General features: G+C 40.7%; 3 protein-coding genes and 3 long non-coding RNA genes across 7 annotated transcripts; 4 read left to right on the forward strand and 2 right to left on the reverse strand.

Moving 5' to 3' along the window:
• Positions 1–25,949: 25,949 nt before the first annotated feature.
• LOC133715629 (vicianin hydrolase-like) lies at positions 25,950–30,056 on the forward strand. The gene is made up of 13 exons (XM_062142186.1): positions 25,950–26,230; positions 26,337–26,406; positions 26,664–26,722; positions 26,834–26,909; positions 27,278–27,355; positions 27,456–27,543; positions 27,629–27,881; positions 28,048–28,163; positions 28,286–28,506; positions 28,641–28,672; positions 29,302–29,404; positions 29,517–29,625; positions 29,739–30,056. The coding sequence occupies exons 1-13, from the start codon at positions 26,045–26,047 to the stop codon at positions 29,905–29,907; spliced, it is 1,560 nt and encodes a 519-aa protein (XP_061998170.1). The 5' UTR covers positions 25,950–26,044; the 3' UTR covers positions 29,908–30,056.
• Positions 30,057–31,666: 1,610 nt separating this feature from the next.
• LOC133717459 (uncharacterized) lies at positions 31,667–32,413 on the forward strand. Its single transcript, XR_009849637.1, has 2 exons — positions 31,667–31,916; positions 32,081–32,413. It is a non-coding gene; the product is annotated as an uncharacterized LOC133717459 (long non-coding RNA).
• A 603-nt stretch (positions 32,414–33,016) lies between these two features.
• On the forward strand, positions 33,017–106,231 carry LOC133717460 (uncharacterized). The gene is made up of 3 exons (XR_009849638.1): positions 33,017–33,345; positions 33,554–33,623; positions 106,126–106,231. It is a non-coding gene; the product is annotated as an uncharacterized LOC133717460 (long non-coding RNA).
• Positions 59,412–60,396, reverse strand: LOC133714396 (uncharacterized). Its single transcript, XM_062140504.1, has 3 exons — positions 60,261–60,396; positions 59,470–59,749; positions 59,412–59,428 (listed from the first exon to the last, which is right to left on the reverse strand). Exons 1-3 carry the CDS (start codon positions 60,315–60,317, stop codon positions 59,412–59,414), a joined length of 354 nt encoding a protein of 117 aa, XP_061996488.1. The 5' UTR covers positions 60,318–60,396.
• Positions 83,868–90,131, forward strand: LOC133714632 (vicianin hydrolase-like). The gene is made up of 13 exons (XM_062140795.1): positions 83,868–84,050; positions 84,170–84,239; positions 84,725–84,783; positions 85,059–85,134; positions 87,748–87,825; positions 88,019–88,106; positions 88,212–88,464; positions 88,565–88,683; positions 88,807–89,030; positions 89,175–89,206; positions 89,304–89,406; positions 89,528–89,636; positions 89,721–90,131. Exons 1-13 carry the CDS (start codon positions 83,895–83,897, stop codon positions 89,887–89,889), a joined length of 1,536 nt encoding a protein of 511 aa, XP_061996779.1. The 5' UTR covers positions 83,868–83,894; the 3' UTR covers positions 89,890–90,131.
• Positions 89,965–92,523, reverse strand: LOC133714633 (uncharacterized). Of its 2 annotated transcripts, XR_009848759.1 has the most exons (4): positions 92,115–92,523; positions 91,645–91,992; positions 90,451–90,779; positions 89,965–90,334 (listed from the first exon to the last, which is right to left on the reverse strand). It is a non-coding gene; the product is annotated as an uncharacterized LOC133714633 (long non-coding RNA). The 2 variants fall into 2 exon arrangements; XR_009848758.1 differs by having other exon boundaries at positions 90,451–91,992.
• Positions 106,232–121,695: the final 15,464 nt, after the last annotated feature.

The following is a 121,695-nucleotide window of genomic DNA, read 5'->3' on the forward strand; positions in this document are numbered from 1 at the left end:
CATCATTATCTCCTGGTTCAAGTATTCTGATAATGTCTTCTTCCAGGTTCCGAACGTCGTTGGAACTGGGGACGATGTAATCGGAGCAGCAGAAGAAGAAGCTGCTGAGCCTGTCCCTAACGTGGTTGATCAGGAACTTCCTCCCCCTGCCCCCCAAGTCGCTGAAGCTGAAGAATTGGAGGACCTTCCTGAACCAGCGCCGGAGGTACCTGAACCAGTGCCAGAAGTACCTATCGCTGAACCTCCTGAGGTCCCTATCGCTGAGCCTCCTACTCCTTCTACTTTGGAAAGGTTAGCTCGTGTTCTTGAAGTGACCCCCCCTGGGGTCGTAGATGAAGTCAGAGAAAGCCTTCGCCGCCTCCTGGGCCCTGATATCTTGATTCCTGGTGCGCCTGTGAGGGTCTTAGAATACTTGAGGGTGCTCCTCCGCGAGGGAGCCATCACTGAGGAACAATTCCAGGAAATCGATCAACTGTTGCAGGATCTTCCTCAAGGGCTCAACGAGCGGGCAGTCGCGAATGCGCAAGCCAGGCAGACCGAAATGCATTATCAGAACCTTAATCAGCAAACGGAGACCGCGCGCAACGTCTTGGGTGACCAAGCTAACCTCATCAGGGACCTGACGCTTGAGAGGAACCACTTGAGGTCCCAAATTCAGGCCTTTCAAGCCCGGCTAACCGATGTTACTGCTATGCTCGTTCGTGCAGAGCCTCAGCTGGAACAACCCCTCGCTGCTCTCGAGACGCTATCCCAAGAACTGGCTCAGGCACGCGTGGCAGCCCAACAAGCAGCACAAGCTGCTGCAGATGCCAGTTTTCGTTTGGATGAACTCTTCCTTCGCCTGACCCATGCAGGCCGAAGACTTTTGGGCCCCTAGAGTTAGGCCCATATTTTGTATGAACAATATTATTATTATTATTAACTATTTATTTAGCCCACTTTGCTTGGCCCAAATAATAACTTATTCTCTCAAACGGTTCAACGCTTTAAGTTGCCTTTATTGCTTTAAAACCGTTTGATAAGATTGAAAAGATAATCTCGAAATGGAGCAGTTACCTCCTTGGAGACTGCCCCGTCTCCCACGCGCTTTCAATTACCTTCATTTCCGAGATCTTCGCATTTAACCTTGTTGATACGCTCATTGATGACAGTGAGAATATCACAACTGCCCATCGTACGGTTGAGGCTACTGAGATTGGCGCTATAAATACCTGCACTCTGTAGAGATGATCGACACAAACGCAATATGGCTTTCCCAGAAATAGTATCGCAATCTCTACTTCTCTTTCTCCAGTTTCTACGATCTTCTCCTCACGATATCAGCCTTAGCCTCAAACCCCTAGGTCTTATGGCTTAACCTCAATACCTGGGTAGGTCCTATGGCCTAACCTCAGGTCCAACCTCATGTCTTTGGTCTCTGGAAGTCGCGGTGAAACCCTCCGGTTTCATTTAGACCAAAGAACATGTGGTGCTCCCGTAGCGGCGGAACCAGATTTTGAGGGGTCTCCTCTCTCAAACTGCCCGCGTGGAGCAGGAGGAAGAAGGGCGGAAGACCAATATGGGTCGCCTGTTCTTGCTCCGTAGCCTGCCTCCAGGGTCTGACTACGTGGTTTATGTTTTTCCCCTGGAGGTAGATGTGGTTGTGAGTTGCGCTTCTCTGTGAAGACCATCTCCATCCCGGAGGGTAATCCAACCAAAAGGGTCGTGATGGATTATTTCCTTCCTTTTGGTCCGGTACAGACGGTAGCGGCTGCAACTCAAAGCAGAGGAGGCATGTGGGTGAAGAGAGGGAGAGTAGGAATGCCCGAGCACAACCCCTTTGCTGCCACAAGATCCAGAAACTCCCAGCAGATCTGTAACTTTATGGTTTTTACTCTAAGCCACTTCTGGCCTTGTAAACCGCAAATGTGATTATTTTGATTTGCACTTTGTACTGCTTTTGGCCGCAAAGCCACTTTATGAATGAAAATCTTTAACATTTTTTGCAAATCAAAGTATAAAATAGGGCCTCAGGTATAGGCCATTACATGCATTCTTAACACCATAATGTCAAAGAAAAGAAACATTGAAATTGAAATTATTGAAATTGTTGAACGAAAAGCCTCAAATAAGGCAATTTTTGAACGAAAAGCCTCAAATAAGGCCTGAATGTGTAGAGTGTTGCCCCCCTAGTATGCGTAGGTGAAGCAAGTACAGGATACTAAGGCCACAGGAAAGGCCTGAATATGGATGAAGCGAACCTGGGGAGACTAAGGTTGCCCCCCTGTCTGAGAAGAAGGTTGATCCGGTGGATCGTCAAACTCCCAAACACTAGGGTAGTATTTCTTCAGGAAACGCCCGTTAATGGGATTGCGGTGGAGGTCGCCATCCAAATCTTTGAGGTGAAAGGCCCCGCGCTCCAGAATGCGATGAACAACGAAGGGTCCTTCCCATCGCGGAGTCCATTTACCGCGACCGGTCAACTTCTCGCCAAAAGGCAGAACAGCCTTCCAAACCAAATCACCCTCTTTGTAACTACGGCCACGTGTCCTCTTGTCATAGGCGCGAGCAATCCGTTGTTTTTCCATGACTAGGTTATCCAAAGCTGCCAAGCGCTGCTCGCTGAGATCTTCGTGTTCTTGCCACATTGCCTGAACATAATCTTCCCCGATCAAGTGATGCTGATCTTGGACGCGCAAAGATTGGACGTTGAGTTCCAAAGGTAAGACTGCATCATGGCCGAACATTAGCGCATAGGGGGTTGTAGCAGTGGGATTCCTCTTGGAGGTACGATACGCCCATAAGGTTTCATACAACGTATCGTGCCACTGTCTAGGGTTTTCAACAAGCATCTTCTTGAGCAAGGTGATAATGATCTTGTTACTGGCCTCAGCTTGACCATTGGATTGGGCATAATAAGGTGTGCTGTGGACGAACTGGATGCCCAAGTCCGCGACAAGTTTCTCTACCTCACCGCCCATAAATGCTGCCCCCCTGTCGGAGACCAACACTTCTGGAATGCCGAACCTGCAAATAATATTCTGAAAAATAAACTGGCGAATGGTAGCGCCGGAAGCTTCCTTCAAAGGTTCAGCCTCAACCCACTTCGTGAAGAAGTCAGTGGCTACAATGATGAACTTATGCTGGAGTGAGGAATGAGGGTGAATCATCCCAATCAAGTCCAAAGCCCAGCCTCTGGCAGGCCAAGGTTTAATAATAGGTTGCATGGGAATATTGGGAATGTGCTGCACTGGACCATGCGCCTGACAGTCTTGGCAACCTTTCGCGAACGCGATACAGTCCTTCAAAATGCTGGGCCAATAATACCCATGTCTTCTGATAAGCCAACGCATCTTGGGGCCTGCTTGATGGGCTCCACATACTCCTGTGTGCGCTTCGCGCATTAATCGTTTTGCGTCGCGGCCATAGACACATCTAAAGTCTACGCCATCTTCCCCACATCGTCGCAGCTCGTCACCTCTGAGGAAATAATTCAAGGAGAGAAAACGAATCTTCCTGTCTGCTGTAGGGTCTGGGTTCTTGAGGTAGTCAATCAACGGTATGCGCCAATCGACGTCAATAGGCTCGAGAACCGCGACAACTGGATCATCCGGCGGGTCAGGCCGCGCGAGCCACGAAGGCAGTGTGCGGCGCTCGACCTTCAGGATGCGCTCGCGAACTCCATACTTCAATGTAATGCCTGTAGCCAATTGAGCGAGCTCATTGGCCGCAAAGTTGCGCTCGCGGGGTATGTGCTCCAAATCCGCCTCATCGAATTGATCCAGAAGCTCAATGGCGCGATGTAAATAGGGTGTAAGCAAAAGGCTTTCACACTTATACTTTCCTTGGAGCTGATTGATTATAAGCAAAGAGTCACCGTGTACCTGAACGTCCCTGACTCCCAACTCTAGCAGAACCTCTAGGCCAATGATCAGGGCCTCATACTCTGCTTGATTGTTTGTACATTTGAACTCCAACTGGAAAGAATAAGAAAAACGATCGCCCGCGGGATTCTCCAGGACAATCCCTGCCCCTGCTAACGTTTCTGTTCTTGAACCATCAAAGTACAGTATCCAGGGCTGCAAGGAGACTGTGGCTTGATACCGAATAGCGTATTCTGGGATGCGCGCTAAATCTGGCCGAGTTATGGTAACAGCTGCTATTTCTAGCTCCTTCACTATAGGGATGTCTAAGGTAGGGTGGTGTGCGAGGAAATCTGTGATAGCCTGTCCCTTTACTGCCTTTTGTGGCACATACTGTAGCGAGAATTCAGATAAAGCTAACACCCATTTGCCAATGCGGCCTCTCAGAATAGGTCGCGATAGCATGTACTTGACTAAGTCAGTCTGAGCGATGATGCAAGTGGTAAAGGATAACATGTAGTGGCACAGTTTGCATACTGAGAAGTACAATGTGAGACACAGCTTTTCCATCGGGGTGTATCTTGTCTCGCAGTCTGTGAGTGTCCTACTAAGATAGAATATGGCATGTTCGACACCCTCTGCATCATCTTGGGCGAGCAGGCTGCCAATGGAAGCCTCAGCTGCTGAAACATATAGTTTTAATGGGAATCCAGCCCTAGGAGGAACGAGCACTGGTGGGCTCGCCAGGTAGGCCTTGATTTTATCAAAAGCCTCTTGGTGTTTATGCTCCCAGACGAACTCGCTCTGGCCCTGTAGCTTCAGCAGAGGAGAGAAAGGCTGGATCTTACCTGCAGAGTTAGAGATAAAGCGTCTCAAAAAGTTAATTTTACCGAGCAAACGCTGCAACTCTTTCTTCGTGCGTGGCGGAGATGCGTTGATGACTGCGCTCGCTTTGTCTTCAGGGACCTCAATTCCCCTCTGATGGACAATGAACCCAAGAAAGTCTCCTGCTTGAACCCCAAAAACGCACTTAGCGGGATTAATTTTAAGCTTGTGCTGTCGCATGCGCTCGAACACTTTCCTGAGATCTGTGATGTGGTCCCCTCTTTTCTGAGATTTGACAACCACGTCATCAATGTAAACCTCCAAAATCTTTCCAAGGATGTCATGGAAGATCAGGTTCATGGCTCGTTGATAAGTCGCGCCAGCGTTCTTCAGTCCGAAAGGCATAACCACGTATTCAAAAATGCCCGCGAACCCAGGGCAGCGAAACGCGGTCTTGTGTCTGTCTTCTTCGGCGACCGGAATCTGGTGATATCCTGCAGTGCCATCCATGAAGGACAATAGTTCATGTCGCGCAACAGCGTCGACCAACATATCCGCGACCGGCATGGGGTAGACATCCTTAGGCGTAGCAGTATTAAGGTCTCTATAGTCTACGCAGACCCTCATCTTGCCATTCTTCTTGCGGACAGGCACTATGTTAGATAGCCACTGATTGTATTTGGCCACCCTGATAATGCCTGATTTATGCATTTTTTCAACCTCCTCCTTGACGAGGATTTGAGTCTCTGAATTCATTCTTCGCGGCTCTTGTTTCACAGGCCTCTTGTCAGGGAGTGTTGGTAGCTGATGGCAGACCAAGTCCGGTGACAGGCCAGGCATATCCTCATACTTTTCCACAAAGCAGTCCTTGAATTCTAATAATAAGTCAATAAGCCTCTGTTTCTCGCTAGGCTCTAAGTAAGCGCTGATAGCCACTTCCATAGGCTCATCTGCTGTTCCGAGATTGACTTTCTCGGTAGGATCCCTGACCTTAGGAGGCGTGTCGTCCAACGCTGCCGGAGCGAGCTGGATTTCTACCTCATCCTCTTGTTCCTGATCAGAGAGTCCCTCTTCAACGATTTCCAAAGTCGCGATTTGCTCATAGGCCTCTTTTTCCACTAGGTATGATGATAATCTTTCATGCAGCGAGTGAAGGGCCTCTATCCCTTCCTCTGGAAGGTCGTAATCCATTAATCGTTCAAGGGTTTAGGCACAGCGTGGCCAGGCCTTTCTAAGCCTTCTTTTGCGAGCGTAAGCCCCCACTGTGCCAGTTCAGAGGCCGTCACCCCTGTGGGGCGGCCTTTGTTATCGATGCCACTGACTTGCAATGGAGCGATAGGCTCCAAGTAGTACCTGGCATCTACATAGTTTGCGGATACTGGGAAAGGACGAGGGTCCGCTTTGATCACCTCAGCTTTGTCTGTCTCCCTGTTCCACATAATAAGTTCCTGATGGAGGGTTGACGGAACACAGTAACTCCGGTGAATCCAATCTCTGCCCAGGATAGCGCTGTAGGCCGCATAGCAGTCTGTCACAAAGAAAGCGTAAACTCCCTCTGCTGGACCTACCTTGATACGCAAGAAAAGTAAACCCAAGGTTTTTGTTACAGTCCCCGCGAAGTTCTTGAGAGTAAGAGACGTCGACTGGATCTTCTCCTTCTTGATCCCTAGCAGGTGCATGGTCCTGGTAGTAATGACATTAACAGCAGCTCCGGTATCAACCATGATCTTGCTTACTTTGGTACCGCCAATGTCCGCCGTGATGTATAAAGGTCTCATGTGTTGGACCATGGCAGGCGTTGGCCTAGTGAAGCTCATGAAGAATTCTTTACCGTTAGCGTCCTCTGTTTCCAGACAAACAAACTCTTCTACCGGTGTTGGGACTGCGGACGTGATCTGCAGGGGATGTGTATTACTTTCCTCAGCTTCTACGCACTCTTGAGCAGCGACCGGCATTGCATACCGCGCTGGAAGCACATAAACCATATTGCAGGACGTTTCGAATTCATCTATGTCGTCTTCCAGGTTAAGCTTGGGTTCGTGGACAGGGATATCTGTGTTGAATTGTTCGACCAACCTGTCCACTAAGGATTCCTCGGCGAGGCCTTTTACTTCACATTGTTCGAGCTCTTGAACCACCTAAGCTTGTTCAAGGGAATCTGGCTTTAGTTCCCTGGCAATGTCCGCCTTTGGGGGAGCGACCACCAAACTCTGGACTTTCTTAGGTCTCCACTGTAAAGTGTCGGTAGTCTTGTCTTTGCCCCCCAATCTCTCGAAAACCGAGGATTTGGCTTCTGGTTCCTCGCGAGACATCCTGCGCCTGACGTGTGGTCGTCTGGACGGCGAGCTCTCCTTTCTGGCCAGCGGAGGTGTTCTCTCCTTGGCAATCCTACAAAAAACATTGGGCTTAGATGCCCCAGATTCTGAGCTCGCTGGCTTTCGCAGACTGCGAGGAGCCACTAATGGCTTAGCAGCGAGCGCTTCCATCTCCTTCTGATACTGCTCAGGAGATTTGACCAACTGTGAAGGTTTGATCAGGCCCTGGTCTAAAGCCTCTAGCGCGCGCTTGGCTTCACCAAATCTGCGCTGCAGTTTTCGCTTCTTGGAAGGACTTATCTCCACTGCCTTCCCCTTCTCCCTGGTGTACCACTTTCCTTCTTTGATGGTAGCGGTTGAAGCAGGTGGTATGTAGGGCTTGGTCAGAATGTCTTTGTGCTTGTTCGCGACCTTTTCCTTCATCTTCTGGTCAGCCGTAGCTGCCTTCAGCTTCTTGAACAGATTGGAGTCCTTTGGCGACGTAGGCGACCCCATTCTCTCCTTTTCTCTTGGGCTGGAAGGCTGGTAGTTTCGTGATAGCGAAGCCCACTTAATGGGCGGGAAAGAGCCAAAACGAAATGTCTGCTCGACCTCTTCGTGCGGCACTTGGATGCCACACTCTTCTTTGCACCGCGAGCATAACACTACTGTCGAGGCTTGACCAAATGGTTTAGCCTTCTTCTGGGCAGGAGCCTCTTTAGGCTCTGTTTCTTGTCCTTTCGTGGACAAATCCAGAGTTGGTTTCCTCTGGTTCTGCTTGGTCCAGTTCACATCGACCATGTTAATCCCAGTATCAGGAAAAGGGTTTAGGTCAACAAGCGCTGCTGCAGTTACTGGAGCTTCCACCTGAAGACTACCGTTGTTGAGCCATACCTGAATCTGGTCCTTGAGCTTCACACAATCAGCTGTATTATGGTTCCACAGGTTATGGAATTTGCAGTACTTCTTTCCTTTCAGCTGATCTGGTCGAGGAAAAGGTCCAAAGTCGGTCTTCACCATCTTCGCGGTGATCATCTCATCTAGAATCTCGTGTGCCTTGTTGGCATCATATGTATACGTCGCGAATTCAGGTTTAGTGAAGGCCATCGATTTGAGCTTGACAGGTTCCTTGGAGATTTTCAATTGCTTTAGGGCTGGATTCTTTCTCCCTGTCAGCTCATAAGCGGCGATGTCGCTTTCATCTTCCTCCTCGTCCTCCTGAACCACGTCTTCACTGTGATAGTGGTAGTAAGGATCGTACGTAGCCGGCTGGTAGCTCAGGGCCGCTACAGTGCGATGTTTCCCTGGTACGTATGTTCCTCTGGACGCGTTCTTCCTGGCGTCAGTTTCTCTGAGGAGGTGTTCGAAGCTTCCCACCTCTGTGATGAGTTCTCCCATTGACTGGATCATGCTGCCATGCTGCTTCTTTCGCTGGCGAGGCTCTAGGCCCTTGATCGCCAACTTGATCAATTCTTTCTCTGGCAAGATCACATTTAGCTTGGCCTTCTGAATCTGGAAGCGCTGAAGATAGGCCACAGCGGACTCTATGGGCTGTTGGGCCATCTGGGTGAGAGAAGCCAAGTCTACCTCGGGTTCTGTGGCCCCGAAAGTCTCCCGGAAAAGCTTTTCCATTGCAGGCCAATCTGCTACAGTTCCTGGCCGCAATTTAGAGAACCACCTGAAGGCAGCTCCTGAGAGAGAAGTGCCAAAAATCCTGCACTTGAGGATGTCATCGTTCTGGTACTGGCCGCATTGTACCCTGAACCTAGCCAGATGGGTTGCCGCATTCTCGGAGTCTTCCCCTGAGAAAGTAGCAAATATAATATTCTTATAGCCCCTGGGGAAAGGCGCGAGCATGATATGCGGCGGGAAAGGTCCCTCATAGATCCCATCCATCTGGGCCCTAGGGTTAGCCTGTCTAATCATCTCCTCTACCTCATCTCGTCTCACATATTCTGGACCCGGAGGAGGAGGAGGTGGTATGGTCGCTGCATGGCGAACAGGCTGCACAGGTATTGCTTGGTTTACAGTCGCTGTCCCTTCTCCTACGTGCACGACGCGGTTTGCAACGGGTTGTTGAAGAGTCACTGCTGGTATGGGCATTTCCTTTGCCAGCGCTGTTATCCTAACCGGATTACCAGCCTGGTCAATCCCATAGTAGCTTCCCGGCAGCTCTTGATATACGTTCTCTGCCCCGTCGCTGTCGTATTGAACGAACGTAGAATCGGACGAGGTTCCAGCGCCCTTTGAGGCCTGGTGCTTCTGCCTGATAGTCTGCCCACTTGAGGCAGTACCTTTATCCTTGCTGCCGCCGATAACTAGCGCTTGTTCTTTGTTTTTCAGCGGCGTGGCAGCAACAGTTGCGGCAGGTATAGCAGTATGGCTGCTAACCTTCTCGCGCTGGTTCGGTGGCACGTATTTGCCCGAACCGGATGGCTGGCCAAGAGAACCAAGGATAGCATTGGGATCACCCAAGGTCTGGTTTAATACCTCCTTAGCCTGGTTCAGCTCGGCCCTCTGCATGGCAACCTCGGTTGCGAGAATCTCTCCATCTTTACGGAGACCAGCCATGTCAGCCGTTGTTTGCTTCGTATGGTTCGCAATGGCCTCTATTATTCCTTTCTGGCGCTGGTTCTGCTCTTCTGCGATACCTGAAGCATGGGCCATCAAAGCATTCTCAGTCTGTGAGATTTGCTGCTTAGTTTCCTCCGCTTGTTGGGAAATACGCTGGTTTATCTCGCGTATGACCTGGTCGGCTCTCGCATTATCCCTCTCGAGGTCAGCAGCTATTTTCTTGCTGTGGTTTTCGATGTTCTCCAGGATAATTGCAAACGCGACCTCGGAGGAGGCCCCTTCTGGGATAGGCTTCGGAACGAAAGCCTCTCTTTGCACTCTTGTCGCTGCGTTGGAGTTAGCGACAGTGTCAACCGGCTAGTTGGCCTGGTTGCTAGTGACAGTTTGACCCTCAGCGGCGGTCGGACGATTCTCCCCTTTTTCCGTCGACATCTCGGTTGGATGGGGATGAAGAGCGAATCTTTGAGTCACTTGTTGCTCAGAAAGACCACGACAATCCGCGCGAGAATGCGGCTTGTAACTGGAGGTCTTATGCTTTGGGCAGTTAGCGTAAACCTTTTGGTAAGGGTTTTCGCTTGACTTCCCAATGGCTACCGTTCACGAAGAGACACTAGTTGGTCCCACTGGGCGTGCCAAAATGTTTGGCTCCAAAACCAGGTGGCTTGCAAACTGTCTCTTTTGAGCGTGTGATTGCGCAGGCGTGCCAGCACCGTGGGGTGCAGTCGTCGGGGTAGTCCCTTGACCTGACTTCTTCTTCAAGCGACCGTGGACGAGGAGAGCACCAACCTCGTCACGGGGTTCTTCTCTAGCCTTCCGGAGAAGGACTTCTTGCCTTACTGGGTAAGGGCTTTGGTTGTGGTCTCTTGCGTTCACCAAATCGATACTTAGTGTTGTAGACTAAGCAGAGCAATCACTGGGAAGTTGGGAGAAGCACGGGGTTGCGCTAAAGCGTGACTCTAGCTTCGCTGGGTGCGAGGGCGTTACCCTTGCTTCGCTGGAAGTAACAATGGCGGTTGCGCTTGCAGTCGGCTCACTGGGAGACTGGGACTGGAAGTACGGTCGCCGGGTTGATCTGGTGATGCTAGCAGTCGGCTCGCTGGGAGACTGGGACTGTATCGCGGTCACCGGGGTTCAACGAGGTTGAAGGTTTGCTCCTGGGAGGCTTTGTAATCGCTGGGATTGATTGATTTGAGAGAGGTCCTTAATCTGTCCTCGAAACCTTGTATATATACCTAGGGTTTCGACCGCTCCTTGTCGTAGAAGGATTATTGACTGGAGTTTCCTAGTCAATCTCTATTACTTGATTCCAATAGGACTTTGCTCTCCTCATGGATTCCGGAATAGGCGGAGTTGCAGCCCAAAACCAAGTATGTTTATTTTTGGCCCGCTGCGCTAGATCCACTGAAGGATATTGCCAAAATTACTTTTGGGCTCAAACAATGGCCAAGACCGTGCTTTAATGTTAGCAGTGCTAGCGCAATTACAATCTGGGTTTGGGTCATTCTTGTACAAGCCCTGGCTCATGACTTATGTCTGCTCTTGCGTATGCATGGTGCTTCATCTCTCTACCAATTCTGGATCTCTTAGGTTTACATATGCTTTGCCCAACTGCTATGTTGCTGGACTTGCAATGATCTGGGTTTTCCTAGATACTATTTCCCTTGCAGGAAATATATGTGCACACTGCACACATTTATAATCCTAATTGTATATAGATGGGACGATGGGTATATTTTCAGGTCAAGGTATATAGAGATAATAAGGTTGGGATATGGTGATATCTGCGTTCATTGGGTCAAATTGGAGCTGTGTTATGAGCCTAATATACCTACTTTGATAATATCTAAATTATGTATATTGCAAGTGTCGCCTAACTGTTTGGTGTTTTAATTTTTATCTTTGGCTGTTATTACAGGACACCAGGTCAACTTTCTGTGAATTAGAGCATCTCCAACAGAATACTTATTTAAAAAAAAAAAATTGAAATTTAACTAGTTTTAGGCTAACTTTGATCTCCAGCAGACTAGCTAAACAAAAGCTAAATTTAGCTTTAGCTAAAAAACCTAGCTATATTTAGCTAGAGAGGAGAGAGAGTTTAACTAAAAGTTAAATTTAAATTGGAATTTAGGTATTCTACTGGAGCATAACTCAATATTCAACTAGCTATATTCCAAATTTTAGCTATCAAGATAGCTATCACTGTTGGAGATGCTCTTAGATTTAAGAGTTCCAATCAGGCAGCTATTAGCCAACCTGGATATTTTGGAAATCCCCCGGCATTTATGTTTTAATTCCTTTCACACTATTGATTTTGAAGTAGTTATTAAAGATGTCACTCCACAAACAAGAGCTTCAGAATTATTGGCCCAAGTGCAGGAGGTATACCCTTTAAGGAAGAGGCAATGAAAGAAGACAACAGCTGCCCTAAGGTGTCAGATCTAATGGGACATGAGACTTCAGTTTCACTGCCTCATATCTCCAACAACAGCAGGTGTGAGAAAGGAATAAATAATTCATCAGATAGATCTTTGTCTGCAACAACAGCGGCAGAAAATGGTTCACATTCCAGCTCCAAGGATAAGGAACAAGGACGTTTTGAAGACATGGAGTTTGATTTTGATTAAGGTTTAATAGACTCGTATTCAAATCTTACTGCTGAAATTAATCCTGATGATTTTCTTGATTTGGATGGTGAAGGGAGAGAAAGCAATCTTTCAGGTATCAGGAAGTTATTATTATCAGATGATGACATAGAGGAAGGGAAATTTTAGAATGATTGGACTCATTAGATTCCCTGAAAGGAATCAAAAGAGGGAATTTCCGAGGAGCATCACCCCCTAGAGTTTGCTAAGCCATTAACCTGTTACTCATCGTCTCCAGTTTTTCACTTTTGCTTCAAGTATAAATAGAAAGCAGTAGTAGCAGTCTTAAAGGCGCAGTTGACGCCTTTGACGGTTTGCCCCTCAAAGAACAAAATGCATTTGCTAATCAATTAAGCTAAACGGTGGTGGGTCGTGCCTAATTACTATTATAACAAGGTAAGCCCTCTTCGAACCAGAATTGAATTGAATTGAAGATACCATTTGAGTTACGAAATTAGAAGGCTAATTGTCAATAAAATTGAATTACAAACGGGAAAAAAAGCAATCCTGAGGGAAAAAAAAAGTGTAGAACGATCATTGTCTGAAACTCAGAGATGAAAAGGTTATTTGAGTTTGTTATCGTGGGAGTTGAATTGTCCGCTTGGGCCGAACGGGAAACCTGACCGGCTGATCCCTTAATATATCTCAAATCAAGGAGGGAAAGAAAGGAGGAAGATTGTAGGGAAGTATTTCCTTCCTTGGTTCCGACTTCCAACCCACTCACTTCAATCACTTGTTCCCTGAAAATGAAAATAATTGGGAAAGTTGATGCTTTTTCATCACACGCGCGCGCGCGATTATGCTATGTCTATTCATCTAGAGATTCGAATGGTGTTTGTGTTTGGCTTCCTCTTTTGCACTATATATTATGGTCCACCTGACTGTTTGATTCCAAAATCTGATAGGAAGATGGATCAATGTTACAATGGCCATCAACTATTTTGTATCCTCAATGCAGGAGTTGACAAGCCGCTTCGTAGTATGCTGATCCTCTCTCGTTTCTTCAGAGTGCCATAAACTCTTTAATTTCATGATTGATCACTAAATTTTTCGACTTGATTTTTAAAGCAATCGGGTAAAAGTCAAAAGTGAAGGGAAATTTAGCATGCTCATTCAAGGAAGAGATTTGCTATGTTGGTTCATTTTGTTGGAATTCTAAGTATGAATCTAAATGATGCGGGTGCATATGGGGCAGCATCAAATGCATTATTTTGTTGTTTTATTATAGATTTGTAATATTTGATATTGTTTTAGGGAAACGATACTTGAGAGGAAATCGCTGTGTATTCTCATTGATAATAGGGGCATCTTTATATAGAGGATTACAATGTATAGAATCTCAATCATACAAGGAAAGTAATCGTACATTGAATAGGAATTTAACCCTATTACCACTAGGTCAAATAACCTAGAGTTTGGGCTAAACACAAATAGAGATATCCTTAAACACTCCCCCTTGTGTTGTCCAAACGCGGTGCTTCTCTCGTTGCCTCGTTAAAAACCTTGCCGAGTAACAAAAACTCAGTGGGACAAAAATAACCTCGGTCGAAGGGGAAAAAGAGCACAACACATCCTTCACGTTTCGAGACCATACATGTAGACATCTCCCCTTGATGTCTGCATCTCTCCCTGATGACTACGGTCATGGGAGTTCGGGTAACTTCCGCAAACGATGCTACCAACATGTCTCTCGAAAGTGGAATTTAGGCAATGACTTAGTGAGCAAGTCTGCCACACTGTTCTCAGATTGAACCTAGTTCACTTTGATCTCGAGGAGAGTCTGTTGTTGCTGATTATGCTTGGTGTTATCGCTTTTGATGTAGCCTTGCCTCATTTGTTCAAAACAAGAAGCATTATCCTAAATGCTCGTAGGCTCATCTGTGGTAGACTTCAAACCACAATTATTCGAACATGCGTAATTATGGATCCAATCCATATACATTCACAAACCACTTCGTGAAGAGAAATGATCTCTGCATTGTTCGAAGATATAGCGACTAGGGTCTATTCTGTAGACCTCCAAGATATCACGGTCTTTTCCCATGGTGAACACTTAACCAGATTGGGAATGACCTTTGTGTGGGTCAGAGAGATACCAAATATCAGCAAAACCTTCCAAAACACATGTTGTTTTGGGATGGGGATAATGGACGCAGGCCAGTGTTGGCGGCGTTCCTGGTGTGTGATGGGTCTGAATCCATCATCTCTCTGTAAGGATATACTCAAACATATGGCGTGGATTATGAGGAGACCTTTGCTCCAGTAGCAAAGATTAACACTGTTCGAGTATTGATGTCTCTAGTAGCTAATCTAGATTGGCCCTTGCAACAGTTTGATGTGAAGAATGCCTTTTTACATGGAGAGCTATCTGAAGAAGTCTATATGGATCTACCACCAGGATATGAGGCAAGCACAGGAGGTAGATTTGTGTGTAAGTTAAATAAGTCCTTGTATGGACTCAAACAATCACCACGAGCTTGGTTTGGAAGATTCTCTCAAGCTATGCGTCGTTTTGGGTACAAGCAGAGCAACTCTGACCATACATTGTTTCTGAAACGCTATGAAGGTAAATTAACTGCCTTGATTATTTATGTTGATAATATGATAATTACTGGTGATAATTCAGAGGAGGTTGAAAGATTAAAAAATCTGCTTGCATCAGAGTTTGAGATGAAAGATCTTGGTTCTCTTAACTATTTTTTGGGGATTGAGGTCGCCAGGGGGAGTTCAGGAATTTTCTTGTGCCAGAGAAAATATGTGCTTGATTTGTTGACAGAGACAGGAATGCTAGGGTGTAGACCCTGCTGATACTCCTATTGAGCAGAATCATAAACTGGCTGAGTACCCTAATCAAACTCTGACAGAGAAGGCTCGCTATCAGAGGTTAGTTGGCAGATTAATCTATCTCTCACATACTCGGCCAGACATTGCATATGCAGTTAGTGTTGTGAGTCAATTCATGCATAATCCAAGTGAAACTCATATGGAAGCTGTGATCCGTATTCTGAGGTATTTAAAGTCTGCACTTGGAAAAGGCTTGATGTTTTCAAAGCATAATCATCTGGATATTAGTGGTTATACAGATGCAGACTGGGCAGGTTGTGTTACGGATAGAAAATCCACTTCTGGTTACTTCACTTTTGTAGGTGGTAATCTTGTTACTTGGAGAAGTAAGAAACAAAAGGTTGTGGCCAGATCAAGTGCTGAAGCAGAGTATAGAGGTATGGCTCATAGAGTTTGTGAATTACTTTGGTTGAGAAATTTACTTCGTGATTTGGGATTTAAACCCAAACGAGCCATGGATTTGTATTGTGATAATAAGGCAGCGGTGGATATTGCTCACAACCCAGTTCAACATGACAGAACTAAGCATGTTGAGGTTGACAGACATTTCATTAAAGAGAAGCTCGATGCTAAGCTTATCTCTTTTCCTTTTGTCCACTCAGAAGAACAATTAGCTGATGTTCTCACAAAGGCAGTATCGAGTAAGGCATTTCATGACTCACTTGACAAGTTGGGCATTCGTGATCTGTATGCGCCAACTTGAGGGGGAGTGTTGACGTGAGTCATGCTTACTTTATTTATGTAGATATTCTGTAATATTCTGTGATATGTAATATTATGTAATATCTGTAGTATTAGGTTTACTACTTACCTTAGGAGTAGTACTTGTCTTATTAGACGCAATTGTAATTTGTATATAATTTCTTCTTGTAAGGTGAATGAGATATCAAAAAGTAATTCAGCCAAAATTGTCTCTTGTTTCTTGTTATATTTTGACTGAAGATTGTAGGGAAGTATTTCCTTCCTTGGTTCCGACTTCCAACCCACTCACTTCAATCACTTGTTCCCTGAAAATGAAAATAATTGAGAAAGTTGATGCTTTTTCATCACACGCGCGCGCGCGATTATGCTATGTCTATTCATCTAGAGATTCGAATGGTGTTTGTGTTTGGCTTCCTCTTTTGCACTATATATTATGGTCCACCTGACTGTTTGATTCCAAAATCTGATAGGAAGATGGATCAATGTTACAATGGCCATCAACTATTTTGTATCCTCAATGCAGGAGTTGACAAGCCGCTTCATAGTATGCTGATCCTCTCTCATTTCTTCAGAGTGCCATAAACTCTTTAATTTCATGATTGATCACTAAATTTTTCGACTTGATTTTTAAAGCAATCGGGTAAAAGTCAAAAGTGAAGGGAAATTTAGCATGCTCATTCAAGGAAGAGATTTGCTATGTTGGTTCATTTTGTTGGAATTCTAAGTATGAGTCTAAATGATGCGGGTGCATATGGGGCAGCATCAAATGCATTATTTTGTTGTTTTATTATAGATTTGTAATATTTGATATTTCATTGTTTAGATATTTTTAGGGTATCTTTTTACATTTAATTTAGGATTTACATTTAATTAGCTTTCCATTTTAGCTTAAGTCTACTTATTCTCCGGCCAAGTATTGTAAACCCTATAAATATGGGTAATGTAATTGTTGTTAGATAGCTTATAGTTTATGAATAATATCAGTTTATTTGCGGTATGGATTTGCCATGCTCTACGAGTTTGCTACTCCTTATTTCTGGTGTCTGTTGAGTGACTGTTGGAGGCCTGTGTTCGATACCATTTCCCCATCACTAAAGGAGGAAGAAGATGAACAAGGAAGAAAGATTTTGAGAGAAAATACGAAGAAATTACAATTGTATTGACACAGTAACTGTTTCTACAAGGCTCATAATTAACATGATGGAAGAGAATCACTTTTTGTACTAACAGAGACTTATAACAGAGACTTAAGACCCTTAAGACTATTCTAGCTAAACACGTATCCACTTCTGGATCATATTCTTCATTACCAATTATACTCTTTACACATTTGATTGCAAGGATGGACCAAATGGTTCAACAAGTTTCTTAACCCTTGAGGTACAATATTACATGGTAATCAAAAATTTAAGCCAACTTGATGCAAGGCAAGAGATCCACTCTGACTGTACTCCTTTTTCTATCTTCTTTTCTAGGATTATTAGAAAATCAATTTGGAATTCCAGGCCAACTAACTGGTAAATTTCGTGTGTATCTAGTTAATAAACACTGTACTTCATGTTCACGTTATTAGACATTGTATAATTACTTTACGGTTAAGATAACTTGTTATTTGTTGGGTTAATGCTTATACACCCCATATTCCTGAGAATACTTCTCATACACCCCAATGTATGATTTTTCTTCCTCTCTACACAAGTCTTTCCCCTTTCTATTCCTACCTACCCGTCTTGTCAATTTCTCTACCATCAATACCCCCTGTTGCTTTCCTTTTCAGTTGTTGTTTGTCTGCCTTAGAGTATGCATATTTAAGTTTGTTTTGAAACGTGGTGGGCCCATCAGAGTTTTATTCGTTTAAATATATATACAGATGTTGCAATCATCCTCTATTTCAAAGGTAAACAGTGCACTTTATTATCCAGAATTTCGATAGTTGACAGACTTGAGTTAAATGCTATCTGCAAAAACACTAGCAAGGAATTGAATCAGGAAAGAGAAAAATTGAGAAAATTGAAAGACTATAGAGAACGTCTTCCTAGGGAAACTCCCAATTATTGGGATATCCTCTATAGACTTCAGACAAGAATTTATAAACTAGAACAAGATATTGATAATCTTTTATATGTTCTAGAAGAGGAACAAAAACCTCTTGATTATTTGAGCATTGGTTAGATCCGCAAATCACTGGTATCAGAGCTTGTAAAATAGCTCAGCAGGGGAATCCCCGATGGGGACAATGTCTGATTTAATAATAGAGAGACTGAATTCTCTATTAAAATCTTCTGATGAAAAATATCAGATCCTGCAGCAAGAAATATCTAGATATCAAGAACATCTAGAAAAAATTCCTGTTATAATCCACCAGTTAGAAAAACTGGAAAACAAACTGGATTATATCAAAGGGCTTCCAAAAACGGAAGAAGAAAAGCTAACATGTGTTAGTAAAAAAATCAATGAACAGCAAAAAACGCTGGATTCTATGAAAAATATACTGAAGGACAAGAAAGTGCCTACAGTAAAAAAGAAAGCTAATGGATTCAAACCATTAGAAAGACCAGAGAATCCTGTTCCAAACTTGATTTTTTTTGGATCCCTCAACTAGTTCTACTAGTATTCGGTATGAAAACCCGAAAGAAACTCGAGATGTCAATATGATGAGCATCTTCGGGAAAAAGAAAGGAGTACAACTCCTAAATTCTGAAGAATTTGAATACAATGAAATCGAGCATGAGGTAAAAAACGCCTCAATTCCAAAGCTAGATTTCAAGCAAATATACAAAAGGGGAACATTTGACCTGATGGACAGCCATCATTTCAAATTGCTGGAATTTACAACCCCCTCTACAACAGGAGAAACAGATCTACTACTGATCACTCCTGCAGAAGTCGCCAGAGCAAAAGCAAAAAATTATCAGTTTATGCATATTGGAGCAGTCCAAGTAGGCATAAAACTTTTAGCTCGAGAAGGCATAAACTGTTCAGTTCTATGTGTCTTACAAGACAATAGACTGGAAGATTTTCAAGCTAGTCTTTTGGGAACCCTTGAAGCATCTCTGTGCAACCAAGTAGCATATTTCAACTGCTTCCCCAACTTCTCTACCAGCTTGAAAGATGCAGCTCACTGTCTCCGACTGAGAGTCAAGACAGATGGCATATCTATGAAAAATGATATGCAAGAATTGGCAATAGTATACAGAATATACTATAAACTGATGAGTACCACAGTAGAGCCAAAGACAAGGATATCAAACATCCCTGGTCTTACTACTGGATTCCTCACCAGTCAGAAGAACCATTCACAACAGATCCACAAGGTTACTTGGAATGAAGTAACGTTTCCTATTGAATGGAAATTATCTGGTCCGAAGCTACCAGCAGAAAGTGCAAAAGCTAAAATTTATGAAAGCAGAAAGACTGGAGAAATCAGTCTAAATTTTGACAATCACAGAAAAAGTGACGTCTGTCCTGAGAATATCAGGATAAACAGAAATCTTCTCAGAAGAAGCTACAGCACTAGAGAAGCTAGTACTAGTGGCACAAAATCCACTATTGAAGAGCCAATTACTGAAGAAGACCTTGAAGCTGATCTAAACAGACCAGTCAATATGCTTGGAGCACAAAAGCTCTATGATCTATATGAAGAAGCAGAATTCTGTGAAAATCCAGAAAGATTAGAAAAACTAATCGAAGAAATGAAAAATTTCAATCCAGGAAAAGAAAGAAAACTCCTTCCCTACCAGGATGTTGAAATGGAAGAAGGAGAAAGCTCCAAAACTTCCATCACCAGAGAAAAAGGAAAGGTGAAACTCCCTATACAGAAGGCCCCTACGGGCAGAGATGGAGAAAGAAATTCTCAAAGATTTGTCCCAGAGGACAAGATACCCAGAGTACCAATTACCAATTTTGGTATCTGGTTAGATCTGGATAAAACTCTAGACAAGAGAAAAACTCTTGACCAATGGGTAGACAGCCTGATGATGGCATCTGCTCTCACCTTTGGAAAATTCGAAGCTCCTGATCTTCAGATGTACTTTGAAACTACTCTCACAGGAGTAGCAAAGAAATATTATTTCTCTTTCAAAGAAACGGCCAGAGGAAAAGAATGGCTTGAAGATATCAAAGCTTCAAAATCTCCGTATGATTTTGCAGTACCCCTGTACGATCAGTTCTGTGGAGATTCTGCAAATATGAGTGAAAAGGCCAGAGAAACGGCCAAATCAAATATCTATGCTCTCAAAATTTGTGACATGAGATATTTTGAAGAATACTTGAATGAATTTCAAGAATATTACTGTACAATTGGTGAACTAGAAAGCACTGATCTAGTCAACCTGTTGCACAGGAAACTCCCTGAACCATGGAGAACAGTTGTGCGAGAAAGCATAGCAGAAAAACCAATTGAAAGATTTTCAGTTGGAGGAATTGCCGACAGAATCCGGCAATTACTGAAAGAACAATGCAAAGCCAATCTTAGAGCTAAGATGGCCAAGAAACAACTCAAAGGAGTTGAAAATTTCTGTTACGGAATACTAGATATGCCAACCAACTGGGGATGTCATGAATCCAAGTTCCACAGAAAGAAGAAAGGAAAATATTACTCTAAAAAGTTCAAGAGGAGTAATCAAAGAAAGAATTGGAAATTCAAGAAAAGTTCCAATTACAAGAAACAACAGGATGAAGATCCAAAAAAGAAATTCTTCAAGAAAAAGAAGAATACTCATCAACATAAACAACCAAGCAAGAAAGCTTGCAGATGTTGGTTATGTAAAGCTGAAGGGCACTATGCCAATGAATGCCCGGAAAAGGGTAAAAGATCTTCTACTAATTAAGGCTCTCTTTGAAGAATATGAGCATATAGTAGAATCAGCAAATATGAAAGGCTACGAAATAGCCTATTCTGATGATGAAGAAGACGACAGGTCAGTTTACTCTGCCTGGTCTGAAGAAGAAGATTCATCTGAGTCTGAGACAGATTCTGAAGTAGAGTACTTCGAATCTAGACAAATGAATGTTTTGAGAATCAAAAACTGGGAAGAAAGTAAGACAGAATCCTTAATGTCTTCTTATCAGGTGAACCCTGGTACATTCGTTTGTGACTACTGTTTATGTCATGAAAAGAATGGTCTCCCTATGTTTTGTGAAGAGTCAAAAAAGACTTATCACAAAGAATGCTTCATAGCTGAAGCAAGAAGAAAAACCAAGAATGGCCTTGTCAGCCAATTGGTTGATCAAGAATATGAAGAATATTTCTCTGAGAAAAAAGAGAAAGAAGTAGAAACTTTGTTCCAAGAAATTATAGAACCATCTTCCTCAAAAATAAAGGAAGAAATCATCGAAGAAGAAAAAACCGATGAAAATTTAAATTATGAACTGGTTGAACCACCAGAAATTGTTCCAGAAGAATGTAAACCGTTCATTCCAAAGGGACAAGCTCAAGAAAATGAGCTTCAACAATCGAAAGTCGTCTCTACGAGTAGATACAGCAACTACATAGAGATTGGGCTAAAATTCCCTGATCACAAAAAATATCATCTACATGCCTTTGTAGATAATGGATCAGGATTTACAGTTGCAAAGAGATTTGCAATTCCAGAAAAACTCTGGAAAGAAGAAAAGAAAACAGCTACTGGTGTTACTTTCGATGGAAGCCATCTCACCATGAATAAAGTAGCAAAAAATGTTCACATCACCATTGGTGGAGGAACATTTATCATCCATAACGTCTGGCAATCTGAAAGCCAAGGCGCAGATTTCTTGTTGGGTAATGATTTCATTCTCCAACAAAGATTTATTCAGGATGAAGAAGCAATCGGCTTCAGAAAAGGAGAACGGGTGTTCTGGGCTGATAGGCTTACTCAGGCCAAAAGTATTGTAGGTCCAAACTTTACTACCCAATATCAGAGATCGCAACAGAATAGTGGTGATCTTACCCCCTACAAACCCAAATTTGAACCCATACTCCAAATCAAACAACAAGAAGAATTATTTGTTGAAGAATCTTCTGAAGAAGAAGAAGAAGCAGAAACTAGTGAAGAAGAAGAAGCTAGTTTCATCCATGAGCATAACCTCAAGCACTTTCAGAATAAGCTTGAGTCCCCGAAAATTCCCACTCTTGAAAAAATCAAGAAACTACTCGAGTAGAACATCGATGTAGACCCTCAGAAGTTTTGGGAAAAAGACCCAGTGGTCTGTGAATTACGATTACATGACATGAATGCTATCTGTCATGTCAAAGCCATTCCTCAGTACAAAGAGGAAGACCAAAAAGAATTCAGAAAAGATATTGAAGATCTCCTGAACAAGAGATTGATTCAACCTTCCACTAGCCCTCATCATGCTCCAGCATTCTACGTGAGAAATCATGCAGAAACCCTTCGAGGAAAAGCTAGAATGGTTATTGACTATCGAGATGTCAATAAGAAGACTGTCAAAGACGGCTATCAAATTGCTCAAGTAAGAGTATTGATCAACCAGCTCAGAGGAGCTAAAGTCTTTTCAAAATTTGATGCAAAGTCAGGATTTTGGCAAGTCAAAATGCATCCTGAGAGTGTACCTCTCACTGCATTTGGAACACCACAAGGACATTACGAATGGTTAGTAATGCCTTTTGGTTTAAAGCAAGCTCCCTCGATATTCCAGAGAAAAATGGATAATATCTTCAAGCACGTTGCGGAGTTTTGCGTCGTCTACATAGATGACATTCTGGTCTTCTCCAAAAACAGAGAAGAAGATATGAAACACCTCCATGAGGTTGTAAAGCTGATAGTTCAGCATGGAATTATCCTAGGTGAAAAGAAAATCTTCTTTATCCTTGATGAAGTTGATTTCCTAGGTATAAATATCAAAAATGGAGTGATAAAACTCCAACCTCATATCCTTGAGAAAATCTGGAAGTTCCCAGATAGAATTCCTGATGCTAAGAGTGTAGAGAGATTCCTTAGTGTCATAAATTATGGGAGAGATTTCATCCCCAAGATCTCAGGGTTAACAGCAATATTATCCCCAAAGACAAGTTCCAAAAGAAAATGGAACTTCACAGAAGATGATGAAAAAACTGTGAAGCAGATAAAGAATCTCTGCAAAAACCTCCCTCCTCTTCAACAACCAGAAGAGAATGATGAAATTATCCTCCAAACAGATGCGAGTGATAATTACTGGTCCGGTGTTGTTCTGGCAAAAACGCCTGGAACTAACATTGAAAAAATCTGTAAATTTTGTAGTGGCAAGTTCAGCCCTGCAGAACTGAATTATCCCACAGGGGAAAAAGAAATTTTGGCTGTAAAGAAAACGATTTTAAATTCTCCAGCTTTTCTTGGAAAACCCTTTACTGTTCGCACCGATTGTGCCAGAGTAAAGAATTTCAAAAATTTCAAACTTGATAAAGCTGCTGATAGAGGAAGATTAGCTAACTGGCAATTATTTCTTAACCAATACGATTATGTTGTTGAATTAATTGCAGGAAACAAGAACTATCTTCCAGACGCCTTGACAAGAGAATTAGCCATGTTCAACAGAAGAGATGATGACGAAGGTCGCAATCCCAGAAGCAGAAGACTTGGGAAAGAACATGAAGATATCGAGGATCCCAAAGAAGAAATCCTCAAAAAATTCCTGCTAGGTCCAAAAAGACCAGCCATAATTGATCAATCCCAGGGTAAAGGATTGGCTAGCCCGTCTCAAACGGCAGACGGTAAAGGCTCATCAAGACCGTTGACGGCTGTTGCTTTGCCAAAAAGCAAACCTACTCCAACTGAAGTAATTAATGTTTTTAATTATGAACTTCGAACTTTTGATACTCCTGTGTTCAGAACTGGCAGGAGACTCGCCTACCACCAGAAGGCAATTCTGGACAATCTTTTATTCGCCTTCCAAGAAAGAAGCAGTGGTCTAATGTTCCCAGCTCTTTTCGCTTTAACTGAGGAACTCTATGAAAATGGCATGCCACAGTTCGAAGAACTACAGCAGAGTGTTGTCAAGAAAGAAAAAATTAATTTCCTTGAAAATCCAGAAAGTGCTAGGATCCCTATCATGGCACTCAATGAAACAGATTGGCATGACTTCCACAATCTGATAGGAAGACACAATTCAGAAGACCTAGTTCCTCCAACCCTCTTCATCATAGCGGGACCATATGTTGGAAGATACCTGGTAAATGTTTAGAGTGAACATCCCCAAGAACACAAGCTTTGGCTTGTTGAAAATGGTTTTGTCCATAATCTGTGGACTAAAACAAATGATGATCTAAAAGGTTTGCCGCCCATCATCGTCAATACTGTCAAGAATGTCAGAAATGCTGACAGCACACTTCGACTAAAGTTTAGATCCACTCCCCCAGAATGGATCCGAAAGGCAAACGGTGAGGTTGAATATATTTCTCCATATCATTATGTGAGAATTATTCAAAGAAAATATCTACAACCTGCCTGCGTTGGGTACAATGGTCAGCCAAACTCAAGCATCCCATGGATGAAGGCCATGGCCCTGGAGTACATTAAAAAGATCATCTCTGAAGACATCAGCAATACCTTCCTGGCAGCAGGAGAGAAAACTATTATCACTGCCTATGATCATCCTGACGTAGTCAGCAGTGATCTATTCCTATCTCTCACCAGAAAAGAGATAGACTCGACAATGGCATGCATGCAGTGGGTGGAAAAGCTTGAAAATGACAACCACTATAAGATGTATGTTGATACAGATGTCGAAGATAACGCTACAACCACTCGCATGGCCCAGACAGACAACAACTCCTTTGTCTTTGGCCACAATTCTGAAACAGACGAGAACATGTGAAGCTACAGGAGAAGAATAAAGCTCCAAATTTGCAACTGTAGAACTTTAGACTTTTTCTAAAGCTACTTTTGCTTTTTCAAAAGAAGAAAGAGACACTTCACCCAATCCTTTTCTGCTTTCTCCATCCGACCTCCATCATCAGGAGCACTCAGAAAGCTGAAAAGTCACGGAGTTGTTCTGTACATTGTTATGTTTTGAATTCTAGTTTGAGTTCCGCTCTCTATATAAAGAGCTTTAGTTTCATTTGTAAAGGAGTCGGAAAAAGAAAAACATCAATCCGATATTCAAAAAAGAGTGTCATAGTAGTGTGCTTCAGTACAAGTAAGTACCTGTTCTCATTCTTATGGATAGCTAAACAGCTTTTGTTGTTTACCTGAGAATGAGGCTCTGAATGTTTAACATGTATGTATATTTGAATAAATAAATTCGTATGGTTGCTCACCCATTTCTTCAAACATTTATAGTTGTCATTAAATTTCCTTAATTATAGTTGTCTTTATGTTTCTTCTTAGTTCACTATCCAGATGCCTGCATCCTACAGAAGCTCAAAGTTCTGATTGTACGATTCAACAAAAAAAACCCAGTTTTAAAACCAAGAATTAGGACAAGCAGCAGTGATTCCGCCTGTTAAAGTAACCGTTAGGCAAGAGGCCGTTAGGTGAAAAACTTAGGCATGTTGAAGGCTAGTCTTGTTTTCATTTTTGTCGTTTAAAATGAAGTTTTTTTTTTTTTTTTACTATTAAAACCAAGAGTCAACATAGGATATAAAAGACATTACCAAATAGACTTATCCCTATCAGTCTTTCCCCAAAAGTAATAGTGTAATACAAAAGTGTTGGGCAGTTGGGCAAAATACAGAAGTTTTTTGGGTATACGGGAAGAGACCCTTATTTGTTTTGGATGAATTGGGGAAAAAGAGTCAAAGTTAGAACCTAACACTGTGGTTAAGATAAATGTCTTATCACGATTGAATGGTAGTTGTCATTTGGCCAGTACTAGTACAGTTATTAGACAATGACATGCATCACTGGCTTTTAGGCCTAGGTGACTAGATTTTCCAACAAGGAGCATTGCCTCGAGGAACTTGCTGTTTTTATTATAAGAAAAGTGTGGATGTGCTTTACCAATTAAAATGAGTATTTGGTTATAGAATTTAATCTGTGTGACCGAGAAAGAAAGCGTTGTTACAGATTTTTTTAACATTGTTGCTGCAATATAGTACTGATTGTTGGTTAATTAGCCCTCTGATTTGAGAAAGTAAGGGAAAGAAGCTCAGGGTGTTAACTGTTAAGTTGAGTTCAGTTGTATTTCAAATCAATCTACATTAGGGTGTATATTACATTAGTACATATGACATGATATAACACAGTATATCTATGCATGTGAGAAACATGGCTGGTATATATATCGTAGAGTAGGACCGTTCAATTATGCATGATATTGTCAATAGTCTAATTATGGCACTTTTTAAGTGGGTTTGACGAGCACTTTGAGCTAGGCAAACTGACTGCTTGATTAATTAGAGAGAATGGGTGGTCGTCCTCTGCTCTTCTTCATCTTGATCTTGATCTGCCTCATACTCACTGCTCTTGTTGGCTCATCAGCAAGCAATGAGGCGGCTGCTGCTGCTGCTCCTCGTCATTATTCGATTCCATTCAATAGAAGTAGCTTCCCAGTTAGTTTCATCTTTGGAGCTGGTTCTGCTGCTTATCAGGTGTCTCATTTACAGACTTCAACTCATATACTGAGAATTCCTTTTCAATATCATATATGTTGAAACATGACATGTTTATGCGGCCATGACGTACTTTAATTTCTAGACTGAAGGAGCAGCACATATCCATGGAAAGGGACCAAGCATATGGGACACTTTCACTACAAAACATCGAGGTTCAATTCCTCTCCATCATATACGCCATCCAGCAATCTTTCATTTCCAAATGCAGTCTTCACTTTGCTTTTGATTGATTATGAAATTACATGAATCTACCAACAGACTTATGACTGCCCATAGTGTCACTTTTCTTTCATATTCTGGCAGGCATATGGTCCAGTAGTCTATGATTAACTGAATCAAATAGATTATAATCATTAAAATTGTTGTAAATATGCTGCCTTTTCATTCTTTGAGAAAATTGTCATCGCAGAAAAAATAACTGATGGTAGCAACGGGGATGTAGCAGATGACTTTTACCATCGTTATGAGGTAGGATCTATATCCCTGATAATAGTCATCATACATATATAATATCAACTAGTTCAAATCAATTAAATTTAAAAATATTGTTGGTGCATAATGGAATGTTTTTTTTCACAGGAAGATGTGAAATTGATGAAAAAAGTCGGTTTAGACTCCTTCAGATTTTCAATCTCATGGTCAAGATTACTACCTAGTAAGATCACATTACATGAATTATTTATTGATTTTGTGGTGAATCATCATATATTAAAACCTATGAAAACATATATGGTGCTCTGCGAAGTTACTTATAGAACTTGACAAATGTTGATCCTCTGAAAATGGAGAATGTCGCTTTATTCAACCATTTTAAAACATTGTGGTTCTTATACTTACTCATATAGAAGTGCGGATTCACCTCAAACGAGTGATGTTGAATCTACCTTATATACTTCTATCAATACTATTACAGTCATTTAAATTTTGGGACAGAAAAGTTCATGGAATTACTTTGGACTGCATAGAATTACTACTCATTTCAAGTGATGCCGGTGATGAAGATGTTGAAATTTTGCCTTGCAGAGGGAAAAGTCAAAGGTGGAGTGAACCAAGAAGGCGTAAAATTCTACAACAATCTGATAAATGAGCTCTTGTCGAATGGTGAAATATTTTTCTTCAACTTGAGTTCTGGCATTCTTTAGTTCTTCTACATAAATCTGGCCCTTAAATTCTCTGATGTTATTCTACTCCATGTCTCCAGGAATAATACCTTTTGTGACGCTTTTCCACTGGGATCTACCACAGGCTCTTGAAGATGAGTATGGTGGATTTTTAAATCATAAGATTGTGTAAGTGAATCTGAGATTGATCACATAACGATAATTATTATTCAATTGTCATATATAGTAATAAAGTACTCAATCTGCTTTTCAGTGGTGATTTTCAAGATTATGCCGATTTTTGTTTCAAAACATTTGGTGACCGAGTTAAGCATTGGATCACTCTGAACGAGCCAGTTACATTCTGTGTCAACGGGTACAATGGTGGAACCAATGCACCTGGTCGATGCTCTAACTATGTCGGAAATTGCACCGCCGGTAACTCTGCCACAGAGCCTTACATTGTAGGCCATCATCTGCTGCTTGCTCACGCGCACTCTGCAAATTTATACAAGAAGAAGTATCAGGTCTGTATAACATGTATCAAGTAACTGTATATCACAATATCATTTCTCTTTTAATAATATTATTATTATTATTATTTCATAATTGTTGTTGTTGTTGTTGTTATTATTATTATTATTATTATTATTCATAATTGTTATAAGATATTTGTATTGAATAATAATGCAGGCTTCTCAAAAAGGGCAAATCGGGATTTCGGTTGTGACATACTGGTATTTAGCAAAATCGGAAACTGCTGCAAGCAAGAGGGCAGCTTCTAGGTCTCTTGATTTTGTTTTTGGATGGTGAGCGATTAAACAATTTGGTTAAATTAATCAGCAATCTCATGGACATGCATATATTAATTAATAAGAAAGCTAGCATGTACATTGTTTGAATTTGAATCTTTAAATTTATATGTATGTAGGTTTGCTCATCCCGTTACATTCGGTGACTATCCTCAAACCATGAGAGCTTCTGTGGGTGATCGGTTGCCTAAATTCAGTAAAGAAGAAACTAAGCTCCTAAAAGGGTCTCTAGATTTCCTTGGTGTCAATTACTACACAAGTAGTTATGCAGATGTTTCCTCACTCTCCACTAGTAATGTCAACCAAAGTTTCTTCGGAGACATGCATACTTCTCTCTCTAGTAAATGCTCGATCCCTACCTATCAGTTTAACCTCATTTTCTTGACTAGTTTGGAGATTTTAAATCATGTATATATCCTCCTGTGATGAAAGCGATCATTTACTCAATCTTATATATATCTCTGCATGTCACAGCTGAGAAAAATGGGGTTCCTTTGGGTTCAGCGGTACTCTTTCATTCCCTCCCTTTTACATTTGCGTATTTTGGCTTCTCTTGCTCAAAATATGTAGCATGTTATAGACATGTTTGTCAGATTATCAGTTAGAAACCGCACATTCTGACATATGACAACATAATATATATATATATATATATATATATATATATATATATATATCAGGCGGGTTTCAAAGAGGACGTCCGCACTTTCACTAAAGTGCGGACGGCGCTGCTGCAGCAGCTTTCAGGCGGTGACGGGGCGGCGGGGCTTGCCGGACTGACGCCGGAAGCATCCCAGACAGCTTCTGGGCAGCCATCGAGGTCGGAGGAGGTCGTTGCTGCAGGTTTCTGGGCAGCCCTGCAACCACGTCGCCGGCGACTCCACTGGCCACAGACCGGTCCGTCTGACCCCTGGCCTCCGTCCGGCAAGCCCCGCCGCTCCGTCGCGCCTCTAGCCGAGCTGCAGCAGCGCCGTCCGCACTTTAACGAAAGTGCGGATGTCCTATTTGGAACGCCCTCCGTATATATATATATATATATATATATCAGATTGTAGCTAGATAACTGAAACTAGTCCAGAGAGCAGATGCATTTTTGGCCATTTCACAACTGACAGCAGCTAGATCGGTTTTGCAGACTGCTTTGAGCTGGCTTTACATCTATCCAAAGGGAATTCGAGAGCTTATGCTATACATAAAAGAAAAGTACAATGATCCCGAGATTTACATTACTGAAAATGGTAATCCTCGATCCCCTCTTGTTGATCAAAGTTGAATACGTATTGCAAAGAATGAATTAAATAAACTTGATTGTTGTTGTGATCACATATATGATCAATGTTGCTATTGCAGGTGTTGGTGAGGCAAATAATAGCTCCCAGCCCCTCAACGATGCCCTCAAGGATAGTACAAGGATAAGATACCATTCTCTCCATCTTTCATATCTTTTGAAGTCCATCAAGTGAGTAGTACAATTGAGGATTTATATATTGCATGTAGTCCATCTTTCATATCTTTAATACACAGATGTATATGAGATTAATTTTAAAACCGTATGTGCATGCATATATGCAGGGAGGGGGTGAAGGTGAGGGGATACTTCGCATGGTCATTTCTTGATGTTTATGAATGGGATTCAGGCTACACAGTTCGATTTGGACTCACCTACGTCGATTACAAGAATAACTTGAAGAGGTATCTCAAGTACTCTGCATACTGGTTCAAGATGTTCCTCCTCAAATGATCCATCCATATATACCATTTGTTCCATTACTCCATTAGCAACTTGATAGATCATTTTCGATCCATCTATTTCATATTGTATTAACTAATTGACAGTACTGTTCGAGAATGATGGGGGTATTGAATAAAGATTATCCTTGTGTTAATTCATCTGTAATCTTGCCCCGACTTTTTGTTCATATTAATAATTGGCTGCCAACGATTGGAACCATGATATAGGCATCCATATTAAAAACACGGATGCGTGATTCCTTAGCCCGCGAGTACGGGATTCAAAACGAGCCGGGTTGTACTATATACAAAACATGCACAAAATAGGCCCATATGGAGAAGCCCAAGTCTTAAACTTTAAACTTTTTATCTTAAAATGATAAGAGCCTTCTCCATCAATAGAGCTGTTATTCGACTCCTTTTAGTTCTTTTGAGCTTTGGCTCGTAGATGAAAAAACTCAAAAAGTCAAGCTTGAACTCTATTGCTATTTGTCTATAAGACCTCTTAATTAATCACGAGACAGCTTGAACTAAGTCGACGTACTTGTTAAAGTTTGGCTCGTCTGGTCAAGCTAATTTAACTGTCTTTAACGTCAATACTTATATATTTTTTTCAATATTAAGTCAAACCACGCTTTTAATTGTCCTTCAAGAAACAAAACAAGCCAAAACCAAGTTCAAGCCTTAAAATATGCTTGCAAGTCAAGCTTAAATTTAACTAATTAAACTCAATAATAAATAAATAAATAAATAACAAAAAACAAAACTTACCACACCACACTGCTTAACGGCTAGCTTAAACAGTATAGATCGAGCAAAAATCTACTAGATCACAACTTTAAACAGAAACCTTATCATAATTGATAATTCAAATCCACTGAAATTTCTCTTTTAGATTGATGGGTGTGTGTGTGTGTGTGAGTTGAGATCTTGCATATATATATATATATATATATATATATATATATATATATATATATATATAATGAAACATATATATCTAATGAAACCAGTTCTAGAGATGACCTCCTTACAGTAAGAATTTGAGAATTTTTGCTATTTTACACTAGTATATGACATAATTCAATGATTTCAACCGTTGATCTTTTAAATTCTTATGCAAAAATTGTGTCGATAAAAAATCAACCAAATCCATAATCATTTTTTGGTCATTCAAAGTTACGTAAACAAATATAGTCTATTAGATAAAATTAAAACAAACATTGTGCTAATCAAATGGTTAAACATTTTTCAATTTGACTAATATTTTGTAGGATTCATATGTGTGCATGTAACTAGAGAATGAATGGTTTAGATTATTAAACTACATGCTAAAAATAAAATCATCATCACACTTCAAATTTAAGGAGGTAATATATATATATATACACAGATTGTGAGCCCCGGAAAATTTATCGAGCTTAAATTGAGATCGTTCAACAAGTTATTTATTTACAATCTCGGTAATTGTCGAAGTGCTCGAGAATATTTTCAGAAATTTTTGTACAATGAAATCCTCGATTTAAGGATTGAGTAATAAAGTATACGACACGACGAGTTCGTGGGATTTTTCAGGGAATTTTTCGGATATCGGAACTAATTTTTACGAATTTCGGAAGTTGGGAAACATTGAAATAATTATGGAAAAAGAAAAGAAATTCTACGGTGTGATCTGGACCGTTGATCAAGCACCGCTTCATCCTAGCCCTTGAAATGGAATGGAGTTTAGGGTATTTATACCCCTTGATCAGATGATTGCTTTAGAGCAACCAGCAAGCTCGAGCTCTCTCTGCCCGAGAGAGAGAAACCCGACGACCCGCAAGGCAATCCGGCCACAACTCCGGCGTCCGGCCACCGATCGACGACACAAGACCACCAATCTCTTCCTCTCGTCGTCGCCGACACGCCTGTGGCCTCAGATCGTCCATGCACCCGACGAGAAAGAAGAATCAACGGTGAGAATGTTCGACTGCTCCAGCGAGTTTCTGCACATTCCGGCGACCGATTGGGCTGTGTGTGGTATGAAATCTCACCTCCTCATCATGCTCTACAGCCCAGTATGATTCGTTTTTCAATTCGATTGAGTTTTGACATTTTGGTTTCTGGGTTGCTTCCGCCTCCGTCGCGGTTCCTCGCTGCCGGCGACTTCTCCGGTCTTTCTGGGCTTCGTTACTCGATTGCAGGTCTAGGCGAGCTATTTTGAAGTTTGTTGGGTTATTGACACCAAGGTCACCAGTTCGTCATCAGTCCAGTTCCAGTAAGGGATTCCGGGAAGACCGAGTTGGTTTTTGAAGGTATATACAGCCCTTGAATCACATTTTCCCTTCTGGTGATAATTGGAAGTTAAGCAACTATGATAGTTGGTTGAGATTATAATCTGATATTGTGATCTTGAATCGGAAATTTGGTCGAATTGTGTAGTTTTGGTGGTTTGAAGATATGTTTAAACTAGGAGGACAGATTGGATGAGTTGTAGTGTTTTGATTTGAATGGAGTGTGATTATCGTGTTTGATGCCTTGTTAGTGTTGCTAAGGCAGGTTATTCGAAATGTTTGTGGAATAATTGAAAATGGTCAAGCTTGGGTGTCCACAGTAGTTTTGGGTACACCTTGTATGGAAATTGGAAAGTATTGGGTGTCCATAGTAAATTCCGTGGAATTATTATGCGACAAAACGGTTAATTAAATTTGAGATTTTTCGTTAGTGAAATCGTTAGTGGTTTGTTTGCGTATTTTGCAGTTTGATAATAAGTAAAGGAAAGAAATTATATATATATATAGAGTGGCCTTAGTAAATTAGGTGCTCTTAATATATATTTGGTTGATACTGTAAACTTCAAGTGAATGTTCGGTAATTTGGGTTAATTATCGAATCAGTATCGAATGGTCAAAGTTGGTCAATCCTGGTCAAACCAGGAATGATCGGTCAAACCTTGGTCAACTCCTGGTCAAACCAGAAAAAGTTGGTTGGATGATTTATTAATCGTCGAGATTTCACATAATTGTTCAATGAGATATTAACGATTATTATGTCGGAATCTAGGACTCCAGTTACCCGAGGAACAGAAGGTTCGCGACTCTCGGAGTACGTGAGAGAAAGTGTCGGAATCTAGGTAGGGATTCAGGACTCTCCTCGATTAGTGATTTTCTTATATTGTTATTAAATGATGCATGTTAGTTGGTATGGTTTGGTTATGTTCAAATGCAATGCATACTAACCAAACCATGTGAGAAATGTGATGGCTTGAGAGCGAAGGGTGGCTCTGACTTCCTTGGGTTCGATCCCCAAAACCTCCGGAGGGTTAGTTACACCGGTCGGACGGTGAGTGATCGCAATGACGACCCGATCCGTGTGTGTAGCTAGGTAGCGGACGCTCTCGCTACGCTTACCTGGTGATAAATTAAATTGAGGTAAGGTCGTGTAGTGGGTCTATGGGACCGGCCATCAGGTAAAACTTGGATTTGGCGCCGTATTTATTTAAGCATCATGCATCAGTTTTCAAGTTGAAAAACATTAAAGTTTGTCGTTCCTTTTAAAATATTTTGTTTAAGCATGTTTTCATACTGGGATCCCAAATATATATTTAGTGGTTTCAAACTTAGTCGTGGTAGAGTTCCTGTAAGAGCAGCGAGGACGAAAGCTCACCCCTACAACAGTGTGGATGCAGGTACTGTGCACTGGTGACGGGACAATAGCGGACGGAGCTGGGTGTGCGGAACAAGTTCGGTAAATTTTGTCGTTTGGACCTTAGTCTAAATTCTATTTCTCGAACTTCGTATTCTGAGACTTGTTGATAGTTAGCCTTGTGTCAATTTTGGTTGAGGTCTCATTTCTTTGAAGTTCGTACCTCTTGTGTGAGAATTCATTTCAAGTTCTTGATGAATGAAATAAATTTTAGCAACTCAAGGATTTTCACCTCAAAAATATTTATAGCTTCCGCTGTGTTTATACAGAACGTTTTTCAAACAAAATGCCTAGCGGTTCTCTAGAATGTAAATCGAGCGTTCGGTTTATGTTTTAAAGACTCGCGGCACTGTGACGTGCTTAAGCTGGTGAGGTGCAGCTTAGGGCGTTACACAGATCCTATCTAGAGCGAGACCTCGCTCTGAAATTAAAGTACGAGGTTAGAGTTTAGGGTCACTTTTCGGTTGCATAACCACATCTCGACCGTTCAGTTTTTAGGTACAAATGTATAGATCATTTATGCAAAATTTCAGCAAAATTGATTGTCGCACTTTAATTTCAGAGCAATGTCTCACTCTGTATAGGGTCTGTATATATATATATATATATATATATATATATATATATATATATATATATATATATATATATATATATAGGCTTGCTCTGCTAAGGAACGGATTTCTATATTTTGACTACTTTTCGATCACATATTCACATCTTAACCGTTCATTTTTTAAATCCTAATGTATAGATCATCTCTGCAAATTTTCAGCCAAATTGAAAATTGGTCATTTTATGATAAAAATACGCCTGTTGCTAGCTTCCGTAACGGAGCTAACGACCCCAAGTACATATATTCAGTCTGGGTATGAATCTCTGGTATCGTTTTGACATTTCTGAAATTTGATGTATCGAAGTTCATAAAGTGAGATAGTTCAGGTACCATTTGAACTAATTTCCCTTTTATTAATAAAATCTGATTCTGTTTTCCTAAAAAAAAAAAAATAATAATCTTCGAGTAGATGTTGAAAAGCTGTTGGGGCAATCCCCAATCTTTCTTATTGATTTGTTTTTTTTTTTTTTTTTGAAAAGGGGTTTGGAACCCAGCCTAACTGGAAGGCTCAGCCCCACGCCCGTTATTATTAATAATAGTAGAAGGATGATTGTACAGCGAGGGGGACGTAATACCTATACCTCGAGTACTAATACAAGAATCCTCATAGAGTACATCCTGGATAATCACAGGAGTCTCATCTAACCAGTAATCATCTAAATAATCAACACTAGCAAGGTGCGCCAATCTATGAGCGACACCATTTGCTTCCCTGTAAATTGATCGTAAATTGCAGGAGGGAATTGCACGCATATAATCTTTGCAATCCTCCACAATACAACCTACCTCTGAAAGATCTTCCATATTTCCGTGAAGTGCTGTAATCACCGCGGCACAGTCGGTCTCAATGTCCACACCATCCATGCCTTGGTGAATAATTAGTAGAAGACCCGCTCTCATAGCCTCCAATTCCATCTGGAAAGCCGAGCTAACATGGGAAAAGGGCCGTGCAATTGCAGCTAAACACACACCAAACTCATCTCTGAGAACGGCACCAATTCCTCCTTGTCCAGTTGAGCCATGGTACGCTCCATCCGTATTCAGTTTGAGTCTCCCACTCGGTGGAAGCTGCCATTTGGTCCTTTGTCTCATCTTCGTCTTCCCATGAGTCGGATGCACCGCTTGATAGTCACTCAATAACTTCGACGCCCAGGCCGCAGTGTTCAAAGGTCTGAAAGTAGACCCCCTCCAGACTGTGGCATTGCGTTCCACCCATAAGGCCCATAATAACATGTAAAAAAGCTCCCTTTGATGATTGGGTAAGAGCTCACACACATGCATTACCCATGCAGAGACATTCATAGCATTATGTGTACGTACCTTAATAGCTAATGGACATGATAGCCAAAATTCTTCCACCACCTTACAATTCTTAAATAAATGCAAATCATCCTCCATAAAAGAGTCACAGAACGCACACCTTGTATCCACAGGCACATACTTCTTAGCCAGAGCAGCTCGTGTCGGCACAATTCCCCTATGCAACCTCCATACGAAAGTACGAACCTTGGGTGGCAAACGGGCCTTCCAAATACTCTTCCAGTACTTTTCTGTTTCCGAACCCGAACCTCCTGACGATGATGCCCGACGTGACATGTTTTCGGTGCATCTGAAAACATGATAGCCACTGCGGACACTATAGACACCGTTTTTGCTAAAATGCCACATCCATTTGTCATTAGGCGCACGAACGCTTAGTGGAATACTGGCAATAATGCCCACCTCCTCTGGATAGAAAATTTCATTCATAAATGAGATTGCCCATTCTTTCTCCTCTTGATCAATTAGGTCTTCGACAAGCATATCTTCTAGACCATTCATAGGGGAAGAGTATGGTTTGAAACTGTATGGTAATGGAATCCAAGGGTCATCCCACACCCTAATAGCCTTGCCATTCCCCACTTGGTATCGCAGTCCTCTACGTAGCACCTCCTGACCCTTAACAATACTTCGCCAAGTAAAAGAAACATCCCCAGCAATTGAAGCGTGCATGAAATCAGTGTTGGGGTAATACCGAGCTTTCAGAAGACGCGCAATAAGGGAATCAGGATTTTGAATAAGCCTCCAACCTTGCTTTGCCAATAGGGCAAGATTAAAATGATGCATATTACGGAAGCCCAAACCTCCTTCAGCTTTTGAGCAACACAACCTGTCCCATGAAAGCCAATGTATCCTCTTGTCCTCTTCGGTAGAGCCCCACCAAAACTTAGCCATTAGGCTATGCATCTCATTACACAGGTGGATCAGGACTTCAAAACAACTCATGACGTATGTAGGAATAGATTGAGCTACGGCCTTAATCAGAAGCTCCTTGCCCGCTGCACTAAGCATCTTCTCCCGCCAACCCTTAGTCCTCTTCTTTATACGTTCATTCAGAAAGCTAAAAGCTTCCGTTTTGGAAAAACCGATTTCAATGGGAAGACCAAGATATTTGTCATGCTTCTCTACCCGCTCCACATGCAGAAGCAAAGCAATCTGGTCTTGCATATCACTATACACATTTTTGCTGAAAGCGATACTACTTTTTTGGTAATTCACCCGCTGGCCTGACAAACCCTCATATACTTCCAGAATATCTTTTAACACAAGTGTATCCTCCAAGTCTGCCTTGAAAAAAATAAAAGAATCATCAGCGAAGAAAAGATGGGAAATACAAAGTGCCCCTGTGCAAATCTGAATTCCATGTAATAAGTCCTCACTCTCTGCTCGGAAAATAAGTCTTGTAAGCACTTCCGCACAAATCAAGAAAAGATAGGGTGAAATTGAGTCTCCTTGTCTCAGACCCCTAGAAGGAATGAGATGCCCTCTGGGCTCCCCATTAATCATGAAAGAGTAAGATACTGTTTCCACACAACACATTATCCACTGCGTCCAAACAAGGCTGAAGCCAAATCCCAGAAGCACATATCTCAGAAAACTCCATTCAACTCTATCATATGCTTTACTCATGTCAAGTTTTAAAGCTCCATAACCCACGTTCCCCCTCCGCCGTCGCTTTAGAAAATGCGAAATTTCAAAAGCAACAAGGGAATTATCAGAGATAAGCCTCCCCGGGATGAAAGCACTCTGAAAAGGTGAAATAATATTGTCTAGCAGAGGCTTCAATCGATTTGCCAATACCTTAGAACCAACCTTGTAAATCACATTGCAGAGCGATATCGGCCGTAGTTGAGTTACCAACTCCAAATCTTTTACCTTAGGAATGAGAGTAACGTTGGTATGATTAATCAGACGCGTCCGTTGTTCGCATCCAATGAAACCTCTCACGGCCTCCAGAAAATCTGGCCCAACCACCGCCCAAAAGTGTTGATAAAACCTTGGAGAAAAACCATCTGGACCAGGGCTTTTGAAGGATGCATTTGCCTTAACGCTCTATGAACTTCATCCAATGATATCGGTTTTGTCAGTTCCAAATTCAACTCATCAGTGACTAACCTTGGTATTACGTCACTAATACGCTCAAACCCTGTTGGAGAAGAAGAGGTGAACAAGCCTCGAAAATAGGATAAAACAATGTTCTCAATATCCTCATCCTCCGTGCACCACTTATTATCTTCATCAAAAAGGCCTCTGATCAAATTCTTCCTCCTCCTGTTGCTAGCCCTCTGATGAAAGAACTTTGTATTAAAATCCCCATCAGTGAGCCAAAAAACTTTGGCTCGTTGCTTCCAGAAAACTTGTTCACGTTCTAGCAAGTCATTAAGCTCCGACTCCAGCTCCACACGAACATTGTCTAAAGGCTCATATACAGCGAAATCAAAGAATATAGCCAGGCGGCCTCTCACATCCTCAATCCTCCTTTTTAATTCACCAAATTTCAGCTGGCTCCACTCCATCAAGGCACGGCGAGTACAATCAATTTTACTGCACACCTTCGTGAAGGGGTCACTGCCAATACCACGTTCCCATCCCTCTTCCACAATTCTCGCACACTCCACATCTCGTAGCCATAATTCTTCAAATCTGAAGCGACGTGTCCTCCTCTTCTTCCTTTTCTTTCTCTTCTGCATTATCTCTAGGAGAATTGGAAGGTGATCACTTCTACTCGGCTTTAAGTGATAAACCCTTGAAAGAAGGAATTTGTTTAACCAACTTTGATTAGATAAGAACCTGTCCAACCTGCATTTGACTTCACCTCCACCTCTGATTCCTCGCCAAGTGAAGCAAGGTCCTGAGTAAGGGATATGGTGTAGGGAGAAAAACTTGATAAAATCACAAAAGCCATCCATCTGCTGAGCCCCACGAAGCTGCCCCTCTTCCTTCTCTCTTCTCGAGACAATCTCGTTAAAATCTCCACCAAGCACCCAAGGTGAAGAACTTTGTTGCCCTAGGGACTTGAGGAGATCCCATGTCAAATGGCGGTCTTCCACTTTCGGGTAACCATACACACCTGTGAATCGCCAACTGTTCGCAACATCTGACTGCCCAATGACGACGTCAATATGATGAAGCGAATAAGAACTCAAAGACACCTCCACATCATCTGTCCATAATAAACATAAACCCCCACTCCGACTATAGCCTGTACCCTTCTTCTTTTGTTTAAAAATACAAGAAACGGAAAAAACATGAGACAAACCTAACTGGCGACGAACATCTACCATCTCCGCCGCCGTGCACCTAGTCTCAGAAAGAAAAACAATACTGGGAACATTCAGGGACACCAACCCTTTAAGCCCTTGAACTGTCCGAGGGTTCCCAATCCCTTGGCAGTTCCAACAAAGAATCCTCATGACTCGTGATGGGCCAAAACCGGACCCATCACGGTCGAGCGTTTTGGAGTACGCCCAGAACTCAACTTTTGAGCAGAAGCTAGAACAGGATTGTTACGTTTGCCTACGACGTAACCCTTTTTCCCCCCTTTCCCATGCACAGCTTTCCCATGCAAAGCAGGCCTATCATCACTAGGGACCGGCTCGGCCTGCATCCTGTCCCCATTTGCACCATTTTTACCAATAGAATGGGTTTTTATGGGCTTCGGGCCCACCCCTGTAGTCGGCTTGGCAATAGTCCGAGTTAGTTGAACCTGGCCCACCATACCATTCACATACCCAGATTTGAGGGGGGCTCCAACAATCTCGGAGGTCAACTCAAGCTGATTCGACACGACATTATTACAAGATTCCACTTCCCCAACCACGGTACTCGACGCGAGATCAGCTTGGGATATTGGAAACTGAGATAGTGTTGCCCTAATTCCCGCCTGTTCAAAAGAATCAGCCGGCCCATCCGGAATGAGTAATAACTTCCCCGGAACCGCGGAAGCTTCCAAAATAGGGACGTCCCACAGTCCATCCTCCGGCAAGGCTTCTAACGGCGGTTCTGCCGCTAACATCCTCCGCCGCTTTGAACTCGGTCCCCTATGAATATCCTCCCGTACCACACCACCATCTATTTCCATATCCTGTTCCGTCTGCCGTTTGCCTACGATCTGTTCCTCCTCCCACTCCACCCGTGATCTGGTGAAACCAATGGTGGGAAACTCAGGCGCCACCAGTGACCACCCCGCCTTCCTCGCCGGATACAGCCCATAACGGGTACCACCACCCTCAGTGGACCTGGCCTCCCGTAGCTCCTCCTGCCTAGCAAGCCATTTCTCTTTCTTCTCCGCATTGAGAAGAACGTCATAGGTCGGCTCCGGCACTTCCCCAGACGCCCGACGAGGACAGTTGTTCCCCGTATGTGAAAGTAAACCACAAAACAAACAAAAATGGGGAAGTCTCTCATATTCCAGATCGAAAAGTTCCTATCCAGCCCAAATGGCACCGGGTATTTTGATGCCCTTCTTCAGAGGTTGGGAAACATCGATACCTATACGAACTCGCAAGTACCGTCCCATACAACTACCATTTCTGTTCTTCCACGTTCTCGCATAGACACCTACAGCCTCTCCAATACCTTGGCCAGTAACCTCATCCATGTACAGCGGTGGAATATTCCGGATCCGGACCCAGAAGAACTGGGTCAGAATCGATACCCTCAACGGATCAACTTGACCATCTGTCACTGCCACTGCAAACAACGCCTTTTCGAATGACCACGGTGATCTGGAGACCACGCATTGCCAGTCTGCCTCCCTTGAGAAAGAAAAGAGTAATCTCCGACTCCCCTCCAGTTGACAAACAATCATTCTTTCTCTATCTGACGGCCTCGCATCCGGCACCCAAAGGCTCCGTAAGGTACTGATCAGAGACTCGGTCCGGTACGGTTTGTCCGTCAACAACTCCCCTACCAGAAAGAAACGCTGTGGGTTTTGCTTCAGGCGCTTCTGTGGGAGGACCACTTCAACCGCCTCCTCCTCCGTGAGAGCCAGTTTTCTAACAAAACCACCAATCACATCCTCCATAACTAATAAACTATTGCTCAACAGATCCCACCCAGCCACAATACAGGGGGGAAACCAGGACATTCGAATCACACAGATCCGCCGTCACCAAGGACACTACTGCCTTACACCAACCAGGCAACCCTAACTCTCTGATCGCACTTTGAGAGAGAGAGAAGGGACGAAATTTTTTATAGATTATTGATTTGTTGTCTTTCTTATTGATTTGTTGTTGCACTGGGCTCATCCCTCCTCCTTGTTTTTGTTGTGTTCAATCAATTTCAATCAAGAACAGTTGCAATCACCAACAAACATGTCAATAAAGTGGCTCTGATTTAGGGTTGAAATGTTGGATAAATGTGGGTTTTTTTTTTTCTTTTTGCATTTTTCTTTTTTAGTCTAGTTTTTGTTTTTAAGCCTTTCTACTTTGTACAGTTTTGATTTGTGCATTGAGATGTTTTATGAGGGATTTTCAAATTTCTCTACCTTGACCGAGTAAGGTCATTGATATTATTAATAGAATTTGATTTTGTTTTTCTTAAAAAAAAAAAAAAAAAAAAAGACAACAAGCTAGAAAGATCTTTAGAGTAAATTTTGAAAAGTTGTTGGGGCAATCAAGGATTCAAATTTCAGTTTCGGTTTCGGTTTTGGTACTTCAAATTCAAGGAAATTTCAAAGAAAGTTTCAATTTCGTTGGAAATTTCGGTTCAAAATAAAGAAATCACATTAATTGCATTTATAAAATGATATTTTTGAATGAAACTTTTACATAAACTAAACTAACCTATTTACAATGTAAGATCTCTAAAATTATACATTTATAATAGAATTGTGATATTAATATGGACGAGTAATTAACTATTACTGTAGTAGGTTGCTAAATTAGTGTTTTTACCTATGTGCAATTATAAATGTACTGTATATTGATATGTGAATGTGATTTTTTATTATTTTTTTTTTTTATGGCTGGAACACAGTGAGAGGCTTGACCATCACCCTTTTTTTCACTAATAATTAGAAAATTACAACGGGGTTTGAGGATTGGTCTTAATACCAAAATCTCGTGAATGAAAATAAACAAGTACAACAAAATGAATATAAAAGCTACTACGATGTGGTTCGATCTAGCTGGTTGAACTGCTTCTATTTAGTATCATACAATACTGCTTACAAGTACATGAATTTTGTAAATGATTTTGGTACTTCTTCACATGGGTATTGTATGTGTGTTGATATCTTCCCAGATGCAATCTATATATCGGATATTGTTGAATTACCCAATACAGTATTTCTTTGTATGAAGCATACGACATTTAAGATGAAGCAAAAAAGGAATCATGTTATGGTTGGAGCATTCAACTTTATAGCAGATAAAAGCAAAAAAGTTTTTTATTGTATTCAACTTGATTGCAAAAAAAAAAAAAAATCAATATTTCATATTTTTTCATCGAAAGTATGAAGTAAAAAATTTATTGTCGATGACATGCAAATTTCACAGAAATTTCGGACAAAATTTCGGTGTGATTTTTTAAATATATTATAGATATTTCAGAAATTAAGAATTTCGCAGAAATGTACCGAAAATTTCGAGAAACTCCTGACAGAAATGATATAGCATATGAATTTCGTTTCGATACTTTAAAATTACGGAAATTTCGGTAGTTTCGGATAAATTTAAAACCTTAGACAATCTCTAATCTTTCTAAATAGATTTGCTGTTGCTTGCTGGGCTCGCCCTCCTCTTTGTTTTTGTTTGTGTTCAATCAATTTCACATCACCGATAGACATGTGTTCCCTTCCCATCCCCTACTGTAACATCCCATATCTTAAATTAACCGTTTACTAGTCATTTGGACGGTAAACGACAACTACTTCTACTTTTTACTTTGTTTTGATACTTTTAGTGACCCTAAAAGTTGAATTTTTTTTTCGGGTCAAAATTTGAGAAACTTTCCTTCATGAAAGTTGTAGGGGACGTTAAACCAAGCGCGTGCATATGAGCTACGTAAAAATCAGAGTTCGTATACGAAAGTTATGAGCGAAATACGAAAGTTACTGTTCATAGTAAGTTTCTATAAAAGGGTGGAAACTACTGTGGTAAGTTTTCATTTTCGAAAACTTACCGAGCTCTTTCTCTCTCCTCTTCCCCGATCTCTCCCTCCCTCATTTTCGCCGGTTTCTTCTGCCCCTCAATTCTTCGCCGTCCGGCCACCACGTGATCGCCTCTTCCCCCTTTTGACGCTGGTGCCCTTGGATTTCGGCAATTTGGCCGAAAAACCTCGAATCGAAGCAAGGTTCCTCACGGGGGCAGTTTGAGCTTTTTCGGCGATTCAGCCATTACCGGTCGTTTCCGACCACCAAATTGGGACAGTAGGGGCGCCTCAAGCCGGTGATCATTTCCCCTAAGGCCATTCACTTCAATTTGCTGTGTGGAGGTCGAATCGACGATTGCAAATTCTAGGGCTCGGAGGTTTTTCTGGGTTTTCTTCACCGGCCAATTTCGAGTGCTTTAAGGTAAAATTGGAATGTGCTGTAGTTGAGAAAATTGTTGGGTCTATTGTGATGTTGCTGCTGCCGCCAAAATTTGGTGGCCATCGGAGGTGGTGGCCACCAGCGCGTGGGGCCCACGCGTTTCCACTGTTGGTGGCGCGTGGAGGTGAGTAGGGTAGGTTTTTAATTCCTGTTTTAGCCCATTAAATCCTATAAATGTTGTGGAGCTTGTATGTGAAGTTTGGGGGAAATTGAAGGAGTTTTGTATCGATTGTGTAATTCCGAAGTTTGGGATGTTGATCATTGAATTACGAGAATCCGACCATCGGATTACTCTCGGTTCTGCCCTAGAACCTTTAAACTAATGAGTTGGTATTAGGGGTGAAGTTGGATTAAATTGGAAAAGAAATTGGAAGTTTGATTTAGGGGGATAAGATATTAGAATCGTATTTAATTGCCGAATCGTTATTCACGAATTATATTTATATACAGGGCGACGTACCGAGCTATTGCTCGACGAAGGAACTCGTACGCGTGATCGCCTAAATAGTACTGTGAGTGAACTTTTGTTTTTAAATAATGATGCATGCATTTAGTTCTTAAAGTAATGCTCTAGTTAATTATCATATTATATTTCGAGCATATGATTTAATTTCGGAGATTGATTTCGCTTTATCTCATATAATTGCTTTAGATAATGATTTGTTTCTGAAGTTGGTTAGGATTTATAATATTATTTGACGAATTATTTATTTCTGAGGTGATTTCCGGAATTATACTTTTAATTATATTTCTATTCGTCGATTTGAGATTTTTAAAGGATTTTCGAAATGAGATTTCGATGGAGTTATATTTCTTATTTATTATCGACTTTCGGTTTTGGCATTGGGAATGCCTTGATGATGATCTTGGAATTGGTTTTGTTTCGATTTATGGAGATTATGATTTATTATTATTTCTCGCCTGTTTTATTTTGAACTTGAGATTATCTTGGCGTATGGGACATGTCGTTGGAAATTCATTTGCGAGAGTTGGGGAAGCCTTATGTATTTATGGAATTATTTTGGTTTTCGGATTTTCTTTTGCCATACTTTGGGTGACTATTATCATTTCTAGCATTGATGTCCGCCTTTGTGGCGAGGTGATGGGATCATCGAAGCCCGTCCGCCTTTGTGGCGCTGGTTATTGTCTTTGTGACAGTAATGCTGAAGCCCAGTATCCTAATCGCTACACTTAGTGGCGTGTGGGTATAGAACGGGAGTATAAGGGAGTACTTTAGCCTGGGAGGCTATCACCCGAGCCTGGGATGCTCATTCGTATGGCTATCTTCTTCCCCTACTTTTATATTATTTCTGGGCTAGCGGGGTCTAGTCCGATGATACGATACTCAGCGGGTTTGATTTACAGTTTCTAGTTTCCAGTTTCCTGATTTTAAGAAATAAAGTTTTATAAACGTTGCATGCATCGAGGTTTTATAAGTTTAAATACGTGGGAAAGTATTCAAGTTACTTCTTTTTAAATTATCTTGATTATTTATTTTTGTCCACTCACACTAACGTGTTTTTCAATACTTTCCCCTGGGCCTTCTGTTTCAAATGCCCAGTTTACAGGCGAAATTAGTTGAGGTTGGGCGTACATGGAGTTGAGACATAGTCAACAGCATGGCTTCCGCGTTTACCTTTGAATTAGGTTTACTTTGTTTACCTTTCTATTAGAATTGCTCTGATTACCTGTGGGATTAATGTTATTCAAGTTGCGTTTTGTGTTATTTGAATTGGACGGTGTTGTGATTTGGGGAGCAGGGTGGCTCAAGGAGAATAAGGATGAGTGATTTAGAAGTGTAAATTTCATTTCTAGGTTTTGGGTAGTCCATTTTTAGGGGAAGTTCTGTCAAATTTTTGGTAGAATTTTCCTCTAAGGTGGGCCTCGCAGTGCCACTTCGGATTTCAGGAGGAAATTCGAGGCGGATCCTGTCACCCATTCCCCACCCCGGGGTTTATTTTATAATTTATAGTTTGGAAACTAATTAAATTGTGTGATTTTTTGTACGAGTGTTTCTATTGAGACCTTCAAATCTGCTCAGTTGACCTCACTCTATTATGAATTATTAAATGACATATATAACCTCTTATAAAATGACTATTAAGAACAATAATTATACCAAAAAAATATGGGATAATGATAAAAAAAGGTCATTTTGAAGTGCCTTATTATAATTTAAACACCACAAATATCTCCATGATAATTAAGGTCACCTGTTCACAACCTACCACTAGAGTTCAACTTAATTACAAAAACTGCCACCGTCAGTTTCTTTCGCAGTTAACTGGAAATTTCACAACTGTTTATCTTCTCCACATTATAATTCGGAATTTCAAAGTTCCAAAACCGCTCAAACCTACTCCGTATCATCTTCATCTCCGGCGGCCACATTCTGAGACACATACATTCTTCGACGACTATTTTGCTCAACGGTGAAGCAGCGCCGACTCTGCAAAAGTACTTCACAGAAAAAGCCCCAAATTTTAGGGATTCGAAGAATTGCAGAACTCGAATCGTCTACCTCGACCGGGTAATCTTTCAGCCTCGATTCTCAGAAACTTCTCTTACTTAATTTCGAGTCATTGATATAGTATTTCTGCATTTGATATAGTATTTAGTTTTCGAGTCATTGATATAGTATTTCTGCATTTGATTCTGAAACAAAACAATTCGATTCCAAGTTTTGGTTTGAGTGAAGATTTAAAGCTTTTTTGAGTGGAGATGATCAATGACTGTCTTCAAATTTTAGTTTGATGCTGTAACATAGCCAGTGACATAGCCTACTGACTGGGTATCATTTGATTTCTGAGGGGCTCTGTTTCCATTTTGGTGTGATTTGATACAGAGACATGGACAGTAACATAACCATTTATATGGAGATAATGACTGTGTGTCATGCTGTTTAGGCTTTAGGCTTTACTTGAATGGAAATTCTGCTAGTGCAAATACATATTTTATAGGCTAAGATAATGAAACTGGCCAGTGAGGTCACTGGCCAGGTCGCTAGACAAGTCAAAGGCCAGATAAGTCACTGGAAAAGACCAACTCATTGGCAACGTGTGTTAAACTCCTGTCACTGATCATGTAACTGGCCATGCAACTTAAAATGTATGTAACTGATCATGTAACTTACAACATATGTAACTGGCCAAGTAACTGATTATGTAACTGACGTTGTCATTGACATGAGCTGTAATTGACCATGTAACTGATCATGTAACTTACAATATATGTATCTGGCCAAGTAACTGACTACGTAACTGATTATGTAACTGCAAACTCAATGCTAACCTTCTTATTTTTTCAACAGAATTTAAACATCAGAAATGGCAAGAACAAAAAGAAAAGAAAGGGAACCTAGCGATGATGACGAAGACTACCAAGAGGTGGAATCAGAAGATGAAGAACACGATCGAACGATACACAGAAAGAAGAATTCGAAGAAGAGCTTGAAGAAATAAAAAAAAAGGAGACATGAAGAAACAAAAGAAGAAGAAGAAGAAGAAGAACCATCACTGAAGAAGATTCTCAAGAAGAGCTTGAAATAAAATAAAAAAAAGACAGGAAGAAACAGAAGAAGAAGAAAAAGTAGAACAATCACCAAAGAAGGGTTTCTCTTTGGTGCTATTTCAAAAAACTGAAGCAGCACCAAAGAGGAAGAGAAATGTGAAACCAGGACATGTGCAGTACAGGTGCATATTAATAAGTTTCTTGAACACAATTAAAGATAACAAGAAGAATCTCAGTGCAAGAACATTAGATTTGCTCAGGCAGTCACCATTTGGAAATATTGTCGATGCATTCCATGGTGGCTACATAGAGGAGAAGTCAGCCAAGAAATCTGATGATTTCATTACACTCCACCTGCAGGCCTACGACCATGAAAATGACCTCTTCTTCTTTGGAAAGAAGAAATTCAGGATCTCGACAAGAGATATTTCAAAGATCCTAGGAATGCCAGAAAAAGGTGACTTGGTCCCAAAGACTTCTTAGGGTGCATATCAGTCCGACTTTGTCCAGCAGTTTTTTTCAAACACAGCGAGAATTAACAAGAGAGCCGTGGAGAAAGCTCTGCAAGATGTGCTGAAAGACAATCCAACAACAGAGGAAGGGATTGAGAAGAAGGACAAAAATGTGGCAAGATTAATCTTGCTGGACTTGTCCATCAAGTTTCTGTTCCCAAACGCAGGAGGAACAATTTCATGGGACTACGTCAAAGCCTGCGAAAATTTGGATAAGATCGGATCTTATGACTGGGCAAGGGAAGTTGGAAGCTTCTTAAAAAAGTCTATAAAGACTTTGAAAAAGAAAAAGGAGTCAAGCAGCCCATATGGTAATACGGGGGGCTGCGTTATGATAATACTGTAAGTTACTGTCAGACTGAAATGTAACTGGTCAAGTCACTGATCAAGACAAACTGCATGTCATTCGTCAAGTCACTATGACTAATTTTTTTTTGTTTTTTGTGCAAGCAGTATTGGTTCTGTCAAAAGACTGGAAAAATCAAGCCAATATCTGGAAGGGAGAACGAAGATCATGGGATGAGAAAATGGGACATTCAGAAGCTGATATAGAATTGGACAAGTTTTAACAGCTTGAAAAAACTAGAGGTATTTTCTTCTCTGTCAAAGTAGTTGTCACTGGACACGTCACTGGCCAAGTAACTATCTTGGTTAAAAGTCACCGATTAAGTCGCTATCACACTGCATTTCAATGGCTAATTCACACTTCATGTCACTGGCCTTCATAACTGTTGTAAACATGTCATTGCTCATGTCACATAGCATGTCACTGACATATTGAATATGTTTCTTTCAGAAAATCTTTGAAAACCTGAAGGAGGATAGAGAGGAATCAGAATCCGAGGAAGAGGAGAATAGATCAGATGAAGCAAAGACAGTTCCGAAAGGAGAGGAAAAAGGAACTGATGATCAGAATTGTGAAAATAAAGAAGATAACCTACAAGTTGAGGTGGCTGAACAGGAAACAACTTCAGAAAAAAACAAGTAGGAGAAAGAGCTTCAGAAAAAGGAGGAGGAGATAAGATATATGACTGTGGAGAAAGATAATTTGAAGACAAAACTGAACGAAAAGGAACAGGAACTAAGGAAAATCACGGAGGACATGGTGAATCTGGAGGAACGAAATGCTACACTTGTGACCGAGAATTTCTGCCTTGCATCATCGGTGAAGGATTTAGAGATAAAATTGAAGGAATTGGAGCAAATGTTGAGCCCAAAGACTCACACCTCAACAGCAGCTCAGCAGCACAGCTCCCCACGACCTACCTCTGCAGAAGAAAAAAATGAATCAAATGGAGCTGCATCTAAGGCTGCTAAAAACACAGAAAATAAATATCAATCGACTGTTAAGGAAGCTCAGTCCGACGGGATCTGCACAGTCGAAGAATCTGCAGAAGCAGCAGCTCAATCTCCACCTCACTGCATAGTGCAAGAAGAAACTCAATCGACACCTCCATCGCAAAAGGACTCACTGTTCCAGAGCCCCACAGTCTGCATGCTCACAGTCGAAGAAATGGAAAAACAACCTGACATGTTTCAGATAGTGAAAAGTCCTGTAGCTGCGCGTGGCTTTCCACTTTGTACGTTGAGCCCAGAGAAAGAGCAGAAGACACCAGAGGAGAACAAAAAAGGCAAGTTTACAATGCGCCTTACAGAGCAACATTCTGGTGAAACTGTATCATCAATGGGTCTCTACTCTTACGTTGTGAGATTAAAGAATAGGAGAAGAACACAGAAAAAGGACAACATTTACTGGTGGGGGGATGTGAAAGCAAAACGAAGGAAGAAAGCAAAGGAGATTCAAGATAGATTGAAAGATGCTGAAAAGAAAGAAAAAGAAAAGGAGATGAAGGCCTCACTGCCAGATGCTGAACGTGAAAGGCTAGAACAGATGGTAGCACAACAGAAGTTGGACGATTTACCAGAGGATGTTCTTGAAGCAATAAGACAGATGGACGCTGCAGAACATGCAGAAATCAATAAAGAGCCAGAAGAGAAACAGCTACCTCCTGAGGTCGTAGACTGGGAGGAGAGCAAAGTATACAATTTCATGGACTAGGACACCAAGAGGAGAGTCCAGAAATACTGGCAAAATGCACCATTAGGGTAATGCTTTAATTAAGTTAAAATTCTATTTTAAACTTATTGTAACTGGCCAAGTAACTGTTTATGTAACTATCAAAGTAACTGGCCAACATGAAAATTCTATTTTAAACTTATTGTCACCGGCAAAGTAACTGTTTATGTAACTATCAAAGTAACTGGCCAGGCCATCGTTCATGTATATGGCGAAGTCACTGGCCATGTGAAGTCACTAGCCAAGTCACTGTCCATGTAACTGACAAAGTAACTGGACAAGTAAAGTCTTTGGCCAAGTCACTGTCCATGTAACTGCGGAAGTCACTGGCTAACGATTTGGGCAAGTGAAGTCACTGGCCAAGTCATTGGCCATGTGATTGTTAAATAACCGACATCACAATCTATGTTACTTACACTATTCATTCTTTGCAGAGTATACTTCTGGGATGGAAGACAGTATGGAGCACAGGTTTCAAGACAGGATTTAAAAGACATGATCATGGACGAACCGATAGCAAGCAATTGCATAGAATGTTATGGAATTCTCTTGACTGATCAGCTGTTGGAGAAAGAATCACAAGGCTTGGATGTCCCAACTTTTATGAATCCCTTGCGCTGGGTAAGTAGTGGAACGATTATCAATCTACAATCAAAGCAAATAATTCTTAATTGATAATAACTTGTCTTCTTTTTTTCTTACAAACAGAATTCTGCAGAAAATTTGACGGTGTATTATGTACATCTGTACCTATGCGAACCATTGTTCCAGAATCTGGCAAGATCCAACTATATATTCTTCCCAATCTCACATGAATCAGGATTTCATCATACACTGCTCATTTTTGACAAGGAATTAAAGAAATGGTACCACTGTGATTCAAAAAGACCGAAAAAATCATCAACTGGAAAATCCTTTCAAAATGTCCAAAAAATGGTATGGAACACTTTCGTCATACTAATTTCATATATTTAATTTAAGCAGAAAACATATTATTGATTATGTTGGGATGTTGGAAATGCAGGTTGACATGGTAGAACTTTGGATGACAGCAGTAAAAGAACAGGCAGATGACATGCTGGAACATGGATGCCGAATGAAATTTGATGAAAAGAACAGTTCAGAAGAAGAACTGAAAATGATGGAAGTTCCATTGACTGAAACCGAGAGAGAAAGCATAAAGTGGATCAAGGATAACTATAAACGAAAAATGGTAGTGACAGAACTCAAAGACAACCCTCAGCAAGGAGAAGATTCGTAAGTACACAGCTCTTTAAAAATGTCAATATAATCATTATAAAGTTCAAATTCATTTACTTCAGTTTTTATATGATGAACAGATTGGATTGCGGACTTTTTGTAATGTACACAATGAAGAAAATTTCGAAAAAAGGGAGAGTTCCAAAGAAGCTCACAAAGGATGATATTTTGAAGTTTAGAGCTCATGTTGTAAAGTCATTTGCAGAAAGTAGGCACAGCTGGAACTCAACACATGAAGAATCGTAGAAATTTGTTTAGGGAATAGGATAGGTTATATAGTTTTTTCGAATTGATTCATCATATATATCCATTCATTTGTTCAATCGGAATTTCAATTTTTTAATATTTTCTTGCAGATATTGCTTCAGTATATAGAAGTTTGTTTGATATGATCTTCTGAAACGAATTTATGTACTTAGGTACCTTTTAAAGTAAGTAACTGGCTAAGTTACAGAGAAACTGAATGTCACTGGAAATGGCAACCTGAATGTCATAGACCGAGTCACTGGTCAAGTCACTGTACGTCTCAAGTAACTGGCAAAGTCACTGACAACGTAACTGCCCAAGTAACTAGCCCAGACACTAAACGAGTCAATCAATAAGTCTACAGATCTTATAGCAAGACACTGAACAAGTAACCAGCCATGATTTGGCAAAAATAATTGTAAAAGGTAATGTCATGAGCCACTACATAAAGCAAGTAACTGTAAAAAAATTCATGTCCTTATGTACCCTACAAAGTAACTGGCCAAGTCACTGGCAAAGTAACTGTAAAAAAATTCATGTCCTTATGTACCCTACAAAGTAACTGGCCAAGTCACTGGCAAAGTAACTGTAAAAAAATTCATGTCCTTATGTACGCTACCAAGTAACTGGCCAAGTCACTGGCAAAGTAACTGACAAAGTCACTCACTAGCAAAAGACAAGACATTACCAAACTGATCTTTTTATTTTTAAATGCAGCGTGCCGCTGCACCGCGACTGCAGCGTTCTGCTGTACGACAACAAACAAAGTTTAAGTTTCAATTAAAAATCTGTAAAAGGTAATGTCATGAACCAATACATAAAGCAAGTAACTGTAAAAAAAAATTCATGTCCTTATGTACCCTATAAAGTAACTGGCCAAGTAACTTTAAAAACTAATGTCATGAGCCAATAAATAGAACAAGTAACTGTAAAAATTGAAGTCACTACTTATGTCACTTTCTATGTTTGAAATTACCTATCTAACCATTCAACTACAAGTAAACTGCCAGTGGCAGTTATCTAACCCGAGGGCGACTATTTCTCTTGGTTCATTTTACAATATCTTTTCACAATTTCAAAACTCAGAGAAACTTTATACGATTTTTGCCCTAAACTCAGAGAAACTGCTCAAAGATTTTCTCTCCGGCTAAAACAGCGGACAACAACTGATTTCCTCCACCGTGAACGTTGGGTAAGCAAGAGTGATTCACCGACTAAGCCCCAAATTCTACGGTTCTACAAATTTACCGGTAACTTCCTCCTCCTTTCATATAATTTCGATTTGAATAGCTTGCGTTTTGTTTGAATTAGAAAAGACATATTTCAATTACATGTGGAGTCTCATCAGAAAATGAATTTGCATGTGACATTTGTTTGACTTACATGTGGAATCTGATGAGAAAATGGTGAGACTTGTTTAAATTACATGCGGAATCTAATGAGAAATGATGATTTCTGTTTGAATTACATGTGGAATTTGATGACAAAATGAATTTCCATGTTAGTTTTGTTTGAATTACATGTGGGATGATGCGAGAAAATTTCAGCCTTTTGTCATTGTTCAATGTCTTTGTCACTGCCCATGTCGCTGCACTGGTCACTGGCTATGGTCATGTAACTGTTCATGTCACTATCATAAACATGTGCATAAATATGTCACTGGTTATGTAACTGTCAAAATAACTATTGAATTCTAATTTTCTTAATTGTTTACAGGATTTTTTTAAAAAAGTTCGAGGAATGGACCAACTAAAAAGAAAACAAAGTGAGGAATCTGGAGAAGAACAATCTGAAGAACAAAGTCCAGAAGAAACAATTGCGGAAAAGTTGAAAGTGATAAAATGGAAGAAACTGAAAGAGAGAAAAAAGCGAAAGCAGAAAACTGAAGATGAAGAAGAATCGAGTGAAGATGAGGAAGGAACAACTGGAGATGAAGAAGAATCTGATGAAGAACAAGTCCGGGGTAAGAAGACGAAGAAGGATAAAAAGAAGAAAACTAGAAAGCATAAAAGAAGAAAACTGGAAGGAACTGAAGATGAAGAACAATCTAATGAAGAACAAGTCCGCAGTAAGAAGAAGAATAAGATTAAAAAGGAGAAAAGTAAAAAAGAGAAAAGAAGAAACAGGGAAGAAAATGAAGATGAAGAAGAAGTTCGTGCAAAGAAGAAGAAGAAGAAAATGGATAAAAGGAAGACAAAAAAAGAGAGTACAAAGAAGAAGGAAGAAACTAACGAGGAAGAAGATACAAAGGATGATGAAGAGGAAAAAGTCCCAGGGAAAAGGAAAAGAGATGTAAAAGAGGGTTATGTGCAGTATCGCTGCACAATGCTTGCTTTTCTGAAAACAATTGCAGAAAACAAAAATAACCTGACTGAAAGGACTTTAGAGCTGCTGCAGAAAACACCCTTTGCAACGTTGATAGATGCATTCCATGGAGGTTCAATTAAAGAAAAGGATGAAAAGAAATCAGATGATTTAATCACACTTCTGCTACAAGCATACAACAGTGACACATACCTTTTTGTGTTTGGGAATAGGAAATTCAGAATGTCAACAAGTGATATATCTATGATTTTAGGAGTGTCGGGATCCGGGTTATCAGTACCAAAGACCAAAGAAGGGGCATACAGATCTGAGTTCGTGACTAAATACTTTGACAAAAAGCAGAGGATCAACAAGGCGGCTGCAGAGGAAGCTTTGAAGAAGGCATTGGCAGAAACTCCAGAAACAGGGGATGAAAAAACGAAACGGGACAGAAATGTTGCCGTATTAGTACTCTTGAACCTTTTCACCAAACTTCTGTTCCCAAACTCTGGAGGAACAATATCTTGGGACTATATAAGAGTATGTGAAGAGGTGGAAAGTCTGGGAAAATATAGCTGGGCAAAGGAAGTTGGCGACTTCCTTAAAAAATCAATTAAACGAAAGGCAAAAGAATCCCAAAACATGGCAGGTTGCGTGATATTGGTGATGGTAAATTCCCGTACCTTGTTAAAAATTTGTTTATGCATCATTTTGTTGTCGTATGCTGTTGTAAGTACAAAAACTAGATCAGTGTCATGTCACTGTTATTGTCACTGGACAGGTAACTGGCCAGGTCACTGTTAATGTTACTGTCAAGTTTATGTCACTGACAATGTCACTATTTATGTATTTGCATATGTCATTGGTTATGTTTGTGATATTCATATGGCTAAGCAGCTGTTTGAAAAATAACTAACTAGTTTTCTATTTTTATTTTTTATTTTCCAAATAGTATTGGTTTTGCCACAAGACGGGAGTAGTGCCGCCAATCTCTGGAAGAGAAACCGAAAAACACGGAATAAGAAAGTGGCAATTAAAGACCTTGATAGAAAAAAAGGGGATTTCAACACCATGGGGAAGTTGAAGGTATGTTAATTTGATGTAGATAAACTAGGTCACTGGTCTTGTCACTGGGTCTTGTCACTTGCTCAGTGACCTGGTCTTGGTCAGGTCACTGAGCAAGTCATTGACTATGTCACTGCTCATGTTAATGTTATATTTTCATGTCACAGTGCATGTATCTTTCCATGTCTAGGATTGTGTTGTTGTTTTATTTCTGTCACTGCTTATGTCACTGACAACTTTTGTAATTTTGTTTCAGAAAATCTTTGATAAAGTTAAAGAAGATGCAGAGGAAGAAGATTCTGAGTCTAATACAGACACAGAAAGTAAAGAAAAAAAGAATGATGGGCAAGAAGATAATGTTGAAAATAGAACCAGTGGGAACATTAAGGATGAGAAGATGGAGACAGAGATAGGGAAGACCAATGAAGAGAAGAACGAATTACAGAGAAAACTGGAGGGAAAGGAAGAAGAGCTAAGTGCTTTGAAAAAAGAAGTTGAGGAGAAAGAAAAGGAAATTGGCAGAATAAAAGAAGAGAATGAGGATGTGTTATTGGAAAATGAGGTGCTGAAAATTGAGAAAGCCTCACTAATTAACAGAGTGAAGCACTTGCAGGGCATAGTGATGACACTAACTGAGAAGTTTGAGTCGCCAATAGCACGTCCAGGTGATGACAACGACTCAACTCCTCCTCCCCCACCGCCTAGTTTCCCTCCGCCAAAACCAAAGGCCCCTCAGGACAAGCCAACTGACAGCAAGCACTCCAAAAACACAAAATCTCAAGGTGGTAGTCAGGGAACTCAATCACAACCTGCCTGCTCCACAGCAAGCGCATCTGAGATGGCATCTGCAGCACCTCACTCAACCGACCAAGGACATCAGTCACCACTTCAATGCCTTGCCCAAGCAGCTGCACAGATTCATTCACCAACCTCTCCTGAGGTTAAATTGAGAATGACGGAAGATGCTTGCACACCGAATACTGCTTGGGTTAATGCATTGTTTGTGTTTCCACCTCCGGGCGCGTTACAAACTCCACCTCCAAGAAAAGTCAGTTTCGAAGATATGCAAGCAGAGCCACACAAGTATCAGATCATTATATCACCAGAGGTTCAGCCTGTTTTTGACGTCGAACCACTCAATTACATTTCTCCTACAGAACAGATGACAAGAGCTGAGTTCATCAAGCCAATTTTAGAGGAGATATCAGGGCAGGACTCAGAATCTATTGGCCTCTATTGTTATGTGGTTAGGACGAAGAGAAAGGAGAGAGTACAAAAAACACATCATATTTTCTGGTGGGACGAGGTGAAAGAGCAAAGGCAGAGGGCGAAAATGACCAGAATCACAGCACAGGAAAAGAAAAAAGGACAGACAGCTGAACAGAAGCCACAGGAGGAAGTGATACATGATTTGACGATTAATGTGGATGACGAGGAACAAACAGAAAAAAACGAAATTGAAGTGATAGATTGGCAAAACCGACAACTGTACAACCTACTTGCCAGCCCAACTAAAAGCAAATTAGAGAAGTACTGGAACAAGGCAGAACAAAGGTAATGTTTCATGTTACAGCTCACAAGATAGTGACTTAACTTGCCATGTAGCTGTCTGAGTCACTGGCCAAGTCACTGTCCAGATCATGGCAATTGCCATGTAGCTGGCCTAGTCACTGTCCAGAACATTTTCAAATGCCATGTAGCTGGCCTAGTCACTGGTCAAGTCACTGTCCAGATCATGGCAATTGCCATGTAGCTGGCCAAGTCACTGTCCAGATCATGGCAATTGCCATGTAGCTGGCCTAGTCACTGTCCAGATCATGGCAATCGCCATGTAGCTGGCTAAGTAACTGGTCAAGTCACTGTCGAGATCATGGCAATTGCCATGTAGCTGGCCAAGTCACTGTCCAGATCATTGGCAAGTGAAAAGTAACTGGCTAAGTCACAGGACTAACAACGTTCTATGTTATGCAGCGTATTATTCTGGGAGGGAAAAGAGGCTGGAAGCGAAATCACAAGGGCAGATGTCAAAATGTTCATAAGCGATCAATCAATAGCAAACAACTGGATTGATTGCTATGGGGAAATGTTGAAGGATGAACTGCAAAACGAAAGTTCACAAAGTTTGGGAAGATCTGCTTTTATGCATAGCATGTGTTGGGTAAGTATGACGAGCACTTTCTCATAAACATTGAATCCTTATCTCTCATTCTTTGTTTATTTATAACTCGTTCTATGTATTTCTTTCTTTCTTTTTTTAAATAGTATTCGACAATACATTTAACTGTGAGAAACCTCCATCAATACTTGTGTGAGCCGCTGTTCCAAAACATGGGAAAATGCAGCATGCTTTTCCTCCCAATTACCCATAATGAAGAATTTCACCACACGCTCTTGGTCTTTGACAAGGACATACCGCAATGGCTGCATTTTGATTCAATGAAACCAAGAAGAGCAGGAATAGGGGAGTACTTTAAAAGTATAAAAAAATTGGTAAGAAACTTCTTACTGACCATGTAACTTACCATGTAACTATCACTCACTAATCTGTTAAAAAATACAGGTTGAAATGGTCGAGCTGTGGATGAGAGCAGTGAAAGATCAAGCAGATGATATGCTGCAGCAAGGCTGCAGAATGAAATTTGACAAGAGTCAAAGCACTCACACAAAATTAAAGATGGTTGAAAGTATTTTGAGCGATGACGAGATAAGAACAATAAGCTGGATAAAGGAAAATTATGATGGTGGAAGGATCCCTTTGAACCATGCCAGAATCTGCCCCCAACAAGACCAAGGATCGTAAGTCTATATTCAAAAATTTAAAATGATAACTTTACTGTTACTAAGTTGGTCAAAATCATTAACTTGAAATTTTTAATTGTCAACAGATTAGATTGCGGACCTTTTGTAATGTATTACATGGACAGAATGGCAAAAGAGGAGAAGATGCCAAACAAAGTCACCAAAGCTTAGATGATGAAGTTCAAAGCTCAAATATTCAAAAAATTTGCAGAACATAAGCAGAGCTGGAACTCAGCAAATTAAGAATTTTAGAAATTTGTTTGTTTAGTTCAGAATTTCAGAAATTTGTTGTTTAGTTCAGACTATGACTTGTATGGATCTTTTTATTCAAGATTAATGCATTTTCTGAATTCATAGGGCAAGTCACTGACTATGTAAATATGAAGGCCGCATATAATTGAAAGTGCCATTGTTAAATTCACTACTGCCCATTATGTAACTGCTTAAGTCACTAGCCAAGTAAAAAGAAAACTGAATGTCATTGGCCAAGTCACTAGGCAAGTTACTGTAAAACTTAAGTAACTGACCAAGTCACTGATAATGTAGCTGACCATGTAACTGACCATGTAACTTACAATGTATGTAACTGAACATGTAACTAAGCATGTAGCTGAATATGTAACTGGACAAAAAACATTAAAACTATAAGTCACTAGAGAAGTCACAGCAAAAATGATATTTCTATTTCAGTTTGCAGCGTTCCGCTGCCAATTAACAAACCAAAGTTGTTGTAGCTACTTCATTTTTTAATTTTCATTAATATTTGCACCGTGCCGCTGCACCGCAACGGCAGCGTTCCGCTGCCAATGACCAAATCTATATGAGTGATCCAACTACAAGTCATTGAACAAGTCACTGCCAAGACAAATAAAAACTAATGTCAATGGACAAGTCAATTAGTTTACAAATGGTTATGTCACTGTACATGTAACTATTAAAAACCTGTAGACACAAAGAATACTGAAGGATTTATAAAAGAAGAAAGCAGACACACTATCTCATAGTCAAAAAAAATTCCAATGAGTAAGCACCTTACAAGCACTTCTTATCATTTATTGAAAAAAAATGAAAAATCAAAACAAAATTTCAAACTGTATTGGAGTCACTTGCTATGTCACTTGCCATGTCACTGTTAAAGGCATGTAGGCAGAATTGAACCTATATCGGAGCTGTACAACTCTTTCTGTTGTGACCATCACATTTTCCACACCTACCACACTTGATCACCCTGGTTTTCTCGCTCCTTTTTCTGAACCTCTTCTTTCTAGGCCTTCCCGGTGGTCTTCTAGTCAAAGGCGGCTGCAAGATCACCGCATCTCTACCAAAATCATGCACTTGCTTCGAAATAGAGGGAAGAGGATTAATTGGGAAAGAATAAGTTTCTCAATATTTCTCCACCTTGTACAGCTCATTGACATACAAATACGGGGAAGAACCATGTTGTTGGATCACTACAAGTGCATGGGAACATGGGAAGCCATACAGCTGCCATTCTCCACACGAACAAAAGCGAGTTTCCAAATTTACCATGCTATTGTACTTCTGGTAGTGAACTTCATACACATAGGTATCAGACCTGCTCACTCTCCAATGCCTTCCGACTTCCAAATTGTCCTTCAGCTTCTTTTCAATCACTGGGCACAACTCAGACAACCATTCATGAGCATCCTGGTTCCGAGCAGCAATTGCAGCCATGGACTTCACTCTAATGCCATCATTAATATCAAGAATAGGAAGACTCTTCAAAGGCAACACCCAATTATTGAAAGACTCTGCCAAGTTATTTGTCATTTCACCAAATCTTTCGCCATTAAAGTAAGCCATAGACCAGTTCTCCTTGGGAAGATCCTCCAGAAATTGAGCAACTATGTCACCGCCTTCACTCCACAAGATTTCCATGTTGAACTCATACATCTCCGGTGTGCGAGAATAAGCACAACACATAAACAAGTAAGGAATCCGATCCTTGAGGTAAGATCCAGCTGGAAATTTGTCAGAAAGGTTAGACATCAGGTGTCTAAAACAAAACCCATGTGGATTATTAGGAAACACTCTAGGGAAAGCACTAACAAGCCCAACATGACGATCAGAAATGAATGTCACCCTCCTCATAGGGTGTTTTGCAAACTCTTCAGCCAAAACCTCAAGAAAAAATCTCCAATTACTCTCATTTTCAGAATCCACAATAGCATAAGCAACTGGATACAAGCCTGAACAGAAAAACAAAATAATGTCACTGTCATGTAACTGTTAATGTGACTGACCATGTCGCTGACATAACTGCATATTACTTGACAGTGACATGGCCAGAGACATGTCATTCAAATCACAGAACATTTAGGTCATTGGACATGTAACTGTCAATGAACATGTAAGTGACCATGTCAGTAGCTATGTAACTAACCATGTCACTTACATTACAAAAAAAAAAAAAAAAACATGGCAGCAAATAGAAAACAAGAAAAATAAAAAACTAGAAATAATGAAGGAGATTCAACCTTGATTGGCATCCTTTGCTGATGCAGCAATAATCTGCCCCTTGTACTTGTTGGTAATGAATGTAGCATCAATGAAAAGAACAGGTCTACAAGATTGAAAACCCTTCATCCATGCACCATAGGTCACAAACATACGTTGAAAACTGTGTGTTTCTCGATGAAACTCAACCACTATCCTAGAGTCGGGGTTTGACTTCATAACAGACTCACTGAACCAAAGTAGCTGAGCATAAGACTCAGCTTCATCACCATGTAGGGCTGTTTTTGCCAACTCTGTACCATACCAAACTGTACGATAAGCAACATCCAAACCATAATCACTCTTGATCTCATCAGCTATATCAATTGGCTTTTTGTTTGGATTGGCACGAATCTTATCAAGCACAATAGACTTGACAACCTTGGATCCCATCATCTTACTCTTCTGCAAACGAATCACACCATGACAAGTGTGAACATTAACCAACCTTTTAATCATAAAGAAACCATTAGCCCTGCATAAATGAGCCTTCACAAGCCAATTGCAGCCTTGAGAATGTTTCTTAGAACACTGAGCAATAACACGAACCTTGTCATTTCTAACAAACTCATATGAAAAGCCAATTTCTATGGCATACTTACGCAGCTTATCCCTAAACTCAACAACCCCACCCTCAAACTTTTGGCCTTCAGAATGAATATAACTCTCCCAACCTTTCGTCATATAACTCTTCGGTGCCTCTGCCCTATAACACCCCAAATAATCATTCTCCTCAAGCATGGTACTAGAATCCTTACACACTGTATTACTCACCACACTTTCACTAATAGAAGGCAAATCAGTCACAAACACTTCAACAAAATCAGAATTGTAACGAACCAAATTCCTAAAAATCATTCTGATATCAACTTCACTCTCTAGAAAACATGAAGTAGAATCCGGAGGAATAATGTACCTCAACATGAAATTGCCTTGAATCAAATCCGGAAAACGAGAGCGTATGGAATTGCATAGGTCAACAAACGACCAATTATGCAACAATGGAACTGTCGCTGCTTCACCAGAATAAATAAACTTGACAACATAGCTAGTATCCATTACAACTGCACAAGAATAAAACAAATCACTATCCATGTCACTACTAAGGAAATCAACAGAATCAACACAAAAAAGTCACTGCCAAAGTAACTGTTAATGCCTGAACAGAAGAACAACATCATACTCGCAAAATAAATGATAATTCCTGAATAAAACAGCAGTATTAAAAATGTAACTGGCCATGTCACTGATAAAAAAATCACAGTATAGAACAAATATAGTACAGCAATAGCACAAAACATCATCAACAATTCAACATAGCACTGAGTCGACGAAGGAGAAGAAAACAGTAATCCAAAACGAACAATTCAACAATTAACACAAACAACAAAAATACACTGCAAAATCCAAAACGAACAAATTCACAGAGAGAAGGCTTACCGATCAAATCAGAGAAAACCAGAGAGAGGAAGAAATAGAGAGACTGTAACTAAGCACTGAGTCAACGAAGAAGAAGAACACAATAACGTGATCAAGACGAACACCGACGAAGCCAGAGATCCAGAAAAAGAGAAAAGACCTGAGGAAGCTCCAAAACCACTTTCAGATCGTCGCAGAGGCACAAAGAGAAATCGGAAGCTTCCGACTGAGAGGGCGGCGAAGAAAGAATCTCGGAAAGAGATCTCCGATCAAATCGAATCGGAAGCTTTCTGATCAAAGGAGAGAGAAAATTTGAGCTCCCCGATTTTGAAATGGAAAGTTATAAAGGTTTATTACCTTAGGGGCAGAATCGGAATGATAAAAATTAAAAACTGGCCTTTTTTAACATGACCTCATTATTCATAAGGACTAAACTAATATTAATAACAATTTACAATGGACCTTCTTATCAAGTGGGAAACTAGGTGACCTTATTATCATTTCACTCTCTAAAGTGACATTTTCCATCATTTCCCTAAAAAATATTATATTTAATTTCTCTAGACTTTCCAATTCAATAATATTATATTACATTTTTTATTATTTTCCTTATCTATTTTCATTTTTCAATTTCACTACATACTCATTAAAGCATTTATATATATTTAATAAGAATTAAAACTATAATCAATATCATGTGACATAAAAATTCCTATCATCATATATGTTGAACGCATATTGGTGAGGGATAACAAAAGTTTTCTTAGAAATTAATTTTTAAAGCCCAATACCTTGTGTTTGAATTTCTTTTTTATTAGATAAGAGATTTATGTAATCTAGTTAAGGAATGAATATGTAATTAATTGTTTGTTTGCAAATTATATGAGTGAGGTTATTTCATGAACTTGAGTGAGGTTTAGTGAGTAAATTTAGTATTTGAAAATTTGATAGGAGGTGTAAAAAGCAAGGAGGTCAAGTGAGTAAATTTGGAGGTTCCAATAGAAAAACTTCTTTTGTATATATATATATATATTATTATTTTCTATTAATAAAAAAAATTTATATGAAGAGGATATAGAACTAAAATTCCAATATGGCGGAATCATCACAAATATGCTCACAGACCGCATCCTCAATAATAGCAGATATTTAATATGATTAACAAACACGTGTTTCATAATTTTTTCTAGTTTCAGTGATTTATTCAAATTTTTTATTTTTTATTTTGGCAATGATTTATCTTTCTTCTTGGATTGGATCGGAGTGATACTCAGATATACACATGGCATTAATCAGTAGTGGAACTCAGGGAGACATGAATGGACAGCAATAATGAAAAAAATATATAAAAATAGATGGAGGAGATGGGGGGTCTTACCTTTTAATAATTAGCTGGGAAGATTCTAGTGTGCAGAAAATTGTCAGATAATAATCGAAAAGATAAGATTGAGGGGGCCAAAGGGCAATCTCCATGAATCTGATATTGATATTGTCTCTGCTCAAGTCATTGACAGATCACAAATCCGATTCAAATAATCTACTTCCCAAACTCGCAATGCGTTTCGCGCACCATCTTTTTTTAACAAAAAACATCAATTCATTTATAATTTAACCAGCTTACATAAAGTTGTAAAAAAAAAAAAATTATCATTTAAGTAAATTAATTTTTTAATTTAAGACTTTAGCCAAAAAGCAGTTTAAAAATTCATTAAATAATTAAAGAGATGCAAAAATAACTAACAACTATGCAACATCACCTCAACCAAGAAGAAATCGTCTCGCCTAGCATCTTTTGGTCTAGTGGCATAAGTCTCTCCTTTGTAAGTAGGAAGTCGTGAGTTTGACTCACAATAGACAAATAACCCAAAAAAAAAAAAAAAATCATCTCATCCAGCTTTGACTCACGCTATTGATTAAAAGAAATAAGTTATTAACATAAACTAGTTGCATATCATTTTTTTCCCCTATGTTTTATATTTTTTACGAAGTTTGAACATATTTATTTAAAATATAGTAGTTTGACTTTCGCTATATTTGACTGCTTGTGAGTTGCTAAAAAATGGTTTTCCATCTTGCTTGTGAAATCAAATTTTTCTGGATGTAATCTAATTGACTTACGACATTGATATGATCTTGCTCTCATATAATATGAAAATAAAATTAAAAAAATTGCAACAAAGTACATAAAAGAAATTATTCTCTCTCTCTGGGTTAGGTTTTGCAAACACCCTTTCGATAGTGATCCTAGAATTTTCTTCTCTTAGGATCCTTGGTGGTTCTGGGCTAGAGCTAGCATGTACAGTTTGTCTCTCCCTCTTACTGATGTTCTTTCTTGTGGAGGGCTATATTTCTTGTTTGAAGCATGCCTCGGAGGATCATGCATGATGCATCATGGTGCCATGACAGGTTGTCTAGTCATATTGGTTTGTTGGAGGAGACAACAATGGAGGTTTTTTTTTTTTTAAAAAAAAAAAAAAGAGTTTGAAATGCCTAACTGGGAGGCTCAACCCCACGCCCGTTATTATTATTAATATAAGAAAGATGATTGTACAGCGACGGGGATATGTTACCTACACCTCAAGTACCAGTACAAGAATTCTCATAAAGTACATCCTGGATAATCACAGGAGTCTCATCTAACCAATAATCATCTAAGTAAGAGACACTAACAAGATGTGTCAATCTATGGGCAACATCATTTGCTTCACGAAAAATAGGTTGTAAAGAAAAAGAAAAAGAAAAAATAACACATGTTTTTGTGGATAGGTGGATTGTTTATTTGGTTCTCTTGTTTTATTTTTTTAACATTTTTTTGTGTGGAGAAAACAGATGTTGGAGGGTATTCTTTGAATTTGGACAATTGTTAACAAGGTATTCAAAGTTCAATTTGAAATAGTAAAATTGAAAGAGTTTCTTGAAACTAGAAATAATTGGAGAGAAGTTTCTCCTACACTATTTCACCTAGTTAGATAAAACACACTTCTTTCTTCTTCCTCAAATTAGTATATATAAATATAACTTTGGTTGAGCAGCATGTGAAATTTGAGAAAGAATATCACAGACAATTACTGATTTCATTTCTTACTTCATACGAAGATAGACCAACAGATTAGGCATAAGTAATCGAGCGGACTAGGCTCCTCGAATATATTCAGGTGGCAACATCAGTTTCTAAATAAATAGAAATAACTTGCCAACATATTTTTTAGTCTATATATATATATATATATATATATATATATATATATATATATATATATATATATATATATATATATATATATTATGATTGTTGGCTTTAAAGGAAGCCTAAAATTGCTGGCATCAATTTAATATGACATGTCATGTTAAACACGCACATCACCCATTTGACACATCATATCATTTATTTATTTTTTAATAGAATGAGGTCAGCTCTTTATTGAAATTGAAAAATTACAACGAGACGACGCAAAAATGCATTAGTAACGAAAATAAACAAGACGAAAGAAAAAGATGCAAAAATTGCATCTGAAATACAAGGAAATATGAATAAAGCAAGAGCAGCAACGTCGAAACGCATAGTTGATTTTACACTACGGATTGCAGCTGTGTAGTGAATTAAGTAGTCGGTGGTTTGACTACCCATGCAAATCCAGCGCACGAACTAACAAAAGTCAATTCGGCGCAGAACCGAAGACAATCTTCCACCTAAAGATCGAAGCTGGCTAAGATTGTCAGAACATAATCGTGTTGGGAGACGATCTTTCACAAACAGATACCAAAGACTTAGGTCCCGAATCCAATACCAGTAACGCACAGGAGCCCCAAGCCATTCAAGAAAATAGCAAGCAGCCCAACAATGATAATGGGGCCCAGTCCAAGCTCAAATCCCACCTAGACGTAGTGAGATTGTGAAACCCTTCTTCTTACGGAGAACCCTAAAATTGGCTCTGAATGTTGTGGAGGAGATTTCATTCTTTTTTAGAATCTTGTGGGAAAATGCAAATCATGCCATCTGATATACCATGAGGAGGGTAGCTACAAGAAGGCAGATCAGCCCATATCATTGCAGCATGAACCCAAGGACGGAGATAAGCTAGGGTTTCCATTTCAGACCTTTGTTGAGGGTTTCAATAATGGTGCCTTTCATTTTAAGGGTGTTCAAACCCCCATCCTGTCTCCCACTGCTCGTAACCTCTTTGGTACAAGGGACAACACAAAGCAATGCAAACCAGTGGTTATACAAAGTGCACAGCTGCATGCTTCAAATGAGAATGGGTAGGCTGAGCTAGCCCTTGCTCTGCTTCCTGCTCTTGTTGCTACAATACAGTTTGAATCAATGAAAAGGAGTTGCCTAGCCCCCCCATTCTCCTCCCTGAAAAAAACTCAAATTCTTATTGGAAGGGGTCAAAGACAATACAACACCATAGAAGAAAGTGAAAGTCCTTTCACTCCAATTCACAGCCAAGTCTCTTGGCTTGGTTGAGACACCTAGTTGTTTGGACCCAAAATGAGCATTTTGGCCTGACAAGGCACGTCTTGGAGAAATTGAGCCAATGTCAGTGGCTCAAGCTATATCTTGTCGACAAGTTCGAAATATATATTTAGAGGCTAAATAAAGCCTACTATGGAAGCATGGAAGCATGAAAAGTCAACTTTAGCACATTTTCCTACTTCGGCTAGGAGAAACCGAGCTAAACAAGGAAGGAGGGGCGGCAGACTAACCAAACGAAATTCAAATGAGCTGAAACTTTCCAGATTAAATCTAGAAAGCCCAAGAATCATTTCTTATGAAGAGTGCCAGAGCTATTTTTGAGTGGAAGGCCTTCAAACAATCAGTCCAATTTCCTTGTCTAGAGAGGCTTGGAAAACTGGACCTGTAAGAGGTCCAGCAGCGTTTTCGGCCCAACCACTATATCAAAAGCTCTGAAATTTTACCAGGGTGATATACACTCATAGTGGAACATTTCTTATGAAGAAGTCATGGTCAAAATCTGAGTGCTTGATGGAGATAAAATTGAAGGAATAAAGGAGCAGAAAGTGTTTCCTTATCTCCAAAATTCATCATTCCTTATCTCCAATTATGCCTCCATATATCCTTATCTCCCAAATTCATCATGCTTTATCTCCAATTATGCTTCCTTATCTCCAAAATTCATCATTTCTTATCTCCAATTAATGCTCCACTATCATTTGTTTAATGCTAAACACCTTGGCATGGTAGCCTATAAATAGAGGTTACAATGAAACACTTAAACACACAATTCACTCATCAATACATCTCTAAGATGATCTAAGTCTGTCTAGAGCAAAGCTCTCTAAGATCAACTCCTCTCCTTCTCTTTCTCTTACCGGTGATCACACTCCTAGTCCTAGTCTTCTCAGAAGCCGACTTTCAGTGCCACCAAACCCTCTGTCAACGTACTTCGGTCCTAGTCTCCTCGGGAGCCGATTGTAGTACCACAACCACAACGGTTATGGAACCAGCCAAGAAAGGGTAACACCCTGGCAAACCAGCCAAGCTAAAGTCACGCTTTAGCAAGTTCTCTCTACTTCCCAGTGGTTCTTGCTCTGCTCGATCTACAACATCGAGTATCGATTGTGATTTTCAAGAAGATTAGCAAAAGTCCTCACCACGAGGCATAAAGAATCCCACGACGAGGTTGGTGCTCTCCTCGTCTACAATCGCTTGAAAGAAGTCAGGTCAAGGGACACCCCCGACGACCGCACTCGAACGGTGCTGGCACGCCGGCGCAGAAAAGAGACTGTTGACCAGCTGCAACAAAATTGGAGCCAAACATTTTTTTTTTTAAATAAATAATCCGCCATTTTAACTTTCAACTTATTAGCTTAACTTGTACGATTTGTTTAGGCACATAGTATAATTGATTAATAAACTGACATAGGTATGGATGATATTTTCTGATTTTGTTAGAGTAGGCCATGGGAAACCCCCATGTGTCCGAAGGGCTAATTATATATCTCCAACAAGTTGATCAAAAACCAAATTAAAGTGTTCTTAATTCCTTGACCTAGCTTTGCTAGGGTTTGGGAGACGGCGTCCCTTGTTCGTCCCTGTACCTGCTTCATCTCATGGAGTCATTCACGAGTTCCGGCATGTTTCTGTCAAAAGCCAAGCATCAAAAATCCCTCACCGATGGGATGCGGTGGGTATCACCCAAACCATCGATCTATGCTTCTGTCTTCCCAATAATACTAGCCCTGCACCGCTAGCCGCCGCTCTTTGCTTCTGGAACACCTCCAGCAATACATTCGATTTCCGGTTTGGGCAGATGAGCATAACTCTGCTGGATGTTCTTACCATCACGGGGTTGCCCATTGACTTTGACCCCTATGTGCATGGTCAGTTTGATGGAATTCAATTTTCTTTGAGAATGGATATGGCTGGTCGAGGGTATTACAACAGATCCTACCTATCCTGGCGCGACTATTACTGCACCCGGCGTGACCATACAGGAGGTATCGCATTCCTGGAATTCTGGCTTTGCAAATTTATCTTTTGCACTTCTTCCAACAAACCTACTGGGCCTTGGAATTCTCTGGCCACTGCTCTCTACAATGGTATTTGCGTTGGCCTTAGGCAACCTGTATTGGGTGCGTTATATCGCTCCCTTTATAGAGCCGTAATGCGCCCATTCGATACCGACATTAGTGGTCCCTTTTGGATCCTTGCCTTTTGGCTGCAGATTTATTTCCCTCTCTTCCGTCGCGGTGATATTCCAAAGGAACCTCCAGTTGATTCCCTTTTGGGGAACTGGCTTTGTCGCAACGTAAGGTATCGAGCTCCACCATACTCCGAGTGTTTTATTTACTTGTACTTGCTGGGAGAGATGCCGGACCCAAAAATAGTCCTTTCTAGGCGATTCCCTCCTCCCCTTGATGATGGCTTTCTGCCCAGTGGACGGGATCATAGCGAAAAAGCCCTCCTGGCCTTTCGTCGCGCCATCTCCTGCTTGGATATTTGTCTTGCCACTGACCACGTAAGTTATGAGCTCTATGCCTGACTTGACTCATAAACTCTCGCAAGCGTACGAGTCGTTGTCAAGATAGGGAAGTATAATGCCCAAAGTTATCGTACCACGGGGATTAGTGGCTAACCCACAATCCTTGGGTAGTCGGAACTAAAGCCACAAGCAAATAAAGAAAAGTAAAATAAATAAAAAGGCTATTCTAAGGCACCAAGCCTTAGCAATGCTCGGCTTTAGTTTTCACCAAAGCCTAATCAAAACTAAGAGCCTAGTGGTGGATATGCACAAATGAGTGAGTTCAATATTTGGGAGTTGATTTCAACTTAACAAAATTATAATGAATGTAAAGCAATAAAAATAAAAATAAAATGTAAACAATAAAAAATGAGAATGTCGGGTGCTAGGGAGGTTCCTTCACCAAATCTCATGTGTCGGAAGCTAATCTAATGTATATGCAAATTTCCTACTTTGGCGGTAGTCGTATCCAAGGCGGTTCAAGGCTCAAGGACCGAAATTCCCTTTCATGGTATTCCTACTCCGGTTCAAGGGTCGTAGGAACTCACTTGACATAAATTAGAGCCGGTTCAAGGGTCCCTAATTCACATCAAGAGGCCTAGAGATCGAGGAATTAGACTACTAAGCGATCCGCCCGCGCAATCACGCAACGGGTGTAAATCACCATGCTTATAACCCTTCGAATACGAAATTGAAGGTTTCTAGCTTAGGAATTAGAGGGGGTCAAGCCTCTAACTCCGTCCTAGACATGCTCAAAATACACACCCTAGAGTTGACTAGGCTCCTAGACATATATTTCAACCCAACAATAATTGATATAAGCATCCATCATATGAAAATTGCATCATTACATTAAATTAAACATCTTTTACATAAAATTTGGGTTAGGGACACAACCCTAACCCATTGACTTGGATACACATTTACGCAAGCGTACGTATCATTGTCAAGATAGGGAAGTATTATGCCTAAAGTTATCGTACCACGGGGATTAGTGGCTAACCCACAATCCTTGGGTAGTCGGAACTAAAGTCACTAAGCAAACAAAAGCAAAAGAAAAAGAAAATAAATAAAAATGCTATTCTAAGGCACCAAGCCTTAGCAATGCTCGGCTTTGGTTTTCACCAAAGCCTAATCAAAACTAAGAGCCTAGTGATGACTATTTACAATGAGATAGAAATTGTCATTCAAAATTGTGATTTTAATTTTCTAAAAGACTAAGTCAAAAACTAAATTAACAATAACAATTAAAAACAAAGAAAGAAAAAGAAAAATAAAAATAAAAATAAAAGAGAGATAGATTTGGGTACTAGGGATCACTCTATAGCAATTTCAATGCAACGAACACATTTCAAGCAAACAAATAATATATTCATGAGAACCAAATCCCGTACTTAATGCCGGTCAAGGCCACTAAGCCGAATTTCCTTAAGGGTATTCACATTTTCGGTTAGGACAAATATGAACTCTCTAATTCATGAGTTAGTACCTTACTAGGGCTACCAAAACATGAACTAAAGGCGTAGAGCTCTAGAAATTAGGGATTTAAGTATGCAATAGTTACAACCTAGAATGTAACGATTACTTAGTTCTCTACCTAATGCCGGTTAAGGCCACTAAGACAATTTCTCTTATTTGGTATCCATTCTTCCGACTAAGGCAAGAATGAACTCTTTAACCCTAATCATTATGCCTTGCTAGGGCCACAACATCTAGGATTAAAGGCGAAGGGCACAAGAAAATCGGAACCTAATAAGCAATCATTAATTCTCGATTAAGCAACTACTTGACACACCACACTAATTACATGAAGCTAGTGAACAAAAGAACCACCAATTATATCACACAACACAAATCTCAATACATAACAAAGAGAGTGGTTAATTCCCTAAAATTCATACATCAAGAATCAATTGACATAGTAATTAGAGTGCACCCATATGAAAATATATTATTTATCACTTGAAAATATGTTCATTACATCAAAATTGAGCTAGAGTTAGAAACCCTAGCTCCCAAAAGTAACTACTCACAAACCATATTAATGAACATCAAAATTACAAAATTCAAATAGCAAAGAGTAGAGAAGTGTAGGAGAAAACAAAGATAGTCACAAATAGCTATGAAGCTAGCATGACTAGCCTTGAATTACAACCCCACAAAATACCCAAATCTTGAATCTTGTAGAGATTGAGCTCCTTGATAGATCCTTGAAGCTTTGTGTGAGTAGTTCTTCAAATCTCAAAAGAAATTATAAAGAAAAGAAGAAAAATGGAGGGGAAGGAGGGGGAGAGAGAGCAGCCCAAAGGGCTGCCTCTGTTTTTGGTACTGTGCGGCGTTGTAGAAGGGCTCTCATAGGGTTGGCTGCGATGGTATATATAATGGGGTCGTGGTTACTGCTCTGGAGAGAGAGAGAGACACTTCATATGCTGTGCTTGTGGTCGAGAGGAAAAGAGGGAATTGGGGTCAGCATGGAGAAATTCTGGTCAAGGTTAATTGGATTATGTGCCACGTGTCAAGCTTGGATTGGTGGCTACCAATTAAACCACTCTGCACGTGCATGGTTTTATTAATTAACCAATAGTTAGGTTAATTAATTTAGGCAATTAAACCAATTAAGCCACTTGATCAATAAACTAAGCTCCCTTTCCTTCCGTATTTGATTGACCGATGCTCTACTATTTTGTTCTTTTGTCGGAATACTCCAATTTGCTTCATTTTCTCGTCATTTTCCCTCGATTTCCGCAATTCCGCTTATTTCCTACAAAATAAATAAAAATGGATTACTTACATAATAATTAACTTAAGGATTAGCTTAATTCTAGTATTTTAGATATAATTACACGTATAAAAATACGTGTAATCAATGCCCCTAACCACTTTGCTCGCCAATTTGGGTTGGCCCAGTTGGTACCCTGGCCTCTGGTTGATTCTGCCAATTACTACACCTCTTGGCGGAGATTAGCCCCGCCTGGATCTACCCCCTTTCAGAGTCAGTTTACTTTGATAATGATTCCCCCTTGGGTCAGAGCGCTATACCCCCTCAACGATGTCGATGATGACTATGCTGATTGGTGGAAAGAAGTGTCAGTGAACTGTTGGGACCTGCCACATGACAAACTCTTCGTCCTGATCTTTCGTGGCATGAGTAGTCCTGGTCCGGAGGACCGCAAGATTCTTGAGCGCTTCTCCAACCCTGCAACACAACCCTCGCGACCTATTCTACCTTCTCGCTCATCGCGTCCAGGGATACAAATCCACGAGCCTAGGGCAACAGTATGTTTTTGTCTTTCTTCACCATTCCTTTTCCTTGGCTTGAGTATCAATCCTTATTGCTAAGTGCATTTGTTTTATTTTTAGCGTACCACCTAGAGCAGGGCAGCCTCTACTCAGGCCGAGAAACAGAAGGCAGTAGCCGAGGAGTCTCCTGAAGGGGAGTCCTCTGATGATGACGATGTGAGCCTTGCTGAGGTAAACTGCCCCAGACTAATTCTGACTTTGCACATTTGGCTTTCCAGACCCCTTCTATTTTCTGAGTTGTGATTCCTCTTCTGTGCAGGTAATTGCTGCTCATACTTGCAAACACGGTCGCGCCCAAATTGCTGAAGAGGACTTTGAGGATGACGAGCCTCTGTCAATGCAGCTGGTAAGCTCTGGCCCTGTTTTATTTTATTTAAATTTTAGAATCTGGGCAGGATCTTCATTATGTATCTTTTGACAGGTCCGTCAGAGGACCACTGATCCCTCTCACCTGAGCGAGGCTGGATCCTCAGCCGCTGCAGAAGAGCCAATTCTCTCACTAGTTCAAGCATCAACTAACCCCGTGGCACCTCTTCCATCTCCTACATCTACAGAGCATCTGCAAGGTCCTACCATTCTAATAACGATCTCTGATGACGACTCCTCATAGGATGAAAGCGTGGAAAGCCACTCTGAGACATCTGCCGCTTATGAGGAACTGATGACGACAGAGATTCTCGCGGCACTAGAGGTTCAAGAGGTGAATGAGGCGGGGCCTCTTCCTCTTGGTGACCACGTACCAGATATTGACCCGACAGCTCGAGAAGTAAGCCACTGTTTGGCCAATACTTTCCATTTCCCTTTAGATCCAACCCCGCTTTATGACATTTCTGAATCTAACCAGGATTCTGTTTGTACCGAGGAGGTGGCTACAAACGCTGAGGGTCCTATCGGCCGGACAGTCACCCCAGAGATGGAAAATGATACTGACGGTGGTGGTGCCCCCCAAGTCTCGCGAATAAATGAGACAAACGTCGAAACCGAGGGCCCTGTGCTTGAATCTGCTCCACTTGCCCATGGTGAGCCGCGAGTTGAGTTTCCAGATTCTCCCGCAGCTGAAGGGACAGACCAACCTATTGAAGATGAAGAAACTGAGGAAGCCGTCCACCCTTTTGCATTGGTGGTTCGTGATCCTGTGGCGCCTCCGCCGCCTCCTCCTCCTACCAGATTCGAGAGATTGATGAGGGTGTTGGAGGTAACTCCTCTTTCTGCTATGGATGAGGCTAAGATGGTGCTTCACGAACATCTGGGTCCTCGGGTATTGGAGACTGACATCCTCCCGCGAGTCTTGGAAGCCCTAAGGTATCTTTGCCAGGAGAAGGCATTGACCCTGTAGCAATTTAGTGCCATTGACGATCTGCTGAATGAACTTGGTGAGGCCCGCCAACGTCAACCGGCCGCGAACGCCCAGGCTCACGACACTTGAGAGGCTTTGAATAGCCTCTCTCGAGAAATGGACATCTCTCGCGGTATTTTAAATGAGCGAACCAACCGCCTGTGGGAACTACAAATCCAAAGGTCCGACTTCAAACTTCGGATCGAGGACCTCCATACCGGTTTAGCCTTTGTTGAAAATGCGATTGCTACAGAATAAGCCCAACTCGATGAACCTCTGGCAGCTTCTGAAGAAATGGGCCGCAACCTGGCCCATCTCAGAGAACGGGCCACTCAGGCCGAAGCTAGTGCTATTGCGGCGAACCTCCGCGTGGAGGAACTTTGCTTGAAATTGAGCTTTGCGGGCCAATCTCTGTAGGCCCCCTCGAAAACCGTTCGGTCTCCTCACATGCTATTAATCCTCTCTTTTCCGAGATTTAAGGCATTAATCACTCGTTGAAAAACAACGGTCGTGAAAAAATAATCTCGTGAATAGAACAGTTACATTCTTGGAATCACTAATCTCGATTTACTGACATCGGTTTTGAAATTGAGCTTCATCCAAGGGTAGGGATTTTCCTGAAGTCCCTATAAATAGTTGTATTTAGGGAAGAGAATACTCACAACAACTTTTCTGGAATATTCAAGAAATGGCCTTTCAGTCCTTGCTTCTTTTGCTCATTCTTCACAAATCTTCCCCTCATGAAATGACCTTTAACCTCTAAATTTTAGGCTTTATGGCGTAATCTTAAGCCTGGGTTAGGCCTTATGGCGTAATCTTAGGCAACCCCTTGTTTCTCCTTCTGGAATCCTGCAACAACAATGCCAGGCTTCAGATTGGTTTAGAAACGCGAGGGGGCTCCGAGTGTGGGATCCACGATCATGCGAGATCATCTTTGTCATAATCCTACACGCGGAGCGAAACGGAGAAAGGGAGGACGACCACTCTGAGGTTCGTCTATCCTCCTCTGTTTTCTTCCTTCTGGACCCGGCCCGTGTTGTACCCTCCAGATGGAAGGGGCTTTGGTTCTCACCTCCTTCTCCCCCTTTCTCTTCTTGATAGAATCTTGGAGGGATGAGAAGGGATGGACTCTTTGAAGGAATGGGTTCAAGCAACAGAATGGTTGTTCCTATACTTCACGTCCAACTAATGGTGGTTACCATGGCTAGAGAGGGTGCAGAGACTCAAGCTGATATTCGGTTCCTTCACTCTCTGCCCCTCCAGGAGATAATGGCGCGGCTCAATCCGGCGTTGGATTCCATAGCTGCTTCCAATTGAGGGGGCTCGGGGCTCCATTTTCTTTCACTGGAGTCTCCCCTTCTCATGGATAATGGCGCTGGCCAAGCCTATGTTGTATTCCTCTACCGCTTCCATGTAAATGGGCGCGGGGGCTCCGTTACTCCTCTTTTTCCTTCCCTGAAGTCTGCTCCTCCTTGAGATAATGGCGCGGCTCAACCCGACATTGGATTCCATAGCTACTTCCACTTGAGAAAAGATTAAGAAGATATCCCGAAGATTCCTGTTTTGTATTGTAGCCACTTTTGGCTTTGTAATGAATGTACTGCTTTTGGCCGCAAAGCCACTTTATGAATACAATAATATTTTCTTATCCAGATATCCAAATATCCGTGAGAAGCCAATAATTGTGTCTCGCAAGGCCCCAAATATAGGCCCCTATAGTTGTATATTGAAAATAATATGAACTTTTAAAATATGCTCCGCGTCAAAAAGAGCATCGCGGCGAGGGTTTTGAGAAAATATGTATCTTTTGGATCCACTTGCTCGCTCCCAACTCAAAACTCTTAGCGTCAATAACTCCTTCTTTTCCGAGATTTAAGGCACTAATCACTCGTTGAAAAACAACAGTCGTGAAAAATAATCTCGTGAAAAGAACAGTTACCTCCTCGAAAACCGTTCGGTTCCCCCACATGTTATTAATCCTTTAATAATAGCTAACTCCTCAAAAACCGCTCCTCACATGCTGCTAGTCCCTTTTTTCCCGAGATTTGGAATCACTAATCTCGATTTACTGACATCGATTTGACTCCTCTTTGACCGTCCATCCAAGGGTGGATATTTGCATGCCTATATCTTCCTCCACATTATAAACCCAAATTTCCAATCCCAAAATCATTTCATCAATTCGAATATTTCTAAGAGCAATCTTTCTTAATTACTCATCATCATCACTCTTCAATTCTCGCATTCTCTCAATCCATCACCAAAGGAACCACAAACCCAGCAACCAACCGAGGATGGAGAAAGCAACAAAGCAGCCGGGAGTAGTGCTAACATGCTTTGTAAGCGGAGCGGGTGGAATCCCACTACAGATCAGATAAGAATCCTCAAGGAGCTTTTCTACAATAAGGGAGTTAGGTCCCCAACTGTAGAGCAGGTTGAGATGATCTATCTCCAGCTGAAATGGTACGGCAAGATCGAGTTCAAGAACGTCTATTTTTGGTTCGTGAACCAAAGGGCTCGGGAGAAGCAGAAGAAGAAGTCCACTTCGGATGTTCATGTGCCCATGCAAAGATCAGGGCTTGTTGGTGATGACAATGTTACCAATTGGAAACATGAGGATCAGTATATTAACTTTGGATCTTCTGCACCTGCTTCTGCTTCTTCCGCTGGTGTGATGATTGCTGTTAACGGGCAGATGGGGAACTATGGTGGTTATGGATCTATGAACATGGAGAAGAGTGCTAGGGATTGTTCAATCTCAGCTGGAGGGGGAACTAGTTCTACTTTCTTTGACATGAATGTAGAACAAACTTTCATGGAACAAAGAGGAGAAGATCACAAGGAGATTGAAACCCTTTCACTGTTTCCCGTGCATGGTGAGGACATCTTTGACAACATGAAGACTACTTCCGATGAAGGTGGCGGTCACGGTGGTGGCTCTCACATTTCCCTTGAGCTCAGCCTTTCCTGCAAGGGCAAAGCTGGAAAAAGTTTCCGGAGCCGCTGACTCGGCTTAGAAGCTTCGCGAGTGTAGGAACACTTAAAATTGCCCCCTAAGAGTTGTATTTATTATTATTATTTTTTTATTTTTTTTTATTTAAGCCATAATTTTGGAGACAAAAAACTCAACATAGACAGTTGAAAGGGCATCTTAAGACTCAAAACAAAACAAAAACAAGAACAACACATAAAGTGACGCAACAAACAAGAAAAAACGTTTTGGACTTAGGGATATTTCTCTTCTCCTTTTGGTAACTCCTTTGGAATATGACCAGGTGAAGAGAGGAACGATTTTGGCGGAGCTCAGCTCACTTGATTGACAGGGGACGAGACCCTTTGTCAGCACTTCTCGTATCCAAACTAGACCTTAGACATTACATCCCATTGGATGCGCCTACTATGAAGAAGATATTTACCCAAAATTCATTTTGACTCTAATAATAAAAAACAACCAACGAAATAAAGAACAAAGAAGAACAAAAAACCGAAATATGAATATAAACAAACAATTACTATTGAAGTGTCGCTAGGCTAAATGGGCTTAGTATTGTATAGTGTTGCCCCCCTAGTGTTGCTAGGCATAGCAAAGAAATGATTATGGGCCTCAAAAACAGGGCTTTGCGAGTGTAGGAACACTAGAATTGTCCCCCATGTCTTATGCGAATAAACTGTCTACTAAATTAATCCCTTAGTGTTTTGACTCCGCAGTAATTTTTGGATCGTACTAATTTTTATTTTTTATTTTATTTTATTTATATATATAAGTAGCTGAATTCAATAAGACAATGTGAATCAAGGTTTAGACATGTGGCCCAAGTATAGTCGTCTAGACACAAATTTTCTTTCAAATCCTTTGGGCAACCTTACTGAAATGGCCAGGTGGGGGAGGGCGAACAAGAGAGGCAGAATCCATTTTGGCATGAGCTACTCCCACATAGTGGTTTAGGCTCATTTGCACGCACTTCTGGATTCAAGAACCTGTCATGAACGTTGTCCCCTTTCTAGACACCATTTCACATAGGCTATACTTACTAAGATGAGAAAGGTCATAAGTGTGAAGACAGTTCAACAAATGTTAATAAAAGCCGCCCTTAACCTTAAGGGACCTAAACTAGGCACCAATAAGGAGTTTAGGCCAATATTAACAAAAGAGACTTCACCTATTCCGTTATGATTCACAACCGCTTACCAAATTCAACTTTTTTTTTTTTACTATAAAGGTAAAAAACTGAAAACTGACAGGAAATTAACAATAAAGCAAGGAGCTAGCAGCGACACGTTTGGCTAACCTCTAGAAGACCACGGGGGAGGCCATCTATGCTTCATTCCAAGCTCCGATGTATCAAAATTTGTAGGGTAAAAATCCCTCCTGTGAGAACTTGTAGGAAAATAACAAAGATACTTCTCGTTGAAGAATTTGGAAGAATTTGGCTCGTGAGAGGGGTAATCTTGCCCCCCCAAGTATCTTTGTTGGTTGACGAGGCATGATCTTCATTTGCAATTCGGGAGATGACTGTGTCCCAAGATCGGCTTTGTCGCCAACTGTCGCCATCTTCTCTTGATCAAAGGGATGATCATGGGTCATATCTTGCCCCCCATGCATCTGATCAGTAGCCATGTATTTGGCTTGATCAGTGGAGAAATCAGATATTTGTTCAGAGACAATTGTATTGTCAGAAGAACAATCTTGTTGATGACCTTTTCCATGCACAGCCTCTGTGTAAGGCTGTGACTCACCAGTGAGACCCTTAGGTTGATTGCCACCTATAGGCAAGTTAGTCTCAGAAACGACCTCTTCGCGAGCAGGTTCTTGACGTTCCAATTCACCTTGTATTTGATGTGCCCCCAACTCGAGCCTCTTAACCGAAATTGTGAACTCATCGAGCCGTCGACGGTCCTCCGCGAGGGCTTTTCATGGGCACATAGCCTTCTATCGTCGCCTCTTCATCTACAGCAGCGACGTCACCATCAGTTTTATGCGGCTTGTAACTGGAGGCCTTGCGCTTTGAGAAGTTTAGGAATTTGCACTTCTTCTTCTTAAGAAAAAACAGGCATGACTTCAAGAATTTCTTTTGGTAAAGATTTTCCTCTGGCATCCCAATGATGGTGAACACAAAAAGACTCTGGTGTAGTTTAGACGTGCGGCCCAAGTATAGTCGCCTAGACACAAACTTTCTTTCAAATCCTTTGGGCAACCTTACTGTAATGGCCAGGTGGGGGAGGGCGAACAAAAGAGGCAGAATCCATTTTGGCATGAACTACTCCCACATAGTGGTTTAGGCCCATTTGTACGCACTTCTGGATTCAATAACCTGTTATGAACGTTGTCCCCTTTCTAGACACCATTTCACATAGGCTATACTTACTAAGATGAGAGAGATCATAAGTGTGAAGACAGTTCAACAAGTGTTATGATTCACAACCCCTTACTAACCTCAACTTCTTAATAGTGGTGTGATTTACAGCTCACAGGATGTCCCACTGGGCGTGCCAAAATGTTTGGCTCCAATTTTGTTGCAGCTGGTCAACAGTCTCTTTTCTGCGCCGGCGTGCCAGCACCGTTCGGGTGCGGTCGTCGGTGGTGTCCCTTGACCTAACTTCTTTCAAGCAATTGTAGACGAGGAGAGCACCAACCTCGTCGTGGGATTCTTTATGCCTCGTGGTGAGGACTTTTGCTAATCTTCTTGAAAATCACAATCGATACTCGATGTTGTAGATCGAGCAGAGCAAGAACCACTGGGAAGTAGAGAGAATTTGCTAAAGCGTGACTTTAGCTTGGCTGGTTTGCGAGGGAATTACCCTTTCTTGGCTGGTTCCATAACCGTTGTGGTCATGGTACTACAATCGGCTCCCGAGGAGACTAGGACCGAAGTACGTTGACAGAGGGTTTGGTGGCACTGAAAGTCGGCTTCTGAGAAGACTAGGACTAGGAGTGTGATCACCGGTAAGAGAAAGAGAAGGAGAGGAGTTGCTCTTAGAGAGGTTTGCTCTAGAGAGACTTAGATCATCTTAGAGATGTATTGATGAGTGAATTGTGTGTTTAAGTGTTTCATTGTAACCTCTATTTATAGGCTACCATGCCAAGGTGTTTAACATTAAACAAATGATAGTGGAGCATTAATTGGAGATAAGAAATGATGAATTTTGGAGATAAGGAAGCATAATTGGAGATAAAGCATGATGAATTTTGGAGATAATGAGATAAGGAGGCATAATTGGAGATAAGGAATGATGAATTTTGGAGATAAGGAAGCACTTTCTGCTCCTTTATTCCTTCAATTTTATCTCCATCAAGCACTCCGATTTTGACCATGACTTCTTCATAAAAAATGTTCCACTATGAGTGTAGATCACCCTGGTAATATTTCAGAGCTTTTTATATAGTGGTTGGGCCGAAAACGCTGCTGGACCTCTTACAGGTCCAGTTTTCCAAGCCTCTCTAGACAAGGAAATTGGACTGATTGTTTGAAGGCCTTCCACTCAAAAATAGCTCTGGCACTCTTCATAAGAAATGATTCTTGGGCTTTCTAGATTTAATCTGGAAAGTTTCAGCTCATTTGAATTTCGTTTGGTTAGTCTGCCGTCCCTCCTTCCTTGTTTAGCTCGGTTTCTCCTAGCCGAAGTAGGAAAATGTGCTAAAGTTGACTTTTCATGCTTTCATGCTTCCATGCTTCCATAGTAGGCTTTATTTAGCCTCTAAATATATATGTCGAACTTGTCGACAATATATAGCTTGAGCCACTGACATTGGCTCAATTTCTCCAAGACGTGCCTTGTCAGGCCAAAATGCTCATTTTGGGTCCAAACACTAGTGGCATGCTTGTGCCCGCAAAAGTTATGCAGCCCAAGCATGGTGGGCAGAAGGACAAAGTGGAAAGCAAGAAGAAGAGAGGTCGCCCTCTTGGATCAAAGAATAAAAATCCCCCCCAAGACAAAGAAGATACCAGTAGAGGAAGTGTTACACATGCTTCACTTTGGAAAGCCTCCTAGCCCTACCATTAAGGGCAAGGAGAAGATTTAGTTTCTGTTGGATTCTAGCCTATTTCTATGCATTGTTAGTTCATAATTGAATATGCTTACTTTAAATAAGTGAGGAAGACATGTCGAATGAGTAGACATATCCTATGTACCACCGTGATAGTCACAACTCTTTATCTGTCTATAGATGACAGTGGGAGGGTATGTCATGGCTATTCTGGTCTCTCCTTTTGTAAATGAAAATATCTATGATGAGGTTACTCAAAAAAAAAAAAAAAAAAAAAAAAAAAAAAAAACTTATAAATCACATCCTAGATAATAACAAATATCTTATCCAATTGAATATGAACAAAAAAACTAATGTTTCATAATTTTCTCTAGCTTCATCAATTTATTTAATTTTTTCTTTTTGGGCAGGAGAAGTCTGGAATGCGCAGGCTGTAAGTTACAGCTGCTTGGCGCGAGGAGAGTCACACAATTACTCAAAGCAGGGACAATTGGTAATTTCAAAATCGACGTTCGTTAGGGATTTAAATTGTAGCCATTAAGGTAAAAAATGTCTCATAAGACAACAATATAGCATTTGAGAAACCACCAGCCCACCATGTCCCTCCATTCATCTTTGATCAAATGAAGCCCCTGTTAATCAACACAGCAGGGAGAGTGAAGGAAAGTGGTCGATCAAATATATATCGAATTATCGACAAGGTGTTCGTGAAGATCAGTCTGAACAATGGTGTAGTCGAAAATCAAGAAGGCGATGAGGAAACTTTTAGATCTCACAAGATTATTGTGGAATAGCGAATTTGCAGAAATCTAACGAACTATCTCATCCCAATTTTAAGTTTTATTAGATGTGAGACTACTAGGTAGAAGTGATCCTTGCAAATCCAATAATTGGGTTTGTATAAATGATTTATATCTCTTCTTTAACCTTCGTCTAAATCAAAACCAAACGAATGATGTTATAGAAAGGACCTAATACAAGGAGAAGAAAGAGAAGCCAAAGAAGAAGAACAGTTGAGAGAAGAGAATGGGAAGAAAGGAGAAGCTGATCTGGGAACCAAAAACGCTGGGTTTGGTATAGAAAAGAAAGAAGATAAAAAGTGAATCACATGAGTATTCTACCAAAAATTCTAGAACCGAAGACTCTTCGGTAGAAAACTAGAACATGGAGATGCTGGAAGTGATTGATCAGTAGGGCGTCAGATATCCACATGGAGTTGATCAGTCGTGGAACCCGTGGAGACATGAATGGGGTATGGAATAGGACATGCCCCAACGTGTATTTATTACCTTTTGATATTTAGCTTGGACAATTCAATAACGTCAGAAAATAATCCAAACGACAAGATGGACGAGGACAGAGATCTGATATTGTCGCCACTTTAAGTCTTCTCTTCAACAGATCATATAGGAAAAAGATTTCAAATAATATATTCACGAACACCTTTCACGCACAATTTTTTTGATTAATTTTTTATTTTTTTAAAATAACAATTTATTTATAATTCAACAAATTAAGTATTGAACAACATCATCTCAATTATTTAAAAATCGTCTCGTGATTCTCACCCATCTTTGCTTCTAGGTTCACGCAAGCTATTAATTAAGAGTGTGTTTGGATGAGGGAAAAAATGATGGAATTTAATTGAAAGTGAAGATTTTATAATTCTTAAAAGGCAATTCCCTCGTTTGGCATTATCAGATTGGAAATTTTAAATTTCTCTATGGAAAAAAACGAAGGAATTTGTTTTCTAAATTCCTCACTTCAATTTCCACCAAAATAGGTGTTATTTACGAATTCATTTGCAGTATTCAATTTTTATTTCCAAAACAATACTTTTTTCTATTTTATCTTTTTATTTGTTTTAAACTTTCTTAATTTATTACACATTTCAAATCCTAAATTTTTTTGAAGAATATCATGTCGATATATTTAACTCAGGCCAGAAAGGACCATTACATATCCTCCCTCTACCATCTATGGGTAGATAAAGAGTTTGTGGTACACACCACAGCGATACATAGATTAGGTCCGATTATTTGACGGTATCCATGCTCACTTATTCAAGAAAGCCTATAAACTATGTTACCAAAGACAAGTAAATAGGCAAAGTTCAAAAGAAAACTAAACTAAAACACTAGGGCTAGGAGGTTTGCTAGGACAAATCACCTTAAGCACATCTTCAGCAGAAACCTTTTTTGTCTTGGGCGGATTTTTATTTTTTGAGCCCAAAGGTCTTCCTTTCTTCTTCCTCTGTTCCACCTTGACCAGTGGTATGGTTTCCTTTGGGTGCAGATCTTCCTTAGGTACCAGGACACCACCTGGAGCTTCAATATGCTACCCAAGAAGCTCAAAGTCCCGGAATTTCATACTAAATTCTCTGCTAAGTCTTTGGGATTTCAAATCCTAAATAGATGAAATCAAACAATAGAAATTACAATTAACGAAATTTTAGATTGATGGAGTTAAAGATTCTATTATTTATAAATTCCTACGGATTTAATAATTTTCCCATCCAAACGCACCGTAAAAGAAATAAGATTGTAACATAGACTAGTTGCATACTTTGCATAGTTGCATATCATTCTTTTCTTTTTTTTTTCTGCCCGTTATGTTAGGAAGTTTGAAGTTTTGAACATATTTCTTTAAAAAAGAGCAGTTTGAATTTCTTTATATTTGGTCATTGAGTTTTCGGCAACAATAAGAGCAAGTTCATCCGTTGGGTCATCAGGTCATCTACTATTAACTACTTTTTAATGTATATTTTCATTCTCTGGGTCACGAAATACACTGTGTAGGTCACCACGGTGACCCAGAAAGTGATCCAGGGTGACCTAAGGCACGAAGTACACTGTGCCTGTGACCCAGAGGGTGAAAAATACACTAAAAAGCAGTGAATAGTAGGTGACCTGGTGACCTAACGGGTGAACTTGCTATTAAGTGAGTGAATTGAGTTATTAAAAAAGAGTTTTTGAACCACCTAGTGTGGTAAGGTTGGTCGAGCTGTCTAGTATGGAAACCCCATGTGTAGAGTTCGAGTCCCAACTCCCACCAATTTGTGGCCAGCAGGTTTGAGGGGCATTCGGGTTCGCGCGCCTGTAGCGGGAGATTAGTTTGCCTTTACTAGGATACTCTTGTGGATCTCGGACTAAATACTGAATGGATGAGTGTGTTACGTACTAACTCGCTAACGTAACCGAGGTGACTTACTACCTCACTCCCAATCAAAAAAGAAAAGAAAAGGGTTTTTGATCTTGAAATCAACTACTTTGAGATGTAATTAAATTAAATTACGACATTATCAGATTTAAGTTATTATGCTTTTGTTTATTGGTTCTCCTAAAGCCTAGGATTCCTGTTTCCTTATGAATATTTGCCTTTGTAATATGTGATTATTTGAATAAATGAGCTTTTTGACCAAACTTATTAAGCACACGTAGAACTGCCTAAACTATATTTGGATTGTACAGATTGAGTGTTATGAGTTTAATAGAGCAGTTCTATAAAAAAATATATCTATCCAACCACTTTACGAAATAACTGATGAGCTACATTGGCAAGAATTTTCTCCAAAAACCAGTTTAGACCTACTCGTCTAATTTCCGATTGATTTCTCACACTACAAACTTGTTCTCACTCTTCAACCAGTTTTAATACTATACTAGAATGATAAGAGAGTTCTTTTGGTCAAATGTCAAGCGCACATCCAAACTTCAACTTTTTTAATTTTTATTTTTTCAAAAACAGATATGCTTAATTAGGGTGCAATGTTTCACAAGCAGATGTTTCACACTTTAAATTGTTAACATGGTATTCAAAGTTCAATTTGAAATAGTAAAACTGAAAAGGTCTCTTGAAAATGCTCTAAAATTTATTAAACACATTTGTCCTACACTATTTGACATAGCTAGCTACATAGAGAACACCACTACTTCTTCTTCTTCTTCAAATTGCAATATGCATTATATATAATTGTTTTTTTAGTCGAGCAGCATATGTAATTTAAGAAACAACATCACAGGCAAATACTGATTTTTGTATTTCAGTATGTACTGGTTAGTTATATACAATCAATTTCACGCGAAAGTTGACCAACAAACAAGGTACAAGTGATTGAATAGACTACTCGAATATATTAATGTTGGAGCATCAGTTTCTAAATTAATAGAAATAACTTGCAAACATATTTTTAGGTCTGAATGATGGATAATAGAGAGATTTTTAGGTAGGGCAGACGTTACACGTGACGGTACACACAGCTAATCAGTGTCTATGCAAGGAGTGTTTTGTGTATTTCATTTTAAGTTAACATGATTGATTAAGTGTATCAGCCACGTGACACATCTGTCATATTTAAGAATTTCTCTTAATAATATATAGATGTGTCATTACGCATAGGATCATGTGTCATTACTTGAAAAATCGATCCAAACCGAGTCTAACAATTATTTCCATATATATGGAGTAGGCCCGAACTCTATAAATAGGCATGCAATCAACTAGGTAAAAGCAGTATTCAACATTATGGCATTTGGAGGTTCTGTGTTCTTGTCTATGCTCCTATCTTTGGCTGCAGCTGCTAGCTTCTCCGTTGGCACTTCCGATGCTTATTATATCCCTTTTAACCGAAGCAGTTTTCCCGCTGGATTCCTTTTTGGTGCTGGTTCAGCTGCTTATCAGGTATATATCTATCTACGTATATATGTATATATGAGTGTGCGTGTATATATATATGTAGACTCTGCTTATACTGATGATCGGCTCCTTGATGTTTCTTCAATCCATTATCGATGCATCAGTCGGAAGGAGCAGCATTTCTAGATGGAAGGGGACCTAGCATCTGGGATACTTTCGTTAGGAAACATCCAGGTCTGTCTGTCTGTCTCTCTCTCTCCAAAAACCCTCAAAACCTCATTATTAATTATCTGAGCTTAACTAATGCATGTTCTGAGTTTCCTACTTCACTACTAGTCAATTTGGATTCCCTGATATCTACAATGTATCAAAGAGGCAATTACTCATGCGAGAGGCCACATGCTCTAGTATACTTTACTCAATCGATGGGTCTCGCCATGACTTGGAGGGCAGCGAAATTCACGACTTGATCCTGGTCACCATGGAAAAAATCAATAAGACATTTATAAAAGCTTAGGATTAAATACTTTCATAATTTTAAATCATGTCCAATATTACGGGTTATAGGTATAGTCCGATAACTATATAAACATAAAAATAAAAAAAAAACTCATGATCGATCCATCGAGTGATAAATTATTTAATTTTCTATGTATTATGTTACAATATAAAAACATCTTATGTGACGTTTAGTGAGAAAATGTTATGGTCGATGGCAGAAAAAATATGGGATCACAGCACGGGAGACGTAGCTGATGACTTTTATCACCGTTATAAGGTAAATTTAACATGAAGCATTGTCCACTGACCTCCATTTTCTTATTTCAAGGACATTGAGATGAGTTATAATAGCTTATTCATTAATCAATAGTCATTGCATACCTTAGAGGAAGAAAAATTGGTTAGTAAAGCATTGTATTCCTTTTTTTTTTTTTGGTGTCAAGTGGTTAGTACGTAATGCATTGCTAGCTAGGTATACAACTATACATAAGTAGTTATTATCTGCTATATATAATTTCTTGTTTTGATCTTGACTTGTTCATGATGTGACAGGAGGACATAAAATTGATGAAGAAAATTGGGTTGAACTCTTTCAGATTCTCAATTTCATGGCCCAGATTACTTCCCAGTAAGAAGATAATGTTGTTTAACTGATCTTAATCATTGAATAAGTAATTTTTATCAGTCAAAGAGTTGATTAAATAATTGCAACGTTCGACTCTTTACAATTGGTTTTATGTTTTAGAGTATCTTTAGCGATGTTATCTATTTTTGAATTAATTTTTTGTCAAACTAACTAAAAAATCATTTTAGCTAGTCACTTTAGAAATAAGTCTACATCAGTGTTCTCTACTAGTTTTAAATTTATATTATTATTTAACTGAAGATTAAATAGTTTAAATGTATTTATAAATTATATAAAGGAGTTTTGTCCATTTACCCCATTTTTAGGGATTTTTTTCCCACTTACCCCATTAAGTTTTTTTAATTCTCTCTTACCCAATACACTCTAAGGGAGTCTTCCCTAATACCCCATTAATATTTTTTTTTTTGTTTTTTATTTTTTTTTAATACCATTTTACCCCTCACCCCTTTGTTACTTAGAGAGAGAAATAGAGAAAATGGAAGAGAGAGAAACCATAGGAGACTTCGCCGGAGCCCGTCACCGGCCGCCGGAATCTGGTCACCGGCTGCCGCCCACCGGAATTTGCTGAAAATCTCACCGGAAAGTTTTTTTTGCCCCCAATAGACATCTATTGCCCCCCAATAGACCTTTATTGCCCCCTATTGCCCCCCAATAGACGCCTATTGCCCCCTAATAGACGTCTATTGCCCCCCAATAGACGACTATCAACCATGTATTGCCCCCCAATAGACGACTATCAGCCATGTATTGCCCCCCAATAGACGTTTCGATTACCGAAATGAGAACTAATTTTCCTAAAATTACACAAATAAAACTTTGATTAAATAAAAAAAAGAGGAGATTACGTCAATTCAAAACGTCTATTGCCCCCCAATAGACGCCTATTGCCCCCAATAGACATTCAAAACTTTTTTTTCTTTCACTGTCCCGTTACTTAAAAAAAAAAAAAAAAAAAAAAACTGATATGGGCACCCAGAAAATGATTTGGGCACCCATGTCATCTTCTCCCATCTTTCCGACTGCAGACCCGGGACCGGAAGTAGTGGTTGATGTTGTCGCTGACGTCCTCCGGGAGCTCGAGCCCAGAGCCTCCATGTCACAATTCCCCTCCACAACCCCAAAATCGGAGTCGCCGGAGACCAAAACGGAACGGGTTGTTACCTGAGACTGCTCGACGCGCTGTTGGAACCGATCCATAACGAAATTGACCTGGTTCTCGCGGTCCGACGACAAATCGTCGGTGTTGGAAATGGAATTGGGCTCCGAAACGATGTCATCGCGGTTCCGCTCGGCGTGGATTGTGGAATGGTACTGGGAAAAGATGTCGTCTTCGCAGTCAAAGTCTTCGTCGTCTTCTTCGTGGACGGTGACGAACTGGGCCGGCGGGAAATCAGGATCGGAGGGCATGTAGAGGTCGAAGTCGTTGGAGGACCAGTTGGGGAGGGATTCGAAGGCTTGTTTATATGGTTGTCCTCGTCGGCGAGGGTGAGGAGAGAGAGAGGGAGTGTGTTGCTCGTGCCGGAGAGAGAGGAGAGATAGAGGAGCATGGCATCAATGTCTTTTTCCAATTTGGCTGAGGGCAAAAATGTCATTTTACTTCAAATAGGGTAAGTGGGAATAAAAATCTCTTACTGGGGTAAGTGGGATAACTTTGTCTAATTTTGGTGCTTTGGGTCAAGGACCCTTATATAAAATAACTTAAAATGAATGTTTTAAATTATTGAGAGCCTCATCTCGCTCTCTATATTTAAGAGCAAAATAGCTAAAAGTTATAATGAAAAGTCATTTAGGAGTCTTGCATGTGCAGCTGCTAAAATAGATAAAAAGCTAAACATGTTCTCTAAAATAAGTTAATAACTAAGGAGCCAAAATAGAGAGTCTGCTAAAGATATTCTATGAAGTTATTGGTTACAGCCCAGTATCATTTAGTCTCAGTGGTGTTCACCTGATCAGTTGCTAACCAAAGAATTCATGCTCAATAACCCTTAGATTTACATCCAAGGGTGGAAAACAAAACACCTCAACTTAATAATAATTCTCTCTGCCCTTGGATTTACATCCAAGAGCAAGTTCACCCGTTGGGTCACCGGGTCACCCACTATTCATGCTTTTTAGTGTTATTTTCACCCTTTGGGTCACGAGTACAGTGCATTTCGTGCCCTGAGTCACCCTGGATCACTTTCTGGGTCACCATGGTGACCTGCACAGTGTATTTCGTGCCATAGGTCACGAGCACAGTGTATTTTGTGACCCAGAGAATGAAAATATACACTAAAAAGCAGTGAATAGTAGGTGACCCAGTGACCCAACGGGTGAACTTGCTCCAAGGGTGATTGAGCATTATTTTCTTGGTCAATAACTGATCAGGTGAATATTTTCGCATTTAGTCTAGTGACATAAAATTTCCCTTTGTAAGTGGAATGTCGTGACTTCGACTCATAATAGACTAATTGCTGTACATGAGTTGTTAATTTGCTAAAATATATATATATATAGAGTAATTGGTTACACACATACGATTTAGTACTTACATTGAAGAATATAATTTGATATATATTTAGTTTGACATATTTAACTCTTATGCTTCTCGATCAGAGGGAAAACTTAGTGGAGGAGTGAACCCACTTGGTGTCAAATTCTACAATAATCTCATCAATGAGCTCGTATCCAATGGTTAACATCTCACTCTAAATTTCTCTTTGAATTAAATTCCACTTTCATTTACATATGCTGAGCAGATCAATCGATCTAAAGAATAATTATCTGTTAAAGAATGAATAGTAAAAAAGAAACCTGACGAACAGTTGAAGTATTTGGCAAATTTCATACTCATTCCTAATTTTCCTATACATTTGATGTGAGAAAGGTATCAAGCCCTTAGTGACTTTGCTCCATTATGATCCTCCCCAAGCACTTGATGATCTGTATGGCGGGTTCGTAAGCCCTAACATAATGTAAGTCAACGTGTAATATAGTTTGACTACCTATATATAATAATATGATTATTAAAACTAATGGCAATAACGTGATCACTGGGTCACAATGAATATTTTTAACAGAAATGATTATGGAGATTATGTGAATTTGTGCTTCAAGACATTTGGTGATCGAGTGAAGCACTGGGTCACAATGAACGAACCTAACGGATTTGCTATTAATGCCTACAACGGCGGTACCTTTGCACCAGGTCGGTGTTCTAACTATGAGGGAAATTGCACTTCCGGTAACTCTGCGACTGAACCCTACATTGTGGCACACCATTTGCTTCTTGCGCATTCAGCCGCTGTCAAGATATACAAGGACAAATATCAAGTACAGGAACCCTGCATTCGTTATATATTTGATGTAAATGAATTCTTATATGTATATATAGATACTTGAGTTAATAAACTATCTGAATATATGTGAGCAGGCTTCCCAAAAGGGACAGATCGGGATTACCATAGTCACTCACTGGTGGAAACCTAAATTCCCAGAACAGCTGGCTAGCCGGAAAGCCACCCTTAGATCACTTGACTTTATGTTTGGATGGTGAGTCTTGGATAATAGATCAGCACATCTAAGACGTAATTAATCCCTAAAACTTTATGTTGATTGTGTATATATTTTTATTGCGCAGCTATATAATTGTATAATTTTTCATAATGTGGGTAGGTTTGCGGATCCTATATTTCATGGTGATTATCCGAAGGTCATGCGATCCTTGGTCGGGAATCGATTGCCGAAATTTACAGAAGCTGAATCGAAGCAGATAAAAGGGTCCCTCGATTTTCTTGGGTTAAATTATTACACAACATATTATACAGTAGATGAACCAGCTTCATCCAACTCTGTCAACCATAGTTGGAGTGCAGACAGACAAATCGCTGCTTCTACTAGTATGCATCCGTCAATCCCACACACAATATATAACTAAGCCGGTTATCATTCATTATAACTTAATTAATTTAGCATGAATTTAACTTCAACTGCGCACGTTGCTATTCTAACACAACTACCTACCATTTGTTTTGTTGACACAGCTGATAGAAATGGGGCTCTTATTGGTGCAGCGGTATGTACTAATTCTCCGTCTATATAGTACACACTAAAGTTAATTATTCACGCAAATACTAACATTAACTATTATGTGGTAAATTGGCTACGTACAGACTGATCTGGATTGGCTTTTCGTTTATCCAAAAGGGATTAGAGAGACTCTTCTATATATAAAGGAAAAGTACAAGAATCCTAACATTTACATAACTGAAAATGGTAAATGATCGATTCTCTTACATGCATTCCATGATTAATTATCCAGCCAATTGATTCTAGTATTTTCCGTGCATGCTAATATATTAGTTTCCTCTTATGTGTTGTACGTTTAATTTTGCAGGATATGCATATGGATATAATGCCTCAACGCCAATCCAAGAAGCTCGTAAGGATAATTTGAGAATAAGATACCATCACGACCATCTGTGGTATCTTTTGAAAGCTATGAAGTGAGTCATTCATTCGTGTAATGCATGGTTAATATAATTTATAAATAGGGATTGAGTTAACCATTCGATTTTTATTTATTTCAGGGATGGGGTTAAAGTGCAGGGATACTATGCGTGGTCATTTTGGGATGACTTCGAATGGGATGCTGGTTACACAGTTGGGTTTGGCCTTACATTAGTTGATGTCAAGGATAATCTGAGAAGATACCTCAAATATTCTGCCTATTGGTTCAAGATGTTCCTCCTGCACTGATGCATATGGATTAATCCATGTTAATAATTGGCTGTCCATCACCTCCTGATCATATCTCTATCGAAGAGAAATAAATTAAGCAGTAGCTTTATGTATTTCATCTATATATATATATATATAATCTGCATATCTGTTTAAAACAGTCTCCGGGAGATATTATATTCCAACTTTGGGATATCCTCCAGAGGCAATATGTCTCAGACCTTTAACATTTGAATGTATCTCATATCTTTTTTGCAATAGCTTGTTGTGCAAACAATGAGATTTAACCTTAAATTTCTTCAAGATTAGTGAAGAGCTACTACAACTTCTCTCTACACTGCGCTTCTTGGGTCCCTAGCCACATGAAAGCTTTAGTAGAAGATTTACTGCTGAGTGCTGACTTCTCCAATCAGGCCGATATCAGTTTCTTGAATAACTTCAAAAAGTTATCACTAAAAAGCACCTGTGCATAACCAAATAATCCAAAATCAGAACAAATATGGACCATGTGGTATGAAACTCTTAGAAATTAAAGGGGAAAACAGAGGATGAAAAAACAAATAACACAAAGTCCTTTACCTTGCATCTAGCATTTTTGAAAATTATGTTGTCGGCATTGAGCAAATCATCAAATTGGTCCAACACTTTCTTTACGTCTACTATGACCTTGCCAAATCCTTGTCTTGATCAACATTAAAGAAGCATTTACAATTTTTGGCATAAAAAACCAAGGCCTTCCAAACAGAATCACTACTGCATAGAGTTCTTCTATTGCTCAAAATCCAGAGACAGTGCCTTCCGTAGAATTCTATAACAACTTATCTATATCTCCAGCTTGACGTAAAGCACTTCGGAACACTTCTTTCCCACCATTTTGGTTGGTCTGTTCCAGCAACATTGGCATGTACCTGAAGCAAAACATTTAAAGAAAAACACAGAAGCACATTCGATAACTATAAGCATACTTTAACAATTCAGCAAAACTAACACAATATCATTTCCAAATTGTTTTTTCATCTCCTGAAACTGCCATCCCAAGCTTTACTAATGTAAATCATATAATCGAGTACAGAAGAACTGAAGCCTAAAGAACTCAATGCAACAAAGTAGGATCTTTTTTCTTTTGACTTTTATGAAAATTGTACCATCAGAGCCATAGAAATGAGAGTATTCCCATACAACCCCTCAATTACAGTAATTGTGTCCATAAGATTGATATAAAATCATATCTAAGATTAAATCAATTCTATCATTATGGACTTATGGTACTCAAGCAAAAGAGCCAGCATTTAACAATCATTTAGCAACCCAATAAGCACACATCATTAAAACAAAATCGAACTGGCATACAACATACTTGTAAAAGAAAATAATATGAAGCCCATGTGCCAAAGAAAATGTATGAGTTCATCCTCATCCGGAACTTGAAAGCAAATAAATGTGTTTTCCAAAAGTCGTTGCCTTTTGAAGCTTTGAAAAGTAGAGGAAAAATTATCACAACACATGATCCTTTTCCATTCACGTAGTGTATTCAATTTACAGAAGTTTAAATCACAATCAAAAACAAAAAACCAATTCAATGCACAGCAAAGAAGAGAAAGAAGTCTTCTCGGTAGTAGAATGCTACACATTTCATAGCATTTTCTCAAAATGACATCCCACCAAAACCAAGGAGTATTCAGAGAAGCCAAAAATTTCACCTTTTTGTCAACTTTCTAAAAATGATTTCTGGGTAGGGATTGGGTTACTTCCTTTAAAACCAAAAACCAATACCTCAAAACTAAATTGCACGATTGATTGTTGGCCTCAAATAATTAAGGTCCAAGATTTGTGGTATCATTGTATGTAGCATAACATGTCATATACACATAATACATTTCTCAGAACCTCCAAGAAAACCACGTAACCTTAGTATCAAACTTGACCATAAGCAAAGCTCCAAATTGGCTAGTTAGCCTTTTGAAGAAGTGCACGGCAGACTGAGAAAATCTTCCATTTGCTCTCATTCATTCTCCACCAATTCACCAATTCAGCATTTTTAGCATACCAATCGTCAATATCGCCCCAACACACTGAATCGAACCAGAACAACCGAAGCAAATTCGAAACCACCAGCGCAAACTGCAGTTCCAACCCAACAGTGGCTGTGACACCCAAAATTCTGAATCTCCAAAACGTAATCGAATTCAAAAAATACATACTGGTATGTATGTAGAGCTCAAAGAAACCATCAACTTTCGTACCTCACGCACTTCAAAACATCACCCAAGTCGTCGGAATTTGCAAAGAAACCGCCAGAGAACCTGAGACTTTCAACGTTCGATTCTCGCTCCTTGCTCCATGTATGGCTAAATCACGACTAGAGGAGTGTCAGTGATGGCGAGACGAACCGATCTGCACCGGTAAGCCGTCCTGAGGTGGCCGAATGGCGGATCTCCAGTCGGGTCACCGTCTGGAACTTTGTGGGTCTTTACTTTTAGGTTTGTAATCCAGGTCGAGAGATATAATCCCATCTGGATCGTTCGATCTGATCTGCCTGTATTTATAGCCTAATTTTGAATTTAATGCAACGACTCGGATCAAGCGGTGGTATTTTTAACATCCAAGAACGCACTGCGTCTAATTTTCCTGTCTCCTTAAACAATTGACATTATCCCGTGTAGACCTGTAAATGAACCGGATTTTGATCCGGACCCGCTCCATATCCGTGACTATTGGACGGGTTTGGATCGAAAGTTTTGATCCGTTGATCCGTTAATGATCCGAATCCGTTAACCCGTTTATTTAACGGATCAAATACGGATCTAGGTCGATCCGATCCGTTAATGATCCGGCCCGTTTTTGTAATAATAAAATATTATTTTTTATTAATATATTATTATTTTTAAAAAATATAAAATATAAAATATGAAGAATTTCTAATACAATTTTTTTGCAGAAATCTAAGGGACAGTCTATCACCCAAGATTCCAAGAAGCATTAAGAATTTTGATAATGTAATTCTACTTTTGGTGATGCTTTTCATATTGTTTTAATATTTTATTAATATCTTATGAGGTATCATGATATAAATTTAATATTACTATTTAAAATTTTATAATATTTGAAATTATAACGGGTCGGATTGGCGGATCGGGTATCCGTTAACCTGGCGGATACGGATTTGGATCGAGCTATCAACGATCCGCCGGGTTAACGGAGCGGGTTTGGATCGAATTTTTTTTTAAGTAAACGGATTTGGATTTAGGTCGATCCGATCCAAATCCGATCCATTTACAGGTCTAATCCCGAGACTTCAGAACATCATAAGAAATAGTTTGGGTGTCTGAAATATTTTCACAAATTCTTCGTGTCACGTACTTTATTGTGAGGTCAGATTTTGAATTTTTTTTTTTTTTAAAAAGAGTAATCCTGAATATCTTAATAATTACCAAGATCATGAAATAACTTCCGAATGATCTAACCTTAACTCGATAGGTGAATTTTTTTTTTCATGGCTCACAAGTCACAAGTTAAGGTTTCTCTCTATGATAACATTACTTAGGTGCTTTAGAGCTCCATATATGAATAATGATACAATTCTTTATGCCCCCGGGTGGTCATTGTGTATTGTTACCTACACTTATATTCAATGGATTGAAACCCAATTTCCTTCAAAAAATTGTTCACTTTGCCAGATTCATAAACGTTCTACTTAACTGAACAAGTTGTATCTAAGGTATTAATGCCAAAGCCCAAAGTACCAATCTTGCATAGCCAATCAAGTTAATTCAGGGAATGTCAAGATAAGAAGACCCTTTGACTTGAGAACTTCTCCCTCTAAAACCTACAGAGAGAAAATATATCTGAAACCTAGTCCGCCTCCCCCTTCTCTCTTGCCCAAATCTTGATCCCTTCGATCTAGACCAAAGACCTGAGACTTGGGGGCAGTCTTTTTCGTCTGGGCTTTGTCCACAGATTTCTTGTTTTTTGTTGTCCTTCTTGTTTCAGTCTACCATATTTTGCTCAACATGTGTCCTTCATTTTGAATTTTCGAACCATGAGGCTAAAATTAGTGCTATCCTTCATTTTGAATACCTCTCTCACGGTCTCACCTTTGCTTTTCTTTCCCTTTTCACCTGGATTCTTGATGGCATCGTCTCTCTTAAAAAATGGCTGCTAATCTCCTCCTATTTCTTCTTAATTAGCCATTTCACCCCCCTTTTGAGACAAAGAAGAATAGTTTTTTTTTTTTTGATACGCAACATAAGAGATCAAATACACAGGCCACGTTGGCCTCCACAGTTTACATAGTCAAATAAAATAGCTCTAGCAACCGCAGGTGGGAAGCGATTAGCCCACCAAATACGATCAGAATGAAGATGAACAAGATTAGTGACTGAGTCAGCAGCAAAGTTGGCCTCTCTAAACACATGTTTAAAGGTGATAGTAGAGAAAGAAGTAGCAAGAGATCGGATGTCCTGAATAATTTTCCTCAGTCGCCAAGGTGGATGGGAGATGTTTGAACCCAAAATGAGCATTTTGGCCTAACAAGACGTGTCTTGGAGAAATTGAGCCAATGTCAGTGGCTCAAGCTATATATTGTCGACAAGTTCGAAATATATTATTTAGAGGCTAAATAAAGCCTACCTTCAAAATTACGGAAGATTATGCAAGCTGCAAGAAAAGGAAATGATGGAAGCATGGAAATGAAAAGTCAACTTTAGCACATTTTCCTACTTCGGCTAGGAGAAACCGAGCTAAACAAGGAAGGAGGGGCGGCATACTAACCAAACGAAATCCGAATGAGCTAAAACTTTCCATATTCATTCTAGACATCCCAAGGATCATTTCTTATTAATAGTGAAAGAGCTAGTTTGGAGTGGAAAACCTTCAAACAATCAGTCCAATTTTCTGAAAGACAAAACTGGAAAACCGGATGTGTAAGGAGTCCAGCAGAGTTTCCGGCCCAACCACATGGAAGTAAGCTTTGAAATTTTACTAGAATGATCTACACTCATGGTGGATCATTTTATATCAAGAAGTCAAAGGCCCATTCTGAATTCTTGGTGGAGATATAATTGAAGGAATAAAGGAGCCGAAAGTGACTCAAAACCACTCCAAAACTCATCATTTTCAATTCCATTAGTGCTTAAGTGCTTAACCCACCACAATCCCATTTAGTGCTCCACAATTCCATTAAGTGCTCCATGATTCCATTAGTGCTTAATAGGAAAACCTATCATGATTCCATTAGTGCTTAAATGGAAAACCCATCATAATTTGTTTAAAGGCAACCACGATGGCTTGGTAGCCTATATATAGAGGCTACAACAAGTAACAAGACACAATTCATCAACTAATCTCTATGATTATCCAAGTCTCTCTAGAGCAACCCCTCTCCTTCTCTTACCGGTGACCACACTTCAGTCCTAGAATCCTCAGGAGCCGACTGTCAATGCCACCAAACCCTCTGTTAACGTGCTTCGGTCCTAGTCTCCTCGGGAGCTGACTGTAGTACCGCGACCACAACGGTTACGGAACCAGCCAAGCAAGGGTAACGCCCTCGCAAACCAGCCAAGCTAAAGTCACGCTTTAGCAAGTTCTCCCCACTTCCCAGTGATTTTCGCTCTGCTCGATCTATGACGTCGAATATCGATTGTTCGATTTTGAAGAAGTTTAGCAAAAGTCCTCGCCACGAGCCACAATGAATCCCGCGACGAGGTTGGTGCTCTCCTCGTCCACAATCGCTAAAAAGAAGTCAGGTCAAGGGACACCCCCGACGACCGCACCTGAACGGTGCTGGCACGCCCACGTAAGAAAAGAGACTGTTGACCAGCTCAAGAAAAACTGGAGCAAAACAGGAGACTCCGTTGACAGCATCAATAACAAGTTTTGAGTCTCCCTCAACCTCAAGGAATTGAAAGCCCCTATCCTTTGCAGTGGCAAGGCTATCCCGTAGAGCAGTCGCTTCCGCAATTGGTACAGTAGCATGACCCGAGCTCGATGCACTGGCTAAAAGTGGATTCCCTTGATGATCTCTAAAGATGAAGCCCGAAGCAGCAGCTCCTGATTTAACAGATCCGTCAAAATTTATCTTGATCGTATTCTGCCCGGGAGGATGCCATCTAGACCTGTAAATGGACCGGATTTTGATCCGGACCCGCTCCATATCCGTGACTATTGGACGGGTTTGGATCGAAAGTTTTGATCCGTTGATCCGTTAATGATCCGAATCCGTTAACCCGTTTATTTAACGGATCAAATACGGATCTAGGTCGATCCGATCCGTTAATGATCCGGCCCGTTTTTGTAATAATAAAATATTATTTTTTATTAATATATTATTATTTTTAAAAAATATAAAATATAAAATATGAAGAATTTCTAATACAATTTTTTTGCAGAAATCTAAGGGACAGTCTATCACCCAAGATTCCAAGAAGCATTAAGAATTTTGATAATGTAATTCTACTTTTGGTGATACTTTTCATGTTGTTTTAATATTTTATTAATATCTTATGAGGTATCATGATATAAATTTAATATTACTATTTAAAATTTTATAATATTTGAAATTATAACGGGTCGGATTGGCGGATCGGGTATCCGTTAACCCGGCGGATACGGATTTGGATCGAGCTATCAACGATCCGCCGGGTTAACGGAGCGGGTTTGGATCGAATTTTTTTTTAAGTAAACGGATTTGGATTTAGGTCGATCCGATCCAAATCCGGTCCATTTACAGGTCTAATGCCATCTAATGTTGTGTGATGGTTGGTTCAAGCCGCTTAGATTTGAAGTTTGCAGAGTGTTATCCGATTTATGTAGAACAGCCTGAGAGGTTGCCACAACATTACTCGGCACTGCAGCTAGCAAGTCCTTTGAAAATGAGGTCATTTCTTGCTTTCCAAATTTGCCAAAGCTAGATCCATCACTTTAGCAAAAAGATTTTGATCATAGGGTCGATGGATGAACATTTCTCTGAGAACTTGCAGGTATCCTTCATTCCAGTCAATTGGTGTAGAGATTCCTGCAAGTCTCCAGATATTTGAAGCAAAGGGACAATAACCAAATAGGTGGTCAGCCGTTTCATTATCAGTGTTACAAAGAGGACAAGAATTATCAGAGACTAAACCAAACCTTGATAATCTATCTCTGATCTTAAGTCTGCCACGAAGCAAAAGCCAACCAAAAATCTTAGTTTTGGGCGGAACATTTAGTTTCCACAGTTTGTTAATAAGGTCCATTTGGCTGTGTTTATTTGTGTTTTGTAATTGCAACCAGGTTGCAGATTTGATTGAGAACTTTCCACTAGTAGAGGGACCCCAAACAAATTCATCATCCTGCTCCAATAAAGGAATTGGAATTCCAAGGATTTGATTGACTGTGCTGCTATCCAAAAAAATATGTAATTTAGGTTTATTCCACTTACCTTCAGTGATGTAATCGGCCACTGTTTCATCCCAGTTGATGTGAGCCTTCTGGACGTCATTTAGTAGGTTGCATAATGGGAAGTCAATTGCCCAGTTAAAAGTCCAAAAGTTAATCATTCGGCCAGTCCCCACAATCCACCTCATGCCTTTGAGTACAAGTTCCCTTGTATCCAAAACTCCCTTCCAAGCCAAAGAGCCAGATTGCTTCTTTTTCACCTGAAAAAAAGGAAGAATTCCTCATATATTTTCTCCTAACAATTTGAGTCCACCAGTTATTATGATCACTACAGACTTTCCAAGCTAATTTAGCCAGGGCCGCATTATTAAAGAAAGCTGAAGGTCTAATTCCAAGCCCTCCTATAGCCTTGGGCTGACAGACTTGTTCCTAAGCCACTGGGGGGCATTTCATATCTGATCCCCAAAAGAAATCTCTTGCTTGCTGATCCATTTTATTTGTTAAGACTCTTGGACATTTAAAACATGACATAACATGATTAGGCATACTAGCAAGATTTGATTTATTCAAGGTTAATCTTCCAGCCCTGGAAAGAGTGCCTTTCTTCCAACCACTTAGTTTACCTGCCATTTTAAGGAGAAGTTCCTTTGCATTTATCGGGTCCTTCCAAAAAATAACATTGTGTATGCCAAGATACTTACCAATGGTTTTCTTAGAGCCATGACACGCGCGCCACGCGCTTCTCTCAATCCTAGACCTCTGCTAGGGTTTCTTCGCTCCAAGTACCTAGCTGCCGGCGAAATTGGATGGTGGCCTCCTTGGCCTGACATTGACTCGGCCACCAAGAAAATTTTCCTCGAGCTCCTACTTCCAAATTTTACTCTTCACAACGTTTCTCATGATGAATCCGCCGTTGAAGCCTTCGTCTACACTATCAACCTGTCTCTGCGTTTCCCAATTTCTGATTTCGCCTCTACCGTGGCACAACTTCGAGCTGCCGGCCAAGTATGGGTAGCCATCTTTCCCACTGAACAACAAACTGATCAGGTACGTCTCTCTCCTTCCCAATGTACCATTTGTTCCTGGCATCTACAAAAAATTGGATTTTGCTCTCATTATGAACTAGGGCTGCTACGACTTCGCTTCGTCTTCTGCGGGAAATTAATTACGATCTGTTACCGCCCTAGGAATTCACTTTACTTATCTTGGCCTTGGGGATCTTGTTTGATTTCCCAAGATCTTAGACGCTTACCCCCTTACAACTTCAACCTTCCAGTTTCCTCTATTTATTTGAACCTTTCAGGACCTCACTGGTTCATCTACCTTCATCCCTTTCTAGTCTTTCTTGAGTACCCTTACCCTCTCACCATGGCCTACAGCCTAAACGCCCGTGCCCAAGCTAGCCCTCCTCGAAGGACCCCTGTGTTCAATCCCCTTCCTCGACCAAATCCAAATGAACCTCCTTTTGTCACCAATATTGGTGGCACAAGGGTGGTTGTCGAAAGCAATCAAACTCAAATCTTTGTGCCCAAACATGCCATTACCACCAAGGAACACCTCAATAACTATTGCCTCCTTGCCAAGATTTTTGGTAAAAGAGTTTCCCCTAGGAAGATTGCTAGGAAATGTAACTGAATGTGGACTGGTCTCCAAGGAACAGTCAAGCTTATCCAGATGGCTAATTAGTGGTTTTGTCTTGAATTCACCTATCAGCAGGACATTGATTTTGTCCTTGATAATAGGCCATGGTTTGTCAAGGGTAGGATCTTTCACATTAGGCGTTGTGATGTGCTCATATTTTCCTATATTTCTATGCCTCTTAATCTTGGTTTTTATGTTTAGTTCTCCTTATTTATGATTCATTTACATCTTTTAGTGTTTTTGTAGGTTTGTTCCATAGAAAGAAGAAAAGAAGCCAAAATGAGCTAACAAGGATTAAAAGACGCCCAGGTCCCAGAATCTGTCTATGCAGAACATCCAACTTCCTCGAATTACTGGGCGTTACTCAGATTGAATCAGACAATGACCCTTATCTGCATGGAAAGCTACGGATGTCTACTTTCTGTATAATTTTACGGATCTTGATTTCGATTCTTCTAGAGCAAGTTATTATTATTTGAGTGAAGATAGGTCAGACAGGAAACCTGCTCGGGATTTTACACCATTCATGGAGAACTCAAGTTCCGTGGCACATGATCATCAATCCTAATGTTTCAAGGAAGTTAATTCAGATGAGGATTAAATGATGAACTTATTCCTACTTCTACAAGAAATATTTCAAGGTTTTCCCATTCCAAATGAAGAAAGGAATCTAAACCCAAGTCTAACAAGGAAATTTAAAGCCAAAGATGAGCAGAAATCTTCCCTATATAAGGGAGCACGAATTTACATAAGAAGGGAGTCTCGGGAGCACAATGTAGACGCCTAAGGAGCAGAGACGACTCATCCATCTTTCCCTTCTTTTTATGTTTTTCCTATGTTTTCTTTAGTTATCTTTTGTTAAACCTTTTCTAGGGTTAGGATGATGCCCTATCATGATTGTTTATGTACTTTGATGTTTTATTGATGGATTTATAGTTTCTTTATGATGAATGCTTAATCACTATTTGAATTGATGCTTTATGTTTAAGTTCTTTGATTGATCACCTTAGGGCTTTGCATATAGTAATTGGAAGATAAATTTGAAGCAGAGATGCAATATAATTTGATTAGCTTCTTGTGATTAAGTGTGGTAAATTACATTATTACTTGAGAAAGACTAATGGTTTGCTTGATTCCCTTGTTTTCTAAAGCGTAATGAGTGCATGTTAAATTTATACCTGAGAAGGATAAACTGCATAGTTAGGATATAAGATCTTTACCCGAGAGGGAGAGAATCATACACTTAAGGAAAACTATGGTCTAGAGTACCTGAGAAGGACTTAGATACGGGAATTATCATCTAGAGAAACAAAAGAATCTGTTAATTGCATTGAAACATAAATAGGATTGTTAGTGGTTGATTCCGAAACCCTAGGTTTTATCATTATTTGTTTCTTTCTTTCTTTCTTTAATTTTCACATTATTTGTTTAGTCGAAAACCTCAAAACCATATCTTCTTTAGCTTGATTGTTTATATGATTTTGTGTTTGGATTAATTAGGTTAGGATTTAAATTGATTATCAATCCTCAGTTGGAACGACCTCGTACTTGCACACTATACTAACGACGATTCGTGCGCTTGCGAGTTTTAATTAAAATTTCACAACACGTTGGTCCCCTTCTTTCAACCCGCGAACTGCGGAGATTGAAACTTTTATCCTCTAGATTAGACTCCCCAATCTGCCTCTTCACTATTGGAGCCAACAAGCCATCCAGCCAATTGTGCAAGTTGTTGGTCGCTTTGTCAAGCTGGATGAACGCACGGAGAACAGCGAAAACTACGTCTTTGCTAGAGTATGCATGGAGATTGATTTGCGCACTTCACTGAAGCGCATTATGGTGATCCGTGAAGAAGAAGAGGTTGATCTGCCTTTTGATTTAGTAAGTGACCCTACTAAAGTCTATGTCTCTTATGAGACGATATTCGAAGTGTGCTTTGAGTGCGGAAGTTATAAGCACAAGATCAGGTACTGCCCTTTCAGAAGGAGGGATAAACATTTCCTTATGGTTGACAAGGAGGAGGGGGATGATGATATTGTCCCTGCTGATATGGATGTTGAGTCGGAGGTCAGGCAATTGGCAACAACAAAGGTTATGCTCTATTTCCCTCAACCTGTCAAGGATGAGGATATATAGGAGGTTGATCCTAGCAATCCCACTGTCAATCCACCATCACCTGGATGGAAATTGGTTCGTGGCAGGAACCAGAACTACTATTTAGCTAAAGGAACAGATGCAACTGCTAGTCTGCAGAAGAAAGGGAAGGCAGTCATGGAGTCTGGCAGTGCATGGCAGAACACTCGTAAGGATGCTTTGGTTAAGCTGGGAATTAGCTTTAAGGATGCAACCCGGGGACGTGGTACTATTATCATCGGTGATGATGAAAACCTCAACAGGTCCTCTAGCCCCCACAAGCTCTCATCGTCCAGTGAGGAGGAAGTGGTGAGCGTATCTAATTCTGAAACTTCTGTCCTATCTTTTTCCTCGTTTCCTGAAATAGCAAAACTTTATAATTATGATCCGGATGATATCTATTCTCCATCCCATGCTTTGGAATATTTTTATGCTAGTTTTGAACCCTCAAACGTGCAGTTTGAGAATTTTAGTGATGCTAGAGCCTCTGCTTTTGCTGGAGAGGATCAGACTATGAATGAATATGAGGTTAAGATGATTAATGGGAGAAGGGCTCTGGTATTTGCTACTGAGGATTCGGGAAGAGATTCTGGATCAAAGAAAAGAACTACGGACATGGCTGATGATCAGAGCATGGCGAAGGCTGCTGGTAATGAGGAGGATATCGCCTCTTCTCACAAGGCCCACAAACCATGAAGATCCTTTGCTGGAATAGTAGGGGCAGTGCTTGGCCTGGTTTTATAGCACAGTCCTTCTATTATGCTTCGTTTTTTTATGTTGATGTGCTCTGTATCCTGGATACCAGAGCTAATGCTAGTATTTTAAATAAAACTAAATGCTTGCCGTTTGATTCTTCTTTTGTCGTTAACTCTAATGGACAATCTGGTGGCATGCTTTTGCTTTGGAAATCTAGAATGATCAATATTTCTATTATCTATCCACATGAACATTTTATACATTGCCTTATTACAGATATTACAACAGATAATGCTTTTCTTGCCACTTTTGTCTATGCCTACCCGCAAAAGGTTAAGCAAGCTTCTTTATGGAATAAGTTGGCTGAGTTACAGCCAAACAATAATGAAAAGTGGCTTCTTATAGGAGACTTCAATATAATTATTTCTTTGGATGAGAATCGGATTGTTACACATTACATGTTGAATTTTATTCAATTTCTTACAAATATGAACTTATGCTCTATAAATGCTGTCTGTATGCCTTTCACCTGGACAAATAAACAAAGGGAAGAGGCTTTGATTTATGAACGTTTAGACTGGGCATGCGCCAATGCACCTTTTCTCAATGATTATCCAGATTTAGTTCTGGAAAACCTACCTATTGTGGGTTCTGACCATGGACATATTTGTTTGACCATGAAACATAAAGAAAGGCGCCTAAGTAAGGCTTTTAAGTTTGAAGCTATGTGGTTATCTCATGAGGGTTTCAAGCCTCTGGTAGCTAACATTTGGAAACAAAACTTTAATGATAATCCGATGTTTAATTTCCTAACAATCTCCCAATAGTTTATTCACCAGGTTAAGTCCTGGAATAAAAACATTTTTGGAAATCTGTTCAAACGTATTGTGAACTAAATCAACATAGTAATACAATACAGCTACAGCTTATGAACTCACCCACTTCACCTCTATTGCAGGAACGGGATACTCAAATCAGGAGAGAGTTAGCGACTTGCTATCAAAACGAGGAAACTTTCTGGGCTCAAAAAGCCAGAGCCAATTGGCTAAAATTGGGAGATAGGAACACCAGGTTCTTTCAGACTCAGGCGAATATCAAGAAGAGATCCAATCTGATATCAAAAATTAAGGATGCTAACGGTAACTGGTTGACTGACCAGGCTGACATTGTGATGGTCTTAGTCAGGGATTTTAAGAAGCGGTTTCATGCTGTTGAACATCCACAAATTCAATCAATGCACAACTTTATCTCCATTATTACACCCTGTATTTCTGAACAAGATAACATCTCTTTGATGGAGCAGGTCACTGATCAGGAAATCTGGAATGCGGTTAACTCCATTGGGGCTTTAAAAGCACCTGGACCGGATGGTTTACATACCATCTTTTATCAATCTTGCTGGAATGAAGTACATGACCCTGTGATCAAGTTGGTCAAGAATTTCTTCAATAATGGTATGTCCCTTAGTCTAATTAACCATACTAATATAGCTCTAATTCCCAAAAAGGATAATCCGGAAGTAGTGAATGACTATAGACCTATTAGTCTGTGCAATGTTTCTTACAAAATTATTACTAAAATAATCATTAGTAGGTTGAAACCTTTGCTTAAAAATTGCATCTCAAGAAACCAGGGTGCCTTTGCACCTGGTAGAGCTATACAAGATAATATTCTCATTGCTCATGAACTTTTCTCTGACTTCCAAAGGAAGAAAGGCAATACAGGGAATATGGCGATGAAAATAGATCTGGAAAAAGCTTATGACCTGTTAACGTTAGTGATCCGTGGGATCGCTAGTTAGCTTTAAAGAGAGAGAGAGAGAGAGAGAGAGAGAGAGAACGACACAACAAGTATAGTGGTTCATTTCCCGCCTTAGCGGGAAACTACGTCTACTTGAATGTTTAACTAGTGTGTTGAGCCTTGCGGCCCAAGAGGGATTACAAAGCATGTAATGGGATGTTGAGTAAGAGGGAAGGAGTCTCCTTTTATAGGGGAAGGAGGCTCCCTCATTTACATTTTCTTAGATGTGGGACTCAAAGTCACTATTCTAGTATAGAAATGCATATTGTGGAGGCAACTTGGCAAGGTCGGAAAGGTGGCTTCCCGGCGACGGATTTGCGACTTCCGGATACCGTAGCGTAGCTTGAACATAGGGCTACAAGATGCAAGTAGCGGTTGGGCCCCACCATGGCTTGTGGGTGTCCCAAAGAGGGTGTTAATTATGCTTAGTGAGATAGCAAACTAGTCATGCTAGTAGGTATCTACAAGTCCCCGAAGTCCCGAAGTAAGAGGAGCTTCTTGGTTGGGGAGTTATACATATGATGTCACCAAGCATAAGTAACCGAGCGGTACGGAGCCCCTACAAGTCCCCGAACTCCGTAAGCAAGAAGGGACTCGCTAACCTGCACAACAAAGACAAAAAACAGGCATACGTAGAATGCTCGTTGCATTGGGCAACAAATGTGAGTTGTATGGATATGCGTTGGCATATATAAACGTATGGGGTGCGTGATACATGTTGATGCATATGGATTGCATATGATAAATGTGTTACGCGCGCAAGGAGACGAACGAGGTCGAGTTTGACGGGGTTACGCTCGCAAGATGTAAGTTGCATGAGTGCCGCGAAGGTATGCATTTGTAACTCATGAACGATGACCGTGCGTACGGTTGTGTCTGTTTGGTTTTCGGTCGTATTAATGGAACGCGAAAAGAATTTGATTTGTCGCGGTCGGTAAACGACAAATGGTAGAAAAATTCAATGTTCCATTAACGTGTGGTGTGTCAAGTAGACATAAGCGTAAAGCTCGAGGATTACCGGGAAGGCATGAGCGGGAAGCTCAAGAGTTGCCGGGAAGGCATGAGCGGAAGCTCGGGGGTGCCGGGAAGGCCTGAGCGGGAAGCTCGTGGGTTGCCGGGAAGGCATGAGCGGAAGCTCAAGAGTTGTCGGGAAGGCATGAGCGGGGAGCTCGTGGGTTGCCGGGAAGGCATGAGCGGAAGCTCAAGAGTTGCCGGGAAGGCATGAGCGGAAGCTCGGGGGTGCCGGGAAGGCCTGAGCGGGAAGCTCAAGAGTTGCCAGGAAGGCATGAGCGGAAGCTCGGGGGTGTCGGGAAGGCATGAGCGGGAAGCTCGGGGGTTGCCGGGAAGGCATGAGCGGTAAGCTCGTGAGTGGAAGCTCAAGGGTTGCCGGGAAGGCATGAGCGGTAAGCTCGTGAGAGGAAGCTCAAGGGTTCCCGGGAAGGCATGAGAGGTAAGCTCGTGAGCGGAAGCTCAAGGGTGCCGTGAAGGCATGAGCGGTAAGCTCGTGAGCGGAAGCTCGTGGTGCCGGGAAGGCGTGAGCGGAAGCTTAAAGGTTGCTGGGAAGGCATGAGCGGTAAGCTCGTGAGTGGAAGCTCAAGGGTGCCGCGAAGGCATGAGCGGTAAGCTCGTGAGCGGAAGCTCGTGGTGCCGGGAAGGCGTGAGCGGTGAGCTCGTGAGCGGAAGCTCGTGGTGCCGGGAAGGCATGAGTGAAAGCTCGGCGGTGCCGGGAATGCACGAGGGCTAAAGTCGGCGGTGCCAGGAATGCACGAGGGCGAAAGTCGGCGGTGCCGCTGAGGCATGAGGGCAAAAGTTTGGCGGTGCCGCTGAGGCACGAGCGCGAAAGCCTGGCGGTGTCGCTAAGGCACGAGCGCGAAAGCGCGGCGGTGTCGCTAAGGCACGAGAGCGAAAGCGCGGCGGTGCCGCTGAGGCACGAGGGCGAAAAGGTCGGCGGTTGCCGCTGAGGCGAGAGCGGGTAGCTCGAGGTGATGCCCTAAGGCATGAGCGTGACCGTTGCTAATTATGCTGGGCTGTATGTACAAGTCCCCGAAGTCCCCAGTCAAGGAGGGTGTTCTTGCGGGTTGATACCAAAGCGTAGCTTTGTGCCGTATATCAAGCATAATTAGTGCGAGTGCGTCGTCCATCTAGAATTGGTTGGAGCGAACGCTTTTGCCCTTTCGGGTGGGCCCCTGCTAGGCCCTGCGAGGAGTCCCCCACTCCTGGCTATAGACCTCCGCATGGTCAGAAAATTGTTTGATGAGGGGAGATGCGCGGAGCAGAGGGTGTTGGGTAGCGAGCCCAATCTTTGGTACCCAAGCGTCGGGGTTAACTGCCGGATCAATGGCTGTCGTAGGCTGTGTTAACTAGTCCCTTTACTAATTCTCGGAGGAGAAACTTGACTGCAATGCCGCGTAGCGGTCATTGTCATTATGAGGCGTTGCCTTACCGCTTGGCAGTTGGTTGCCGATGAAAAACGATAAACACAGAGCAAGTAATAATATTTTGTAGGAGCGTCCCATGTTTATTTAATTTGGTTGCAATTAAATAGAAACATGGCATATGTGTATAGTATGTACTTGTAGTAAAGTTGGTAATAACATTTGTGCATTTTTGTAGATATGCTAAAGGATCATTGAGATCGGTATGTGAAGCATGGCATATCTAGCATGTGAGACCTAGAAAATGTTGCCAAATCTACGAAATGTTGTAGGCATGCTTTAAAAGTTATGGAAGCATGTAAAGATATATCAAGTGTGATATTCTATAAGCATGCTTAGAAGTAGTAAAAGCATGGTATTGGCATGGCGGTAGCTCAAATTGAAAGAGCGTAAAAGATAAGATATAGTTACTTATCTTATGCCGATTTGGAGGCTAGCGGAGTTGGCCAAAGCATGTAAGATAAGTAACTATATCTTATGCCGATTTGGAGGCTAGCGGAGTTGGCCGAGCATGAAGGTCCATTGCTTGTGGCGGATAAAGTACTCCGATAATGTCCGTCAACTCGTAGTTGCGGTGATGAGCTCGATAGAAATAGTTGAATTTCCTTGAATCAAAATAGATGACTAGTATAAGGATTTGAAAAATCAACACGAATAATCTGTATATGTACTAGTGATAAAACCCACTTTGATACATGGACGCATTAGCCTATATATATGTGTATATAAGTTGGTGGCCATAAAGTATCTGGTCCAAAGCATGAGCCCTTGTCAGCTCTTTAATTATCCAAAATCAAATGTGCAGATAACAAGTTTATTTAATAGCCATGTGGTTGCCCAAAACCCAATGCAAGCATGAGCCTTACCAGCAAAGCTGCACAGTGTGAATATAATTGAATATGCGTTTGTCATGGTCTCATGGAACTAGCATGTTCTAACAGATGGGTTTATGATAATATGCATGTACAGCGATGCATCACAAGCTGCTGATTTCACATGCATGGCATGTTCATGCAAGTGCTCATCACGTGTTGAATACATTAAGCCCTCAGCGTTGCAAGCAATGAATATATAATATATGCTTTGGTCATGGACGTGTAGCAAACAATGAGGATATATTATATTATATATATGCTTTGTCAATTATAATAGGCATATATATATATATATATGCTTTAGCTCTGCACCGAAGAAAACTTATCTGCTTTCCGGTTTGTTTCAGAGAGGAGGTGCTGAGCTGCATCAGATGCAAGACTCGTGGGTGGAAGACTCGCTGGCGGACGGACTGGCTGGCGGAAGACTCGCCTGCGGAACCTGAAGAACATGGGTTCTTGGCGGAGTGGGTTTCATCGGCGGAGCGGAGCCTTTGTCTGGAGGAGCGGAGTTTTTGGCCGGTGGAGCTTTGGCCAGCGCTGAAGCTCAGCGGAAGTTTTCCATATCGGAGCGGAGCTGTGTCTGCAGCGGACCGAGTTCGAAGTCCGGCGGAGCGGCACTTTGATTTCGGCAGAGCGAAGCTAAGTTGGGCGCGCAGCTGCAGGCGGTGGTGGAGCCAAGTCAGGCGGAGCGGAGTTTTAGGTTGGGACTGTTTTGCTAGCAGTCCAGCGGAGGAGCGCTCCTTCGCAGCGTTGGGAGTCGCTGCAGCAGTGTTGGGAGTCGCAGCGGTGGAGCGGAACTTTGCAGTTTGCGTTGGGGCTGGAGGGAGCCAGCGGCAGAAGAAACGCAGCAGAGGAAGGCCGGTGCTGAGGTGCCGAGGTGACCGATGCGCGCAGCTGTAGTCACTGGCGGAGGATCCCTGCGTCGCTGCACAGCGGAGGAGGCTGCAGGATAGCTGGGCGCCTGCCTGGCGGAGCGGAGTTCCCTAGCGGAGGATCGGTGCAGCGATGCAGGCATCGGAGCGAAGCTTCGGACCGGTGCGCGCTGGCTTGGCTGCTGCTACCGTCGGCGGAGGATCTCAGCGGAACTAAGGTTGGCGGAAGTTGCCCGGAGTTTCCAAGCGGTGATGGCCGGCGAGAGCTCTCGTTCAACGGAGAAGAAGATCTGGCGGAAGTGGCTGGGTGTCCAAAGCAAATCTCTGGGTGTCCAGAGAAGTTTGCCGCCAAATTTTTTTTTTTTTTTTTTTTGTTTTTTGAAGTTCAGCGTTGACCAGACGTTGACCGACCCTTGATGGGCGTTGACCGCCTCCGCCGGGCGTTGACCGAGCATTGACCGGCCCCGCTGGGCGTTGACCAACCCCGCTGGGCGTTGACCGGCCCCGCTGGGCGTTGACCAAGCATTGACCGGCCCATATGTTGGTGTTTTGAGCAGTTTCTGCAAGTTTTGACCACTCCTTGGGCGTTGACCGGCGTTGACTAGTGTTGACCGCTAAGAATTTCAATTATATAACTCAAAGAAAGAAATTATTTTGAGCTCGGTTAATATGACTTAACTCAATGGTAAGTGACGAAGCCTTTGTGTGTCGGCTTCCCACAGACGGCGCCAATGTTAACGTTAGTGATCCGTGGGATCGCTAGTTAGCTTTAAAGAGAGAGAGAGAGAGAGAGAACGACACAAGAAGTATAGTGGTTCATTTCCCGCCTTAGCGGGAAACTACGTCCACTTGAATGTTTAACTAGTGTGTTGAGCCTTGCGGCCCAAGAGGGATTACAAAGCATGTAATGGGATGTTGAGTAAGAGGGTAGGAGTCTCCTTTTATAGGGGAAGGAGGCTCCCTCATTTACATTTTCTTAGATGTGGGACTCAAAGTCACTATTCTAGTATAGAAATGCATATTGTGGAGGCAACTTGGCAAGGCCGGAAATGTGGCTTCCCGGCGACGGATTTGCGACTTCCGGATACCGTAACGTAGCTTGAACATAGGGCTACAAGATGCAAGTAACGGTTGGGCCTCACCATGGCTTGTGGGTGTCCCAAAGAGGGTGTTAATTATGCTTGGTGAGATAGCAAACTAGTCATGCTAGTAGGTATCTTCATGACCTAATTAGTTGGCAGTTTATTGAAGCTTGCTTGAAAAGATTTGGTTTTAATTTTGACTGGATTAACCTTGTCATGAATTGTATTTCCTCTACCTCCTTCCCTATTCTTGTAAATGGCACTGCGACTGGTTGGTTTAAACCAAATCGGGGCTTAAGACAGGGTGACCCCCTTTCACCATATATTTTCATTCTAGTAATGGAACCTCTAATTAGGCATCTTAATTCCTTAGCCACAAGTCATAAGACCCATGTAGGAATTTTATCTTCCCCTCTTGGTTTTCGAATTTCTAATCTCATGTTTGCTGATGATTGTCTTATTTTTGGAAAAGCCTCTAAGAAATCTGCTAGAAACATTGTTTCTGTTCTTAATGTTTTCTCTGCTGCCTCTGGCCAGAAAATAAATTACCATAAATCTTCTACTTATTTCTCAGCTAGAGTACCAGCTTCTTTGAAACAGGACATCATTGGCATTCTTAACATACAACACAAGAAAACCTTCGTGGACATCACTGACAAAGAAGAATAGTTGGCTGCTATCTCGATCCAAATCTCCTTCGTAGAGTCCCTGGACGGAAGTCTGGACCATGAGGACTCAACTCCTCGGTTCAGCATCGTGCTGGGAGATCCTCATTCCGACATTTAGCTGGGACACCTGATTTACATTGGTGCGGGTATTGAGATTGAGATTTAGATCTATTTGCGAGAGATATTTGGAGCTTCAGTTTTGTCTTCGGAATCATTCATGTGGACTTTGGCTGCTACCACTCACTTTTGTTTACGATGAGTCTTGGTGGCATTTAGTTCTTGCGTCGGATTGGTGTCGGTGGGTCGGGCTCAATTTGAATTAGGCCTATTGTTTTTGGGCCTCAGTTTATTATTTCATGCTTTCCAGTTTTAGGCTTGTCTTTATAGCTTCTTTTGGAGCATATCTATATAAACCATGTATCCTTTATGGGTTGTTGCCCCGCTTAATTTTAATGTAACTTTTCTACCTGGTAAAAACAAAAAATAAAAATAAAAAACAATTAAGTTAATTCACATTTAGGTAATCTCGACAATTTGGGCCAAAATTTGAAACAAAGCAAATATGATAGAATGGATGCGAGCTGAACCTTTGTATTATAGGGGTTTATAAACAAATGATAAACTAGGGCTTCATCGGTTCCAATTACCAATAGCCTTTAACAATTCACAACCAAATTTGATATAAATAGGAAGTTATGCAAAACTGTCAAATGAAAGTAATATAAGTACCAAGTAACAACATCACTTGATTGTTTCACAAACAATAACAAATATCAAAATTTAGAAGCACATCTTAAAACTATATGTCACACCCCAAACCCGGGGTATGACTTAAGAGGGTTCTTAAGCAAGATAAATTTAGAATAAGACCAAAGTTGGCAACAAATTAAATTGGAAACTTAAGGCAGGAACAGTTCAGCTTCGGGGATTTACAAAAAAGTTCATTTGTGCACAAATGAACTTGAAATTTTCCAGAATGAAAGCTGACATATTAAGGTAAGACATACTAAAATTTTAAGCTAATCGGAGCTTGAGAAGTAAGGTAAAAGATGGATGCATACTGACTGAACTGTCAGATTTCTTAAAAAATCATCGTAGCTGCATAGTTGATTTAGAAAATTCATCAAATATTCATTGAGTATCCAAATGACATGAAAATTTCCTGATCAATTTTTAGCTAACAGAACAAGAACATGTAAAATATTCAGAACATTTGGAGATCAGTAAGTAGGGTAACACAGAGCTCGAAGTTAATATATCAGTAGCTTTCTCAGAAAATTCAGTAAAGCTGCTTTTAATCTCAATCTGAAGTTTTAAATTTAGAAGTTGCTTTATTTTGGTAAAACAATTTGTGAGAGACCTTGAAGGGTATACTTTGATACAATTGAGTCTCATAAGAGAGCAAACCTTGTACAGAACTCAAACAACGGAAGGAAAAACAAGCTGCATACTAACGAAATTTCTGAAAACTACACTTGAACTTATAACTTGATAGGCACAACAAAAGACTTACAAGCGTAATGTATAGCTACTGCACACCAAAGATACGTAGGATTATAACAAGGTTACGATGAACATTACAACCCCAATTGGTTGTTCACATCCCAGGTAAGTAGAACCTAAAGCTTCCTCAAGTATGTACCAATGATATTAAGTCAAATGTACAGCAACCTAACCTTCACAAGAACTTCCCAAATTATAAACAAAGCTCACCCACAATCTATCCAAGTCAAGAGGATTCTCCACGTAGCATTGCCACCAAAAATTAGCTTTCGACCAGAAACTATCTACAAATAGAGTGAGCCACCTGAAAAGGTTTTGAGGAAGATGGGGTGAGCATAAACGATGCCCAGTAGGGGGTTGTCTTTAAAGAGAAATGAGATTTCATTTGTCTCAAGAATCTGTCTATACCTTCGTAAAACGTTTTCAATAAAACCTCAGTGAAAATACAAGGACAGAATGTGTTTTCTGGAAAACGGGGATTGCAATGCACGGATCAATCCTTACTGGGCAGCAGAAACCAAAATTAACAAACAGAACACCAGATTTTGGTTACGCAGTGAAAATCTCAACTTTTGAGATTAAAAACACTGCGGGGCTCTTACTCTTGAGAACCCAAAATAAGAATTAACTTATGATGAAGGATATGTTCTTTACAAACTTCAATAGCACTAGCTCGGCTACAATGATTAGATGAAAACTAATTCCAATTTTGTCTTCCGTCTTGATCTCCTTCTTCACTTGAACGATCACCAAATATCGCTCTCCTTTCTTCACAGCTCCTCTACTGATCTCAAGAGAAGTTATGCATATGAAACAATGATCAAGAACACTTAAACATGGACCAAGTGTTTTGACTCTTGTGAAGACTTATTCTTAAGCAAACGTGCAAGACTCACCAACTAATTCTTGCGTCCCTAGATACATACCCACTGACCGTGTATATTTCTGAATATATGAAGGACCAACGGCCAAACCTCTAATGCAAAAATGGTACCCTAATTCTCCTTTAATTAGGAAAGAAACTTTCCATATAAGAAATCCAACAAATCTTAAGGAAAATTAATTAGGAATAGACAAGTCCTAAAAACCCTAGAACATCAACACCACGATTTTAACAATCAGAAAAATCTTTAAAAACGTAAATACATAAAATCGGACTCCATATGAAACTGGCCACTGACTCGGGGATTGCAACACACGTTGCAATCCCATGTATATGCAGATGAATTTACCTGTGATTCTCTGAGATCAGTAAATAGATTTTTTCACAACTTTGTATGGGAATGCCAACACGACCTGTACAAGAATTGTACCTACACTCAGTCTGCATAAGGAAAAATGGATCAACAAACTCACAAACCTTATACACATTAGCTGAAAACTATAAAACATTGTCACAAAGTATGGAAGAGCTTCTTAAACAATAGAAGAAACGAACATTCATTGAGAAACAACTCTCTTTCCAAATCAAAACAGAAGTCGATCATTTCGTAAAATCAACAATTGGAAGGGAGTGTAGCATACCTTATCGTAACTTATCGATCATACAGTCATAACATATCGCATCTACGCCCTCGCAAGGGGCTTCCCTGGGGAATTTGGGTCATTGTGCCCATAACAATTCAAAGCTCACGGGTCATTATGCCCGGACTTTCACAATCATCATCCAAGCTACATACTCACCACTTCCATAACTTCAACATGCTACTATAATTTGGAATTTCATTACACAAGAACATCATAAACATAACTTTACTAGCTTTCAAATGTTCAAGCTCGAATAAGCAAATAAGTTGTTGCGTGCAACTCTGGAATAAGAAAACAGAGCGTGCAATTGCATCTAATTAACAAAGAAGAAAACTGGGCACTTCTACCATGGCTTGACCCTTTGCTTTGATCTTTAGGAACTCTCTAATCATTTGATGTGAGGATTGCCTCTTACTGCAAGTGTAGTTGCTTCGGGAATGGACACTTTGCCGATAGCCACATTTAGCTGCAATTCATGCCGAAGCATAAGTGAATATGCTTTATTGACAGTTGGAAGAGGATCCATCAACAAAATTCCCTATACTGCAACAAAATTCCCAAGAAAAATTTCATTGTCATTTAATTGTTTTGGTGATTAAGAACATCCTTCATTGCACCACAATTACAAGTAGAGATTGAGCACAAAGCATCACACGCATCCCAGAGTCCCTTAAGCTCTGTGAAGTAGGGAACAACAGATATGGAGTCCTGAGCACCAGCATGGATTACACTCCATATAAATAATGAATTGGGAATAACATTCTTTTGATTCAGCCCATATCTCATGAGTCAGATCAGAGTAGATGACACTAGCGAATATGTCTTTGGAGATGGAATTTAATATCCATGACTTTACCAGACAGTTGCATAGCTTACATTGTTGCAAATATGCAACCGAGGTACCATCTGGTTTCTTGATAGATCCAACAATGAATCTAACTTTGTTTTTAGCACTCACCCCATGATCATTGCATGGCTCCAGGTATATGTGAATCTTTTATTATTCAAGAATTGATTGCTGAAATCAACTCTCCTGATTCTGCTCAACGCCAATCTCGCTAGGATTGATTACTGGTTTCAATCTTATTCTGGGATTGATGTATGATATCAATCCTTAACAATTCTATTTATCTTTAACAACTTTTTTTGAACTTTGAAATTGGATATAGTCAGAAATAGAGAAATATAAGCACCTGAAATCTAATAGTTTTCTCGAAGATGCTATCCTCGATCTGTATGTTTCTCTTGCTCCGGTTTTTTTCATTTGAATTCTAGGGTTTTTCTGGTGTTGGTAAAGGTTTTGGGGTTTGATTGGATCTATCTATTTGTAATTGTAGGATAGAGCGATGGGTTGCAATGGTTTCTGGAGGTAGAGGGAGAAGATGAGAGGTGGAGTGGGTACAAAAAAAAAATGAAAAAATAAAAAATAAAACGATGTTTAAGGAAAACTGAATTGGGAGAGAATTAAGCCGTGTTTTCATTGATAATAGGGGCCTCTTTATATAGAGGATTACAAGACATAGAATCAGAGTTGTACAAAGAAAGATAATCGTACAATTAATCAGATATCTATGAATATCTCCGAGAATATCTCTAATTCATAACCCTATTACAACTAGGTCAAGTAACCTAGAGTTTGGGCCAGACACATTTTCTGGATTTACTTGAACACTCCTCCTTGTGTCGCCCAAACGTGGTGCTCCTCTCGTTGCCTTATTAAAAACCTTGCCGAGTAACAAAAACCTAGTAGAACAAAAATAACCTCGGTCGAAGGGGAAAAAGAGTACAACACACCCTTCACGTTTCAAGACCATACATGTTGACATCTCCGCCTGATGTCTGCATCTCCCCCTGATGACAACAGTCATGGAAGTTCGGATAACTTCCGTAAACGATGCTACCAACGTGTTTCTCGAAAGTGGAATTTAGGCAATGACTTAGTGAGAAAGTCTGCCACACTGTCCTCAGATCGAACTTAGTTCACTTTGATCTTGAGGAGAGTCTGCTGTTGCTGATTATCCTTGGTGATGTCGCTTTCGATGTAGCCTTGCTTCATTTGTTCAAAACAAGCAGCATTATCCTATACGCTCGTAGGCTCATCTGTGGTAGACTTCAAATCACAATTGTTCGAACATGCGTAATTATGGATCCAAAATATCACAGTCTTTACCCATGGTGAACACTTAACCAGTTTGGGAATGACCTTTGTGACATAGGCTAGTGTTGGCGGCGTTCCTGGTGTGTGATGGTCCGAATCCATCGTCTCTCTGTAGGGATAAAGCATGCCCATATCATTCGTACATCTCTAGTATCGAAATATATCTTTTACACCAATCCAATGGCATCGCTTTAGCGCAGAGCTATATCTAGCTAACAAGTTCACTGCAAATGAGATTTCCGGTCTTATGCATTGAGCTAAGTACAATAATACGCCTATTGTACATAACTAGGGCATTTCTGCCCCTAGCGCATCCTCGTCATCATCCTTCAAACGAAGAGGATCCTTTTCAGGATCAAGACTACGGACGATCATGGGGGTGCTTGAAGGCTTGACCTTGTCAAAATGCCTAAGCATCTATCAACACGATGCTCAAGTTCCAAACTGATACATAATCGTGTTCTCCCAAAATCCTTCATCTCAAACTTGGATTTCAAGTGTTCAGTGGTTTTCCTTAACTCTTTAAGGGCTTCCAATGAAGATCATGTCCAACATGAACCGCGATAGAATCTGAAACTTGTTATGGGAACTCGCAAGCATATCCCATCCCAATCAAGTAATCACTTTAGTGAGCATTTCAACCTTATTTCAAACGCGATCCGTGGTCTAAAGTCACTTGACTTGGGTAAATGAAGTTCACCATGAACCTTCATGTATATTCGGTATCTAGATCCCCATAGAGATACATAGTAACCACATTCGTAAACTGCATGATCAGTTATTCAGAAACTACAAAACTAACAGGGTAGTGGAGTGCAGTGACATCCATTACGAGAGAATATGTCTCATCATAGTCGATTGCAGGGCGTTTTGTGAGAAGCCTTGCGCCATAAGACAAGATTACCATCTCTTTTTCTCACCACGCTTTCTAATGAAGACCCATTAGTCAACATGTTTTATGTTAGGAAGTGTTGGCATCACTGGCTCGAAAAACCTTGCTCTTTGTTAGAGAATCCATCTTATCCTGGATCGCATCTTTCCATTTAGGCCAAATTTCTCTACGTTGGCATTCATTCATCAACGGAGTGTGGTTTGATATCATCAGACTCAACAAACTCATGCGCAACGAAATGCGCAATTACATCAACAATTATGATGGAGTTTCTATCCCACGTCTCATGTACACTAGTGTAATTTTCAAAGAGCTCTATATTCTCAAGAATAAGTTCTGACGTTGAGGCATCCCCCAACGGTAACCATAATCCGGAAGATTCTCGTGAGAGGGATTTTGAGTGTCGATGATTCAAGGATTGGTTGTGCCAAAGTATCCTTCGAACCCACGGGACTCCCATGCATCCTAGCTAGGGTCATGGCCTATAAGGCCAGAGTGCCACTCTCTTTGGCGTTGGCACCATGCCTACCTCCATGTAGGGTGGTGATACGTCCTCTTGTAGGGACGTCCTTCCTTGCAGGCATATTTGTAGCAGGTATGTGTGATCTCGTCACTTTAATAGGGATCGAGATGAGACATAGTAGGGACAGACCACGACAATTCCTGTCGTTCCTGCTGAATATTCGTGTTCTTATCTCCCCCTAACGACGAGAAGACTATCTCATCAAAGTGACAATCTGCAAGACATGCGGTAAAGAGATCGCCTAGCAAGGGCATTAAGTGGCGAACAATTGTTGGAATCTCAAATCCAACGTAGTTGCTCATTCGTCTGTAAGGACCCATCAGAGTGCACCACAATTGGCACATAAATAACACACTCAAATATGCGTAAGTACAATACTTGTACCCAGTCACAAGCTGTAACGCATAGGTAGATTGAGTGGCGGTGGGTCATAGACGAATTACCATAACTGCATGCGATATTGCATCACCCCAAGTGGATATAGGGAGATTGGTGCACATTACCAATGTCCGGACTACCATCATAGTCATTTCCGCGAGACCATTTAGGTATGTACATGAGAATATGATGTCCAGCATCAGTCCCATTGCAATAACCATCAAAAGTCTTCGATATAAACTCTCTAGCATTGTCAAGTCCAATTGACTGAATAGGATGATCCGGGGAGTGAGTCCGTTGTTATATGATATGTACTAGAAGTGTAGTATATGCAGCGTTTACAGGTAGATAATGGCACAACACGTGACCAGCGTGTTTGCTTGTCAACCAACATCATGAGATATTAAAACATCCGCATGTTGGTTGAATCAGTCCACAGAATCCCCGTGGATTCTATGTAAGAACATAATGAGTATTTTCATATCCTTGGCATAGGACAGTCTCAGTCCTAATTTCCCTAAGGAACAGGCTTTGTAAAGGAGCGAGAGGCTTTAGAAGCAACCAATGAGGATTTTGGTTGGGCCTGAGCATCTGAAACGCTATTTGAAGCAAAGTTGATGATTGCAGTATCACCTATGGCGCCATCACTATGATGGATGCCATCCATGGCGTTATGGATAGGGACTGTGCCAGCCCTGGCCTAGGCTAGTGGTGGACGGCGGTGGTGTCATAGGCAGCGGCGGCCATCATACTTAGTCCAGGAATCAACTTTTGATTCATGCTTCGTTTCGCTTGAGAGAGAGAGGATGTCCATGTGAAATCTTTAGTAGACGGATCATCATATCATGACTAGGATGACCTATCTTGTCGTGACAAAGCCAATATGTGTCTAAATCCAAGAGATTTTCTCTCATAACTTTATTGGATTTAATACCTCGAATAGTGACATAGAGTCTACTACAGAGACACATAAACTTCTCTAAGATGCGCTTTTGTTCTCAATCGTTAGAGATATTGCAAAGGAATACATTTTCGTTCTCTACATGCGTTTTTGCATTGAATCCGTTGGCTATTCATAGGGTGTGATTTGCCTTAGGAGCGTAGAGAGTTTTTGTGACAGTAATAAAGGTGCCATTTGGTAAGGGGAACTTGGGCTATTCCATGTCCTTGAATTAATACCGATGGCCCAGCCATCGTAGTCACAAAGTCATATGCTCATAATCAAAATAGAGTCATAATGAAAAGAACTCGAAATTTTATTCATAAGCCAACGGAGTTACATCATTGTCTCTTTGACCAAAGAAAATCTAATCCAAAATGCTAGCTAATGCAAAACAATGGTAGTCGTCTAACTTCTTTCGGTAATTCCAAAATAAATATGACCAGGTGAGTAGAGAGATGTCGGTGGAGCAAGGCTCGCTTAAGTACCACTAATCTCAGAACCTTCCTAGACATCACACTTACTTTGGGTGAGCCTACTTTAAAGAAAGACTAAACCGTTGGCATTTACTACAAAAATATATGGCAATTGCCTATTACATCTCTTGGAAAAAATAAAGACTAAAACAGAATGGGCGATCTATTGATCCCAGCCAGATTTGTAGTCTTCAACCCTTCACTCTAGATCATCTTCTTGATGTTCTTGTTCCACATAGTGAGCTTCTCTTGCTTCACAATATGCTTTGTAGGCGGTGACAATTTCTTCACGAGCTCTACAAATGTGTGCTCAATGACCGGATACTCCACATCGAGAACATACATCTCTTTGCTCAGACTCTATTGATTGAGGCGCTTTGAAAGCGTCATTTAGATGGCTCTTAATGTTGGTGGCGCCACCAACATGGCCAGAGGCGTTGCCTCCCTCTCTCTTTCCACGTTCACCTCTTCGGTTCCGTGTTCGCCTATTTTGGCGGTTACCTTCCCAAGTAGAGCGATTATACGGACCAAAACGTCTAGAAGTATCCCTAAGATTAGGGTTTCGCTCTTAGCGCCCTCTCTTAGGGGCGTGACTATAATTGGATTCCGGAATATGCTCTGTTTCCACGGATCTCGAATTATAGTTTTTCACAAGGATATTGTCATGCTTTTCAGCGACATTCATAGCTCCAATGAGCTCATGAAACCTTGTGATCCGTTCTGCAGTAACATCGATTCGATAGTTCTTAGCAACCATCAATGCAAAGACGGGGAAGGTATAGAGAGTCTTCTCAATCAACATCGCATCTGTGATCTCTTTACCACAGAATTTCATTAAGGATTTAATGCGAAGTGCTTCCGAGTTGTAGTCAAGGACTAACTTGAAATCACAGAAGCGGAGGCTATGCCATCTTACTTCTAGGTCAGGAAGCAGGGAGTCATGGACGTTGCCAAATCTTTCTTCGAGTGAAACCCACAGCCTTCTGGGGTCTTCTTCATACACTCGTACTGGAGCGAATCATCCATATGACGAGTCATTAGGATGATGGCTTTCGCCTTATTTACCTCTAAGGCTGCTCTATTTGCTTCCAAAGCTTGAGCTTGCTCAACAGTTAGCACGTCCTGGCTAGGCTCGAGAATCGTATCTAAGATTCCATCGGCCTTGAGATGCTGGCGGACATCACGAACCCACCTGTGATAACCAGAGCCAGTTGTTCCCAATGGAGCAAAGTCTAATTTGTTCAAGTTACTCATCCTGAAAGAGAACAAGAAGAAGGGCTAGTTTCATAGCTGAAAAAGCTACCACAAAAACATATAAAATTTCTAAGCATAGTCGCTTCTAAGAAATTAAGAATTTCCGAGCGTAGTCGCTTCCAAGAAATTCGATTCCAAGAAGGGTTGGATTAGATCGAAACAATGATGTTTGTGGTCGATTGTTTCTTCTCAACAAACTCAAAGTTTGGAGGACTCTACAAGCTCCAAGCTTGGAGTGAGCACAAACCCCCACAGTTCGGTTTAATTAGGTCTCCCCTATGATGAAGAAAGGGGGGTAGAAGAAGGGAGTTTGCAAGTCCCCGAGAAAAAGAAGAGAAAAGAAATAAAAACTTCAAAAACCGGAACTTTTAGTAAAAAATACCTTGAAATAGGTCGCCAGAAAAGTGACCAAAAATCTGGCCGGTCTCTGGAAAATGGCCGGAAATGTTGCCGAAAAAATCGCCGGCGGTGACTCGTTGCCGGTGCTGATGTGGCATCGATCTGCTGACGTGGCTGCTGACTATTTTGCTGACGTGGCAGTAGGCCTGCTTCTGGGCTTCTTTCTCTTCTTGCTTTTTTTTTTTTTTTTTCTGCAGGTTTTTCTGCTGGCCGGTTCACAGACTTCTAAACCGGTTTTTAGAGTTATGCTTCCGGTTCCTGAATTCTGGTATCGAGGCACTACTGGTGTCAAAATTGGGTAGCAATTGGAGGTCCGGAAGGTGGTGAATCGGTGCAGGGATCCCTTTTTTTTTTTCTTCTTGGAAGGCTGGTTCGATACTTCCGGTAGCCAGTTCCGGTGATTCCGCCGCCAGTTCTGGAATCCTGGGATTGAGAGCTTCAATATATGAGGCGGTGTTGGCTAGGGTTTGAAGGCTACGAATTTAAGGTTTCAAGGTTAGGGCTTCGTGCTGATAACGTGTTGAAGGAAAATTGAATTGGGAGAGAATTAAGTCGTGCTTTCATTGATAATATGGGTCTATTTATATAGAGGATTACAAGACATAGAATCAGAGTTGTACAAGGAAATATAATCGTACAATTAATCGGATATCTATGAATATCTCTGAGAATATCTCTAATTCATAACCCTATTATAACTAGGTCAAGTAACCTAGAGTTTGGGCCAGACACATTTTCTGAATTTACTTGAACAAATGGTTTTTTTTTTTTTAATAAACGGTTTTTTTATTATTAAAAATAGGTAAAATGTCAGATATATGGCAAATTTGTCTTTTTACCATCATTGTGTGCCTCCCCTGCATCATGCGTGGTAAAGTTAACAGCTCCCTAACGAAAAATGGACAGAGGTACGACGTTGATAAGAAAAATCTAGGTATCACGTTGATCACACTATAAATTGGGGTATCATCCTGAAAATCACCCAAGTCTCTAGACAGTGTTGGTGTTTAGTACAAGAAATTTGATTGTTTGCAACAAATTTGAATTCTAAATGTATTCAAACCAAGCGCCACTATTACCTACTATATTTTCAAAATATTGTTTTAGTTTTAGTCTTTGACCCAAAACACCAAAATTGGTCAAAATTTTGCCCAATTTCAACAGATTTTTATTCCTATTTACCCAATTTCAATTAAAATAACAATTTTGCCCTCCGTATAATTGAGAAACTACATCCATGCCATCGTGGTCTCTCTCTCTCTCTCTCTCTCTCTCTCTCTCTCTCTCTCTCTCTCTCTCTCTCTCTCTCTCTCTCTCTCTCTCTCTCTCTCTCTCTCTCTCTCTCTCTCTCTCTCTCTCTCTCTCCGAGATATCAACATCTGAGCTCCGCCAAAACCACATGGTATCATTACAAACCAAAACGACACCATTGCAGACTTTATGAGCTCGCCAGCACCGCTGAAGAAGAAGACGACGATTTGAAACTCCCTCTCTCTCCTCTCTATCTCTTTATCTATCATCCATCTCACCGAAGCCTACGAATCCGACAAGCCCACTCTCTCATCTCTCATCTCTCATCTCTCATCTCTCTCTCTCTCTCTCTCTCTCTCTCTCTCTCTCTCTCTCTCTCTCTCTCTCTCTCTCGGCTCAAATCGGTCCGGCATCGAGGCTCAATCTGGCGGTGAGGGGTTCTGTGGGTCTCCTCGTCGACGGTGAACTAGTCGGCTAAGAGAGGCGAGAGGGTATGGATCGGGTTTTGAGTCGAAACCTCCGACCTGAATTTTCGTTTAAAAAAAAATACGGTTTTTCTACGTGGTGTAGTTTTGTACAGCAGCTATGCATGGACAGTGGCTAAGTCATATTATGGGTTCGAGCCACCTAGAGACTCTCTCTTTTTTTCGGTAACTGTGGGTTGAAGGCCCATAAGGAAAGGAAAAAAAAAATTCTATTGGGGGGCAATAGATGTTTTGAATTGATGTAATGTCCTCGTTCTTTTTCTTAATCAAAGTTTTATTTATCTAATTTTAAGAAGATTAGTTTCATTCTAGAGACCAAAAGTTCTATTGGGGGGCAATAGACGTCTATTGGGGGTAATATAGGTTTATTCTGGGGCAATAAACCTCTTCGGCCCCATATGAGATCTACAACAACCTCTTTGGAGACTTTCAACGAGGTTTCATAAACCTCTATTGCACCCCAAT

Source organism: Rosa rugosa, chromosome 6 (assembly GCF_958449725.1).
Source record: "Rosa rugosa chromosome 6, drRosRugo1.1, whole genome shotgun sequence".
NCBI lineage: Eukaryota > Viridiplantae > Streptophyta > Magnoliopsida > Rosales > Rosaceae > Rosa > Rosa rugosa.

What these genes read in the sequence shown, in the direction of transcription:
- LOC133715629 (XM_062142186.1), top strand. Translation starts at nt 26,045, where the DNA reads ATGGGTGGTCGTCCTCTGCTCTTCTTCATCTTGATCTTGATCTGCCTC. An exon ending in TTTCACTACAAAACATCGAG is followed by an intron (nt 26,407 to 26,663) that starts GTTCAATTCCTC and finishes TTGTCATCGCAG; the next exon opens with AAAAAATAACTGATGGTAGC. An exon ending in TATACAAGAAGAAGTATCAG is followed by an intron (nt 27,882 to 28,047) that starts GTCTGTATAACA and finishes ATAATAATGCAG; the next exon opens with GCTTCTCAAAAAGGGCAAAT.
- LOC133714396 (XM_062140504.1), bottom strand. Translation starts at nt 60,317, where the DNA reads ATGCAATTCCATACGCTCTCGTTTTCCGGATTTGATTCAAGGCAATTT. An exon ending in CAAGGCAATTTCATGTTGAG is followed by an intron (nt 59,750 to 60,260) that starts GTACATTATTCC and finishes ATTCGTTTGCAG; the next exon opens with AAGAGTAAGATGATGGGATC.
- LOC133714632 (XM_062140795.1), top strand. Translation starts at nt 83,895, where the DNA reads ATGGCATTTGGAGGTTCTGTGTTCTTGTCTATGCTCCTATCTTTGGCT. An exon ending in ACTTTTATCACCGTTATAAG is followed by an intron (nt 84,784 to 85,058) that starts GTAAATTTAACA and finishes ATGATGTGACAG; the next exon opens with GAGGACATAAAATTGATGAA. An exon ending in TTCGTAAGCCCTAACATAAT is followed by an intron (nt 88,107 to 88,211) that starts GTAAGTCAACGT and finishes TATTTTTAACAG; the next exon opens with AAATGATTATGGAGATTATG.